Source organism: Martes martes, assembly GCF_963455335.1.
Source record: "Martes martes genome assembly, chromosome: 17".
Classification (NCBI taxonomy): Eukaryota; Metazoa; Chordata; class Mammalia; order Carnivora; family Mustelidae; genus Martes; species Martes martes.
Window position 1 is genome coordinate 47,869,764 of NC_137905.1, and position 144,179 is coordinate 48,013,942.

At 42.8% G+C, this 144,179-nt stretch overlaps 4 protein-coding genes across 4 annotated transcripts; all 4 read left to right on the plus strand.

Moving 5' to 3' along the window:
- The first annotated feature begins 9,995 nt into the window (after positions 1 to 9,995).
- LOC308358908 (uncharacterized protein) lies at positions 9,996 to 26,305 on the plus strand. The gene is made up of 5 exons (XM_080829421.1): positions 9,996 to 10,076; positions 13,879 to 13,971; positions 16,258 to 16,384; positions 16,919 to 17,011; positions 24,629 to 26,305. The coding sequence occupies exons 2-5, from the start codon at positions 13,957 to 13,959 to the stop codon at positions 26,020 to 26,022; spliced, it is 1,629 nt and encodes a 542-aa protein (XP_080685547.1). The 5' UTR covers positions 9,996 to 10,076; positions 13,879 to 13,956; the 3' UTR covers positions 26,023 to 26,305.
- Positions 26,306 to 34,560: 8,255 nt separating this feature from the next.
- Positions 34,561 to 53,164, plus strand: LOC308358261 (uncharacterized protein). Its single transcript, XM_080828412.1, has 4 exons — positions 34,561 to 34,714; positions 40,210 to 40,304; positions 44,032 to 44,158; positions 49,924 to 53,164. Exons 2-4 carry the CDS (start codon positions 40,290 to 40,292, stop codon positions 51,780 to 51,782), a joined length of 2,001 nt encoding a protein of 666 aa, XP_080684538.1. The 5' UTR covers positions 34,561 to 34,714; positions 40,210 to 40,289; the 3' UTR covers positions 51,783 to 53,164.
- A 7,483-nt stretch (positions 53,165 to 60,647) lies between these two features.
- LOC308358544 (uncharacterized protein) lies at positions 60,648 to 74,199 on the plus strand. The gene is made up of 6 exons (XM_080828773.1): positions 60,648 to 60,776; positions 61,313 to 61,363; positions 65,812 to 65,855; positions 67,852 to 67,978; positions 69,341 to 69,433; positions 71,968 to 74,199. Exons 3-6 carry the CDS (start codon positions 65,841 to 65,843, stop codon positions 74,151 to 74,153), a joined length of 2,421 nt encoding a protein of 806 aa, XP_080684899.1. The 5' UTR covers positions 60,648 to 60,776; positions 61,313 to 61,363; positions 65,812 to 65,840; the 3' UTR covers positions 74,154 to 74,199.
- Positions 74,200 to 89,325: 15,126 nt separating this feature from the next.
- Positions 89,326 to 102,527, plus strand: LOC308358760 (uncharacterized protein). Its single transcript, XM_080829153.1, has 7 exons — positions 89,326 to 89,363; positions 89,868 to 90,008; positions 92,899 to 92,971; positions 93,388 to 93,449; positions 95,531 to 95,657; positions 96,461 to 96,580; positions 100,325 to 102,527. Exons 4-7 carry the CDS (start codon positions 93,390 to 93,392, stop codon positions 102,439 to 102,441), a joined length of 2,424 nt encoding a protein of 807 aa, XP_080685279.1. The 5' UTR covers positions 89,326 to 89,363; positions 89,868 to 90,008; positions 92,899 to 92,971; positions 93,388 to 93,389; the 3' UTR covers positions 102,442 to 102,527.
- Positions 102,528 to 144,179: the final 41,652 nt, after the last annotated feature.

Here is a 144,179-nt window from a genome sequence, read left to right on the forward strand (position 1 = left end):
GCTGTCTTGGAGGAGAGGTGACACAGATAAAGTGAACTGTTCTTATCTTCTTCAATACATCTGTTCTCAGATTTGTTGCTCCAACAATGCTGGAACTTTTCTGTTGAGTACAGAATACCTACAAATGTACCCTTGTCCCTGAGAGACTGCTCTCAAACCCCTGAATTTTGCAAAGTCATCCTTGCCACTAGAAGCAGCCATTCCACTACTGCGTGAGGAAATTGACCCTTTTATGCTGGCAGAACATGCAGTGGTTTCCTCTGAGATAGATACATTGAATGACACTGCTGATTCTCCTCAGGACCAAATCCTGCTACACTTCTTTGCTTCCACACTTACACTTAGATTTAAGTCATACTTCATACCAAAGACTTAGTTACAAATATAACACTGAGGTGGTAGTCCACACCTCAAAAGAATTTCATGATTTTTCAATTTATATGGACAAATCTGGGAACATGTTTGGGAATGGATCTTGGGGATATGGGATGATGGTACAAGGAGTATAAAATTTGATGACATGAATATATTGAAATAGGCTCACTAAGCATAGATTCTGGATCTAAAACTTCAGCTCCTTAAGTTGGAAAGTTTTTTTGTTTTGTTTTGTTTTGTTTTTTGGTTGGTAGGTTGAAAAATGGAAGGAAATGTAGCTACAGTAAATAAGATTGAAATTCCAGAATTTCTTTGGTACAATGTAGAGGAAAGTGATCAAAGTCTTAGGGAGATTGAATGTTAGAGCAGGTTTATCATATTAGACATGATATCCACCCTGGAGGGACAGAGAAATCATAGTTCACCGTGAGAAATAATTTGTGAGAGCAATCTCAGTATCTTTGAAGAGCTCAAGGTTTGTTCTCTGTAGATGAGGTATTACAGTGGGAACTCCATTGAACTGGGATCCCTAAATGAATTTAATGATGGGATTCTAGTGTGGTGGCAGCCAAGCAGTGGCGTTTGGTCTCAAGACAAGTTGGTTAGGCATACTCTAATGGACAACAGAGCCAACACAGTGTTCAGAATAGCCTGATATATAACATTGGCTATTGACTTTAATGTCCCTAAAACAAATAGATGTGAAGAGTACTAAATTCTTATTTGATATGTATAAATAGAATAGTTCCATGTCATGTGAACAGAAGTCCAACTGCATCCACCAAAAATAGGTACGGACTACCTTTTAAGCAGCACCCAGACACAAGCCAGTTTTAACACCCAGAATTTATTGAATTCAGGAAAGGCTGCATCTTCCTGAGTAAGTATCCCATTACCCTGCCAAGCATTGCAGTTAATATTTTTCCCAGGCTTCCCCAAAAGGGGCCATTTACCTGGGATTGCCGGATCCTGGCTCTGACATTGATTGATGCTGATTGGCCCTGGTGAGCAGGAAGTCACTTATCCTAGGCATATTGGTAAGACTACATGCCAGAGGGTGGGAAATAAATTCCCCAAAAATCTAGGTGCCTTCCACTTCAGTAAAATTTCTAGGGAATCATTAATGTTGGCATGTTGAAATACCACTAAAGTAAAGGACATGTTGCATCTGGCCCCTCCTACAACCAAAAGAGAGTCACCATGCCTACTGTGCTCTCTCAGATTTCTGAACAAGCGTATTCCTCATTGGGGGGTGCTACTCTGTTCTTTTTTGTGTGACCTGAAAACTAACTGGAGCCCAGAGGAAAAAAAGGCTCTCAACTAGTCTAGGCTGCCATTTATAAGCTGCTCTGCCACTTGGGTCATATGATCCAGCAGATTCAAGGGTTCTTAAAATGTCAGTGACAGAAGAAATGGTGTTTTTAATGTTCGGCCAGCCCGTATAGATGATCCATAGCACAGACCCTTAGAATTCTGGCGCGAACCCCTGCATCCTCTATAGACACACCTACCTTCTTTTCAAGAAATGGCCTTTGTTTTACTATTGCACTTTAGCAGTGGCTGAAGAGTTAACCATGGGCTACCAAGTTACCATATATCCCGACCTTGCCTTCACGGACTAGGTGTCATCTTACCAATGTAGTGTTAGATGTGGGCATGTACAGAAGCACTCCATTATCAAATGAAAGAGATATATAAGAAGTAAATGGAAGTATATGTGAAGCATTGAAAGCATCAGTAAATGGCCCAAATGCCCATAGTCCATACTTGTGCTACATTACTTTGTCCCAGTGCACCTCTGTGGATTTATGGAAAGTTCCTTGTGACTAGTTGGGTGAGGAGGGGAAAACTTACTCCTGACCAATCTGCAGATGGTTCTGTGTGATAGTGCCTGACCTAAAATTGTTCAGCTGACACACAACACTTTCTGGGACATCCCTGAAGGACCGTTGTGAAAGGAAATCCTCTCAGTGGGCAGAACTTTGAGCAGTGCACCTTGGTTGCTCATTTGGCATGAAGGAGCAAATGGCTAGAATTAAGAGTCTATATAGTTTCATGGGTTATGGCCCAGGGTTTGGCTGGATTTTCAGGTTCTTCAAACATGATTGGAAAATAGGTTGCACAGGATCCTGAGAGAGGTATTTTGGATAGGCCACTGAGTGGGGAAAGAATGTGAAGATAACTATGCTCCATGTAAATGACCACCATAGGGTACTTTCAGTAGAGGAGGGTTTTAGTAAGTACATAGTTTGACCCAGTGTGTTGTGACATTTTAGCTTTTGTCAACAGCCACTTCTGTCGATCCCCAGTGAACTCATGAGTCGAGTGGCCATAATGGCAGGAATGGAGGTTATCCACCGTTTCAGCAACTTAAACTTCCATGTACCAAGGCCATCCTGGCTGTAGCCATTGCTGAGTGCGCAGTTGCCAGCATTAGAGACCAACACTATTTCCTTTAAATAGCCCCTTTCCCCAGGATGATTTTGCAGCTACCTGCAGGAGTTTGGTTCCATTTAACCATTTCCATCATGGAAAGGGCAGTGCCTTGTTTTGAATTGAATAGACACTCTGGATATGGATACACCTTCCATGCCTGTAGTGCTTTTGCCAAAACCACCAACTGTGTGCTTTAACAGTTCTTTTCTACCATTGTAGTATTCCACATGACATTGACTCTCTTTCTTAAAATTTACTTTTATTTCAATTCCAGTGTCGTTAATGTACAGAGTTCTATTAGTTTCAGACGTACAATATGGCGGTTCAGCAATTCCATACATTACTCAGTGCTTATCAAGGTAAATGTAGTCTTAAGCCTACCTATTTCAACCATCAGTTGTTCTCTGTAGTTAAGAGTGTTTTTTGTTTTGTCTTTTTTTTCTTCTTTGCTCATTTGTTTTGATTCTTAAATTCCACATATGAGTGAAATCATATGTCATTTGTCTTTCTTTGACTGGCTTATTTTGCTTAACATTATACTCTCTAGATACATCCACATTGTGGCAAATGGCAAGATTTCATTTAAAAAAATTTTTTTGTTTTTTTTTTTAAAGATTTTATTTATTTGTTTGTCAGAGAGAGAGAGAGAGCGCGCCCACACAAGCAGGAAGAGCTGCAAGCAGAGCAGGCAGAGGGAGAAGACAACTTCCTGCTGAGCAAGGAGCCCCAGGCAGGATCGATCCCAGGACTCTGGGATCATGACCTGAGCAGATGCTTAACGGACTGAGCCACCCAGGCATCCCAAGAGTTCATTTTTTAAATGGCTGAATAATATTCCACTGTGTGTGTGTGTGTGTGTACACACATGCATACACACACTACATCTTCTTTATCCATTCATCTATTTTTTTAAGATTTTATTTATTTATTTGACAGAGAGAGAGATCACAAGTAGGCAGAGAGGCAGGCAGAGAGAGAGAGAGGAGGAAGCAGGCTCCCCACCAAGCAGAGAGCCCTATGTGGGGCTCGATCCCAGGACCCTGAGATCATGACCTGAGCTGAAGGCAGAGGCTTAACCCACTGAGCCACCCAGGCGCCCCTATCCATTCATCTATTGATGGACACTTGGGCTGCTTCCATAATTTGGCTATTGTAAATAATGCCGCAATAAACGTAGGGATGCATATATATCTTTGTATTAGTGTTTTCATATTCTTTGGATAAATACCCAGTAGTGCAATTACTAGATCATATGGTAGTTCTATTTTTAATTTTTTTGAGAAACCTGCATACAGCATTGCTTCTGATAAGGAATTCACTTCATAGCAAATGAAGTGTGGCAATGAGCCCATCCTCATGAAATACATTGTTTCTATAATGTTTCCCATTACCTTTGAAGTAGTTGAATTGATAGAAAATGGACTAGCCTTTTGAAAATTTAGTTACATCACCAGGTAGGTGGTGGTATCTTGTTGGGCTGGAACAATGTCCTCATAGATGCTATATATGATTTAAATCAGTGCCCAGAATATGCTGCTCTTATACCCGTAAACAAGTTTCACAAAATCAGGAATCCAGGGGTAGAAATTTTTGTGGCTCCACTCAGTATTACTTCAAGTGATCCAATAGCAAATATTTTGCTTCCTGTTTTCATGAACGGGCTCTGTAGAGATCTTATTTCCAAGGGAATGAATGAGTCCTTCAGAAGATGCAATAATGATTCAATTGAACTTGAACTTGATACTTCCAACTGGGCACTTGATGTCTCTTACTTCTGAATGAATAGTCAAAGAAGGGAGTTATTTTCCTGGCTGGGTAATTGATCCTGATAACGATGAGAGAATTGAGTTGCTACCACACAGTGGAAGTAAGCAAGAGTATGTCCAGAATGCAAGAGATCACTTAGGGTGTCTCTTAAAAGTACCAGGTCATATGATTAAAAACCCATTGAAAAATACAACACCACAATTCAGGCAGGACTGTTAATGTCTCAAAACCTTGAATAATGAGAATTTGGTTCATCCACTAGGAAAAGAATCACAATGAACTGACGTGTTTGCTGAGAGTAAGAGGAACATGGAATGAGTAGGGAAAGGTGGTAGTTTTACATAACACTTACATCAGTTCTAACAATAATGACTCTAATAGTTACAAGTATTCATTATTTTGTTATATTTTCAGATACATATTAGCCAATTATTTGTTTACTTTTTAGCCCTAATTTTATTGAGAAATGATTGACATACGTCATGGTATAAGTTTAAGGTGTACAGTGTGATGGTTTGATTTACATATATTGTGAAACAATTACCAAAATAGCTTTAGCTAACATCCACCTTCTTGTGTAAATAAAAAGAAGAAAGGAAAATATTTTCTCCTTGTAATGAGTACTCTTAACGATTTACTCTCATAAAGAAGTTTCCTGTATGTTAAATGACAGTGCTAGCTGTAGTCATCGTGTTATACATTACATCCCTAGTACTTATTTATCTTATAACTGGAAGTTTATACCTTTTGACTACTTTCCTCCAACTCCCCCACCCTCTGCCTTTGGTAACCAGAAATCTATTCCCTTTTTCTATGAGTTTGTTTTTTGTTTTAGATTTTTGTTTTTGTTTTAGTTTCCACATATAAGTGAGATCACGCAATAATTGTCTGTCTCTGTCTGACTTATTTCACTTAGCATGTCTTCAAGGTCTATCTCTTTTATTGCAAATGGTGGGGTTCCGTCATTTCTTTTTTTTTTTAGTATTTGCACTGCTGAAGTGAACATTCATCATTTCTTTTTATGGCTGAGTAATATTCCATTGTAAATATACAGCAAGACGTCTTTATCCATTCATTCACTCACTGATGAAAACTTACGTTGTTTCTTTGTAGTTGACTATCGTGAGTAATGCTGCTACAAACATGGGGATGCAGATATCTTTGCAAATTAGTGTTTTCATTTCCTTTGGATATATTCTCGGAAGTGGAATTGCTGAATCATATAGTAATTCTATTTTTAATTTTAAAGGATTCTCCATACTGTTTTCTGCAATGGCTGTATCAATTTACAATCTAACCAACAGTGCACAGGTGTTCCCTTTTCTCCACATTCATGCCAGCATTTGTTACCTCTTGTCTTTTTGATGATGGCCATTCTAACACACATGAAATGATATCTCATTATGATTTTAATTAGGGTGTTACTAATGACTAGTGAAATTTAGCATTTTTTTTTCACGTTCCTCTTGGTATTTTGTATGTCTTTTTTGGAGAAATGTCTGTTTAGATTCTATGCCCATTTTTAGTTAGGTTATTTGGGAGGGGGGTTGCTTGTTTGTTTTGATATTGAGTCGTATGAGTTCTTATCTATTTTGGATATTATCCTCTTATCAGATATATGGCTTGCAGATTTTTGTCCCATTGCATAGGTTGTCATTTCTTTGTTGATAGCTCCTTCTGCTGTGCAGAAGCTTCTTTTTTTTTTTTTTTAAAGATTTTATTTATTTGACAGAGAGAAATCAGAGCTAGGCAGACAGAGAGAAGGGGAAGCAGGCTCCTGCTGAGCAGAGAGCCCGATGCGGGGCTCGATCCCAGGACCCTGAGATCATGACCCGAGCTGAAGGCAGAGGCTTAAACCCCTGAGCCACCCAGGCGCCCCTGTGCAGAAGCTTCTTAACTTGATATAGTCTCACTTGTTTTTTATTTTGTTATTTGTGCTTTAAGTGTCATATCCAAAAAATCCTAGCCAAGACCCATGTTAAGGAGATTTATTCCTGTTTTCTTTTAGGAGTTTCTTACAATTAAGTCCTTAATTCATTTTAAGTTAGTTTTTGTGAGTGGTAGAAGATATGCATCCAGTTTCATTGTTTTACATGTGAAAATCCAGTTATCCTGGCAGCATTTTTTGAAAAGATGGTCTTTTCTCCATTGAATGTTCTTGACTCCCTTGCTAAATATTAGTTGAGCTTATATGTCTGGGTTTATTTCAGGGCTATCAATTCTGTCCCATTGATCTATTTGTTTTTATATCAGCACATACTGTTTTGATGACTGTAACTTTATAGTATAGCTTGAAATCAGGAAGTAGGTTGCCTCCTGCTTTGTTCTTCTTTCTCAGGCTATTGGGGATCTTTTGTGGTGCCATATAAATTTTAGGAGTGTTTTTTTTCTACTTCTGAAAAAAAATACCATTGGAATCTTGATAGGGATTTCATTGAATTTATAGATGGCTTTTGGTAGTACTGATATTTTTAACAGTATCAATTATTCCTATCTATGAACATGAATACTTTTCCATTTGTTTGTATCCTATCAGACTAGGGCCCTACTCTAATGACCTATTTAATCTTTTTTTTTAAATTTTATTTATTTATTTGAGAGAGAGGCAATGAGAGAGAGCATGAGTGAGGAGAAGGTCAGAGGGAGAAGCAGACTCCCTGTGGAGCTGGGAGCCCGATGCGGGACTCGATCCCGGGATTCCGGGACCATGACCCGAGCCGAAGGCAGTCGTCCAACCAACTGAGCCACCCAGGCATCCCTGACCTATTTAATCTTGATTGCCTTCTTAAAGACCCTATCTCCAAATACAGGCATATTGGAGTTTAGAGCTTCAGCATATGCATGACAGAGGGGCACAGTTCAGTCCATAATAACTTGTGAGAGGGAAATAGTTTCAAATAGTTTTTTTAATTGGGATATAATTAACATATTTTAATATTCACACTAGTAAGGTGTATGATTGCATGATTTGGGGTATATTGATAAAGATGTAAACTATCACCACTATCTCATTCCAAAACTTTTTCAACAGCTCACCAACCGCGCCCCCATCCATTAGCAATCATTTTCCACTCCCAATGGACAAGTCCCTGATAACATCTAATCTTCCTTTACAGCTTGATGTATTATGCACATTTCATATAAATGGGATCATAAAACACATTCTTTATTGTGTGTAACTTTTTTCACTAAGCACATTTTCAAGGTTAACCCTCCAATGAATCAGTACTTCATTTTTTTAAAGGTTTTATTTATTCATTTGAGAGAAAGAGAGCACAAGTGGGGCGAGGTGCAGAGGGAGAAGTAGACTCCCTGCTGAGGAGAAAGCCCAATGTGGGGCTTGATCCAAGGACCCTGGGATCATGACCCAAGCAGAAGGCAGACGCTCAACTGACCAAGCCACCCGGGCACCCCTCAGTACTTCATATTTTAGTTGCAGGATAATACTCTATTATATGAATATATCACATTTTATTTACTTATTCATCAGTTGCTGAACATTTGGATTAGTTCTACAATTTGGCTATTATGAATAATGCTGCTATGAACATTTTTGTGCAAGTGTGTAAATATGTTTTAATCTCTCTTGGTACTTACTAGGAGTAGGATTTCACTGTCATAAGCCCAATCTTTCAAAGACCAGTTTTGGTGATGTCAGGCTAGGGGTGACATCATAGTTAAAGATACTCATGGCTCTGTAGCTGATAAGACCATATGTGCTTAAAGGGGTACATGCACCCCAAAGTTTGTAGCAGCATTATCAACAATAGCAAAATTATGGAAACAGCCCAAATGTCCATTGACTGATGAATGGGTAAAGAAGAGGTGGCATATATAAACAACGGAATATTGCTCAGCCATCAAAAAGAATGAAATCTTACCATTTGCAATGATGTGGATGGACCTAGAGTATATTACTTTAAGCGAAATGAGTCAGTCAGAGAAATACAAATACCACATGATTTCACTCATATATGGAATTTAAGAAGCAAAACAGATGAACACATAGGAGGGGGGAATATGAAAGAGGGAAATAAACCATAAAAGACTCCTAATGATAGAGAACAAACTGAGGGGTGATGGAGGGAGGTGGGTGAGGGATGGGCTAGATGGGTGATGGGTATTAAGGAGGGCACTTGTTACGATGAGCCCTGGGTGTTGTATATAAGTGATGAATCACTGAATTCTCCTGAAACCACAATTGCACTGTATGTTAACTCACTAGAATGTAAATAAAAATAGAAGACTATGTGTGCTTAAAGAGGTGAGATTGTCAGAATAGAGGGGACTGTACAGTTCTTAGATCCAAGTAGATGGGGGTCAGGCCCTGTGCCTCAGGAGGGCTCATACTATGCAATACCAATTTTTTTTTTTAATGTTACCCTCTGCTGCCTGAGTTTGGTCATTACTGGTAGTGAGTGTTGTCCAGTTGGGGTGCCTAGAGCTGGGCTCTGGGCCCATGTGTGTCCAATCTTGTTTCTCCTTTTGGGGCTGTCTCAGGCCTTTATCCCATCTGAGTGGTCTACCAAATATCCCAGGAAACGCCAAGATTGATGCCCACGAGGTTCTCTTGAGGGGCCGTGGCTATTCCCATTAAAGGCTCTTCTCTGTGGCACAGTGTTTCTTCAGGCCATTACATGATAGTGTACTGACAGAATGGACTTGACTCATGGATTTTGGGTGATTCAGACTCACATGGGAGAGGTAATAAAGCATCAGCCAAATTACCATACCTCTCCTGGGTCCATGAATTTTGTAATAGTTTTAAATTAAAGTTTTTATCCGCAGTTCTGCTGTGTAGGTTTCCAAATGTACAGCTTTTTTTTTTTAAAGATTTTATTTATTTATTTGACAGAGAGAGACACAGCAAGAGAATGGACACAAGCAGGGTGAGTGCGAGAGGGAGAAGCCAGCTTCCTGCTGAGCAGAGAACCAGATGGGGGGCTCTACCCAAGGACCCTGGGATCATGACCTGAGCCGACGCCCAAGGACTAAGCTACCCAGGCACCCAGATGTGCATTCTTCTGAGGATCTTAAGTTCATCACTGCAGTTTGAACAAAACTTCCAATCATATATGAGCTAGGTTGACTATTACTGTAGAGACAAAACTAATAGCAGTTTAAATAACAATATTTTCTGATGCCGGACTCCTGAAAGGTTAACTCTAGCCTCAGTGTGGGAATGCACGTTATCGCCCAAGAACTGGAAAACACGAACTTAGCCCCATTACCATTGTGGAAACGATAGTACCCCATCTCCCCAAAATCGCAAGCACTTCCGGCCAAGGAGGATGGGAATGGGGCCAGTGTTCTCCGGCTTTCTGGGAAATGTAGTCCGTCAGTTAGGTGGAGACTCGGCTACTTCCGCAAGGCGGCCGGGAAAGAGGAATTCTGGGTAGTAGAGCTCCGGCGCAGCCTGGGGGCGGGGCGGTCTCAGGCACTTCCGCTCAGGTGGCCGGGTTGTCGCGGGTTCCGCTGCGGGCTTTCCTGTGGCTGTGGTGAGTGGGTTCTGGATTCGGAACCCTCCTGAACTTCCCTGGGTCCCAGTACCACTGGTCATTGTTTTGGGTTAAGAGCTCCTCGCGAGAGAGGGGGCCTGAGGGCTGAAGTGGCGATCCCTCCAGGAACCCTCTTGGCTTTTGGGGCGGCTGAGCACCATATGGCGTGGTGGAGGGTCTCCCGGGCTCTCCGCCTGCAGTCCTGGCTCCCCAGGCCGCGCACCTTTCCCTCGCTCTGCCCTTTTCGCGCGGTTGAACATTGGGCCATTTACTTAAATTTCCCTGGCTCTAGTGGGGGTATGTGTGTGTGGGGGGGAGGTCTGTGTGCGTTTGTTGTTACTGTTTTTGTAAAATTGGGATGACATTCCTACCTTCCTATAATCCAGTGGTTTGAGAATCAAACGAGATGGTATGAATAAAAGTCTTAAGAACAGTTCCTGCCCCGTGGTGAATAGTGGTCTCTTGGTATTATATTAGACTCTTGAATTTTGTTAAGTGCTTAGTAACCAGACAGCCACCAATATCGTGGCTGCAAGGAGTCCTGGCACTTCTTTTTGATCCCTCTAGGAAGCTTGATCGTCCCGAATCCCTTCTGAGGTTATTCCTGTGAAAATTAATAAAAGGAAACCAGCTTTACAGTGGAGTCAGAGGCTGGCAGGGGAAAGCCCTCCTACCCTACCCTAACTCTTGTCAGTTGCGGACCCACTTGGAAGAAACCACCTGATACTATTTTAGCTATTAGTTACTATCCCAGAGGGAGGAAGAACGGCTTTCCTGCCCCTGCGTCAGCCCAGCCAATGAGAAATTGTCAAAACTCAGCCAATGAAGAGCCACTATACTTCCAAGCCGCAGTTTACTCCATTGGACTTTTTTGTTTAGGACAGCATTCCCAATTTTTCCCTTTCCCCTGTAAAGGAGGGTTCCTCTCCTTTGTTCTGTGGACTTGCCTGTGGTTTTGCCATATCTTGCTTGTTCTGGTTTGCAGTTCTCTGCTGTTCCAGTAAAACAACTGGCAGTTTTATTTTGAAGGTTAACCCTCCCAAACCATTTCCAGCTGGAAAGGAGGAGGGGCGGGGTGGGGACAGAATATCTCCTGATTTCTCAGGGACAAAGACATAATTATGGTATTTCAGAGCCTCCTTTCTTTCCTTGGCCTTTATCTCAAAAAAGACTGCATTTCTTGTTGCACTGTTGTCAATAAGTAGTTATGTCTGAAAATTGCTGATATTCTTGCAATTTTTATGAGTTGAAAACACCAAGGCCTCGCTGCTGCCAGCTATCAACTGTTCTTGCATTTTTTTTTCTTTCACACATCTTTTTTTTTCCAAAGAATTTGAGATTATACTGTAGACAATACCTCTTTTTCCCTAAATGTTTGCATTGTTAACAAAAATTCAGCTGAGTAAATTTCAAGACTTAATTGACTTTATTAAATGATTCATAAACTGGGCAACATCCCATAAAGCAAGTAGAAGGCAGCTCCCAGGAGTTGTACAAAACAGAAGGTTTTTGTAGGAAGGAGGATGGGGCAAGGAAGTTACTGGCAAGAGGAAAGAAAGGATTGTTTTAGGCAAGGTCACTTTCCCTTGGAGGAAAAAGCAAGGGATCTTACGCAGATTACCTCATCTTGAAGGCATGGAGAAGGCCTGGGTGTTAGATTAACTTCATAGGTGCTTATCAGGAAATTCCCGAGTGACTGGTTAAGACCGTGTTTCTGGGGGGAGGTTGAAATTGCAATTAGGTTAGGCATTAAGCCCTGGTGGGTGACTTGGCCTAAGTGATGCCATTTTAGTCCTGTGTTTTTCCTTTAAACAGTGTTTACTTTCTAGGAATCAGGATAATCTCTTCTATAATCACAGTATCTAGATCAAAGTCAGAAAATTACATTGTTAATCTGCTATTATCTGACCCTCAGTCCATACTTAAATGCGTTCTGTTTTTCATTTAAAATTCTTATATCTCTTTCCCCCTGATTAAAGCCAGTTTTGTGGGCTGCCTTTGCTGTCATGTTTTCTGTTGTGTCCTTGAATCCAGAATGATTCCTCCTCCTTCATTATTTTGTTTGTGATGTTTTTGTTCATGATGTGGAGGCAAGAAATATCAGAGAAAGTCCATCTTCTGAATTTTATGTAATGGACTTCACAGTTTGCGGATTATGCGTTGTTGGCATCAATTCCACACAGCTGGTGAAGGTGGCCTTTTTAGTCAGCATAACAGGAGCTGAAGGACGTATTTTGGTTTTTATATTGGTGATGCCAGTTTTGTTCACTTAGTGAAGGAGAGCTCTGTGCCATTTTACTACCGAAGTCACTGTTTCTTTTTGTGATTAAAGTTTCATGTGGGCAGACATGTTTTACTAGCAGGCTTTCTGTTGTATAGACCACCATCTCCTTTCCTCCTGCTTCTTTTTTCATTCCTTCAAATATAAATTCTATACAGACTCTGAGTCCAGGTTTGTTAATGTAAATGAGATGTTGCTTATCAGACGATGCTCTGTTTTACATTTCAAAATTTTCCCTTTGCATGTGTACAATTGAGTGATTTTTGTAACATTGAGTGGTGCAGCTGTCACCATAATTCAATTTTAGAACATTTCCATTCTTACAGTAAGACCCCTTGTTACCATTTATAGTTAATCCATGTTCTCAACGGCCCCAGACAATCACTAACTTCTTTTCTATCTCTATATTATGAACCCTTTATTTAAATGGGATCATACAAGATGTGGTCCTTTGTGACTGGCTTCGTTCACTTCTGTTATTTTCAAGGTTCATCCTTGTTGTATACATAATAATTTTATTCCTTTTTATTGCCCATTAGTATTTCAGTGTGGACATACCACACTTTGTCCATTCACCCATGGATGGACATCTTAGTTTCCAGTCTGGGGTTCTTATAAATAACAGTTTTATAAATACATTAAGTACTTGTTTTTGTTTGGAGATAGGTTTTCATTTCTCTTGGATAGATACCAAGAAGTAGAATTGCTTGGCTGACTGGTAGCTTCTGGTTTAACTTTTTGACAGACTGCCAAAACTGTTTTCCAGATTGGCTTCATCATACTGTCCCCATCCACCCCGCCCCCAGAATCTTGTGTTTCTTAATAGATGCTAGAAACCAGTGTCATTATTGTTGGGGAAAATGGCTGTCCACAACAGTTTAAAAATTACTGCTAAGGTAACACAGTATGAGGAAGGACAATGAGGCAGAGTTGACTGGTTTGTTAGAGGTTCAGTCAGGTACCTCTAACATCGCAGGCGATGTCTTTTGGTAGAAATCACATGTATAAGAGCAATTTCATACGGCAGAGTGTCATTTTTTTTTTTTAACCAGAGTTACAAAAATGAGAAACCCTGAGTGTATTCAAAGTGTTGTCCAGCTCTCAACAGTTCCACGAGTTGGAAATATTATTGTCCCAGTTGTACAGATGGCAAAATTGAGGAAAAGAGATGTTACTAATTTGCCCAAGATGATATAATTAGTGAGAGGCGGAGGTAGGATTTGAACCCAGATATTGTCGCCCCAGAGAGATAATTCTTGCTCGACTTATTATGTTGTCTCAGTTTCTATCATATCAGCATCTGAATTGCTACCTTGGGAGCCACAAGATAGCACAAGGCAACACACAGCAACAGTGTGTGTGTTGTGTAGGAATGAAGTAGCCAGGCCATGATCGGCTCCTCGCACTGTGGACAACAGCAGCCACCAGAAGGAAGGGGCTCCTTGGCTAATTCACAATAAGCATTCATGTAGGCGAGCATCATCCTTGGGCACCCGTTCATGTCCTTTTCTGCCTTTCCAGACACAACCAGGCACAGGTCTGCCTTGCCAGGACTCCGTCTTCTGGGAATCTGTACCTCTCCAGAAGTAGGAAGAAAAAATGACCACATTCAAGGTGCATACGGCTTGCCTTTCTTGCTGTTAAAATTCCATTTCACTACTCAAAATGTTACATGTTGAGGGACCTGAGTGGCTTGGTTGGCTAAGTGTTTGACTCTTTGATTTCAGCTCAGGTCATGATCTCAGGGTTCTGAGATTGAGCCCTGCCTTGGACATGTGCTCAGTCAGGAGCCTCCTTAGGATTCTCTCTTTCCCTCTCTGCTCCTCCCTATAGCTCTCTCTCTCTCAAAACAAAACAAAACAACAAAAAACCAAAAACATATTTTTTCATTTCTTGGGGTGACTCAGGGAGAATGCCAGGCTAAATGACCTGTTTACTCTGCATTTGTTTTTAGCATTTGCCTTATTTTATCATTATTCATTGTATTTTTAAAATAAATGTGCGTGGTGAGCACTGGGTGTTAAATATACCTAATGAATCATTGAGCACTACATCAAAAACTAATGATGTATTATGTGTTGGCTAATTGAACATAATAAAAAAATAAAAATAAATATATATAAAAAAGTAAAACTAAATGTGGACTAATTAATAGGAATGACCAGTTCCCTGCTTGCTTCACCACTGACACATCAACTATTTTTATTTTCTCGTACTCTTTCTCATGTATATTCACATTTATTAATATTCGTGATATACATCTAATATTGACTTGTGCTTCTTCATTTAACATTATAGAACATTCGTTATTTGTGATTATATCACATTCCTATTAAATTGATATGATTTTTAATTTTTAAACTACCTGCTGCTCCTACACATTAAGGTGGCTTAGGAGTTTGTTTGAAGCAATACTGAGGTGGTAATTTTCCTACCTGCAGTCTTTTTCTGCAAAAAAATCACTTCTCCGAATAAGCTACCTATTCTTTCTCCTCAATGTACCAGGAGCTCAATAATGAAAAAATATATTTGACACATGCAACGTTAGAGTTTTGTAGATAGAATACTCAAATATGGCACATAGACTCTTTTTTTTTTTTTTAAGATTTTATTTATTTACTTGACAGAGATCACAAGCAGGCAGAGAGGCAGGCAGAGAGAGAAGAAGAAGCAGGCTCCCCGCCGTGCAGAGAGCCCAATGCGGGGCTCGATCCCAGGACCCCGGGATCATGACCTGAGCTGAAGGCAGAGGCTTTAACCCACTGAGCCACCCAGGCACCCCGGCACATAGACTCTTAATCTCACAAAACAAACTGAGGGTTGCCAGGGGGAGGGGGCTAGGGAGAGGGTGGTGGGTTTATGGACATTGGGGAGGGTGTGTGCTATGGTGAGTGCTGTGAAGTATAAACCTGGCGGTTCACAGACCTGAACCCAGGGGCTAATGATACATTATATGTTAATAAAAAATAAAAAACTTAAAAAAATAAAACAAAATCTCTCTTAAAAAAAGAATATTCAAATAATGGCACAGCGCAGTAGGCTCTAACTGCCGCTTTATGCAAATCTCGGAAATTTTCACACAGGAAGAGTGGGATTCTGTCTGTCTTATGTCCGAGTCCTACCCTGCATGTCACTTAACTGATCTGCTTTTATTCCATCATGTATTAGTTTTTTCAAAGTAATGTATAACCTCAGGTTTGTGTGTATGTGCATACACATAGACTATTTTTTAGGGCAGTTTAACACTCACAGTCAAATCCAGAAAGTACAGAGATTTCCCACCCTTTCCCCACACACCCACAAACTCTCCCATTGTCAACATCCACCATCAGAGGAGTACACTTGTTAACAGTGGGTGACCCTCTCTCCGCACGTCATTATCACAGAGTCCATAGATTACTTTAGGATTCACTCTTGATGTTGTTGTTTTCCGTTGGTTTGGACAAATTTGTAATGATGTGGCCCCACCATTATAGTATCCTACGTAGTACTTCCATGGCCTTAAAAACCCTCAGTGTTCCACCTGCTTATCCTTCCCTTCCCCGAACCCTTGCCAACTACTGATCTTTTCTCAAACTCCACAGTTTGTAGTCTCCATGGTTTTACCTTTTCCAGAACGTCATATGGTTGGATTCATACAGTATGTAGCCTTTCAGATTGACTTCTTTAACTTAGTCATATGAATTTAAGGTAACTCCATGTCTTATCATGGCTTGATAGCTCTTATTTTTTTTTTTTAATTCTTAAATTATACTCTGGTCTGGATATGCAGTTTATCCACTTACCACCTAAGGGACATCTTGGTTGCCTTCTTATATATAAGAAGATCTATCTCTCAGTGCTGTCCCTCTCAGTGAAGGTCGGTTTTAAGATTGAGACCACACGTGTTTGGTGTTGTAGGAGGCGGTGACGTTCAAGGATGTGGCAGTGATCTTCACCGAGGAGGAGCTGGGGCTGCTGGACTCCTCCCAGAGGAAGCTGTACCGAGATGTGATGCTGGAGAACTTCGGGAACCTGGTCTCTGTGGGTGAGGACATGAGCCCTCTGTAACTGAATGTTAGTTCCAAGAATGGCTTCATATCCTTGGGTTTTCAAGGTTTTGGGGCCCTTGAACTGGTTCTCTGAGCTTGGGGATCTGACTTCCCTAATATATGTGGGACTTGCAGAGAGCATTGTTTTTTTTTTACCAACAGGTGGATCTTTGTTTTGTTGAAGAAATGTAAATGGATAGTATACAGCTCTACCTTACCTATTTCTGATCCTATCATGAGTTATAAAACTAGTACAATGAGTCCTTTTAGCAGCTTTTAATGAAATAAACAAATTAGATAATAGCAATCCTCACACTCTTCCAAAAAAATCAAAGAAGAGCAAGTCCTTCCTAACTGATTCTATATACGTATAGGAGACTTGGCAAATGATATTTCTTCCAACGGGTCATGAAAACAAATGAAAAACATTGCTTCTGGTTGTTTGAAGAATATGAAGTAGGAACCCCATTTTCCAGTGAATCTTATCTAGAACGTGTTGACTTTAAGCATATGACTTTGTGCACTCCCAGGGCATCAACCATTCAAACGAGATGGAGTCCACTTGGTAAGAGAAGAAAAGTTTTGGATGATGAAGTTAGCAACCCAAAGAAAAGGCATTTCAGGTAAGAACCAGGTAACCATGAGTCTTGGAGGCAACTCTCCAGAGTGTTTGACATTTCTCCGTGCTTATTTCGATCACCCTGTTCTAAATTGCCAAACCTCTTTCCTGGATTATTACAACAGCCTCTGTATGGGTTGTCCTGCTCCCACCCTTCCCATCCTACATCTGTTTTCCACAGAGTAGCCAAAGGGATCCTTAGGTAATGTAATTGACATTGCCATTCCTCTGGTCAAAATCCATTATGGCTGGGCGCCTGGGTGGCTCCGTCGGTTAAGCGTCTGCATCTCAGGTCATGGTCTCAGTGTCCTGGGATTGAGCCCCATGTTGGGCTCCCTGCTCAGCCGGGAGTCTGCTTCTCCCTCTCCCTCTGCCCACCCCCATCGCCAGCACTTGTGCTCTGTCTCTCTCTCTCTCAAATAAATAAACAAAATCTTAAAAAAAAAAAATCCATTATGGCTTCTTTTTTCTCCCTGGATGCAGAGTCTGCTCTGCATCCCCAGTTCCTCTTGTTTGTATACATCTTCTGTCCTCTCTCTCTTGATCCATTTTTTTTTTCAAGGTTTTTAAAATTTTTAAGTAATCTCTACACCCACCGTGGGGCTTGAACTTACAACCTCAAGATCAAGAGTCGCATGCTCTCCTGATGGAGCCAGCCAGGCGCCCCTCTCGCTCCATTTTTCCACCCATGTTGTTCTCCCTGCTGTTACTCAGACCTGCCAAGGATACTATACATTGCCTGTTGCCGCCTTATCAAATTGCTGTGAATATAGCTGACAAAACAATAATCTTTCATTGTATTTTTGTCCTTCAGGTATGAACTCTGAGACATCTCACTGGGATAATACCAAGGTGTCCACGAGGCTGCATTCCCTCCTGTGTCCTACTTTTCCAGACCCTTATGATGACATTGCTTCCTTCCAGATAATCCAGAATGCTCTTCCTGGTTTTCTGATCAGCTGATGAGCACCTTTCATTGCCTCTGCAACCCAGTTAACATAACATAACATGTTCACAGGTTCTGGGGGTTGGACGTGGACATCTTCCAGGAACCATTATTAAGTCTGTTACAGAAGCTTCTCCCTCGGGCTCCTTTACTTCTTCATTCTGCCAGGAATATTCTTACACCAAAAATCCTACTGGTTCTTCTCTCCCTCGTTCAGGTCTCTGCTGGGTTTTAATACCATGCATGACGCAGGCCTTCTGACCATTCTGTGTAAAATACAATGCTATCGTCACTCCTCTTGCCTTCTGTTGTGTCTCATATGTTTTTGTTTACCTCTCACTTCTCTCTCCCCAGTGGGTATAATCTGCAGGAGGAGAATTTTAATTGTTTTGATTATTGATGTGTCCTCGGTGCCTAGGCCAGCAGACGGATGCGGCAGATACCTATAAATATTTATTGACTTTGCGAATGAATTCATGGGTAGGAGAATTTAACTGTATTTCTTGCCGTTGGTGATGCAGAACAGTTTATTTTTCTGAATGCTTATTATAGGCTTTTATTTTTATTTTTTTTATAACTTTTTATTTTTTTATTAACATATAATGTATTGTTAGCCCCAAGGGTACAGGTCTCTGTTATTACAGGCTTCTAAATTTATTTCACAGCTCACTAAAAATCTTTAGTTTGCACCTTGAAAATGGATGCAAAAGAGACCAGGTTATCTATGTGCCAAGTTTTCCCACCCTGTTTTCAAAGAAACAGCCCAGAAGCCTTGTAAGAAAGCAGAGCATAATCTTCCTTTTCACCACTCCATGACTTATGGCAACAGCTAATAAGTGACCAAAAACCAGAGTAAATTGAAGATCTTGAGGAATATTACTTGTCTTCAAATGGCTGCCTAAATAATTTCTACTTATTTAGATGACTTGGAGTGTGATTATGTGTTTCTGTGTGGGCACTTGACCCAGCTCCCAAGGACCCCTCCAAGCACTGTGGTTGTGACCACACCAGGGAACATCCTTTCCCTGTGGCTTTCCTTTTGTAGTCGTTTCTGGGAAGAAAAACTTTTTTTTTTAACGTTTTAATTCCAATTAGTGTTACATCAGTTTCAGGTGTACAATATAGTGATTCAGCACTTCCGTACATCACTCAGTGCTCATCACAAGGGCCCTCCTTAGTCCCCATCACCCATTTCACCCCCCTCCACCTCCCCTCTGGTCACCATAATTTCTCTGTAGTTTCTTGGTTTGTCTCTCTTTGTTTTTTTTTTCCCCTTTGCTCATTTGTCTTCTTTCTTCAGTTCTATGTATGAGTGAAATCATATGGTACTTGTCTTTCTCTGACTTATTTTACTTAGCATTATACTCTCTAAATCCATTCATGTCATTGCAAATGGCAAGATTTCATTCTTTCGGTGGCAGAATATTCCATTGTATATATCTATGCACCACATCTTCTTTATCTGTTCCTCGATCGATGGACACTTGGGCTGCTTCCAGGGATGCCTGTATCCCTTTGAATCAGTGTTTTACTATTCTGTGGGTAAATACCCAATACTGCAGTTGCTGGGTGGTAGTATAGTTGTATTTTTAACTTTTTCAGGAACCTCCATACTATTTTCCACCGTGACTGCACCAGTTTGCGTTCCTACCAACAGTGCGATAGGGTTCCTTTTTCTCCATATCCTCGCCGGCACTTGTTTCTTGTGTTTTTGATTTTAGCCATTCTGACAGGTATTTTGAAAGGGATTGCATTAAATGTGTAGATTGCTTTGGGCAGTATAGACCTTTAACAATATTTGTTCTTCCAGTCTGTGAGCATGGAATGTCTTTCCATTTCTTTGCGTCATCTTCAGTTTCTTTTATCAGTGTTTTATAGTTTTCAGAGCACAGGTCTTTCACCTCTTCGGTTAGCTTTATTCCTAGGTATCTCATTTTTTTTGGTGCAATTGTAAATGGGATTGATTCCTTCATTTCTAATTCTGCAGCTTCATTATTGGTGTGTAAAAACGCAACACATTTCTGTACATTGATTTTGTATCCTATGACTTTCCTGAATTAATTTAATTCAGTAAATTTAATTAATACCTGTTCTAGCAGTTTTTTGGTGGAGACGTTCAGGTTTTCTATTATAGTATCATGTCATCTGGAAATGGCAAACCTTTTACTTCTTCCTTACGAATTTAGATGCCTTTTATTTCTTTTTGTTACTTCCTGAAGCTAGGACTTCCAGTACTATGTTAAATCACAGTGGTGGGAGTGGATATTCCTGTCTTATTCTTTTTTTTTTTTTTTAAGATTTTATTTATTTATTTGACAGAGAGAGAGATCACAAGTAGGCAGAGAGGCAGGCAGAGAGAGGGGGGGGGAAGCAGGCTCCCTGCTGAGCAGAGAGCCCGACTCGGGGCTCGATCCCAGGACCCTGGGATCATGACCTGAGCCAAAGGCAGAGGCTTTAATTCACTGAGCCACCCAGGTGCCCCTCCTGTCTTATTCTGACCGTAGAGAAAAACCTCTCAGGTTTTTCCCTTTGTGGATGATGTTCCCTGTGGGTTTTTTGTATATGGCCTTTATGTTGCCTTTAAACCTGCTTTGTTGAGGGTTTTTACCATGAGTGGATGTTGTACTTTGTCAAATGCTTTTTCCACACCTATTCAAACGACGATATGGTTCTTATCCTTTCTCTTATTGATGTGATGTACCACGTTGAATGATTTGCAAATATTGAACCACCCTGGCAACCCCGGAATAAATCCCGCTTGATTGTGGTGAATGATTTATTTAATGTGTTGTCAGATTTGCTAGTATTTTGTTTAGGATTTTTGCATTTGTGTTCATCAAAGATACTGACCTGTAGTAGTTCTCTCTCTCTCGCTCGCTCTATCTCTCTCTTTTTTTTTTTGGTGGTGTGTTTATCTGGTTTTGGTGTCAGGGTAATACTGTCCTCATAGAATGAATTTGGAAATTTTCTTCCCTTTTCTATTTTTTGGGATAGTTTGGTTTGGCAGAATTCACCTGTGAAGCCATTTGGTGCTGGACTTTCATTTGTTGGGACTTTTTAGGTCACTGATTTAATTTCTTTGCTGATAATTGGTCTATTCGAATGTTCTATTTCTTCCTTTTTCAGTTTGGGTAGGTTATATGTTCCTAGAGATTTACCCATTTCTTCTAAACTGTCCAATTTGTCGGCTTGTAGTTTTTCATAATATTCTCTTGTAATTATTTGTATTTCTGTGGTTGGTTATTTCTCTTCTGTCATTCGTGATTGTATTCACTTGAGTCCTTTCTCTTTTTCTCCTCGTAAGCCTAGCTAGAGCTTAATTAGTTTTAAGGATTTTTTCCCAAAGAATCAGTTCTTGACTTAATTAATCTGTTGTTTCTGTATCATTTATTTCTGCTCTAATCTTTATCACTTACTTTCTTCTGTTGGTTTTAGGTTTTGTTTGTTGTTCCTTTTCTAGGTCCTTTAGGTATGAAGATAGATTGTTTGAGATTTTTCTTGCTTCTTGAGCTCAGCCTGTAGTGCTATTAAACTTCCCTCTTAGAACTGCTTTTTCTGGGCATATGGGTGGCTCAGTCAGTTAAGCATGTGCCTTTGGCTCAGACGGTCATTCCAGCAACCTGGGATTGTCCCACATGGGGCTCCCTGCTAAGTGGGGAGCCTGCTTCTTCCTTTCCTTCTGCCCCTCCCCCCTGCTTGTGCTTGCGCTCTCTCTCTCTCTCTCTCAAATAAATAAATAAATAAAATCTTCTAAAAAATGAACCACTTTTTCTGCATCCCAAAGGTTTTGGACTGTTGTGTTTTTATTTATTTCCATGTATTTTTTATTTCTTCTTGTATTTCTTGATTGGTCCATTAATTATGTACTAGCATGTTATTTAACATGCATGTATTTGTGGTCTTTCCAGATTTTTTTCTTGTGGTTGACCTCTAGTTTCGTATCATTGTGCTCAGAAAAGATGCATTGTATGACTTTGATCTTTTTAAATTTGTTGATGCTTGTTTTGTGGCCTAAATGTGATCTGTTCTGGACAGTGTTCCATGTACACTTGAAAGAATGTGTATTCTGCTGTTTTAGGATGGACTGTTCTTAGTATATCTGTTTTTGTTTTTTTTTTTACCTTAGTATGTCTGTTAAATCCATCTGTCCCAGTGAGTCATTCAAAGCCATTGTTTCCTTGTTTATTTTCTGTTTAGATGATGTGTCCATTGATGTAAGTGAGGTGTTAAAGTCCCCTGCTATTTTTTTTTAAGATTTTTATTTATTTATTTGAGAGAGAGTGTGTATGTGTGCAAAAGCAGGCAGAGGCACAGAGGAAGAGGGAGAAGCAGGATCCCCACTGAGCAGGGAGCCTGATGCAGGACTTGATCCCAGGATTGACCTGACCCAAAGGCAGAAGCTTAATTGACTGAGCCACCAGGTGCCCCAAAGAAAACTATTTTAAAGGAATAGTTTATTAAATACAACCATAAACTAGTATCTACCAAGAGGTACACACTCACCTATTGGTAATTTTCCAGGTTTTTACCCTTAGAACTTCTTTACATTTGAACAAATAGTTTAATGAATGACTTGCTGAGTTCCTGAACTGTTTTCAGACCTTTTAGAACACAAGCCCTACTAGGAAATACTTCTTTCAGTGTATCCAAAAGAAATATCGGGGAGCCTGGGTGGCTCAGTTGGTTAAGTGGCTGCCATTTGCTCAGGTCATGATCCCAGGATCCTGGGATCGAGTCCCACATCAGACCCCTTGCTCAGTGGGGAGCCTGCTTCTCCCTGGCCTGCCATTCCCCCTACTTGTGTTTGCTCTCTATCTCTCTCGCTCACTCTCTCTGTCAAATAAATAAACAAAATCTAAAAAATAAAAAATATTCATGTGTATGTAGATTTATATGGATGACTTTTTAAGACAATTCATGGAGTCACTCCACTCCTGTGAGTAATGATGGTCAGATAGTTACTGTCCCTTTTTCCTAAATGCTTATTGCATGATTTAATATTTATTTTTCAGCTGACTAAAAGGCTGCAGTTTTGAATTAGAAAGACTGTGGTGAAAGCCTAATTTATCTGCATTCAAAGATTTCTCACACTCTGTTTTGAATGAGAGACTCCAGAAGCCTCAGAAGAAACGAGTTCATAAACTTCATGTAGTCTTTTCACCCCTCCTGGTTCTTGCCACCTTTGATTCTTTTATCAGGAACACCGCCCTCCTTGTGGGTGGTATTCTGACTTCACAGCAAAACTACAGTTTCCTCTCCCTTTTTAATTTCAGCTCGGGTCATGATCCCAGCATCCTGGGATCGAGTCCCACATTGGGTTCCTTGCTCAGCAGAGAGCCTGCTTCTCCCTCTGCTTGCAGTTCCCCCTGCTTGTGCTCTTGCTTTCTCTCTCTGGAAATAAATGAATAAAATGTTAATTTCAGATATCTTAATTAAGTTTCTGTGTGTATTAACACAGGAGGATAAGATGAATTACACACATTGTGTAGAATTTGCAGGAATACTTAGAATATAGAGCTATAATCAGTTCTGAGTGCTTGATACATAGGATTGCAAATGGTTTAAGCAACTACAAAATTTAGAGGGAAAGTTTACATGGACCTCCTGGCATTTAACACCAACTACAGGTTTGAGGGGTTCCCAATATTGCCTTCAGATTGAATCATTTTCTAAAAGGACTGGTAGAACTCATGAATGCTGTTTTACTCACAGCTGGTGTTTATTACAGGGAAGGATACACCTTAAAATCAAGCAAGAGAAAAAGTACTTGAGAGGGAGTTTAGAGAAGTGCCCGATGTAGAGTTTCCTTTGTTTTCTTTCCGTTGGTTCAGGGATGTGTTATTGTGTTACTTTGCAAAATGAAGGTGTACAGTTATACACAGGGTGTTACCAATTAGGGAAACTCACTGGATCCTGTGTCCAGAGTAATTATTAGAGCTGTCATTTGACCAGTATAGACTGAATGGTTTCATATGGTTTTTCTCAGTCCCTTGGTTCACACCACCAGGTGATTGAAAGCCCCACCTAAAATCATATTCTTGGTGTTTCTGGTGTGGTCAGCCTCATCCCTGAATCATATTGTTAAACTGTCTAATGTGATCAAAGACCCTACGGCACTCCTTTGAGGCATGACATGCCAGGGGCTTAGAACTGTCTCTTACATGTCGAGGACAAAGGCCTTCACTGTGTATATAATTTACTTGCCCCATAATTTACTATTTAAGAGTTTACTTGTGTGTTCAGTTAGTTGTGTCTGACTCAATCTCAGCTCAGGTCTTGATCTCAGGGTGGTGAGTTCAAGCCATGCTGGGCATGGAGTTTTGTTTTTTTTTTTTTTTAAGAGTTTACACTGATTTATGAAATTCAGTAGAAACAGCAAAATTAACCTGTATCATGATCATTTTTGTTATTGTCTTTGATTTCTAATTTGTATATCACATATGAGGCTTGAAGTGATTCTAAATTTGTTTCATTGATTATTAGTGCATAGGAGCCTACTGGACTACCTCTTGGTTTGTGTAGACATTTAAACCAGAGACCATAATATACACTAGAAGGATGTAGGGAATATGTCCTGGATTCATTAAAGTCCCATGCTCTTTGCTAACTGCTAAATGGTTGAAGACACTGAACAAAGCTTTCATTTGTCCACATCTGCATTCTCTGTCATTTTAGGAGACAAAGTCCAACATGAGATGGAGACTATTGCTAAAGCAGAACCACATGAAGAACTTTCCTGCTGGCAAATCTGGCAACAGATTGCTAAAGACTTAGCCCGGTGTCAAGACTCCATGATAAAGAGTTCTCAATTCTACAAACAACATGATTTACCTGGCCAGGTTGGGGCAGGACTGTCTATAACTCACTCAGGCCAGAAAACTTACCAGGGAAATGGGTGTAAAAAATTCTTCAGTGATATCTCCAACTGTGATCTTCAACAGTTAAACTCAGGAGAGAAGTCTCATACATGTCATGAGTGTGGGAAATGCTTCTTTTATAGCTCAGCACTTCGTATTCACCAGAGAGTTCACCTGGGAGAGAAGCAGTATCGGTGTGATGAATGCGGTAAGGAATTCAGTCAGAGCTCACATCTGCAAACTCATCAGAAAGTCCACACCATAGGGAAGCCATTCAAATGTGAAGAATGTGGGAAAGGCTTCAGTCGTAGATCAGAACTTAGTAATCATCGCAGGTTACACTCGGGAGAGAAACTTTATAAGTGTAAGGGATGCGGGAAGGCCTTCATTAATGCTTGTCATCTTCAGGACCATCAGAGAGTCCACACTGGGGAGAAGCCATTTAAGTGTGATATCTGTGGTAAGAGCTTTCGTCGTAGATCGGCACTTAATAGTCATTGTGTAGTCCACACAGGAGAAAAACCATACAGATGTGAGGATTGTGGGAAGTCCTACACTTGGCGTTCACGTCTTCGCATCCATAAGAAAGTCCACATGGGACAGAAGCCACACCAATGTGAGGAATGTGGAAAGAGCTTCTTTTCTAGGACACATCTTTATTACCACCGGAGGTTCCACACAGAGGAGAAACCCTATCATTGTAAGGAATGTGGGAAGAGCTTCAGATGGGTCTCCCCTCTTTTGACACATCAGCGAGTCCACAGTGGAGAAAAACCATTCAAATGTGAAGAGTGTGGGAAGGGATTTGGTCAGAAATCATGCCTGCAGGCTCATCAGAAAGTTCACACCAGAGAAAAACCATACAAATGTGAGGAGTGTGGGAAGGGCTACAAGACAAGCTTGGATCTTGATTTGCACCAGAGTGTGCATATGGGAGAGAACCCATACACCTGTAGGGCATGTGGTAAGCACTTCACTAGGACCTCAAATCTTAAAGTTCATCAGAGAGTCCACACTGGAGAGAAACCATACAAATGTGATGTGTGTGGTAAGGTCTTCAGTCAATCTGGACATCTAAAATCTCATCAGAGAGTTCACACAGGGGAGAAACCTTACAAGTGTAAGATATGTGGTAAGCAGTTCAGTTCAAGTTCATATGTTAAAATTCATCACAGAATCCATGCTCGCGATAAATTTCATCCGGTCTCATAGGAGGAAAAACAGTAAAGTGAATGTTTCATCCATAGTTGAATATATCTCCGTGATCTCAAGATCACACAAATGGTGCAATGAGGGCTTTAGTTAAGGCCTTAGCACTTGAAGTTATCACCCAAGAAACAGGCTGTTGAAATAATCTTTCTTTAAGCACTTAATCAAACTCTAATGGATATTAAAATTGATGTCTCCTGGAATATAATCTTCATGAGGGCAAGAAGTTTATTTGCTGCTGAATTTGTATAATAAACATTGAGTAGCACTCTGTATGTGCACTTGGTACTTGTTTGTTAAATGAATCAAAGGGAAGAGAGAGAATTAGGGAAGATGGCAGAGTAGGAGGACCCTAAGCTTGCCTCCTTTCATAGATACAGCTAGACAACACATCAGTGTAAGTGACCCAGAAATCGACCTGAAGCCTGGCATAACAAACTCATCAGCTAAAGGTAGAGAAGAGGCAATATCAAAGAAGGTAGGCAGGGCAAAGACGCAGTTTGAGAGTGGAACAGACTATGGCCATCTGTGGTGGGGACAGAGCCAGAGGTGGGGAGAAGGCAAAAAACACATTATCACAGGGAAGACAAATCCCCGTAACATTTGGCTTTGAAAGTGTGAGGGGCCAAATTCCATGAGTTCTTACAACCAGTGGGACTTAAAGCCTGGATTTTCAGTTTCTATGGGCCGGGCTCTAGGAGACCATGGCAACCAACCAGTGGAGATACAGCCAGGAATCAGCAGTTTGAAAACGTCAGGGGCAGATGGGAGAGAAAGTGACTTAATTCATCTCAGAGCATGGCCTGGAGAGGCAGAGATCATGGGGACACCCCTCCAGGAACAAAGGAGCTAGTAGGCCCCATTTCCCTCCTGGGCCCCCCAGCAGAAACGCATGGCCATCTGCTTACAGGTTAGGTAAGGAGCAGCGCCAACACTCCTTACCTAACTTGCTTACACCGAGCCCTGCCCACTGTGGTCCAGTGGATCTGCCTTTCCCAGGCACACTTGCTTCAGTCCTGGCACTGCAAGCCCCTTCCCCTGGGAGAGTAGAGCAAATTCCACTAACACCTCGTCTCCCGATCTGCATGTTTTATGGGATGTCACATCCAGAGGTGGCAGTGGCAGCAGGTCTCATTTCACATGTAGACCAACCCACATTAGGATGCGCCTCAGCTAGCTGAAGACCAAACACTGCCCACAACAGGCAAAGGGAGCCTCCGCAGATGACCAGACTGAAGGAAAAGGCAGCCAGGACACAACAGCAGGCAAAGGCAACACACTTAGGAGACATGCCCTGAAGCGACAGTTCCCAGGGAACAGGAGACTCCTTCATGAGGCCATTACCTCCAAGGGCCAAGAGACATAACACTTTAATAAGACACCGAAATGGAGACAAAATGAGGAGAGTTGGCATATCACCCAAATGAAAAATGACCAAACCACAGAAAAAGACCAAAGCAGATGTAAGTAATACGCCAGATAGAGAATGTAATGTTCATAAAGATACTCACTGAACTTGAGAAGAGTGGAAGACATCAGTGAGACCCTACCACAGAGATGAAAAAGACCCAATCAGAGATGAGGAACACAATAAATTAAAACACGTGATGGCATGAATAGGCTAGATGACACAGAGGAATGATTAATGATCTGCAAGACAGAGTAATGAAAAGTAATCAAGCTGGGCAAATGAGAGGGGAAAATTATCCAAATAATTAGGGAACTCTGACTCCATCAAGCATAATAACATTTGCTTTGAAGGGATCCCAGAAGGAGAGAGAGAAAAGGGAGCAAAAAGTGTATATGAAGAAATAGCTGAAAACTTCCTTTTTGTGGGGGAAGGAAACATAGCCAGATCCGGAGGCACAGAGAACACTCCAAAAATCAGCCCAGGAAGGGCCACACCAAGACACATAGTTCTGAAAACGGCAGAGAGTAGTGATAAAGGGAGAAGATGCAATATTTAAAAAATTGTATCTGTAAAAGGAAACCAGCTAAAAAAATTTTTTTTCGGAGAAACAAATAGGAATTGAAATGCAGAAATGCACAGTACTGCATTCCACGGCATTATTTTGATAGTATCCTATTGTATTTGGCTCCTGGCATACCCTTAGCCTCTATTCTGTGGTTGGCTATTTTCTGGGTCTTGATCTCCTGTTCCGTCGGTTTGTAGAGTAGAATTTCAACTCTTTTGTGGCTTTTCTCATTGCAGACTGAAACAATTTTAACTTTGCAATAACTGGCCATTGCACGTAGCTTAATTGGACTTTCTCAACAATGTTAAGGCAAGGGTTCAAAGTAACATTAGAAGTGTCTGATTTAGTAATGATAAAAAATTTTTTTAATTTATTTATTTGTTAGAGAGAGCGAGCGAGCACAGGCAGACACAGTGGTAGGCAGAGGTAGAGGGAGAAGCAGGCTCCCCGCAGAGGGAGAAGCAGGCTCCCCGCGGAGCAAGGAGCCCGATGTGGGACTCGATCCCAGGACGCTGGGATCATGACCTGAGCCAAAGGCAGCCGCTTAACCAACTGAGCCACCCAGGCGTCCCAGTAATGATAAAATTTTCTTAATTTTGAGTTCATCATTTTCAAATTTCTGCATTTCTACATTTGATCTTAGCTTTTGCTGCCAAAAGACCGAGAAGCAATAAAATTTCTGCATTTCTGTGTGATCTTTTATATGATTGTCTTCTAATTGTAGCATTTAAAAAAAATCAAACTTCTCTGGTAGAAGCTATGCCAAATTTGAAGGACATTTAGCGTGTCAGCTTCCCATATTCTCCCTCATCCCCATGAAATAATAGAAAAATTGGGGATTTGGTGGTTTCATCAAATATATTAATTACTGGTACAGAAATGACAGTTAACAAGTTATTCTTGCTTGGTGACAATACATATCTTTTGAAAAGGAGTATATAGCAGAATGTGAACATGTAACTGTGACCTGGAAATCAAACTAGGAACATATGATTATGAGATTCAAACAATGAAAAGATGAAAACCGCATCAATAATATCGCAGTTTTTAAAATGGAAATAACATGTTCACAATAAGAATTTGTTTAAATTTCTTATGTTCCCATAATAACATGGGGCCATTAAAGTAATGGACATGTAATATCAGAAGAACATAATACAGGCTTTGTGAAATCAGACCATAGCCTTCATAGTATAATAAAATTCATAACTCTTTTGTGTGTATGTGTGTGTTTTGTGTATATCCATACATAATGTGGAAGTTGATACTCAGTAATATTCTCTGGCAAGGAGTATCTCCAGCAGACTCCACACTAGAGCGCAGAGCCAAATGCAGAGCTTGATCCCATGACCCTGAGATCATGACCTGAGCTGAAACTCAAGAGTTGGACACTTAACTGACTAAGCCACCCAGGCGCCCCTCTATTATGTTTTTATTTCTCAACCTCAGTTTGATCAAACTAGTAAATTATGTGCAATAGTATTTGAAAAATTATTTGTATGAGCCCCTTACAGTTAAAGTCACCTAATTAAGATTGCTTTACATTATCATATGACAGGTAAGATCAAAATTTGGAATAGGACTCAAGCAGTATTCAAAAACAAATTTTTGCTTTGAATACAGCGATAAAGTAATGATTATGATCAACCGTCTTTGTAGTTAATGCACAAGATGCGTCTTGAGGCATAAGCCAGGGAGCAGAAACAAATACTGGAGATAGTAGTAACGTGGTTATATGGTGGGGGTTGAAAGAAATGATTTGAAGAAAAAACGCGTGGGTACAGATCGTAACATAGTAGCCAAACCTCTAAGAAGAAAGAGCAGTTTTGTATGCCTTTCCACACTTCTTGGACACCATGGTGATATTTTAAGTGTATTGACTGAAGGGCTTTACTTACAAAGTATATCTAGTAGATTCATTTTTTAAAAGATTTTTTAAAAAGATTTTATTTATTTATTTGATAGAGATCACAAGTAGGCAGAGCAGCAGGCAGAGAGAGGGGGAAGCAGGCTCCCTGCCGAGCAGAGAACCCAATGCGAGGCTCGATCCCAGGACCCTGGGATCATGACCTGAGCCGAAGGCAGAGGCTTAACCCACTGAGCCACCGAGGCACCCCTAAAGATTTTTATTTACTTATGAGAGAGAGAGAGAGAGAGAGAGAGAGAATGAGAGAGAACGTGAGAAGAGAGAGGCTCTTACCAGTAATGAAATGGAGTTAAGTCTTCCCAAATCCATGTTCCCTGACACCAGCCAAATCCAGGCTTGCAAGCAGGCCTAAGTAAGGATCCCTGTCTCAGAACTGCTGTATTAACTTTCCTCCATACATGGTATACAGAAATCTATGGCCCATAATTTTTTTCTCCTTTTAAAATGTCATCGAATACTAGTAAGTCATCACCAAAATAGTTATTTGTAACAAATCTCACCAGATTAAGCCAAAAGTACTTAACTCCTAAAACCGCAAAGACTACAGGTGGGCTTACACCTAACCTGGGTTGCAGGGGTCCTCAAGGTGGTCCCAGGTAGTGACAACCTGAGACTGGCTGGCTTGTGTTCATGTTCATGTCTCCCAAAGTGGGAGGCCTAGCCTCCCAACCACAATCAGTAGTAAATGCTTAGATTTGTATCTAGTTCCAGAGCTTTGAACTTACCTACATTTGATGGGGATTGTTTGAGGTGATTAACCTTTCTCTGTGTTTGAAAAGGAGAGGCTTCCCAAGTCATTAACATCTAACCATATTGGTAGGATATCCATTTAATGATCTGAGTCCAGTACCACAATATCTCCTGTTTATTTGACACACTGACTGATTCTAAAGTTCTCAGAACCTCTGCCTTATTCATCTGGAGGTTGACATTTTATTACATATGCTATGTCTTACCACAAGTTATTTAATTCTTGAAAGATTTGTTTCAAGTATAAATACTTTTTTTTTTTACTGACAGGAATAATGCCTGGACATTGAAAAGAAGCACATCAATAGAGGAAACTCAAAAGAAGAAAGTGGGAAGTAGTAGGAACTCACCACTATTAATATTTTGATGAGCATTCTTCAGTACCTCTAGGCATACAAGTAAGAGTTGTATAGAGTTTTCCAAACTAAGAACCTAATGCATACTATTTTCTTTCCCTTTTAAAAAATATTTTATTTATTTATTTGACAGAGATCACAAGTAGGCAGAGAGGCAGGCAGAGAGAGGAGGAGGAAGCAGGCTCCCTGCTGAGCAGAGACCCCCCCCCAATGCTGGGCTCGATCCCAGGACCCTGGGATCATGACCTGAACCAAAGGCAGAGACTTTAACCCACTGAGCCACCCAGGTCCCCCAGTGCATACTATTTTCTAATTAGAGTTTTTCACTAAATTGAAACAATTCTTGAAGGTCACTTCAATAAATTGACCTACAACCTCATTTCTAGTACCTACACAAGTATTCTGTAGGCAGAGCAGCAGGCAGAGAGAAAAGCAGGCTTCCTGCTGAGCAGAGAGCCTGGCATGGGGCTTGATCCCAGGACCTTGGGATCATGACCCACGCCTAACGCAGCTGCTTAGCTGACTGAGCCACCCAGGCACCCCTAGAGAAACAGAATGTTTAGAATAAATTTTCTGAATTGTGTTTTCTAGAATTGGTTCTTGAATCTTATTAGATTCAAAGGCACTAATGACTCTATTTCCAATGCAAAATAGGGCACTTGCCATGGTGTGACATAACAAACATATAAAATACACATTCGATAGTCTTAAGGAAATAACTATTGAAGACCTCAGAACATACCAGTCACACTAGGAGTATAAGGGGTTTGCTCCTAACCATGTTGGAGAAAGCGGGGGGAAAAAAGAGCACATGGCTTCAAATTCCAGCTCAACTATTAATGACTTGAATGTTTCAAGTCATTATGCACTGGCTTCTTGAACTTTCCTTGCACTTTGAAATCAAGTTCTCAGACACCAATCTGAGTGGCCATGCAGGCTGCTTTGCAAAGGAGAGCGGGAGCAGCTGAATTCTGCACATAGCTTTTGTTTTGTGTTAACCAGAAAAGCAAGGACAGATGCCTGGAAGTATGGGAAAGGAGTACAAAGCGATGACAACTGTCTTGAAGCCGTTAAGCATGTAGGCACGCAGGGAGTCAGTCATGGGATAAAGGAGGAACAGGATGTTTGGGCTAGCAATCGCCAGGTGCAGGAAGCGGGGACTGAGGGTTACATTCTTTCATCGCTCCTAACCTATACCCTGCCCCTGAGGATCATGGGATCCTGCTCCCACACGGCCATTGTGTTCAATAGCCCAAGAACAGGAATGCTGAGGATGTTCCAGGTGCTTCCACAGTCGCCCCTCAGGGCTTACAATGTGTTTTTTAAACATATATGCACATTTCCTTGTTGATCTTGGTGTCCTTAGTGAACAAAAAGATGGAAAGTCTATTGAATTATTATTTATCTACACAGGTGGCAGAGTTTTAGGTCAAGTAAACAGAAGTCTAACTTGAATCATCAAAACAGAGAGTCACAGTTCCTAAATCAATTCTGAGACATGGCCAGTTTACAAAGCCAGAATCCTTTGGGTGAAGGAGAGGCCAGGTCCTCTTGAGGATGGAAACTTCTGTACTGCAAAAGCGTGGGCTGTTAATCTTTTCTCCAGAGTACCCCAAAGGGACCTATGGCTATTGTACCAGAGTGACTATGCCTTGAGAGGAAAAATCAGACTTTTTTTTTTTTTTTGCAGTGACTGAATCCTTGCTGCTCTCAATTGGCACATTGATGATATTGTGCTGATTGGATCTGGTGAGCAAGAGGTAGGAACTACCTTAGTTGTATTGACTTGCAGGTAAGAAGGTGGGAATAAATCCCGGAAATATTCAGGGAGCCTTCACCTGAGGTAAAATTTCCAGGCATTCAGTGGTGTATGTTGAACTGTCCTTCTAAGTGAAGAATGTGTTGCATTTTCCCACAAAAATGAGGTACAATATCTAGTGGACCTCTTTAGATTTTAGAGGTAATATAGTCCTAATTGGGGTGTACCACTTTGCCTTTTATGAATGACCTGAAAACTTTTTGGGCCCAGAACAAGAGAAGGTTCTGCAATAGGTCTTGGCTGCCATGTAAGCTGCTCTGCCACTATCCATTTTCCCTATCATCCTGCAGTAATTGGCTTCGTCGTATGGTGAGATGACATTTGAAGCCTCAATTATACTGCAATTAGGTGGCAGGAAACTGTGGGGCTGCACACTGTCCTCCCAGATGCTGTGTATGCTCTAAATCAGTGTCCAGTACGTAATACTGTTTCACCAGATGTCAGGGACTGTTTTGTTTTTCATTCTCAATCCACTCAATGCAACCTCATATGGCCATCATTTGGAAGGAGTTAGATTTTCAGTGACTGATACTAGAAAATGTTTATGTTATACTGAGTTTAGAAAAATGGAAAGAGAACACGAGACTTCATTTTTAAAAGTCGAATATGTATGTTGATAGGTATATGTAAGTTTATGTAGAGATTAATTTTTTTCTTCAGGGAGAAGGATTCTAGGTGCATTTTTCCCCTTATTTCCCTCATACTACTTTTAGTTTTCAGTAGCATGCATCTTTTAAAATTGTTAACTATAATAAAGATATTTTAACCAGAAAAAAGGAAAAGACTCTTAATACTAGAATATACTCCCTCACCTACAGAATCCTCCTCAGTGCTTTGGCATTAAATAAATCATAGGCTTTGGGAATCAAAGTAACCCCGATGTCAAGCTCTGCAGCTGTTCCGCTTGCTTCGAGATAGTGGACAATTTTGTAACTTCACTGAAACTTGACGTTTTCACCTCCGAAGTGGGGATAATTTTAATGAAAAGTTTAAGTGAGGGAAGAGCGATTTTCCATGAGGACAAGCTTCCACTTTGGCCCTCTTATGTTGTTTTTCCCACTAAACTTGTGGCACATCAGTGTCTGGAGTAGGGACGCGTAACTTCCTCGCTCTTCACTGCCTCTCCCAAATTCTACCCCACCCATTCTTTTAAACTATGTTTTAGCCTCATATCATCAGATTATACTAAACATCATCCTCCCTTCAATCAGCTAGTGTCGCCTAAGCAATCATTTCCCTTTAATTTCTTGAAGATTGGTATCTCCTTACCCTTTCCCTTTCCAACAACGCTCCTGTCACAATTGGGAGGCATTTCGAATTCAGAAAGTTGTATCCATGGAATAATTTCGCACAGGACTCAGGCAGAGGTAACGCAGACTCTTAATGTAGAAACCCGTATGACCACTCAAGAAATCGAGACTATGTGATTCCTCCCTTTCTGGCATTTGGGGGAAGTATAGACAGGGAGCTCCCAATAGCTCGAAGACTTGTTTTGGAGCGTCAGACTAAGAATGTTTTGCCTTCAGCATTCTGGGAAGTGTAGTCCAGTCGCCCTGTGTGGTGGCATGAACTTCCGCTCCGGGAGGTAGATCTGATGCAATCTGGGACGTGCAATCCAGACGCTCTGTGTCGTACCGTGCACTTCCGCTCAGGAAGGCGGATCTCGTGCTGCATTCTGGGAAGTGTAGTTCAGGGCTCCGTGGTCTCGCCGGCACTTCCGTTGGGTGAGTGTGAGGTTGCTACTGAATTTTCTTTGGGAGAGGTGCGTCAGTTCCGCCTCTCCGGCGCTTCCAAACTTCCTGGGTCTGCTGGGGACCTGCAGCGACCCGGCGGTTTACGGGGAAAGAAGCCTGGGCAGAGTATACAGGTATGGAGAGGGGATGGCAGGGGTGTGCATCTTTGGGGGAGACTCTGCCTTCACCGTGGTTTGCCAGTCCTGGGGTGGGGTGGGGTCACCTATCTCCTGGTTTGAGAGTTTCTGCGCGTCTCAGCTCGCCCGGTGTCGGCCTCCCTACAACCCGCGGGTGCTTCTGCTTCCTGGTGTTGGGGAATTGAAAGAGGTGGTGAAAGCTGCCTCCATTTTGACCTCAAACTTTCTAGTTGGCTTCTTTCCAGCTTGTCTCGGCTCGGGTGGAAGACCCTGAGGGCAAAGCATCCCTTCGTGGGAACCAGAACTACCCGCTCACGCAATAAGGACGGCTCTGAGCTAGCAAGGCCCTACCCGTGATTGAGACAGTGATCATTTGACCTTCACTGCCCACTTGCCATCGCCCCGCATTTTCCTTGTATAAACCTGGAAGTGTTTTCTGTACTTTGAAGACAGTCTTTGAGCTGTTTGTCTGCAGTCTTTTTGGTGTTGGCCTCGCTGAAATAAATTCCTTTCTTAATTCACCACCACTCTTTTCTCTGCCTGTGGATTTTTCAGGGGCCAGAGGTGGAGTCTGGTCTGTTTGGGAATCCCAGAGCCAGGTGCTCCTGCACTCCTGTGTGCCAGCTAGTGATAGAAATAAAAATCTCAAAACTATTTCTGGCACCCGTGGATGGTGACCTTTCTTAGCATTAATTTCCCAAGGAGCAGTCAGTTCCCTGGGTCAGGGTCACTTATTCCACTTGCAGAACCTTTACTGTTCTCTGATTCCTGGGTGATGCTCCATAACCCCAGACTCCTTATGATCTCTCTTTTAGGAAGGTGAGGGTGTAACAGAACCAACGTGAGTTTGCTCCTTGGTGAGTCGGAAACTGTACCAGGTTGAATCATTGCACAAAGAAAGCTTACTTGCAGCAAATAAGGAGATCACGGGGGAATGGCTTCCAAAGCTGTGACTCCCACAGAAGAGGGTGAATGGGTTCCTTTCGTTTAGGGTTAGGAGGGATATTTAGATAGGGAAGTTTTGTCATCCTGTGTAGAGGTGGGCACAAGGTCAAGGATACACCTTAAGGAAACATGCCTACACATACACTGTATGTTATGTAAGTTAGGCTGAGTCGTTTCCCCCCCCTCCCCCGCCACCGGCTCCCAAAGTCACTCCATGGTCCTTCCACGCAAGTATGAGTCGGGCTCAAAAGGTCTGGGTGGTCTGGGCCTGTGGCAGGTCTTGGCAGTTGTCATCACTTGAGGCGTGATTTTGAGTTTAGCATGCCTGAGGTAAGAGATAGGCTAGAAAGAAGAGCTTAAGGAAAAATGCAAGACAAAGGTTAAAGGTTAATGAGTGCAAGCAGGTGGGCATTAAACGTCAGGTCTTGGGGTCTAGTTGGTGACAAGGGTCGCTTCCAGATTGCATGGAGGGGAGTGGAGGTTTTAACTTTTACTGAGAATGGCGGCATGATCATGGCATTTCATGACATTCTTTTCTTTCCCTAGCCTGATTTCTCACAAAGGGCTGCACAGAGGTGGGAGGAGGGACTCCTCGGCTACTGACAGCAAGGTTCCGCGTGAGTGGGATTTGGCATTTTTCTTTTATAACAATGTTCTCATCAGTCGGATAACGTTTGGGATGTGTAATCGGGCAGGGGCATTGATAATTTTTATTTTTTTTTAATTGCTGACCTCACCAATGATGGTTTTATACAAATAAATACATTGTGCCACACCATAGCTATGTGAAGGAATTCTGCTTTCTTTTTCTGTTCTGTTCTAAAAATGAGATTGAGACCCACAGAGCATAAATGATTTGCCCATAATCTCCACCTAGTAAAGAAGCTGAGCTGGGGTTGGGATGAAGGCAGTCTGAGTCCAGAACTTGAGTTCTAATCTCTTGGATATGTTCTCCTTAAGCCACAGGAAGTAGCAGGAGTCAGACCCCAGGTAGTTAGCACTTGATTCTGGATGATCTGAAAAGGCTAATGGGCTATGACTTTTCTGAGTTTTTTCAAACATTGTCAACTCTTTTGTTTTACTTATTACTAATAATATGTTTTATGCTTATAGAACCATGATGGGAAATTCAGAAAGTACAGCAATATGAGGGAAAAAATTTTTTAAATGACCCATTAAACCACAATGTAAAGATAGCAACTGTGAAGCTTTTAATGTATTTCTGTTTGGTGGTTCTTTGTATGTATTTGTATGTTTGTTTATAAGCCTTTTACGAAATTATCACATATTTCTTTGTGTTTTTCCCCTGGCGTATTTTAATGATGGAAAACTTTTTTAAGATCTTATTTTATTCTTTATTACCTTTTTATTATAATTTCTTTTCTAAACTTATTTTTTTTATTATGTTCAGTTAGCCAGCAAATAGTACATCACAAGTTTCTGTTGTAGTGTTCAGCAATTCATTAGCTGCGTATAACAGCCAGTGCTCATCCCAACATGTGCCCTCCTTGATACCCATCATCCGGCTACCCCATTCCCCCACCCTCTTTATTTAAAAAAAAAAGATTTATTATTTATTTATTTGAGAGAGAGTGTGTGCATGAGCGCGATCCTCATGCAGGGGATGGAGCAGAGGGAGAAGGAGAGAATTTTAAGCAGATGCACTGCTGAGCATGAAGCCTTATGCAGGGCTTGATCCCAGGACCCTGAGATCTTGACCAGAGCTGAAATCAAGCGTCTGCCACTTAACTGACCGAGCCACCCAGGCATCCCTTAAGATTTTATTTCTAAGTAATCTCTACCCAGTGTGGGGCTCAAACTTGCAACCCCAAGATGAAGAGTTACATGCTCTATCAACTGAGCCAGCCAGGAGCCCCTAACCATGGAAGTTTTTAAACACTACCAAGAAAGAATAAACTAATGAGTTTCCATATGATTTTCTAATCCTCTTTATTATTCCTATTATTCTTGTTATTCCTATGGCTGTTTCCTGATATTTTAAGACTTTGTTTTTATATAATTCAAATTTTTCCATTGAAAAGTTGCAAAAATAGTGTAAGGATTTCTCATATACTCTTTACACAGATTCCCCAATTGTTTACATTTTGCCTGTTTTGTGGCTCCGTCAGCCACATGACAGCAGGAATATACCTGGAATTCAATGACAGCTTATTCTAGATTTCTTTTTCTTTTTCTTTTTTTTTTTTTTAAGATTTTATTTATTTGACAGACAGAGATCACAAGTAGGCAGAGAGAGGGGGAAGCAGGCTCCCCGCTGATCAGAGAGCCCAGTGCAGGGCTCTATCCCAGGACCCTGAGATGGTGACCTGAGCCGAAAGCAGAGGCTTATTAACCCACTGAACCACCCAGGCGCCCCTTATTCTAGCTTTCTGAGGGAAGGAAGCCCCACATACGGATATCAGGAGGTATCTTGGGAAGAGGGATTTAGGAGAAGCTGATTATAGAATTCTAGCACCACTTAATCAGTAATATTAGATATTATGCTACATAATAGTGTTATCTATTAAATATTAGATACCTAGTAAGTTATTACTAATAGTATTTAATAATGTTACCTATTAGATAATCGTGGAAAACATTATATAGCATCTTGTTTATGTAATCCATAGTCTTGTAGTTAATTTTGTTCTGTTTTTTCATTTAAAGGCCTTATAACCAGTTTCCCCTAACCCGTCTCAGTTCAAAGTCCAATTTTATGCATTGCCTTAAGCTGTGTATTTGTTTATAAACATTTTACAAAACTTTTATCATCTTTATGTCCCTTAATGTGGAATGCATTCCATAGCCTTCTTCATTGATGCTTTTTTTTTTGTTTTGTTTTACTTTTTTTTCTGGGTAAGCTCTATGCCCAGTGTGGGGCCTGAACTCATGACCCCAGGATCAAGAGTCACCTGCTGTACTTACTGACATAGGTGCCCCTGTTCTTGATGCTTTTATTTGTATTTATTTATTTATTTTGTAGATTTTATTTCTTAGAGAGGGGGAGAGTGCAAGTGGGGGAAGGGGCAGAGGGAGAGAGAGAGAGAGAGAGAATCTCGAACAGACTCCGCACTCAATGTAGAGCCCAGCAAGGGACTCAGTCCCATGACCCTTGAGATCATGACCGGAGCCAAAATCAGCAGTTGGACACCCGACTGACTGAGCCACCCAGGTGCCGGTTCTTGATGCTTTTAAAGAGTATAGAGGGAAGTCATTTTGGAGAAAGTCCTTCATTTGGGGTTTGTCTGACGTGTACATGTTCAGGTCCTGTCATGCGTCGTTGGCAGGGATTCCGCAGAAGCGTTGAGGCATCCTTGTCATTGCAACATAACAGGAGCCAAAGGCTGTTGGGTTTGTCTAGGTTTGGCTGAACTCAGCTTTGTTGACTAGCTAAGGTGATTTCTATTAGGTTTCTCCATTGTAAAGTTACTGTTCAATTAATGAAGCCTTCTTATGCGAAGATACACTTGTTAGTGGACATTCTGCTGTGAGGACAAGCTTTCCCTTCCCCCCTACTTACTCACTCATTTATTCAAAGTTTTGCTAATTTAAATGACATGTAGATGAACAAACATTTATTTTTACCAATATACTTGGGGTATATTGTACATATCCTAGAATTCACTCATTTTAGTTGCATGAATCAGTGATTTTTTAAAAAAATATTTTTATTTATTTATTTATTGGACAGAGAGAGAGATCACAAGTAGGCAGAGAGGCAGGCAGAGAGAGAGGAGGAAGCAGGCTCCCTGCTGAGCAGGGATCATGACCTGAGCCGAAGGCAGAGGCTTTAACCCACTGAGCCACCCAGGCGCCCCTGAGTAAATGATTTTTAAAAATATATTTATTTATTTGAGAGAGGGGGGTTTTATTTATTTGAGTGAGAGAGCGAGCGAGCAGCTGGTGGGGAAGAGAGGGAGGGAGAAGTAGACTCCCCATGGGGCAGGGAGCTGGATGTGGGACTCGATCCCGGGACCCTGGGATCATGACCTGAGCCGAAGGCAAGCACTTAACCGACTGAGCCACCTAGGCAAACCCCTTGAATCAGTGATGTTTAGTAACTCTCCTGAGGGGTGCAGCCATTGCTATAATTCAGTTTCGACCATTTTTGTTTCCCCAGTTGGATTCCTTGTGCCCATTTTTCGTTAACCCCCCATTTTGACCCCGGTTACCCTGGCAACCACTAACCTGCTTTTGTATCCATAGATTTCCCTCTTCTGGACATTTTATATATAAAGAGAATCCTACGGTATCTGACCTTTTGTGACTGGCGTCTTTCACTTTCAGCAGTGTTCACAAGGTTCATCCATGCTGTAGTGTGATCAGTACCCCTTCCTTTTAATTGGCCACTACTATTCCATTGTATGGATTTGCCACAATTTGTTCATTCCTGCATAGGTCATAGGTCTGCGTTTCGGTGGTTTCCAGCTCGAGGGTTATTAATGAATAATGGTGCTGTGAACATTCGAGTATGGACTCACAACCATCATCCCTGTAGATGAGCACCATCCTGGGCTACGTTTAATGCCTTTTTCCTGCCTTCCTAGGCACCCCGCAAGGTGCAGCTCTGTCTTCCTGGGATCTGTGCAACGCAGGACTCTGCACGCGCCCAGAAGTAGGAGGACACATGACCATGGTCAGGGTGAGTAGGGCTTCCTTTCTCACTTTCCAAATTCCATCTCATTACTGAGCTCATCACACATTTTTCTAGAGATGATTCGAGCAGAGCAAAAGGCCTTTGAGGACCTATTTTCCATCAGGGTCTTACTTTGTGCCTTTTGAATTTACTTCATATGTATTTTTGGGTTTTGCTGTATTCTTACTTATTTTACGGAGTGAAAAAATGACTAGAAATGGACAGTTCTTCCACTTCATTACTTCCTGACTAACAGATGAGCTGTTTTAATTTTCTCCTACTTTTATCCTTGTGGGCGTTCATAACTGAATTTGTATTCATAACATACCCCTAATTTTAAGTTCTGATTTTTTTTTCCCCTTTCATGTTATGTCATGCTCATGTTTTATGGTTGTATCCCATTCCCAACGAATCGATGTACCTTTCTATCTTTAGCTCCTTCCCATTCAGAGACATGTCCATGGTTTAGGGATTTTACTGTCTTAAGCAACACTGCGGTCTCTTTCTGCATAAAACCTTGTCCCCTCACGTCAACTCTGAAAACATTCCGCCACCTCTTTGTCCTCACATTTGATACATGCCACGTGGGCTATATTTTAGGTGGAATATCCCGCTGCAGCCAGAGCAGAGCAGGCTGGAAGTGCTGCTTCACATAGATACCGCGGGAGGTTTGCACACAGGGAGAGCTGGACTCCGTCTTCCCCGTGCCTTGGTCCTAGTATCGGCCAGTGACTTGCACTCTGTGCTTGGCCCCTCCGAGCAGCCAAGGAACGCGGTGTCGGTCTTCTCCTTCTTTTTTTTTTTTTTTAAAGATTTTTTATTTATTTATTTGACAGATCACAAGTAGGCAGAGAGGCAGGCAGAGAGAGAAGGGAGGAAGCAGGCTCCCTGCTGAGCAGAGAGCCCGATGCGGGGCTCGATCCCAGGACCCTGGGATCATGACCTGAGCCGAAGGCAGAGGCTTAAACCACTGAGCCACCCAGGCGCCCCGGTCTTACCTTCCTCTTAAGCATGTGAATATGAGATACACACTCAGATTCACACAACAAGCCCAGGGCAGGACCGTGAGGCATCCCACTCAAGTGAAAGAGAGAGACAGGAAGACAGAGAGAGTTCATTTCGGGCCCTCAGCCCTGTAGCGTGTCTGGAACGCTCCTCTCCTTTTTCTTCTTCTTCTTCCTTTTTTTTTTTTTTTAATAAAGATTTTATTTATTTGTCAGCGAGAGAGCGAGGGCACAAGCAGGGGATGCAGCAGGCAGAGGGAGAAACTGGCTCCCCGCTGAGTGAGGAGCCCAGTGGGGACTCGATCCCAGGACCCTGGGATCATGACCTGAGCCGAAGGCAGCTTAACTGAGCCACCCGGGCATCCCTGGAGCGCTCTTCTGAGAGATGATTTCCACAGGTGGTGCTGCTCCCTGACCCCTGTCTCAGGGTGTCTCTCTTCCTGTGGTCGCTTTCCTTCACTGACCTGCTCAAAGCTACAGACACAAAGACAGCAGTTAGCATAGGCGCTGTATAAAAATCTTTAAATTCCAGGGCACCTGGGTGGCTCAGTGGGTTAAAAAGCCTCTCCCTTTGGCTCAGGTCATGATCCCAGGGTCCTGGGATCGAGCCCCACGTCAGGCTCTCTGCTCAGAGGGGAGTCTGCTTCCCCCTCTCTCTCTGCCTGCCTCTCTGCCTACTTGTGATCTCTGTCAAATAAATAAATAAAATCTTAAAAAAAAAAAAAAATCTTTGAATTCCTCTCTGGCAAAAGACACCTTATGTGGAATTACCAGGAACAAAAACCTGGGGCAAAAATATTTACCACAGCGATGCCAAAAAAGAGACAAAGCCCTTAATGGGCAACTTATGCATATGGTTAAGGGAAAAAACACAATGACATACAAAGAAGGACATGCACAGCCACGTTAAAAATGAGAAATACGAATAAACATCTGAAAAGGGTAGTTTTTTTTTTTCTTTAAGATTTTTTATTTGAGAGAGAGCAAGGGTGGGGGTGGGAAGGGAGGGAAGGGGAGAAGCAGACTCCCTGCTGAGCAGGGAGCCCAATGCGAGACTTGATCCCATAATTCTGAGATCATGACCTGAGCCCAAGGCAGACGCTTAACCGATTGAGCCACCCAGGCTCCCCTGAAAAGGTAGTTCTATTGATTTACAGTCAAATAAGAAGGAATACTAATACAGATTGTTCTTCCAAATCAGATTGCCAAAACCATAGAAGATTATATAACCTGCTCTTGACCATCGTATGGAGAACCCGGGTTGTCGTATTCTCTTGAAAGATTAGGGAAGTAGGAAAAAGATTGGGAAGAAAATCTACCATCATATGATCATAATTTTGAATGTGCATATTTTTGACCTTTTAATTTTCTCTTGCAATTATTTTCAAGTCAGCAGGTGGGGGAACAAAGCTACATAATATATGTTCTTTGTGGGATGGATTATAATGAGAAAAATACGTAAAACTAAATACCATTTATGCAGAACAGGTAAGGATAGAGGATCTGTTCTCTGGGATAACGCGGCCACACACTGCGATGAAAATATTACTCATGCTGGCAACACGAAGAAATAGTACTAATGATATCAGATGTTTTTTAGGCACTTAACTCTGTGCCCCACACTGTTCCAAAGACTATAGGTATTCCCTTGTTTAATCCTTGGAAAGAGCTCCGTCATAGAAGGACCACATATGGAGAAGAAGCTCAGGCACACAGACAGAATTGTCCAGAGTAAAGCACACACCCTTGGGAATCACACTGAAGCCTTCGTTTCTAGAACATGGTGCCGAATGTTACATAGGGCCAACCACACCGCTGTCCTACAGGGTTACCTAAAGCTTGTGAGTTTGACACATGTTAGAGCAAAGGGACAGGGTTCATATGTGAGAGAGGAAGAAGGTAGGTACAATCAAGTATGTTTGGGCTAAATTGCAAAATACTTCTGGGACGGTTGGCAGTGGGCACCACAAAACAAAACATGGGTTGTCCAGGATGTGTATTCGGAGCTCTTGGTGGTTACTTATAAGTAGACTGCATGAAGACACAAAAATATATGGACATTCATCAACAGATGAATAGATAAAGAAGATGTGGTATATATATACAATGGAATACTATGCAGCCATCAAAACTTGAAATCTTGCCATTTGCAACGATGTGGATGGAACTAGAGGGTATTACGCTGAGTGAAATAAGTCAATCAGAGAAAGACAGTTATATGATCTCTCTGATATGAGGAATTTGAGAGGCAGGGTGGGGGGTTTGGGAGTAGGGAAGAAAAAAATGAAACAAGATGGGATCAGGAGGGAGACAAACCATGAGAGACTCAGTCTCACAAAACAAACTGAGGGTTGCTGGGGTTGGGGTGGTTAGGGAAAGGGTGGTTGGGTGATGGGCATTGGGAAGGGTATGTGCTATGGTGAGTGCTGTGAAATGTGTAAGCCTGATGATTCATAGACCTGTATCCCTGGGGCAAATAATATATTATATGTTAATAAAAATAATTAAAAAAAAACATATGGGCATTTTCATTGCCACACTTTTTGGTGAGGCTGAGGGAAGTCAGTGTGTGGCATTGGCAGGGCAAGGGGAAGGGCCTAGAAGCCTGTGATGGACTTGAGTCCCTCAAATCCTGAAACCGCTTTCCACCATCCTCTCCTCCTCAGCGCGGCTCCGCTCCCAGTGGCCACCAGATACAAGATTGAGTGTGCATGTGTTTGGTGTTGTAGGAAACGGTGACGTTCAAGGACGTGGCAGTGGTCTTCACGGAGGAGGAGCTGGCCCTGCTGGACCCTGCCCAGAGGAAGCTGTATGGAGACGTGATGCTGGAGAACTTCAGGAACCTGATTTCTGTGGGTGAGCACAGGCACTCTATGGATATGTGGCAGGTGTCTGGAAGTACATGTTGACTTGGTGAGTGTGTCAATGGATGGGAGACCCGTATGTCTCCGTGGGTCAGGAAGATAGCTGTACGTCACGTGCAAACCAGAGTGAATGAAGGATGTTGCAGAACACTTTTTGTCTTCTACTGAATGCCTGTCTAGTTACTTTCTATTTCACTCACTTTCTTGGGGTGCCCTTGGCATGAATGTATGTTTGGGTCTGTGCACTTGACCCATGTCCCAGAGAAACTTACAAGCATTGTGGTTGTGACCATACTGAGTAGACACCCTTTGCCTACAACTTCCCTGAAATCTTCCACTGGGGGGCATTTTCCTTTCTGGGAAGAATACTTGTGGGATGAGGATTCTGATTCTGATTCTCAGATCCCCCCATAGAAGGAGGAAGATCTGTTTGCTATAGTGTCAGACACTGTCAGCTGTAAGCTGCCTTCCTCTTGAAGATTTGCCATCTCAGCCCATTTGCCTCTTTCCGGGCCCACACCCATGTTAACTACCTGCCGGTTTCCCCTTCCCTGTCCTTGAGGGGGAACATTTAAGGTGACAGTAATGGGAGACACATATATAAATACTGCCTGCACATCTGGCTCAACATATATCGTGCCTTTTATTTTCTACAAATGTAGCCATTAAACAAATGTTAAAGAATATAGATGTCATACGGTTTTTCCTTGAGTTTTTATGAAGATGGGGTGTTTTGCAACTGGTGAACATTCTAACCTAGAGAGAACCAGGAAACTTGCTATCACATCCTCAGAGATACTCCCTGTTCCCCTCACACAGCTACTGTTGTTTTGTTTTTTTCAGGATTTATTTATTTGAGAGAGCATGTGTGTGAGTGGTAGGAGGGGCAGAGAGGGGGCAAGAGAGAGAATCCCCAAGCAGACACCCTGCCAAACTCGGAACCTGATGTGGGGCTCGATCTCACAACCCTATGATCATGACCTGAACTGAAACTGCTTGACTGCCTGAGCCACCCAGAAGCCCCACACATCTACTCTTTTAAGGGGCGATTTATTAAATAAAACCATGAACTGCATTGCCTACCAGAAAAGTACATACTCACCTAAGTAATATTTTTCCAGGATTCTGTTCTTGAAACTTACCTTTCCATTTGAACAATTCATGTAATTAAAAACTGGGTTGGGACGCCTGGGTGGCTCAGTTGTTAAGCGTCTGCCTTTGGCTCAGGTCATGATCCCAGGGTCCTGGGATCGAGCCCCACATCCGGCTCCCTGCTTGGCGAAGGCCTGCTTCTCCCTCTCCCACTCCCTGGCTTGTGTTCCCTCTCTCACTGTCTCTCTCTGTCAAATAAGTAAATACAATCTTTAAGAAAAAAAAAAAACCTGGGTAAACTTCTAGAACCAAAGTTTTCAAGTTTTTTGGAACATGAGCCATAGTGAGAAATGGATCTTTCATTGTATTCAGAACAAACATTTCACATGTCAGTTCATACCTGTGACTTTCATAGGCATTTTATGTAATGACCCCCTGTCCTATTGGCTGTGATGCTTTGATAGTTTCTGTCCTGGCTCTTTTTTCTGAAAGCTTATTATAAGCTTCTAAATCTTTCCAGCTTACTGGCGTATTGGAGTTTTTTAAATTTGTTTGTTTGTTTTTTTAAATGATTTTATTTGTTTGCCAGAGAGAGAGAGAGAGAGAGAACGTGTACAAGCAGGGGGAGCCGCAGGCAGAGGGAGAATCAGGCTCCCCACTGAGCAAGGAGCCCAACCGTGACCTGAGCCCAAGGCAGCTGCTCAATGGACTGAGCCACCCAGGCATCCTGGAGTTTTTTAGTTTGAAAAATTATTGTGATGGGCTGTTTTATCCACACATTCATATATGCACTGTTTTTCTACATTCTTCCATCAGACAGACCCTCCTAAAGCTTCAGAAGGAACCAGCAATGGACCCTCCTTCCTTTTCGCCCCAGGAATTCTTGCCACCTTTCTTTTTCCATCTCTCTCTCTCTTTTTTTTTTTACATGAGAGAGTGAGCACAGAGAGGAAGAAGCAGACTCCTGCTGAGCAGAGAGCCTGATATGGGGCCAGTCCTAGGACACTGAGATCATGACCTGAGCTGAAGGCAGATACGCAACTGACTGAGCCACCCTGGCACCCCCGTCTTTGATTTTCTTATTAGCATCCTGCTTCATGTACCTCTGGCTCTTGATGTCCCCTGTACAGCTTTTCAGCTTCTCAGCAAGACCACAGTGTTCTGTCCCTTTTCTGTTTCAAATAACTTACTTGGAAAAGATGTTTTCCCTCTAGGACTTGGCTTCAACTCTCACCAGAATGGTCAAACTGGGATTCATTGAGTCATTCAACATGGACTTGTTGACTATGCACCATGTTCCGGGCATGATTCTGGACATTGGTTATAAAGTAGGAAAGTGTAAAATATGTTCAGCCTACAAGGTGTAACATGATTTCCCCCTTGACGCTGCATCATGGTGGGAAAGACGTGGTGAACAGCAGATGACTTAGCGGGTCACATGGTGCAAGGTGCTGCGTGGAGCATAAACAGGGAGGGCTGGGAGTCCCTGGAGGTGAACTGCGTTAGGGATCAATTATTTTACAGTGGGCGGTAAAGGGCCTCGTTGCTGGGCTCACTTTGAGCAGAGACCTAAAAATCATGAGGAATGATCCACGTGTCTATCTGGGAAGAGATCCTGGCAGGATTGAACTCCCCACTCCAGGACTGGCTTTCAGAGTTCATGCTGTGATCGTATCTTTTCCTTCTCCCAGGCTCAATTTCTTTTGTTTTCACATTTTTCCCTAGAAATCTGTATTTCTGTCAGGTTTTAGAGCCATGTATGTTTTCTGTTCAGCTTTCTTTCCCTTTTGTCCTCATGAAGGAAACTTGCCTATAGAAACTAAGTTCTGCTCTCTGCTTTATGCTGTGTTTTAGTCCGTGTGCTTGAGGTATTTGCTCCCAAACCCGCAAGTCATTCTAGACATTGGATACCTCGACACTGAAGTAACTTTCCAATAAAGTGATCCGAGGCTTGTATAGTTATATAGAAGCTGTTTACCACATGTCTACTGCATTGAAAGAGGAGGCAGCTTTTAATTGACTATTCATACAGGTAGGGGAGTGAATTCCTCCCTTTTTTTTTTTTTAAAGATTATTTATTTATTTGACGCGGGGAGCACAAGTAGGCAGAGAGGCAGGCAGAGAGAGACGGGGAAGCAGCCTCCCCGCTGAGCAGAGAGCCCGACGCGGGACTTGATCCCAGGACCCTGAGATCATGACCTGAGCCGAAGGCAGAGGCTTAGCTCACTGAGCCACCCAGGTGCCCCTCCTCTCTTTTTTCAAAGATTTTTAAAAATTTGTTTGACAGAGAGAGGGAGAGAGAGCGCAAGAGTGCACAAGCAAGGGGAGTAGCAGGTGGAGGGAGAGCAGGCTTCCTGTTGAGCAGTGAACCTGACGTGGGGCTTGATCCCAGGACCTTGGGATCGTGACCTGAGCCGAAGACAGATGCTTAGCTGACTGAGCCACTCAGGTGGTCTGAATTTCTCTTTTGTAAACATTTTATTCAGTAGTGCTTTCAAAGACTATTTTTTTAGAGCAGTTTTAGGTTCATAGCAAAATTGAGAGGAAGGGACAGAAATCTCCCATATAACTCCTGTCCCTATGCACCCACAGCATCTTACATCCATATCCCCTGCCAGATAACATTGATGACTCTGTATTGACACGTTGGTATCGCTGAGTCTGTACTTTACATTAGGGTAGTCTTGGTGTTGTACATTTTATGGATGTGGACAAGTGGATAAAGCCAGGTATCCACTCTTATCACACAGAGTAGTCACAGTGCCCTGAAGATCCTGTTCTCCACCTCCTCACCCCTCCCCTCTGACCCTGAGCAACTGCTGATCTTTTTACTCTGTCTCTACTTTTGCCTTTTCAAGAATGTTGTAATGTAGGAATTATACTTTTCAGTTTGGCTTCTTTCACTGAGTAATATGCATTTACATTTTCTCCATATCTTTTTAATAGATCATTTCTTTTTAGCACCAAATAATATCCCATTGTATGGGTGTACCGCAGCTAATATTTATCTATTCACCTACTGGAGGACATCTTGCTTCCTTCCAAGTTTTGTCCTTATGAATAAACCTGCTATAAAAATCTGTGTGTAGTTTTCTGTATGGGCTTAAAACTTCAGTTCCTTTTGGTTATTCCAAATTGTGCAATAGTAGGAGAGTATGGTAAGAGCATGTTTAGTTTTGTAAGAAACCACCAAACTCAGGGCACTTGGTGTGGTTCAGTTGGTTAAGTGTCTGCCTTTGGCTCAGGTCGTGATCCTGGAGTCCTGGGATTGAGCCCAGCATTGGGCGCCCTGCTCAGCAGGGAGTCTGCTTCTCCCTCTGCCCCTCCCCCTGCTCGTGTTCACTCTCTCTTTCTCTGTCTTTCAGATAAATAAAAATCTAAAAAAAAAAAAAAAGAAAAGAAAGAAACAACCAAACTCTTCCAAAGTGGCTGTATACCCTTTTGCATTCCTACCAGTAAAGAACGAGAATTGCTGTTGCTCCACATCTTGGTGGCATTTGATAGTGTTGGTGTTCTGGATTTTGGCCATTCTAGTATGTGTGTAGGGTATCTCGGTGTTTGGATTTGCATTTCTCTGATTACATAAGATATGGAATATCTGTATTTTTATTGGCCCAATAAGTCAACATTTGTTGACTTATTGGCCTAACAATCAATATTTTTATTGGCCCATCTGTATATGTTCTTCGGCAAGGTGTATATTAAGGTCTTCGGTTCCTTTTTTAACCACATTCTTTTTTTCCTTATTGTTGAGTTCTTAAGCTAATTGAAAAGGTTATTGAAAAAACAATCTCTGGTGTTCAGATAACTTTTGTATAAATATAGAGACTTGGGAATACCAATGAGATAAACCTTTTAGAAAACACATCTCTGAACTTAAATTATTAGAAGTGGTCAAAAATGTATAATAGTGGCCGACTCATTTAATATCTGTCAAAACAGAAAGATCAGGTAAACATGTGCAGAATTTCCAGGAATACTTTGCATATATAAATGTAAGTATTTCAAGGTATTTGATATTAGGATATATAACATGAACCCCACATTTGATGGTTACTGCTTTTCCTGAAGTTCTAGTTGATTTATATTTTATTATATAATGTTTTTGTTTCCATTATTTATTAACTACATAATTTACTATTCAAGATTCTACACTGATTTTCAGATTCAGTGGAAATGGCCATAGGTTAACAGTTTGAATCATATTATCAATTTTTGAATTAAGTCTTTGACAGCTCACTTGTACCTCTCTTAGAAGACTTGGTGTGGGGGCTGCTGGATGGCTCAGTCATTAAGCATCTCCCTTTGGTTCAGGTCATGATCCCAGGGCCCTGGGATTGAGCCCCACATTGGGTCCCCTGCCTGGTGCTCCCTCTCCCTCTGCCCCTCCTCCCTGCTTGTTTTCTCTCTCTCTCTAATAAATAAATAATATCTGTTTAAAAAAAAAAGGAGACTTGGTGTGTACTTGCATAGTGGATAGAAGCCCACAGGACCCCCTCTTGGATTTCATATACACATAAACCAGAGAATAAGATACACAGTGGAAAAGACCAACTGAATATTCTCTGGATTCATTAGAGTCTTATGCTCTCACCTAAATATGAAATCTTGAAAACACTGAACAGAGTCTTCAGTTGTCCACATCTTTGCATTCTGTCTCTACAGGAGGAAAGATCCAAAGTAAGATGAAGACTGTTTTAGAAGCAGAACCGTCTGAAGAGCTTTCCTGCTGGCAGATCTGGCAACAGATTGCAAGTGACTTAACCAGGTGTCAGGGCTCCATGATAAAGAGTTCTCAGCTCCCTAAACAAGGTGATTCACCCAGACAGGTTGGGGCAGGACAGTCTGTAACTCACACAGGCCAGAAACCTGATCAGTCTAGTGAACTGAAGAAATATTTCAATGATGTCTCCAGCCTTGATCTTCAACAAACACACTCAGGAGTGAAGTCTCATATATGTCGTGAGTGTGGAAAAAGCTTCTGTTATAGTTCAGCACTTCATATTCACCAGAGAGTTCATCTGGGGGAGAAACGCTACAAGTGCGATGAGTGTGGTAAGGAATTTAGCCAGAGCTCATGTCTGCAAACTCATCAGAAAGTTCACACCGTGGAGAAGCCGTTCAAATGTGAGAAGTGTGGGAATGGCTTCTGTCGTAGATCCGCACTTAATGTTCATTATAAATTGCACATGGAAGAGAAACCTTATAACTGTGACCAATGTGGAAGGGCCTTCATTCATGCTTCACATCTTCAGGAACATCAGAGAATCCACACTGGGGAGAAACCCTTCAAATGTGATAAATGTGGTAAGAATTTCCGACGTAGATCATCACTTAATAGTCATTGTATGGTCCACACAGGAGAAAAACTGTTCAAATGTGAGGAGTGTGGGAAGTGTTTCTTTTGTAGCTCAAATCTTCATATCCACCAGAAGGGCCACACACGAGAGAAACCTTATAAGTGTGAGGAGTGTGGGAAGGGCTTCATTCAGCCTTCGCATTTTCGGGCCCATCAGAGAATCCATACTGGAGAGAAACCATATGTATGCAAAGTGTGTGGTAAAGGCTTTACTATGAGTTCAAATCTTCAGGCACATCAGAGAGTCCACACAGGAGAGAAACCATACAAATGTGATGAGTGTGGGAAGAACTTTGGTACAAAAACCCGTTATCAAGTTCATCTGGTAGTCCACACGGGAGAGAGACCCTATAAATGTGAGGTGTGTGGGAAGGACTTCAGTCAGAGAGCATATCTTCAATCCCATCTAAAGACCCACAGTGTAGAGAAACCTTACAAGTGTGAGGAGTGCGGACAGGGCTTCAATCAGAGTTCCCGACTTCAGATTCACCAGCTGATCCATACTGGTGAGAAACCACACAAATGTGAAGAGTGTGGGAAGGGATTCAATCGTAGAGCAGATCTCAAAATTCATTGCAGAATCCACACAGGAGAGAAACCATTTAATTGTGAAGAGTGTGGGAAAGTATTCAGGCAGGCCGCAAATCTTCTGGCCCATCAGAGAATTCACAGTGGAGAGAAACCATTCAAATGTGAAGAGTGTGGGAAGAGTTTCGGTCGCAGTTCACACCTCCAAGCCCATCAGAAAGTCCACACTGGGGAAAAGCCATACAAATGTGAGGAGTGTGGGAAGGGCTTCAAGTGGAGCTTGAATCTTGACATGCATCAGAGGGTCCACACAGGAGAGAAACCGTACAAGTGTGGGGAGTGTGGTAAGCACTTCAGTCAGGCCTCAAGTCTGAAGGTTCATCAGAGTGTTCACAGTGAAGAGAAACCATACAAATGTGATGTGTGTGGCAAGGTCTTCCGCCACTCTTCACAGCTGCAGTCTCATCAGCGGGTTCACACGGGGGAGACACCTTACAAGTGTGAGACGTGTGGTCAGAGCTTCCGTTGGCGATCAAAACTTTCACATCATCGCAAAACTCACGGTGGCAATACATTTTATGAAAGTAAGAAGAGTGGTAAGAACATCAAAGAATCATCAGAAAGATGTTCAAAATGATGCTTTGTAAAACCCTGAATTCCTGTCATCATTGAGTCTCATAAGAGAGAAAACACTTGTGTTAGTTTAGTTGGTATTTAAGCAATAATTGAACATATCTCAGTTTTCACAAGATAACACAGTGGAGAAACCCTGTAAGTGGTGTGGTGAGTCTTTGTTCAGAATCACTTAGGAGGTAGTAGTACTTAGGAAAAGAGTTTGGTCTGACCTTTAACACAGGTATAATGATGGGTATACCACAATTGATACCCACTAGAATGGAAGCTCCATGAGGGCAGGGACCTTGCTGCTAAGTCTACACAGCCCTCAAAGCTAGAGGCATCATAATTCTGGACTTCAAGTTGTATTACAAAACTGTAGGAAATAGAACTGTATGGTACTGGCACAAAAATAGACACATTGGTCAATAAAACAATAGAAAACCCAGAAATGATCCCATAATTATATGGTCAGTTAATCTTTGACAAAGCAGGAAAGAATATCCTATGGGAAAAAGATATTTTTTTCAACAAATGGTGTTGGGAAAACTGGACAGCCACATGCAAAAGAATGAAATTGGACTACTTTCTTACACCATACACAAAAATAAATTCAAAATGGATGAAAGACCTAAGTGTGAGACCTGAAACCATAAAAGTCCTTGAAGAAAGCACAGGCAGTAATTTCTCTGACATCGGCTATAGCTATTTTTTTCTAGGTAGGTCTGAGGCAAGAGAAACAAAGGCAAAAATAAATTATGGACTACATCAAAATAAAATCTGTATAGCAAAGGAGACAATCAAAACTAAAAGGCAACTTACTGAATGGGAGAAGATACTTGCCAGTGACATATTTGATAAGGAGTTAATGTCCAAAATATATAAAGAACTTACAAAACTCAACAAATAATGAATAATCCAGTTAAAAAATAGGCACGAGACATGAGTAGACGTTTCTCCCAGAGGAAATCCAGATGGCCAACAAACACATTGAAAAGATGCTCAACATCATTTATTGTCAGGGAAATACAAATCAAAATTACAATGAGATAGCACCTCATGACTCTCAAAATGGCTAAACTCAACACAAGAAACAACCGGTTTTGGCGAGGATGTGGAGAAAGGGGAACCCTCCTGCACTGTTGATGGGAATGCAAACTGGTGCAGCCACTGTGGAAAACAGTATGGAGGTTCCTCAGAAAGTTAAAAATAGAACTACCCTATGATCTAGCAATTGTACTACTAGGTATTTAGCCAAATGATACAAAAATACTAATACAAAGGGATACACGCACCCTAGTGTTTATAACAGCATTACTTACAATAGCCAAACTATGGAAAGAGCCCGTCACTGCCAACTGATGAATGGATAAAGAAGATGTGTATATATACAATGAATAGTATTCAAGCATAAAAAAGAATGAAATCTTACCATTTGCAACAACATAGGTAGAGCTAGAGATTTTTATGCTAAGTGAAATAAGTCGACAAATACTGTATGATTTCACTGTATGATTTAAGAAACAAAGCAAATGGGACACCTGGGTGACTCATTTGGTTAAGCTTCTGCCTTTGGTTTAGGTCGTGAACCCAGGGTCCTAGGATCGAGCCCCGCATCAGGCTCCCTGCTCAGCAGGAGAGTCTGCTTTTCCCTCTGCCCCTGCTTGTACGCTCTCTCTCAAATAAATAAATAAATAGATAAAATCTTAAAAAATAACAAAACAAATGAGCAAAGGGAGAAAAAGAGAGGCAAACCAAGAAACAGACTCTTTATATAGAGAACAAACTGTTACGGGGGGGAGGTGGTTTGGGGGGTGGGGGGAGAGAATGTGTTCCACAGGTGATGGGGATTAAGGAGAGCACTTATGATGAGCACTGGGTGATATATGGGATTGCTGAATCACTATATTGTACACCTGAAACTAATACACTGTATGTGAACTAACTGGAATTTAAATAAGAGGGTTTTTTTAAATCTACATAGCCTTAACATTGACTAGCACTTGTAGGTGTGCTCACTGCCTGTATGTTAAACAAACAGGAAGATTGATCCAGAGGAGGAAACCTGCAAAATAAAATTAATTCAGGGAAATGAACATTTGTGGAAATGTAGAAAACCACCTGATCTTAAATCCAGAACATTAACGTAATTACTACAGTTGGTTCTTCTCTTCCCACAGCCTCTGTTCTCAAGCTGGGTTCTTATCTGGGCCCTTGTCGGGTTTTCCAAGGATTGTATACAGTGTATATTGAACTATCTTTTGTAATTTTTCTGACAGTACAAACTGGAAAAATGATTTTACATTAGCTAGGACTTAACTGTATTTCACACACCTACTCTTTTTTATCTATCAATGTTAAGGCAGGAATTTATTGTAACACTTTGAAAGTGTCACCAGTAGTTACCAATAACAATTTTTTTAAAAGATTTTATTTATTTGACAGATAGTGAGAGAGAGAACGCAAGCAGGGGGAGTGGGAGAGGGAGAAGCAGGCTTCCTGGCCAAGCGGGGAGCCTGATGTGGGGCTCAATCCCAGGATCCTGGGACCATGACCTGAGCAAAAGGAGACACTTAATGACGGAACCACCCAGGTGCCCCAACAATTTTCTTAATCAACCTTGAATTGGTGATTTCTAACTGCATTTCCATCCCAACTTGAAATGTTTGCCTTCTAATTACTGTAGTATTTATCAAAACTTCTTACATAGGGTCTATATTTTATTCCCTACACCCATGAAAGGAATGCCCCCCAAATTTGTGGGAATTTGATAATTTTATCAAATGTATTTTTGAGGCGAGATTGATAGTTATATGCTTTTCCCTATTGGAAGCTCTGAAGCATTTTTCTGGGAAAGGAGTATATGTCAATATAGATAATACGTCTCTTTGATTTGGAAATCTTATATTTGGAAATTAAGATTATGAGATTAAAATACCAAAATCATGAGCACCATATTGATGATTTCACTGAGTTTTTATAAATGGGAGTAAGTACACATATGTAGGAATTTGAGTTTTGGTATATTCCTATATTAATGTGAAACTATTAAGATTATGGCAGATAACTGTAATGGCAGAAATACATGTTATAGGCTTTGAAAAATCATAGATTGTAGCCTTCATAGCATAATCAAACATAAATACTTGTGAGTCTGTCTCTGTGTGCATGCGTGTGTATATGTGTACATGTATAAGACAACCTGTAAAGGGATGCAGTTCCATGGTGGTTTTCCTTGGCAAGGAGCATTTATTTTGTGGTCTTTTCCCATTTTTAAAAAATACCTCTCTCCTCCATACCTGTTATCTTTCAATTTATGTTTCAGTTTTTCATTGAATATGGAATATTATCAAAGCAGTAAATTACTGTAATAGAATTTGGGAAAGTACCAGGTAATTATCCCTTTAAAGTAAGCCATTATGAGTGTTCTATATTGTCATATGGCATACATAAGATCAAAATTAAAGAAGCCAATTTCAAAGCCAAGAGCTTCTTTGGTTGTTTTACATACACAAATAACTTGATGCATTTTAACAGTTGTATCTTTGTAATTAATGCATGCTGTGCTCGGAGTATAAATCCATAACAGGGAGTGGGCAGATCCTGGAGCTAGAAATAAAGTGAACATATGTTGTGGAGGCATTAACAACAACAACAACAACAACAACAACAAAAGAGTCCTTTTTGAAAAGGTGTGCATGAAGAAAGAACATAAAATAATAGCAGTTGACCCTCTGGATGTGGAACCAATAAAGACGAAGAGCAGGTTTGGATGCTATTCCATAGTCGGACACAATGGTGATTTTTCATTGTAGTCGATTAAAGGGCTTTACTCAGCAGATTATATCAAGTCAAGAGAGGTTCCCACAATTGATTTTCTGGACCACACATTCATAGGATGCTAGGTATTTACTAAGGCCTGTGTTGTCTCAATTTGTGTGGTATGTTGGGGTTTCCTAAGGCTACTTCCATGTGCTTTCATTCCCTATGAGTACTCAGGAGACATTAGGAGTGCTCACAACTGATTTGATAAACTGAAAGGATACAAAGCAAAACGAGCCAAGAGGAAAGGTAGCTAGGATGAAATCTGGAGGATATCAAGTGTGAGTTTCCAAGAGTTCTCTCCTTATGGAATCACAGTGGACTAGGTTTCTTGAGCACTCAATTGTGATAACATGGAACTGTCACCAGAGATGCACCAGAGATTTGGGGCCCTCGATTTTTTATTGGAGGGCTGGTCCCTTAGGCATTCTCTGCCCGGCATGTACCAAAATTAGAGACTCTCAGAAGGAAAATAGATATTCAGCATAAACCACACTGCACAGAGTTTAGGCGCTGTGAGCTACTCTTGGTGAATATTAGAAATCCTCCAGGGTAATCTGAATATCCAGATACTGATCAAGAATGAGACTTGCAAACAGGCCTCTCCAAAGAAAGCAGTCTTAGCTCTGTGTTAAACTTCTCAGCAGATATGATGTCAAAAACCCAGTGCCTTCATTTTGGTTTGTTTTGTTTTTGCTGTTGTAAGATACCATAATAGGCTGTCAGGGAATTTGTTACAGAAAACTCAGGAGATGAAAAAAAATTATTTTTGTCCTCCCAACCCATAAGACTGCAGGTATGGCTTATTGGTTTAAAGTTCCTGAGAAATAGGGTGGATTCTACACAGTTGAAAATGTCTCCTCATTCCAAAAAAAAAAAAAAAGAAAAAAGAAAATGTCTCCCCATAAAGTATTATTAATTATAAAAGAAAACAGAGGAGGTCTATAATGGAGAAATCCAGTCACTACTCTCAGCCAAGATGTTCATTTCACTGATAATAGAACAAACCAACATTTTAGGCCTCCTGATAGGATGTCACTTCACCATTATTACTGCCAAAAAATAGACAATCAAATCTAATCATGAGGGAATATCAGATAAACCCAAATTGACAAGACAGTTTCCTGCTTCACAATTAATTGACCTGAGGGAGCATAATTGACCAAAGACTCCTGCTGCTGTGTTCTAAAATCTACCACCAGATTTGTATAAAGGCCAGTCTTACCGTGATTGCTCCCAGTCAACACAATAAAAATCCCAAGATCCTTGGGGGCTGGACTCCTCTATACAATGAATTTTTTTCAGGGACTCTCTGACAGCTTTGAAGAACTTTACTTAGATTACAAGGCAGTCTAGGATGGTCAGCAAATCTTTCATCCAAAATTTCTTCACTCAGGCTCACACTTGTACCATGATCTCATAGCTCAGATAGCCTCTGTCCCAAGCTCCCTATCATTTGCTCTCACAGATGTTAACCCTAATAAAATATTTGTGTTTTTAAAAAGATTTTATTCGTTTATTTTTGTGAGAGAGAAAGAGCACATGAGCAAGCGAGCACAAGCTGGTGGAGGACAGGGAGCAGAGGGAGAATTGGACTCCCTGCCAAGCAGGGAGCCTGATGCAGAACTGACCTGAGCTGAAAGCAGACGCTTACCTACTGAACCACCCAGGCCCCTGACTAATAAAGTATTTGTTCATTAAAAGTCTTGCCTAGCATCTTGGTGTCCAGTTCTTGGAGGACCAGGACAAACCCAGTATCTTAGAAACACCCCTCTTGGCTCATTCCAGTTATTTCCTTTTCCCTGTGGTAGCCACTAACTCATAGTGGCAGAAATTCATTTAGCCTGTTTTGTACTTAGAAGATTTTATTTTTTTTTTTTTATTTATTTGACAGAGATCACAGGTAGGCAGAGAGGCAGCCAGAGAGAGGGGGGGAAGCAGGCTCCCCGCTGAGCAGAGAGCCCGATAGGGGGCTCGATCCCAGGACCCTGAGATCATGACCTGAGCCGAAGGCAGAGGCTTAACCCATTGAGCCACTCAGGTGTCCCAAGCCTGTTTTGTACTTTATGTAAATGGAGTTATACCCTATGTACAAAATAGAGTATGTATTTTATATCTGGTTTCATTCACTCAACATCATGTCATGATGTTCATCAACATATTGTTGGGAGCAGAGAACTTTATTTTACTTTCATTGTTAGATATTATTGGAGTGTGTAAATGTACCATGATCTAGTCATTCCATTGTTGATGGATATTGGGTAATTTCCAATTTTTGGATATCACACTGAGCACTGACATGAACAGTCTAAAACGTGTCTTGTATTTAATGTATAATACATTTATTTGAGGAAAATTTATATGGGCAGGACATGTATGTTTATTTTTTTGTAGGTACTTTCAAACAGTATTCCAAAGTGGTTATACCAATTTACACTCTCACTAGTGATACGCAAACATTGGCATCTTTATCCATTTGGTTTTTTCAGTGTTTTAAATTTTAGCCTTGGGGTGCCTGGGTGGCTCAGTGGGTTAAAGCCTCTGCCTTCGGCTCGGGTCATGGCCCCAGGGTCCTGGGATCGAGCCCTGCATCAGGCTCTCTGCTCAGCAGGGAGCCTGCTTTCTCCTCTCTCTCTGCCTGCCTCTCTGCCTGCTTGTGATCTCTGTCTGTCAAATAAAGAAATAAAATCTTAAAAAAAATAAATTTTAGTCTTTCTGATCAGAATGTGCTGGTATCTCATAATAATGTAATTTGAATTTACCTTATGATATGGAGTTTAGTACCTTTTCATGATTAATTATTCCCTACACGTGGAATATTTCGGATTTGGCTAATGGCCCCAGCAACATTGAAAGCTATATCTCAATGGAACAATAATTATAAGATTCTTGTGTCTTTTTTACATTTCTGTGTTCCAAATTCTTCTGGGAAATCATCCGTCAAGAACCATGCCTGGCTTAATGCAACATGGCACAGAGAACAGATACAGGTTACTTTCTTCTTTCCTTGTTTGCATTACATATTCTGATTATTGATACCTTGTCAGTTTTAGAAATTACAAATATCCTTTCCTGACTGAGCACATGTTTTCAAATTTTGTCTATTGTATCCTTCACTGAATAGAAATCATTGATTTTAAAATGACCACTAATTTTTTTTCTTAATCTCTGTACTTTGAAACTCCTCAGGCAAAAATATTTCTTTGTGCTTGTTTAAAATTAAATTTCTAGGGGCACCTGGATGGCTCAGTGGGTTAAGGCCTCTGCCTTCGGCTCAGGTCATGGTATCAGGGTCCTGGGATCAAGCCCCGCATCGGGCTCTCTGCTCAGCAGGGAGCCTGCTTCCCCTTCTATCTCTGCCTGCCTCTCTGCCTACTTGTGATCTCTGTCTGTCAAATAAATAAATAAATAAATCTTAAAAAAAAAATCTCCATTTCCAGGGCACCTGGGTGGTTCAGTTGGTTAAGTGTCTGACTCTTGCTTTGGGCTCAGGTCATGATCTGTCAGGGTGGTGAGATGGAGCCCGGCAAGGGACTTCTGCTCGGCAGGGAAACTGCTTGAGAGACTCTCCCTCTGCTCCTCCCCTGCTCACACACTCTCTAAAATAAATAAAACCTTTTTTTTTAAATTTAATCTTTATTTTAGTTTTTCAGTGTTCCAAGTTTCATTGTCTATGCATCACACCCAGTGCTCCATGCAATAGGTACCCTCCTTAATACCCACCACCAGACTCACCCAAACCCCCACTCCCCTCCCCTCTAAAACCCTCAGTTTGTTTCTCAGAGTCCACATTCTCTCATGGTTCGTCTCCCCCTCCGATTTCCCCCCAACTCCCTTCTTCTCTCCTTCTCCCAATGTCCTCCGTGTTATTCCTTATGCTCCACAAGTAAGTGAGACCATATGATAATAGAATATTTTTTTTTAAAGATTTTATTTATTTATTTGTCAGAGAGAGAGAGAGCGAGCACAGGCAGACAGAGTGGCAGAGGGAGAAGCAGGCTCCCTGCGGAGCAAGGAGCCCGATGTGGGACTCGATCCCAGGACGCTGGGATCATGACCCGAGCCGAAGGCAGCCGCTTAACCAACTGAGCCACCCAGGCGTCCCGATAATAGAATATTTTTAAAGAAAAACCCCTCTAGTTCCAACTGAGTTTGAATCTTTTTCTTTGTAGTTCTGTCAATTTTCCCTTTATAAACTATAAGCTGAGTTATTACTTTCCAGAACTTTGAAACTTATCATTATGAAATGGCCCTCTGTATGCCAAGTAATGCTTTTTGTCCCCCTTAAAGTTCTCTTGGGGTAATATTGACATCACAAACTCTACAGTTACAGAAATAATTTGAGGCCCAGGATGATGACTGACATCTTTCTTTACAAAGGATTTTTCACTTGCTTCTGCAAGGGTTGGAAGATGCCCGCGATTCACTTTCACGCAATTTCAGGGACTAAGGTGACTTTACGTTTGCGTTTAGATCCTGTCCAAGAAGGCCATGTTTCCTTTTGGTCTTATTCCTATGGTGAAGCTCTTTGGGGTTTACCAGGAAGTCTCTGTTGTAGGCAACGGATTTGTGTGTTTTAGTCCCTCCAGCATGTCTAAAGTGGTACTCAGTTTCTCCGCCTTTCGAGGAACAGAATCTACACTCTCCTAACGCCGACGTGCTAGAATAGTTAAGACCTCTGCCCAGACCTTCTTTTGAAAACCAGGAGCTTAGAGCAGTCAGGCATTTCCGCCCCAGGGGAGCATCTTTCTGTTTTTCGGTCCCACAGTCAGTGAAATGTAATAGGGACCACGGCCCTGTAGCCTACCGCCCCCCGCCCCAGGCAGTCTGGAACCTGTAGTCCAGAGATCCTAGTAACCACATCCCGCCGCTACAGTGAGGCGGGTCTGTAAACTTTCCCTCCCGTCCCTCCGCGGGATTCTGGGAAGTGTAGTCCAGGAGTTCCTTGTAGTCGCCGGTACTTCCATTGAGGACGGTGGTTTTCGGGAATTCTGGGAAGTGTAGTCCAGGAGCGCCTGTTGGTCTCAGGCACTTCCGCCCCCAGGAGGACGCCGTAGCAGCCATCTTTTCCTGATTACAGTGTTTCAGGTTCGCTGTCCACGATCCATTCAAACTTCCCCCGAGAACGCACCTGGGTCCCGCAGCCACCAGCATTTCATTTGGGGAGAAAGAGGAAGAGCGGCTGAAAACGGAGGTTTGATAGCCGAGGGTGGCGATTTGCGTTCTCCTGGGCGGAGCTTTGCGCGTTGGAGACCTCTCCGGGATGGGGCGGGCTCTGGTTGTGCTTTCCCGGGTTTGAGGGTCTCCCGGGCTCTCTGCACCCCTGTCCTAGCTTCCCACCCGCGAGCTATTTGTCTTCATATGGGTGGGTTACCGGATAGGTTACTTAATCCCTCTGTGTCTCGGTTTGCTGTTCTGTAAAAGGGAAGTAGAAGTAATACGTTGCCAATACTGTGTTGTGAGGAATACAATGTTCTGAGGCAAGAAGCGAGGTAGTACAAGTAAAAGGTTTAAAACTGCCTCGCAGGAGACCTCTTGTTATTAAAACTACTGTAATTATCCAAGAAGCGCCCATTTCTTAGGTTCTATGAGCGCAGGAAGCACAATTGTCTGGACTCCTGACCTTTTTTTTGGGAAGGAGAGAGTTGCTTCTAGTTGGTACCGGGGAGTGTGATTTATCGGGAATGGAAACACAAACCTGATATTTAACAACCTCCTTTCCTTCCCCAGCAGTGACTTCTCAAAAAGCACTGCGCGGAGGAGGAGGCATCAGAGCTCCACGTGAGTAGAGCTTGGCATTCTTCTACTGAGATAGTCACGGAAATTGGAGAATGTGTGGGACACGCACTTGCATCATGATTATAGCTGAGCCTTAGTTGCTAAGTTTGATTCTAAAAGCTTTACACAGATGAACACATTTCCGTCACACAGTGGCTCTGTTAAGCAGTACTGCTGTTTTTCCTACATTATGTTATTGTTTTAAAGATTTATTTAGGGAGAGCGAGCCCGCGCATGCGAGCTGGGGCGGGGGGAGAATCAGAAGGAGAGGAAGAGAATCTCAAGCAGACTCCCTACTGTGAAGCCCTACATGGGGCTGGATCCCATGACCCAGAGATCAGGACTCAGGTGGAAACCCAAGAGTCTGATGCCATCCAGGCACCCCTGTTTTTCCTACCTTTAAAATTTTATTTTTTAAAAAGATTTTATTTACTTACTTGACGGAGAGAGACACAGCGAGAGAGGGAATGCGAGCAAGGGGAGTGTGAGAGGGAGAACCAGGCCCGGATGAGCAGGGAGCCTGATGCGGGGCTTGATCCGGATGATGACCTGAGCCAAGGCAGAGCTTGAGCTGAGCCACCCAGGTGCCCCTATTTTTCTTACTTTAAAGTAACTTTCTGATCTGTGTCATATATTTCAAATAGTATTTATATTCTAAAAGTAGCCTAATCGTTATCAAAAATACAAAAATACATAAATAAAACCGTCAATTACCCATAACCTTGGAATGTAACAATAACATTTTAGCCTCTTACCTGGTTACTCTGTGTATATTTCTGTTAGTGGCCGCTGTTTCCCTTGGGCCTGATGGTACGCTGCAGTGCCATTTAAATTGTGGTCTGCAGACCGGTGGCATCGGCATCACTTGGGTAGAAATACTTGTCCTTGAGCCCCTTCTGAGACATTCTGATTTAGACTTCCTGCCCGTGGGGCCAGGAATCTGCATTCCAGCAAGATCCTGGGGAGATTCCTGTGCATGTGAAAATTCGAGAAGCTAAAAAAAGCCTCTTGTCTGGAAACAGACCTAGAAATTTTACTTCGCTGGATGTCATAGATAAAACTGAGCTGGATGTACCATACGGTCTACTGAGTCCAGTGATTTTTAAACCCACTAGTCAACTGTCAGGTCTCCTTGCAGTGTATTGACTTGAGCAGAAAGCAGCTGGCAAGTAGAGTCAAAATGGAGGGAATTCGAAAATCTGAAGATATATTTCTCCCAGGCCTCGGGGAATGGGTTCATTGCCATCTTTTGCACCAGAGAAATTCTGCCTGAAGTCGGATCAGCTTGTAGTTACTGTTAGTTAACAGGAGATATTTTTTATTATTTTTTATTTTATTTTTATAGAGAGAGAGTATGAATGGGGGGAGGGGCAGAGGGAGAGAGAGAATCCTAAGCAGGCTCCACACCCAGCGCCTGATGCTCCGTTAGTGAGCATCAGCCAGAACCCCCAGGAACATACCTGTAATCAAAGAGTTAAGTTCATTTTAGCTTGCTGAAGCAAAGAAGCCCACACACCCAGGTGTCTTAGTAAGAGGCTATTAGGTGGGGCTGCTTATAGGGTTTTGGCTTGTGGTAGCTGAGTTGGGAGTTTTAAGCAGTGAGGGTTTGTTCTGGTTTACCTGCTGTCCAGAAGCAGAACCAAGTTGATGACTGAATATTGTAATAATTTTTATCTAGTAGGTGGGAGAAACAAAATGAGTCTATAGTTGTCGCTATTTTTTCCTTCTTTCACTATATTTTCTTTTTTTTAAATTTTTTAAAAATTTCTTGCAAAATTAACATACAATGTATTATTTGTTTCAGGGGTACAGGTCTGTGATTCATCAGTCTTACAGGATTCACAGGACTCAACATAGCACATACCCTCCCCAGTGTTCATCCCCCAGCCACCCTATCCCTCCCACTACCTCCCCTCCAGCAACCCTTAGTTTGTTTCCTGAGATTAAGAGTCTCTTATGGTTTGTCTCCCTCTCTGGTTTTGTCTTATTTCATATTTTCCTCTCTTCCCCTATGAGCCTCTGTCTGATTTCTCAAATTCCTCATATCAGTGAGGTCATAGGAGAATTGTCTTTCTCTGATTGACTTAATTTCGCTCAGCCTAATACCCTCTAGTTCCATCCATGTCATTGCAAATGACAAGATTTCAGGGTTTTTTCTGATGGCTGCACAATATTCCATGGTATATATATACCACATCTTCTTTATCCATTTGTCTGTTGATGGACATCTGGGCTCTTTCCATAATTTGGCTATTGTGGACATTGCTGCTATGAACATGGGGGTGCACGTGCCCCTTCAGTTCATTACATTTGTATCTTTGGGGTAAATACCCAGTTGTGCAACTGCTGGGTCTTAGGATAGCTCTATTTTCAACTTCTTGAGGAACCTCCATACTGTTTTCCACTCAGTTGTCATTATTAATAGTCAGCCACTCATGTTGGGAGGGCAGTTCTTGAGGTCTTTTTGTCAGTGTAGAAGGTCTTTATCTCTGTGTTAAGGACTGTCTTGTCCTTTTCACGTTCATCACTTAGACTGAGTGGCCCTGTCGGATTCTCTCTGATCCGTGGGAAACACCAAATTCTAGCTGCTGTTGCTGCTAGCTTCCAGAGCCATTTTTTGGGGTCTCTTTCACAGCTTTATCATACTGGTATATTGTTTTTGGTTTTTTTGCTGAACCATTTGAAGGCAAGCTAGAGACTGATCAAGATGGAATTAATAACAGTGATAACACACTGTTACCTAAGCCACAGCCCATACTCCGTTTTTCCAGTTTCCCCAATAAAGTCTCTGAGAGCAGTTTTCCTTTTCTAGTTCAGGGTTCAGTCCTGTGATCTGCACTGAACTTAGTTTTTATTTCATTAACCTCCTTTAGTCTAGAAGATTCCGGGGCACTTGGCTGGCTCAGTTGGTAGAGCGCTCAACTCTTGATCTCCGGGGTGTGAGTTTGAGTTCCCATTGGCTATAAAGATTACTTAAAACAAAACAAAATAGAATGATTCCTCAGACTGCATTTAGCTCATGATATTTGTATGAAGAATATGGGCAAATTACTTTGTAGAATGTCCTTCCTTTTTTGGTTTATCTGATACTTGTTTGTGATTGGGTTCTGGCTCTGCGGTAGCAGCAGGGATGCTCCAGAAGTAAGCGGTGAGGCCACCTTCTTGGTGCGTCATGGGAAGCCCGTGTCTGTGGGTTTGTTCCAGTTGCTGGTATCAGGTTATTTTCTTGGGTAAGGAATCTGCCAGTTAATATTTTGAGACTGTGTGACTATCTTATTCCCAAACTTTCACCATTTTTGTAGCATCCGCTGATGATTTTCTAACTCTCTTTCATTCTCCATTTTTTGGTTTGCCTTCTGCCATATCAGGAACTTTCTCTTCTCACCTATTTCTTTCTTTCTTTTTTTTTTTTTTAAGATTTTATTTATTTGACAGAGAGAAATCACAAGTAGGCAGAGAGGCAGGCAGAGAGATAGGGGGTAGCAGGCTCCCTGCTGAGGAGAGAGCTGGATGCGGGGCTCCATCCCAGGACCCTGAGATCATGACCTGAGCCGAAGGCAGAGGCTTAACCCACTGAGCCATCCAGGTGCCCCTCACCTATTTATTTCTTATATATTCCTTTATTCATAACAATATGCTTACGCCTCAGATGCCTGTCTTTTTTATTTACCCTACGTGTGGACTGTCAACCTGTTTTTTGTTGTTTGGAGAATCTCGGGTTTGATAAGTTTTCTTTACCTCCATACCTACCTGTCAAAAGTGCGCTTCCTGCTTAAAAAGAAACTTCACTTATTTTTATACCTTTTTAGAAAAAGTGGGCTGTGTCGATTTAGATACTGTTGTTGAGGTAACAAATTATCAGAAAGACAACCAGAGATCTTGAGCTGTCACCGAGATTCACATGACAGAGCAACAACTGTGAACTCCCGTGTATTTTAACAATATTCTCTTGGTAGAAATCACACTCACAGGAATAATTTCAAACCATAGAATATCATTCTGCAGAACATACTACGCAATTGGAAAGGAATAAGAAACTGACAGCGCTCTGATAGCTTTCAACTTTACAGCAATCCCATGAGATTGATAATTCTTCTCCCCCACTTGCAGATGACAGAACCGAGGCAGAGAGACGTTAATCATCAGGCCAAGATCACACTGCTAGCCAGGATTTCAGCCCTCGCATATTGACTCCAGAGCCTTCTCTTATGGCTGTTGTCTCAATTTATACCCTACCCAGAATAAGAATTACTGCTGTCGAAACTACAGGCTCACTGGGATGGGGCCATTTACGTGATTGGGCAGGTGGTTCCTTGAACTCCTGCTGAAAGGGGTCAGGGGGCTGTCTGGTATACGTGCCGAGTTCCACTCATCACGCCGTGTTCACCTGCACGGTCCCATAGGTTAATGGTGTACTTGACCGTTTCCACTGACTTCTTTCTCCTTTCTAGGATTCTGTTTCCCCAGAAGGAAAGAGAATATGAGCATATTCAAGGTGAGTAGGGCTTGCCTTTCTTGCTGTTAAAAATGTCATTTTAGGGGTACCTGGGGGGCTCAGTCGGTGAAGCATCTGCCTTCGGCTCCGATTGTGATCTCCGGGTCCTGCAATCGAGCCCCACATTGGGCTCCCTGCTCATTCTCTCTCTCTCAAATAAATAAATGAAATCTTTAAAAAAAAAGTCATTTTGGCCCTCAGAGACTGCATATAAATTCTCTTTTAAGGAGAGTGCAGCTGTGGACTTGTTGAGTGTGTCAGGTGCTTTTTTCTTTACGCCTTTTAAGTTTAATTGGTTTTGGTTTTAGCTTTCATTTCATCCGTTTTTAATCTCACAAGGAAAAGTAGGACAACTAATAGAAATGAGAATATCTTGCCCCTCGCTACTTCCCCTGCTTCCAAATAGATGCTTTATTTCTGTAATCTCGTCACATGTTCAACTGACTGAGCCAGCCAGGCACACAGTTACTATATAACAATTGCTGTATCATATTCTCTTCACATTTGTATACCTATTTTTTAAAACTATTCTCTATTCATAGACATTTAGTTTAGGTTTTTTACTATTTTAGGAACACTACAGTGAGAGTTTTCCTGATTCAATCTGTTTCTCAAAAGACCGTTCTGAAAATTACTGCCCTTTTTTGTCCTTAATGTATTGGGTATTAGGTATTCAGAATTGAAGAGGTCCGTTTTATATCTGGTGCACTGGATGTTTTTTGGTAGGATACTCAAATATGGCACAGTTTGTTGGGATCAGACTTCAGCTTCACAGGAAAAGATATTGTTAGAAGCTTTCTAATGACAAGAGCTAGCTTCTGTCTCACCCAAACCTAAGTCACAAACCCTATGTGTAGTTTATTTACTGTTTTTATTTTCCCCTGAGTGTACTTTTAAAATTATTTATTTATTTCTTAAAGATTTTATGTATTTATTTGAGAGAGAGAGCGCACGAGCAGGGAGAGCAGCAGAAAGAGAGAGAGAAGCCGGCTCCTCACTGAGCAGAGAGCCCGACACAGGCTCAATCCCAGGACCCTGGGATCATGAGCTGAGCCGAAGGCAGATGCTTAACCCACTGAGCCACCCAGATGCCCCCAGCATTTTTTTTTTTTTTAATTTTTAGTCAAAATAATACATAACCTTAGTTTAAAAAAATCCAGGGGTGCTAAAGGTTTTGTTGCTCACTGCATTGACACCTCAGAACAATTTTATGAAGAGGGGCTTGGTTTTATCTTCATTTTATTTTTTTTAAAAGATGTCATTTATTTATTTGAGAAAGAAAGAGAAAGAGAGAGCCTGAGCCTGTGAGTGCTTGAGCAGGGGAGGGGCTGAGGGGGAGGGATCCCAGCACCCTGAGATCATGACCTGAGCAGAAGGCAGACACTTAACCAACTGAGCCACCCAGGTGCCTCTATGTTCAGTTTAAATATGAAGACAAGGGGTTGTGAAAAAGACGTCTGCTTAAATTCACACAGAACAGCAGCGATCTGGAGTCAGAGTGTGGTATTCAAGTGAAGACAGATTACAGGAAGAGAGAGAGTTTTTCATTCAGTGACCTGGCATGCCCTTTTGGTTTATTTCCACAAAGAGCGCTACTCCTGACTTGGTTCCCACCCTAGTGGAAGACAGTGCTGGGGCTAAACTGTTCGATATTTCTGAAGTAATTGGCAGTGTTAATGAAAAAGTAAAACCTTTTTAGTTGAGGATACACCTGTTAGTATTTTAGGGAGTTTGCTTATTAACAGTGCTCACTGAGAGGGCCGGGTAAATAGACAAAACTTTCTTTTCCATAGCAGCACTTGTGATGAGGCTGAGGACAATTGGTGTGTAGCATCAGCAGGAGAGAAGGAGAAGGGCTGGGAAATCTACGAATTGCTCAGGGGCCAGAGCACCTCCCCACTGGTCCTCCCCACCAGTCCTCCCCACCCATCCTTCTACCTCTTGCAGTCGACCTTAGGTGTAAGATTGAGGTTGTAAGTGTTTGCTGTATGTGTAGGAAGCAGTGACTTTCAAGGACGTGGCCGTGGCCTTCACGGAGGAGGAGCTGGGGCTGCTGGACTCTGCCCAGAGGAAGCTGTACCGTGACGTCATGTTAGAAAACTTCAGGAACCTGGTCTCAGTGGGTGAGAATAGCCTCCCTCTGGAGGATCTTTGTCACCTTGGGGTTTTAAGGCTTTGGGGCTCTTAAAATGGTTCCCTGAGTTTAGGGATTGGATTTTGCTAATTCTTATGGGACATAGGATGTTTCTGGTCTCTCTGAACAGGATCTTTTAGGTCTTTTTCATTTGGGTTTTTGTAAAGGACTATAAATGGACAGTATACTGCTATACCTTGTCTATTTGATTTCAGGTCTCACTCCTATCATATTAGTGAATTATAAAACTGATTTACTGAGTTCTGTGAGCAGTTTTGAATGCAATCAATAGGAGAGAGAATATCAGAGCTTCTTTGGATACATTGCAGCAAAAAACTAGTTGATTGCATGAGTGTGTGAGGGTCACTGGGAGGAGATCGGGGGAAAACAGGTTAGAAATAGGTCATTCAAACTTTGGGTAATACCCATCTCTATGTTTGTAATTGGGTCATGAAATAAATGCTATTTCTTCAATGGGTCATAATTTAAAAAAAGGTTTGAAAAATACACTTTCGATATCTTGGATATGCAGTTGGAACTCAAATTTTAGCTCTAGCATGTTCGTTTTATTTATTTTTAACATACCTACTTGCAATTTTAATTAATAGTTATAATTCAAAAACAGATTTATATACTTGGTAAGGCCCTCGTGAAAATAGAAGTACAAATCTTGAGGATCTGTTTTTTGAAGTTGGCGTCACTTTATAGACCGATAAATCTACTGTCCAAAAGTGGGTTGCTTTTATTACTAATGCATCTATATGATTAAATCAGCATGGAGGAAACATGTACTTTTTGGATGAAACCAAATGTTTTGTTAACAGGGCAACAAGAGTATCATCTTTCTTTTCTTTTCTTTTCTTTTTTAAGATTTTATTTATTTATATGAAAGGGGCGAGGGGCAGAGGGAGACGTAGACTCCCCACTAAGCAGGGAGCCGATGCAGGACTCGATCCTGGGATTCCAGGCTCATGACCTGAGCCGAAGGCAGTTGCTTAACTAACTGAGCCACCCAGGTGCCCAATAGTATCATTTTTCATTACAATGGTATAAAAGCTGGTAAGCTCGTGTATGCAGAAACCAAAGCTTGGTTTCTATCACGTGGGTCTTTAGACACTGAACACAGGGTGAAGAAATAATCTAATACATTCTATCCATCTGTTCCCCAAAGCTTTACTTTCAGTAAAGATACAGGTATTATTTGTAAGAAGAACATACAAAAAGAATTGGGAAATCTTTGTCTAGAGGGACAGCAGCTCTTCAAAGACTACTGTCCTCGGTTTGCAGAATAGGATAATCTTCTCTAGGAAGTAGCATGCTCATTTTAACTCATGACTTTGCGTGTTCTCAGGACATCAACCCTTTAAACGAGATAAATGGCGCACAGAAAGAGAAGAGAGGCTGTGGCTGACGAAGACAGCGCCCCAGATAGAGAGAAATGTGGGTAAGAATGAAGCAGCTGTGCGTTGTCGCAGTTTCCTGCCCATCTGCTTTGTTTCTGTTTCAGCGCACCCGTGTGCTGTCCCCCGTGTCCAAGTGCCAGACCTCTTCCCTGAATCATCGCCGCAGGCTTCGCAGTGGTGCCTGCTCCCACCCGTCTCCTGTGGCCTGTTCTTTAAGTAGCAGCCCGGGGGATCCTTTTTAACTTCAAGTCCAATCATGGTAGTCTGCTGTTCAAAATTCTCTTATGGCTTCTTGTACTCGGAATAAAACCCACCGAGAGCAGCTTCTGTAGCGAGTCCTCTGGGATCTGCTCCTCATCCCCACGGCCTGGCTGGCGGCGGCTGTCCTTCCTCTCGCTCCGCCTTCCCCACCTACCTTGTCCTCCCTGCCCTTGCTTAGACCTGCGAAGGAAGCTTCTGCCCCAGAGTCCCTCACTTGCTCCTCTCTGCCTCGAATAGTCTCTCACCTGGAACCCTTCAGACCCCTCTGGACTTCCTGCAGGTCACTGCGTTCTGATCTCCCGCAAGGGTTCTGACCACCCTGTTGAAAATGTCGTTCTCTCTTGACACTCTGTGCGCTCCCTTATTTTGGGTGATTGTCACCTCACGTATTTTTATTCATTTGTTTATTTTATCTTCATCTCCTCACTGGAGTGTAATCTTCAAGAGTGGAGGAATTTTGTCTGTTTTGTTGATTGTTCACTATCCTCGGTGCTTAGAATAGTCCTGGTACATGGCAGGGCCCCTGTAAATATATGTTGAATAAACGAATGAGCTAATCTATAGGAAAACCTGCCCTCCACAGAAATAGCTAAGAGGTGGTGGACAGATCCATGTGAAGAAGGGATATTGCAAAATATTTTTTGTCTTCAAATGAATTCTTTTTTTTTTTTTTTTTAAGATTTTTATTTATTTGACAGAGAGAGACACGAGAGAGAGAACACAAGCAGGGGGAGGGGGAGACGGAGAAGCAGGCTTCCCACTGAGCAGGGAGCCGCATGCAGGGCTTGATCCCAGGACCCTGGGATCATGACCTGAGTCGAAGGCAGCGGCTTAACCCACTGAGCCACCCAGGCGCCCTTTGTTGTTGTTGGGGTTTTTGGTTTTTTTTTTTGATAGAGGATTATTCTGTCCACTTCTTTTTTTTTTTTTTTTAAAGAATTTATTTATTTATTTGACAGACAGAGATCACAAGTAGGCAGAGAGGCAGGCAGAGAGAGAGAGGAGGAAGCAGGCGCCCCGCAGAGCAGAGAGCCCGATGCGGGGCTCGATCCCAGGACCCCGGGATCACGACCCGAGCCGAAGGCAGAGGCTTTAACCCACTGAGCCACCCAGGTGCCCCTATTCTGTCCACTTCTTAGGCAGCTCCCCCAGAGGAGGGAAAAAATTCAACTTCCATATCTTTTATATCAGGGCATGGAAGGTCTCAGAAAATAGCCGGCTTGTGAGTTACCCTTTCCCTAAAAAGGTTTGCCCAGCTGCATCCCATTTGCTTCTTTCAAATGCAGGTATATAATCATAAATGGATCTTACATCATTACTGCAGACTTAATGTTTGTGTATGGATTTAAATATATGACTTTCTTAGAACACTGAAAAAATTAAATTTAAAAATAAATAAATAAAATGGAAAATAAATAAATAAATATATGACTTTTGAAGGCATTTCGTGTAATGACAGCTTTCCTACTTGTGATGATTCCTTATAGTTTCTAGTCTGTTTCTTCTAAATAACATAAGCAATGGAATTTATTTCCCATCTCACCAGTAAACTGCACTCTGCACTTCGAAACAGTCATTCTTGTTGAAGGCCAATGTATCTATATACAAAAATTTTCCACACTATTTTCAGAGAGACAGCATTCTTCCCTGGCCTCTAAATTTGACTCCTTTTGAGGTGGGGGTTTGGGGCAGGGGTGGGGGAAGGCCTTTAGAGAGCCAGTACCGAAGTCTCAGAAGGATCTAGTGTATAGATCTTCATGCTTTTCTTTCTTTAGCACCCTTGGTTTTCTCCTCAATACCCCCTTAGTATACTGCTGCTTCTGGTGCAGACTTCCAACTTCTTAGCAAACTATATTTTCCCCTCCTTGTCCTATTTCAGACACCTTACTTGTGCTACTCTGATTTGTTTACACTTCAACTGGGATTTAGAATTCTAGACAATCTCAGACATCAGATTGGGATTCGTCTATGCATACATTTCCTGAACACCTACTGACTGCTGGGCACTATTAAAAGCTGTCAACACTGCCAGCTGCTTGTCCTTATTGACACTGTACTGTGGTGGGAAAGACCATGTAATTTTTGAAAAATGACTTAATTGTCAGGTGGTAGTAATTTTGTTTTAGATGGATTTCATTAATGCTAATTGTTGGTTTCGATCAGTGGGTAAGCCTGAGTATTTCATATATGGTGGAAAAGGTAAGCAGAACAATCCTGGGGTTCATTAAAGTCTCCTACGGTGTCCTAAGTGTGAGATCTTGACTCTTTGAACAAAGTTTTCACTTGTCCACATCTCTGAATTCTGTCCCTATAGGAGGGAACAGCCAAAGTGCGCTGAGGACCATTCAAGACAGAGAGCCACATGAAGAGCTTTCCTGCTGGCAGATCTGGCAACACATTACAAATGACCTATCCAGACCCCCAGACTCCATGATAAATAGTTCTCGATTTCACAAACAAGGTGATTCTCCGTGCCAGCTTGGGGCAGGACTCTCCATTCAAATTTCTGAAGATGAGAACTGTATACCACATTGTAAAGTGGATGGTCCTAATGGTACTGAAAACTCACACCTTCCAATTTTGAGAGCCCAGGACTCGTGGAGGAAATCTTCTTTGGCTGAGTCACAGAGATATCGAAACAGATCCCAGCAAATTTCCATGAAAAATAAGCTGTGTCAGTGTAAACAGGATGTTGATGTCATTGGTTGGATTTCATATCACCTAGATCATGGAGTTCACAGAAGTGACCAGCCTTATAGCAACGATGATAGTGAGAAAGACAGTGTGAAGATTTCAGCATTGGACCAGAATCGTATGACTCGCACAGGACCAAAACCTCACCAGTGTAATGAATGTGGGAAAACCTTCAGTGATCTCCCTACCTTTGATCTTCATCGGCAGTTGCACTCAAAAGCAAAGTCTCATACCTGTGGCGAGTGTGGAAAAGGCTTCCGTTATAGCTCAGTTCTTCATATTCATCAGAGAGTTCACGTGGGGGAGAAGGGCTCTAAGCGTGGTGAGTGTGGTAAGGAATTCAGTGAGAGCTCACTTCTGCAACCCCCTCAGAAAGTCCATGCTGTAGAGAAGCCATTTAAATGTGAGGAGTGTGGGAAAGGCTTTGGTCGTAGATCAGCACTTACTGTTCATTGTAAAGTCCACACAGGAGAGAAACCTTATCATTGTGAGGAGTGTGGAAGGGCCTTCAGTCAGGCCTCTCATCTCCAGGACCATCAGAGGGTCCACACTGGGGAGAAGCCATTCAGATGTGGTGCATGTGGTAAAAGCTTCAGTCGGAACTCACATCTTCAGTCCCATCAGAGAGTCCATACGGGAGAGAAACCATACAAATGTGAGGAGTGTGGGAAGGGCTTCATTTGTAGTTCAAATCTATACATTCATCAGAGGGTCCACACAGGAGAAAAACCCTACAAATGTGAGGAATGTGGTAAAGGCTTTAGTCGCCCTTCAAGTCTTCAGGCCCATCAGGGTGTTCACACTGGAGAGAAATCCTACATATGTAATGTGTGTGGTAAAGGCTTTACTCTGAGTTCAAATCTTCAAGCCCATCAGAGAGTCCACACAGGAGAGAAACCATACAAATGCGATGAGTGTGGGAAGAGCTTCAGGAGGAACTCCCATTATCAAGTTCATCTGGTAGTCCACACGGGGGAGAAACCCTATAAATGCGAGGTATGTGGAAAGGGATTCAGTCAGAGTTCATATCTTCAAATCCATCTGAAGGCGCACAGCGTAGAGAAACCTTACAAGTGTGAGGAGTGCGGACAGGGCTTCAATCAGAGTTCCCGACTTCAGGTTCACCAGCTGATCCATACTGGTGAGAAACCATACAAATGTGACGAGTGTGGGAAAGGATTCAGTCGTAGAGCAGATCTCAAAATTCATTGCAGAATCCACACAGGAGAGAAACCATATAATTGTGAGGAGTGTGGGAAAGTATTCAGGCAGGCCTCAAATCTTCTGGCCCATCAGAGAGTCCACAGTGGAGAGAAACCATTCAAATGTGAAGAGTGTGGGAAGAGTTTCGGTCGCAGTTCACACCTCCAAGCCCATCAGAAAGTCCACACTGGGGAAAAGCCGTACAAATGTGAGGAGTGTGGGAAGGGCTTCAAGTGGAGCTTGAATCTTGACATGCATCAGAGGGTCCACACAGGAGAGAAACCGTACAAGTGTGGGGAGTGTGGTAAGCACTTCAGTCAGGCCTCAAGCCTTCAGCTTCATCAGAGCGTCCACACTGGAGAGAAACCGTACAAATGTGATGTGTGTGGTAAGGTCTTCAGTCGCTCTTCACAACTGCAGTCTCACCAGAGAGTTCACACGGGGGAGAAACCTTACAAGTGTGAGACATGTGGTAAGAGCTTCAGCTGGCGATCAAATCTTACCATTCATCACAGAATCCATGCTGGTGATAAATCCTATAAAAGTAATAGGAGCGGGAAGGACATCAGAGAGTCCACACAAGAAAATAGCTGTATAAAATGATTTTTTAAAAGAAAACCCAGGTGTCATGTGAATTCTTCCAATCATGAAGTTCAAAAGAAAAAATCCTTTGTTTCACGAAAAGTCAATGTTTGAGCCACAGTTTAACATATCCCAGTAGTCAGGAGGCCACACAGAAGAGAACACTTACGAGTGGCATAGCAAGGTACAGTTTGAACTTTGACCTTTATTAAATACTACTCAGGGGAGGCTTTGGGAAGGATGAGTTTTATCAGGCCTTGTATAAAAGCATGATGGACATACAAAGTAATGCCCGTTAGAATGTAAGCTCTATAAATGCAGAGACTTGTTCTGAATCTGCAATAGTCTTAACATTGCCAGGGACTTGGGAGGTGTGCAGTACTTGTTCAGTTAATAAACAGGGGACATGGATTTTTGACAGTTGTGTTACGATCCCCTCCAGAATTTGATAAAAATTTGTATTCAGAACAAGTAACCTCAATGTGGCCTTAATGAAATTAAGTCAGGGAGACAGAGTTGAAATGCAAGAAAACTAGTAATTTGTCCTAGTAATTTGGCATCGCCTTGTGATGAGCTCCTGTCTTTCCCAGCTTCTTATCAAGGTGGGGCCTATCATTTTGGACTTTGAACTTACACTGCATAAAATCAGTGGAATACCAAATTGTTATCTTTTGTGATAGCACAGACTGGAAACTTGATTGCTAATCCTACAATAAGCCATTTTACTATTCATTTTTATTCTCGATATCAAGGCAGGGGTGTAAGTGTCAAAGTTATACTAATGACATACGTTCTGTAGTAAGTGTTGAATTGATCATTGGTTTCTTAGTCTCCACATTTCCATCCACATTTGATATGACTGCCTTCCAAATAAGGGTTTTAGCATTACTTTCATTAAAACTTCTTGGGTAGGGACGCCTGGGTGGCTCAGTCGGTTAAGCATCTGCCTTTGGCTCGGGTGATGAGCCTGGGGTCCTGGGATTGAGCCCCACATCAGGCTCCTTGCTCAGTGCGGAGCCTGCTTCTTCCTCTACTTGTCAGTCCCCCTGTTTGTGTTCTCCTTGTCTCTGACAAGTAAATGAATAAAGTCTTAACAAAACAAACCAAACTTCTTAGGTAGAGAGGCTATTTGAAGTAGATCACGTTTGTCAGGTTCTCTACCCTATTACTCCTTGCTCTCCACAGACAGAGAAAGAAAAAATTATTTGTCGAAATTCGGTAACTTTACCAAACACGTTGATTACTGGGGCATGACTGACTTTCATATTTTTTCCTAGCAGGGGACTGATTAATGGCTATTTAGTTTTGTTTGTTTGTTTAGAGAGAGAATCCCAAGAAGGCTCCACACTCAGCGTGGAGCCTGACACTGGGCTCGATCTCACAACCCTGAGATACGACCTGAGCAAAACTCAAGAGTTGGACTCTTAACTGAGCCACGCAGGTGCCCCAAATAATTACTTTTTGAAATCGGTCAGTATATGTCAAAATACAGAACATGGAATCCCTTTGGTCTGGAGATGATAGAATAAGAATATATGATTAGGAGATTTAAATAGAAAGGGAGAAAAGGTCAGTAGACATCAATGCTGTTAACTCAGTCTTGTAAAAGTGGAAATAAATGTTCATCAGGAATTTCTATAAATGTATTTTGATAAACTTATGCAGTAACAGACTCATTAAAATGATGGCCAAGACTTAAGATGGAAGAATGTAACAGTTTAAGATAGTTTAGGGGCATCACATACCTTAATCAAGCATGTGTGTCTGTGAATGTGTTAATCATCCAGTCATGTGAAGGGATATTTACCCCGCATAAACAGTGGCAAGATTTTCAGGGATTTTTCAGTTATTTTACTCAGATTTTTTTTTATTAAGCATCAGTTTTATAGTATTTTTATTAAATCAAATTATTAAATTAATCAAATTATTAAATCACAGTAAACTATGATTTTAAAATTTATAAGAACATACCTCTTAACAGTAAGAAATCCTATCACCATGTATATAAGACCAAAACTAAGGAATAGAACTCTGGAAATCAGTTGTTAAAAAAATTTCTGTGGTCATTCAGAGACAGATACATTAGTGAGTGTAACTGTTTATTTGTAATTAGTATATTTGGAGTTTAGGCATAACTCCATGGGACTAGAAGATTCTAGTGTAGTTCCAACAGTGGACATTTATACATCCTTATTCTTGTCAGACTTCCCTACGGGGGGAATAGATATCTCAGGGTACTGGCTGGTCCTTTCCAGCGCTTGGTCTGATTAGGGAAGTAGCTGGGTCTTTCTAGACACCATGGCACAGAAAACCTTGAGTTGTGGAGAAAAGGAATGATGAGAAAATTGTTTACAGAGTAACTGAGTGGGCAAATCATGAAGATGGAGAAAGAAAGTATGTATGTTTTGAAGTAAAATTTAACAAAGATTCCCTAAGGAAAAGATATGTATAGGGGAGCATCTAGCATGATGGGAGCAAGCTGTTGAGCAGGTTTGAATACCATTTCCGACGTAGTCATTTCACTGATCCTTGAGGCTTTTTTGGTTAAATGGCTTTACTTAGCAAAGGATATAATGTGGGAGGCAGGTTTCCAAAGTTGACTTCTTGGGCCACACCTTCACATGCTATGTAAAGCCCGTGCCACCTCACGTTGCATTAGATAGGAGAAATCCTAGGCCTTCCGTGTTTAGTTTTGTTTAGTGATACCAGGATAGCCTATCAACTCTCATGGTAATTTTCGTTTAGTGTGTTGAATCAAAGGTTGGCAAGCTGTTTCCTGTGGTCCAGATGTGGTCCACTCCCTTTAAAGCTTCATTGGAACAGAGCAGTGCCCATTCATTTATGTATCAATGGCTGTTTTCTCATTGCAGTGACAGAGTTTAGTAGTTGTGACAAACACTGGCCCACAAAATCCGAAACACTTTCTAGAGCTTTACAGAATATGCCTGTTGATCCCTGTGTTAAACCAAGATATGTCTCCCATAACTGGAAAGACCACAAGCAGAGCCGAACTTGAGCCTGATACAGTCAGGATTTCAGAACGGTTTCCTTTTGATTCTTATATCTGCCCTTCTGATTGATCGATCTTGTTCTTTAGGTTGGTCCAGAGATGGTGGTAACAATAGGGACTACCTGTTTCTCCTCAGCCAGTGAAAGAGAACTAGTTTTTCATTCATAATATTGGGTAGTTTACTACTCTGCCTGTGTGCATGGCTCCTCTGACCTTGACTTCCATCTACACTAAATGAAACCTCTAATTGTGTATCCAGTTCCATTGGCCTTTGTGGGCCATTCAGTTTCAACTCCTACTTGACATCATCAGCTCTTTTTGGGGGGGGGGGGTTCTGGGGGATTTTCCTATCTTAGTTTTGAGCGTGGCTACATATTAACACTTTGGGGACTTGTTACATAGAGTAAACATTCCTTCCTTCCTTCCTCCCTCTTCCTTTCTCTCTCCTTTCTTTTCTTTGTCTCTTTTATTCTTTTTGTCCCTCCCTCCCTCTCTGTCCTTCCCTCCCTCTTCCTTTCCACCCTCCCCCCTCCTTCCTTTTTCCTTTCCTCTCCTTTTCTTTCTTTCTTTCTTTCTTTCTTTCTTTCTTTCTTTCTTTCTTTCTTTCTTTCTTTCACAAAAAGGGGACTCAAAGTCAAATTCAGTCACCAACTGATTGATAATACATTGGTTCACAACCTTGTAGATTCTCTTACGTTATAGGGCAACAGAGGGAAGGAATAGGATCCTGAAAAACTGAGGTGGGAATATATGAGCAGATTCCAACAAAGCTGAGGTCTTTGACCTCTAAACTTAGGCGTCTCCTTTGCCATTAGGAGGAAGCCTTTTGTTCTGCTCTAATGTAGTCTCCTCTTTCCTGAAGAACCTGTAATAATCTCCCCTGTGATGGTTTCCTTGCAGGAAATTTGATCCTCTGGTGAACTTTTCTTATTCTGACCTGAGTCAACATGAGATTTGTGGCCCCTCAGCCAATTTCGTAATGTGAATTGGTTCCCATTTCCAGAGCACCTTAGAGGTCAGGCGGGGTCCCCTTGAAAGAATCTTGTATACTGCCCAAACTGTGTACCATCAATTGTTCTAGACTTCCTCAAAGTGACTTGCAGCTATATTTTATGGAGGTTATATATTAGGTAAGTGGAAATAACCAGAACGTGGAAGGATTGCTGGACATTAGAGATGATATTAACTCCTGGAACCTCAAATGCCTGTGCCCAGCACTTAATAGTGGGGCTTATAAAGAACAAATAATGGATGCTTTTGCTCGGGTCCATATGTGGTGGTCTGAATGGATCCCTGAGCCCATCATCTGGTTATTTTCCAAGTTCCAGAATGCAGAGTTGCAATAGAAATACCCAACAAGTGGCAGAATCCTCATATTGGTTCCCTTACCAATGAAACAAGGACTATTTTGATAAGAAAGGACAAGTAAACACTGTAACTGCCTTGTATGTATCAAAGTAGAAAACCAAAAGCAATACCATATTCTTCGAGGGATTCTAGAGATTAGCACCACTAGCGGTATCTTGAAAGCCATAGCCCACTTCAGTTTACTCATTTGACCTGTGCAGAAGACAGGTGAATCTTGGAGAATGACATGGGATTATTGTAAATTTAATTAGGACCTGACATCACTTGCAGCATCAGATGAGGTTTTATTGCTGGAACAAATCAACACATCTGCTCCCACCTGATAGGCCGCCATTGTGCTAACATGCTTTTCCCCCCTCTATACCTGTTAGTAAACATCATCCAAAGAAGTTTGGTTTCATCTGGTAGGGCTATCAACATGCTCTTAGGACCCCAGCTCACAGCTACACTAACTTTTTAATCTTTGTTCACAGTTTAGTCCAGGAATTGGCAAACCACAGTCCAAGGGGCAAATCTGTCTGCTGCTTGTTTTTGTAAATAAAATGTTATTGAAACATAGCCATGACCACTCTACATACTGTCTATGGTGCTTTCAGGCTAATAGGGCAGAGTTGAGTAGTGGTGATAAATCTGTGTGGTCTGCAAAGCCTTAAATATTTACTATCTGGCTCTTTACAGAAATGATTTTATGACCCCTGATAAATACATATCTAATGACATGTGAAGTGTCTGTGACAGGTACGGACACTGCATAGAGCTGGCAGCATGCATCTTTGGGATTTGGGGGCAAAGTTATGCCATTCTGTACCGATGGCATTACTCCTGAGAAAGCAGCATCAGGCTTCTTTGATCCCTAGTTAAAACTAAATATTTGGCCAGAAGCCAGAAAATTACCACGCAGTGAAGTCATAAATTTGATTATAGCAGTAGCACTTCAACATCAAGTGGAAGTGACACAGATGAGCCTGGGTTTAGACGGAAGTCACAAGGAAGCGGCATGACGGTCGCAAGTGACTCAGATTGCCAAAGCTCCAGCTTCTGCTTCTGTGACTCCCATCTCTCAACCCATGCCCGTGACCTCATGAGTAGTTCTCTGTGGTCAGTTGAGTGAGAGTTCTCCAAAGAGAACTACCCAACCCCCTGCTAGGAATTTGGTTACACAAGACCACTTCCAGCATGGAAGGGACAGCACACTGTTTTCATTGGAGAGAAGTTGCTCTAGATACGGAATTGCCTCTCCTGCCCAGTGCATCTGCAAAAGCACCATGTGTGGACCTTACACATTGCTTTATTTTCTCTCATGGTGTTCCATCTACCACTGTTTGTGCTGTAATTAAAAAAAAAAAAAAAGAATTGTAGCAATGGGGCTCATGTTTGTGGATTCACTGATCTTCTACCGTGTTCCCCATTAACTGTCCCACTTCAGTAGCTGAATGTGCCTGGATTCTCAGAATTCCTACAAACTCTTAGGCTCCCACATTTGTGTCAGGTCTAATTCCTATTTTAAAGTTTAGTGGTTCAGCTTTCCTGACTGAACACTGGCTGATATTGAACCCTGTAGTGTAAGGGCCTGACATTAAGGTACTGATTACTGAGGCGTCCATTTTAAAAGATTCATTTTGAGGGGCGCCTGGGGGGCGCAGTGGGTTAAAGCCTCTGCCTTCAGCTCGGATCATGATCTCAGGGTCTTGGGATTGAGCCCCGCATCGGACTCTCTGCTCAGTGGGGATCCTGCTTCCCCCTCTCTCTCTCTCTGCCTGCCTCTCTGCCTACTTGTGATCTCTCTCTCTGTCAAATAAATAAAATCTTTAAAAAAATAAAAAGATTCATTTTGAGTAAACATATTGCCAGCTATATGACACAGTTTCTAGCAAAACAACGAGATAATGATCTAGGCCGTCCATACCCATGAACTTACTTTTTCAGAAGCCATGGGTGGCCTAGATAACCTAGATAACTGATCGCTTGGGTGACATGGCCTCTGCTCTCCCAGCTCCTAATTCCACTTGTATGTTGCAACTTTGCCAATAATGAGTGAATCCTTGTGAAACCCCAGATATCCCACCCTTGAACCCAAGTAAAGGCAGAGCTCCTGGTCTGAGCTCGTTTTTCTTTGACCTCCCTGTGTGGCCTTTGGGGATGCCATGTACCCTCCAGGATGTGTAAGTTATAAATCTTATTCCTGGTTTTTTTTTGCTGAAATGTGTCCAGTGATCATAGTAAGAACCAGCAAGAGCTGGTCCAGCCACGACACTGGCCCCAGTAGGGCTCTATACAAATAACACAGAACCTGGACCAGTGCCTCAGGCATCCATAGACAAGAGCATTACCACTGGTAGGCTTGGACAGATGCAACCAATCATTTCTGCTGCTCCTTTCTGGTGACTACCCCTCTCAAATGCACTTTCCTAACTTCTGTCACCATTGACTACTTTTCCTTTTGTTTATCCTCACATAAATGGAACTATATTATACGCTTTTGTGTCCCACTTATTTTGCTCAGTATTGTGTTTGTGAGATTGAATCATATTGTTTATAAGCAATCATTTACCTATTCTGTTATTGCAGAGCAGAGCAGGCAACCTACATCCTATGGGCCAGATATTTTGGGATGTGTGTGTCGTGTGTTTATTTTTCTGCTTGCTGGAATGGAATTCCCATGTCACGGAGGATGCATATATTTAATTCTCACAGACACTGCCAAACATTCTCCAAGTGATTGAACTAATTTATAGTCCCACAAGCAAAGCAATAGAGTTCTTGTTGCTCCATATCCCTGTCAACACTTTTGTAGTGCCAGATTTTTAATTTTTTTTAATTAAAAAATTGTTTTGGTCACACGGGTTTGTGGAGAGTGGTGTCTCATTGAGGTTTCCATTATTCCTCTGATGACTAATGCTATTGAGCAAATTGAGGAACTATTCAAAGGCTTATTATACATTTATATATCCTCCTTTATCCAGTGCTTGTTCAAATAATTTGTGGATTTTTTTTCTCTTGGAATTTCTTATTCTTGGATTTACAGGATTTCTTTATATTCTGCTAGAATTCTTTAATACTGTGTATTGTGATTTTTTTTCAGTTCTGTGGCTCCCAACTTCATTTTCCTTATGGTACCTTTCAGTGAACAATCATGCTTTTAAGTTTTCCCATGGTTTTTTTAGTTAGTGATTTTTAGAAATCTTCGCCTATCACAAATTTATGAAGGTACTTTTTTGAAGGTTTTTTTTAAATGAAGATATTTGAGTATCTCTTTTTAAATTTTTTAAGGTCCATATTCCAAGGACGCTTGGGTGGCTCAGTTGGTTAAGTGTCTGCCTTCAGCTCAGGTAATGATTCCAGCATCTTGGGATCAAGTCCCGCATAGGGCCCCTTCTTCAGCAAGGAGTCTGCTTCTCCCTCTGTCTGCCACTCCCCCAGCTTGTGCTCTCTCTCTCTCTCTGACAAATAAACAAAAAATATTTTTAAAAATCCATATTCCATTTCATATGGAATGAGTTAATTTTTATTTACGCATTCCGTTGTCCCCCAAGATCACAACCTGAGCCACAATCCAGTTGGTCATTTAACTGACTGAGCCACCCAGGTACCCCAAGAGAGAGAATCTTTTTTTTTTTAGGTTTTTTTTTTTTTTAAGATTTATTTATTTGACAGAGAGAGATCACAAGTAGGAAGAGAGGCAGGCAGAGAGAGAGGAGGAAGCAGGCTCCCTGCCAAGCAGAGAGCCCGATGTGGGACTCGATCCCAGGACCCTGAGACCATGACCTGAGCCGAAGGCAGAGGCTTTAACCCACTGAGCCACCCAGGCGCCCAAGAGAGAGAATCTTAAGCAGGCTCCACACTCAGCAGGGAGCCGAAGGAAGGGCTCAATCTCATGACCCTGAGATTGTGACCTGAGCCAAAATCAAGAATCAGATGCTTCATGGACTGAACCACCCAGGAGCTCCAAGAAAGTTAATTTTTAAGATGAAAGATAATATTGTTGAAACTCGGGAATTTCAAAAGCTCAGAAATTAAGACAAAATTTGTTAAATTAGTTTCTTCATAACTAAGGATGTTTATTCAATGTAGGACACAATAAATGAATTTAAAAATCCAGTTCAGGTACCAAGACAATTCAGTGGCAAAAGAACGGTCTCTTCAACAAATGGTGCTGAGACAACTGGACGTGCACAGGCAAAAGATGTCGCACCCGCTCCTTCACGCAATATACAAAAACTAGGATCAAGGACCTAAACGTAAGAACTAAAAATCAGGGGCACCTGGGTGGCTCAGTTGGTTGGGTGATTGCCTTTGGCTCCGGTCATGATCCCAGGGTCCTGGGATCAAGACCCATGTTGGGCTCCTTGCTCAACGGGGAGCCTGCTTCTCTCTCTCCCTCTGCCTGCTACTCCACCTGCTTGTGCTCTCTCTCTCTCTGTCAAATAAACAAAATTTTAAAAAACCTAAAAATCAGACTTTTAGATGAAGACATAACCATAAATCTTCATGACCTTGTATTAGGCAATGGTTTCTCTCTTTTTAAAAAAATAAACATTTATTTATTTATTTTAGAGAGAGTGAGTGAGAGAGCACAAGGGGAGAGGCAGAGGTCACTCTTTCTGAACTTCATCAGTTTTATTGTTTTATTCATGGAATGATCTTCTGGACTTAAAAAAAATTCAGTCTGTTTTCCATTTCATGAATTTCTTATCTTTATCATTTCCTTCCATCTACTTACTATAGTTTTTGTTTTCTTTTTATTAAATTCCTGAGATGGATGTTTCCATTTTTATTTTTAGCTTCTCTTCTGTTATAGTAAATGCTCTTAAGACTCTACAGTTCCTCCTAGGTATTAAAATTTCCAATTTAAAAAAATATATATATTTATTTGAGAGAGAGAGAGTAAGAGAGCAAGAGATCACAAGCAGGGAGGGGAGGGGTAGAGGGAGAAGCAGACTCCCCGCTGAGCAGGGAGCCCCATGCAGGACTTGATTCTAGGACCCCGGGATCATGGCCTGAGCCGAAGGCAGACCTTAACCAACTGAGCCACCAAGGCACCCTAAACCTTCCCGTTCTGATTGTGAATATTTTTCTCCTTGTAATTCTGTCAATTTTGGTTTTTTCTCTTGGCGGGCGGAGGGGTAGAGGGAGAGGGTGAGACAGAATCTCACGCAGGCCCCACACCCAGCGGGGAGTCCTGCATGGGGTGGATCCCACAACCCCAGGATCATGACCTGAGCCTAAATCAAGAGACAGTAGCTTAACTGACCGAGGCACGGATGCGCCTCTTAATTTTGCTTCTTAAAGTTTGCTTTATATTACATTGAAGCTGTTATTCTTGATAATCTGAAGCTTATGAAGTGTTTATTTGCATACCTCATAATGCTTTTATCTTCAAGGACTCTTTTGTCCAGTATTCATACATTTTTAGAGTTTAGAAAAAATGTGAAGCCTGGGGTGATGTTCTCTTTCTCTAGAAAAGATTTTCATTTGTTTGTGCTAGGTGCTTGAAGAGTGTAACAAAAAAGATTCACTGTAAACCAATTTCAAGCAGTGACGTGATTGGGAGTTTGTCTTCAGTCTCTACCAAAGACAATCCATTTCCCTTCTATTTTTACTCCTACCGGGAAGCTCTTGGGGATTACTCACCACCCTACCCTGACCTCCTCAACCCCTCCTCACGAGTGGCTAAAGTGCTGCCCGGTTTTCAGTGACAGAATCGGCTGGAGCGACCAAGGAAGACACTCGCAGCCTAAAATGGCACAATTTCACCAAGATTCTCTCTGGCATTCTAGGAGTTAATACACAGACGCTCCGAATACCCGGAAGTATTTTCTCCTCAGAGGGCGGAGCTCGGGCGTCATTTTTCTTGTGCATTCTGGGAGGTGTAGTCTGGGGACCTTGTAGCAGGCAGCACTTCCGCTTCTGGAAGGCTGGAGCGGGAATTGTGGGAAATGGTCCAGGAGCTCCCTCTAGGCGGAAGGAGACTCGCTACAGGAGTGCTACGCTGCTGCTCACCTTCCTGTCAAGTATCTTCCATCCCAGGGACCTTTCTAAAACTGAGCGGGGAGCCAGCGGGACCTCTGCTCTCGGGGAAAGGAAGAAAAGCCGCGGCCGGCAGAGGAGGGTGGAGTTGGGAGAGATTTGCGTTCCCCTCCCGCGTGGAGCGCCTGGTGCTTCTCTGGGTTGGGGCGGCCCAGGTCTTGTGGGTCCTGGTCTGAAGGTCTCCTGGCACTGCAGCCGGCTTTCCTCACCTGCCAGTCAGTTCTTCCCAGCAGAACAGTGTCATGCGATTTACTTCATCTTTCTTGGTCTCGTTATTCTCATCTTACAAGTAGTGTATCTGGTAGTGGTCCCTTATCATTTTACAGGAATTCGTGAAATGACAACAACAGCCTTGTGAGGTAAATAATGCTATTATTATTATTATTATTATTAGGGGAAGTGATGACAAAGAATGAAATTTCATCCCATTTATACAGTCAAGCGATTACAAGCTTTCTATACCATTGTATTTTTAAACACTGGGTACATGCAGTCCAACCACTAGATCTATGCCTTCTCAAGATTAACAATAGCTTTTCTTCCTATAAGAGGACTTGACTGCACCATATGCTGCAAATTGTTTGATAAATTTGTGCTAAAATTTACTTGGGAATCATGTCTTAGGTAATTGACTTTATCTGAGGGAGTAATGAAATGTATCTTATCTCCCCTGCTAGCAGATCTGCAGTTCAGAGAAAAGCACCTTGGTTCAACCCCCACAGTGATAGGGACAGTGGATTATTTTCTCATACATTTACATTTAAAGGGGACAAAGCCCTGACCTCTTATTTTATTTTTTAATTGTTTAATTTAAAGCCCAGACCTTGAAAAGCACTTCTGGATTTTAAACTTGGTAAGAGGCTTATTTAGCCTCTAACAAGATTTACATGTGCATCTAAAGGTCAGAGAAAAGATCCCAAAAGCCCTGGGTTTCCTATTGAAATGCTTTAAGAAAATGCCCTCATCTTTTGGACCAGGAAAATTCCTTTTTTTTTTTTCTTTTTCATTTACTCTTAGTAGGCTTGTTTGCTCAAAACTTACAGCTGGTAAGAGGCAAAACTGCCATTTGAACCTAACGTGTTAGAGCCTCAAGTCTATGTTTTTAATCTCAATGTTGTACACACACACACACACACACACAAACAGGAAATAGTTCTGTATATGGTTTGAGGAAGTTTTTGTTTTTTTTTTCTAACAGGTTTGGAAGATCTTTTGGGGCTTTATACTTTATATTCTTATTATAGTAAAATATATGCCCATTATAGAGAGATTAGGACATACAAAAATATAAAAAGGAAAGAGTAGGAATAACCCGTAATCTCAGGATTTAGACATAACCACTGTTAACATTTGTAATGTATTTACGCATAGGCGCTGTACTACAAATGGTATTTCTTTCTTAAATTTTATTATTTTGGAACTTTATTCCAAATAAATAGGAATTTATTCTTTTTTTAAAATATGTTATTTATTTATTTGACAGACAGAGATCACAAGCAGGCAGAGAGGCGGGCAGAGAGAGAGGAGGAAGCAGGCTCCCCGCTGAGCAGAGAGCCTGATGCGGGGCTCGATCCCAGGATGCTGGGATCATGACCTGAGCCGAAGGCAGAGGCTTGAACCCACTGAGCCACCCAGGCGCCCCTAGGAATTTATTCTTATGGATAAACACAAATGTACACAGAGAAAATAGTGTAATGCACCCTCCCCATCAGTCATCTGCAGCCCTCGTCAACATTTTGACGAGGCATGGAGCCCAATGCAGGCATGAGCTCATGATGCTGAGATCAAGATCTGAACTGAGATCAAGAGCCAGATGCTTCATGGATGTACAATTATTGATAATATTTTAATCATCATATAGCAAAGTTACTAAACCATCCACCCCTCATTCATGTTTCCCATCGTCTGAGGATAGTATTTATTTTTTGCAGGTTGGACATGAGTCAGGTCGAGTTTCCAGTGCCCTTATGTGTATTTATCTAGATGTTCCTCATCTTAATCCTATTGTTATCCCCATTTTACAAGTGGAAAAAAGGACAGAGTTCACAGAATAATAGCAGGAGTAGTATTTTAATCTAGGCAGACTGATTCCAAACCTGTAGTCTTTTACACATTGCTTTTATTAGCGTACAAGACAAAACCCCACAAGATGTCTTATTGGAGCAAAGAATATTTAAGCTGTGGATGAAGACCGTACCCTGGAAGTGAATGGAGCAGCTGGATATGATGTAATGAACAGCAGATACGATGAGGCTTTAAAAAATTTTTTTTTAATCTTTGGAAAGATTTATTTATTTGACAGAGAGAGACATACAGCAAGAGAGGGAACACAAGCAGGGGGAGTGGGAGAGGGAGAAGCGGGCCTCCCGCTGAGCAGGGAGCCCATTGCGGGACTCATCCCAGGACTCTGGGATCACAACCTGAGCAGAAAGCAGACTCTTAACTGAGCCACCCAGGTGCCCCTCAAAGAGGCTTTTCATGGGAGTACAAGTTATTCAGTACAGCTGGGCATGAATACAAAGTGGATTTGAGGAGGAAAAAAATATGGAAGTTTCCTGTTCGTGTGACTTGCTAAAGCATTTGGAACTTCTCTTGAGGGCACTGGATAGAAATGTAGGTGAAAATAGCTGAATTTCCATGTTATGCTATATCTCTCTGGCATCAGGGAGGGAAAAAATGATTGGAATTAAATTATCTGTTCATGTTGATTATACAAGATGTGACTAATGAGCGATTAGCACTCAGGCTCTGTTTGTCAAATGCCAAAATTTTAAAAAAGATTTTATTTATGTATTTGAGAGATAGAGATCACAAGTAGGCAGAGAAAGAGGGGGGAAGCAGGCTCCCCGCTGAGCGGAGAGCCCGATGTGGGGCTCGATCCCAGGACGCTGGGATCATGACCTGAGCCAAAGGCAGAGGCTTTAACCCACTGAACCACCCAGGCAGCCCTCAATTGCCAAATTTTGAAACCTGGCTTTAGCGCTTGCTATTTCAGTAACACGGGCAAATTACTTAAATTCCTCTGCCTCTGGCTCCATAAAGTGAAAGAAATAATAGTATTTACATAAAAAACAAGTTGTGACAAGAGAATCCCGGAGTCTAAAGTGTTTGGGGGGCGCCTGGGTGGCTCAGTCGTTAAAGCGTCTGCCTTCGGCTCGGGTCATGATCCCAGGGTCCTGGGATCGAGCCCCACATCAGGCTCCCTGCCTGGTGGGGAACCTGTTTCTCTCTCTCCACTCCTCCTGCTTGTGTTCCCTCTCTCACTGTGTCTCTCTCTGTCAAATGAATAAATTAAAAAAAATCTAAAGTGTTTGGGATAGTCCCTAGCATACACTGAGAACTTCATGAGAGATATGTGTGTAACAGAAGGAATACATGTTTATTATTGACAGTTAGATGGAAATGGAAAGAAGCCTCCATTCTTTTCGCTGCCACAGTTAAGAATTACAGGACAGCGAAAGGAAAGGAAAGCAGAGCAAAGTTGTATTAAAGTACAATCCAAGGGAGGAACAGGCCAATTGATAGAGACAATGTACTCCACCCCACCCCCTAAAAACTCCCAGGTGTGGGCTTATATCGTTTTTTCCCTTTGGGGCTGGTGCTGGGGTTGCAACATTTGAGAGAAAGTTCTGGATTATATAATAATTAGCCAACTACACATGTCCTTTCCCAAAATATATTGGAAATGCCTGCACAGGGTAGGACACTGCGTTATTTCTCTTCTGGAGACAGGTCCAACACGGACAAGAGGCGGCTTTCTGCACAAGTGCAACGAGCACAACAAACTTAACTCTTCGTCTGTCAGGATGTTGTAACCGCAAATCAATTGCTACAGGATGGACTAGGGTGGTCTCTGGGCGGTCCTTGTTCAGGGCTCTCTGTCAGGACGTCTAAGGTCCATCCTCTTGTCACTCATGCCTAGCTTCCTGCCCAACACGTTCAGTAAAGAAGAAATGCAAACATATATTGTAGTGGATGTATGGATATTTTGGGGGTATTCCTTTCTGCTCCCCATCTTTATATCTTTTAAACATCGGTGCTGTCATATGTTTGAGCAAATAATAATAGTTTTTACAGTGACCATTTCATAAAAATCTAATTAACAGTAATGTATTCATCCCTCAAACTCAGAAGTCTCTCCGAGGAATGATGACAAAAACCCCGGTTGGGAAACTGATCATACAAGTATGCTGAAGTTTGTTTTTTAACTGAGTATGTCTAGCTGTCCCCAAAAGCCAAGTTTTGAATTATTTGTGCCACTCACAAAAGTTTATGTCTACAATATATTCTGCCTCCATTGCATTGTGGGGGGCTCTCATTCTTTTTTATATCTAAAAAGGGTCTGAAACTGCAAAATAAAGGCTATCATTTTATCCCTTCTTTGTCTAGTAGTAGTGGGTACAATTTCATTAGTAAAGGATCACGTGATCTGCTTCTGTTACAAACTTTTTCTTTTAAGCCTCTGTTCAAACATTTGCTAAGTACGTTTTCTTTGTCAATGGAAAAAATTCGACTTCACTGGCATCAGAGAATTGCTTTACGTCTGCAAAATGGGAAGCCCTAAAGCGGGCTCTGGAAGTTGCAGTCCTCAAACTACCAAGGAGGAGATTCGCTGGCGGGGAGAAGGCGTGGTTTAAAGGAGCGGAAATAGTTCTTCCTCCTCTTGGGGGATATGGTTAATGTAGTCCTCAACTAACAAGGCCCCCCCACCCCCAGGAGCTTGCTCCCCCTCGGGACTTCTGGGAAATGTAGTTCCGGGGCGCCGTGTAGTCAGAGACACTTCCGCCCCGTAAAAGCAAGACCGCCACCATCTTTTTGGTCCGGAGGTGAGTCAGCCTTGCACCCTCACGCCCCCTCCGAGTCTTTTCCGTCTGAGCTTGGGACTAGTCGCTACCTAGCCGGCCGTCTTAGGATGGAAAAGTCGCGGCCGCCGGCGGAGGCTGAGCGACGGAGGGCAGAAGTTTGGATTCCCTCGGCTCTCCTCCCCCACGTACCAAGCAGCGCTGCTACTTCTATCCGTACAATACCTGGCGACTTGTTCTCTGCGCTCTCCTTTCCTCCGTCAAGTAGCGAGAGAGAGAGAGAGAGAGTAACTCTCGGGTCGAGTTGTGATTCGCAGTGAACGAGACAATACGTGTCCAGAGCTTCGAAAGGGGGCGGCACGGGATAACGGGTTGGCCATTGATTACAGGAGTTCTGTGCCCATCTCCCTTCTGCCTGGAAGCCCCCGTGCAGGGAGCGAGGCCGGGGCTCTGGGAGCAATGGCGCGGCCCCGCTGCCAGCCTCCCGGACACCGAGCTCTTCCTGAGCTTTCCCCCTGTCTCCTTCAGGAGCCCCGAGCCGCCCGCGCCCGCGCCCGCGCCCGGGGATGTCCGCTGCAGTTTATCCGCGGGGCAGTCGCCGTCGTGCCGTCCCACCGTGTCCTGCTCTTCGCCGCCCCTGACTTCGGAAAGGGGAGGAAGGACTTCTGGGTGCGTACTAGCGAAAGCACTTTCTTGATGCGTCCTCTCTGGTGTCCGTTCATCGGGTTTCCGTCACTCGGTCAGTGACTTACTAGGGAAATGTTCCAGTATTTGCTGCATCCACCTGCGGATGTTCCATCTCCTTGTTAATATGTGTGTGTGTGGGGGGGGGCGTTTTGTTTTTTTGTGTTTTGTTTTGTTGTTTTTTTAACCACACGCACGTGTATTTATTTTTGGAATTTACTACGTTCTACACTTTCTTTTTGCTCTTTCTTCTTTGCAGTTTGTTTTCCTTTTTTTTTTTTTTTTTTTTTGTCTCAGCGGGTTTGGAATAAAAAACGGTTGCCTGTCTCAGATACTAAATGTAGCCGGCGTGTATTCTCATTCTGAGAAATATAGAAACTAAATCTATACTTGATATTTGATAATGGCACCTCACCACCACCACCTTTTTAAAACTGGAGGTCAGGTTATTGGTCTGTATTTTGTCGCAACAACCCTCGAAATTGGTCCTATCGTTCTTGGGCTTTTTTTTTTTTTTTTTAAGATTTTTTCCCCCTAATTTATTTGACAGAGATCACAAGTAGGCAGAGAGGCAGGCAGAGAGTGAGAGGGGGAAGCAGGCTGGCTCCCTGCTGAGCAGAGAGCCCAAGCTCGATCCCAGGACACTAGGATCATGATCTGAGCTGAAGGCAGAGGCTTTAACCCACTGAGCCACCAGGCGCCCAAAAAACGTTACCAGCGTATTTACAAGTGTTTTCTTACCATTGCTTCTTTCCAAGTTCGTATAGTTACGATTGTTCTTCATCTTTGTTCAGCTGAAATGTCTTTTTCTTCTCCCTCATGTCAGTAGTCATTTGGTTGAACATAGAATTCAAGTTTGACGATTATATCCATTCTTCCTTTTGGAGATAGCATTCAGTCCTTTGAGGTCTCCATTCTGTTTCCTTGATTCTGTCAATCAAATTGTCATTTTGTTAGGTAAACTGTATTTTCTTTCTGGGAGTTTTAAGGATTTTTGTTGTTTTCAGTTCTTTTTATTTACTTACAGTTTTTAGTTCTTTTTTAAAAATTATTATTATTATTTTTTATTTTAATAAACATATAATGTATTTTTATCCCCAGGGGTACAGGTCTGTGAATCGCCAGGTTTACACATTTCACAGCACTCATCATAGCCCATACCCTCCCCAATGTCCATTTCCCCACCACCCTCTCCTGTCCCCCCTCCCCCAGCAACCCTCAGTCTGTTTTTTGAGATTGAGTCTTTTATGGTTTGTCTCCCTCCCAATCCCATCTTTTCATTTTTTCTTTTCCTACCTCCCCGCAACCCCCCCGCCTTGCATCTCCGCTTCCTCATATCAAAGAGATCATATGATAGTTGTCTTTCTCCGATTGACTTATTTCGCTAAGCATGATACCCTCTAGTTCCATCCACGTCGTCGCAAATGGCAAGATTTCATGTCTTTTGATGGCTGCATAGTATTCCATTGTGTATATATACCACAGCTTCTTTATCCATTCATCTGTTGAGGGACATCTAGGCTCTTTCCACAGTTTGGCTATTGTGGACATTGCTGCTATAAACTTTCGGGTGCACGTGCCCCTTCGGAGCACCACGTTTGTATCTTTAGGATATATACCCAGTAGTGCAATTGCTGGGTCAGAGGGTAGCTCTATTTTCAGTTTTTTGAGGAACCTCCACACTGTTTTCCAGAGTGGTTGCACCAGCTTGCATTCCCACCAGCAGTGTAGGAGGGTTCCCCTCTCTCCGCATCCTCACCAGCATCTGTCATTTCTTGACTTGTTAATTTTAGCCATTCTGACTGGTGTGAGGTGGTATCTCATTGTGGTTTTGATTTGTATTTCCCTGATGCCGAGTGATGTGGAGCATTTTTTCATGTGTCTGTTGGCCATCTGGATGTCCAGTTTTTAGTTCTTTACATTCCTGAGTTTCAGCATGATTTGTTTAGGATGTATTTATTTTTTAAAAAATTTTATAGGTGGGGGAGGGGCAGAGGGAGAAGGAAAGAGAGAATCCCAAGTAGGCTCCATGTTCAGTGAGGACCTCAGAGTGGGGCTGGGTCTCACAACCCTGAGATCATGACCTAAGCCAAAATCAAGAGTCTGACACTTAACTGACTGAGCCGCTCAGGCACCCCAGGAGTGTATTTATTTTTATTTATACTGTTCAGAATTGCTGTTTATGAACTCAGCAATTATCTTTTGAAATAGGACCTCTCTGCCATTTCTTCTATTCTGTTTTCGTCGTACTCCTCCCATTGAACAAATGTTGGAGCCTCTCACTCTATCTTCTGTGTCTTGATTTTTATTTTGCATCTTTCTTTATCTCTGTGCACATGGGATAAAAGGCATTTATCAATAAGCCTTTTTGACTTCACCAGGTAAATTGGCTTGAAATTGCTTTTTAGAAAGCTGATACCAGTGTGGATAAAATGTTACTAGGTGGGCAACAAATTGTAAGTAAGAAGAAATTTATTTATTTGCTTATTTATTTTTAGTTAGATACGTAAGAAGAAAATTTTAAGATTTTATTATCCATTTGACAGAGACAGAGATCACAAGTAGGCAGAGAGACAGGTAGAGAGAGGAAGGAAAGCAGGCTCTCCGCTGAGCAGGGAGCCGGATGCGGGGCTTGATCCCAGGACCCTGAGATCATGACCAGAGCCAAAGGCAGAGGCTTGAACCCACTGAGCCACCCAGGCGCTTCATAATAAGAAATTTTAAGTGTGAATTAGGATTTTCAGAGAATAAAGGTGACTTTCATAGGAGAGCATTAGTATATGAAGTCCAGATACCTTCCAGGTCTTTTTTGCTGTTGTTGGAAAAGACGTGCAGATAGAATTTATGATGCAAAGTATCATCTGCTTTTTTGCAGCTGCAAGAAAAAGGACCTCCTGGTTCTTTGAATTTTCCATCTGCCCCTTTAGTCTGTGGAACAACCTTCTGAGGTGAGTTAAGATATACAGCTCTTACCTTCATGTGAAGATGATCACAGTGAGGCACGGAGGTTTTCCTTTAACACCCCTAACGTTATATGGATGGTAAGAATCATTTCGAGGATTTAAACCTAGGCCATTGACTTTAGAACCCATTTTTTTTCAACCTACATGTTAACAGTACCCTTCATTTCCTACATTCTCAGGATGAGCCATTCTTATAGTAGGAATACTGCATTTGGTTGTCCCGGTTCACTGTCCAGGGGCCCCTGGCTGACAGACTTAGGGGTTGAAGTCTGCTCCGTGCTCTGCTCACCGCGCTGTCTGCGGCTTCCGGGGCCTGGAAGTAGGAGAGCTGTCATTTAATTTCTGCAGAGATCACCTGGGCTCCCTGGCCTGCATCGCATGGCTTCTTTGTCCTTCCCCAGTTATGCCTTCTCAGGACTCTGACCTTCCCCAGAAAGAGCAGGAGAAAATGACCAAGTTTCAGGTAAGGAATTCTTTTCTGTCTCCTTAGATGTGATTTCATTTCTCACAGATTAGGCTCATCTTTCTCTTTGGAAAAGTTAATGGAAAACCATAGATTTTGAGTGCGTGTTGTATGCCAGGCTATGTGTGCGCGTGTGTGTTTAGTTTTATCTTTATTGTTTCACAAGACAATTTTTGAAAAAGTAATAAATATTTGAAATAGACCAAAAGAATTTACAGTACTACCTTGCTCATTGGCCAACTCTTTGTACTTTACCTTATGCCTTTTTCACTTGCATTTGTAACTTTATATTTGTAGTATTGGAAGTGGTGGGATACATAGTTGATCCTCAAATAATGCAAGGGTTAGGACCCTGACCTCCTTGAAAATCCACATGGAACTTTTGACTTCTCAGAAGCTTAGCTCTTAGCTTACTGCTGATCAGAAGCCTTACCAATAACATCAACAGTTGATTAACACATATTTTATATGTTCTCTGTATTGTATATTGTATCTTAGAATAAAGTAAACTAGAAAAAGAAAATATTATCAAGAAAATTGTAAGAGAGGATCCATTTATAGTGCTATAAAAAGATCTGCATGTAGGGTGGACCCATGTGGTTCAAACCCTTCTTTTTAAAGAGTCACCTGTACTTAGATACATTAGAGAAAGGCTTAATAATAACTCTTTTATTAAGGTTAGTAAGATAAGGGGCGCCTGGGTGGCTCAGTGGGTTAAGTCTCTGCCTTCGGCTCAGGTCATGATCTCGGGGTCCTGGGATCGAGCCCCGCATCGGGCTCTCTGCTCAGCAGGGAGCCTGCTTCCTTCTCTCTCTTTGCCCGCCTCTCTGCCTACTTGTGATCTCTTTCTCTCTCTGTGTGTCAAATACATAAATAAAAATCTTAAAAAAAAAATTAGTAAGATAAGGAAAAACCAAGTTGGAATAGGAGTGAAAAAAAACAGAGCGCCAAGGCAAATCTATGACAAAAGTAATGATCGTTAATAAGTAAATATGTGCAAACGTTAACAAAAGCTTTCTAATTATTTATTTCACTTAGATTGTCCTATTTGGTCAGAGTCTAGAGATTCAGGAACACTTGTACTCTCTTGCATGGAAGGTGAATTGGGAAAACCTTCTGGGAGGGAAATCTGCCACTGTGCTTTGAAAATTTTGAAAGTGTTTATTCTGTGGCTTTGCAGTTGCTACTTTTAGCTAAGGTCTCAGTAAAAGGATCTCTGCAGCACTGTTTAAAATTAAAAATCTGGGGCCATCTGGGTGGCTCAGTTGGTTAAGCAGCTGCCTTCGGTTCAAGACATGATCCCAGGGTCCTGGGATGGAGCCCCACATCGGGCTCCCTGCTCTGCGGGGAGCCTGCTTCTCCCTCTCCCTCTCTTTCTCCTTTTCCCCCTGCTTGTGCATTCTCCTCTCTCTCTCTCTCTCTCTCTCTCTTTCTCTTGCTGTCTCTCAAATCAATAAAATCTGAAAAAGAAATTGAAGATCTGTAACTGTATGTGATTTGGATGATGGAAGATATATCATCAATTCTAAGGGAAGTTAAACTCTGTGGTCATAAAATGGAATGAGACACTATGACGATGATAATTGTTAGGTTTATTGAGCAGTTAGCTACATGCTAGGCACCATTCTACGTGCTTTACAAATACTCATCTAATGTTTTCAGACAACTTGTGGTACAGACATCATTAAAGAGAAGTGGAAATGGAGGTAGTGGGAAGTTAAGGTATTTCCCCAAGGCCCTAGAATTAAAACTGTGAAATTTGAGCTTAATGCCTTCGCCAGCTGTGAATGCTGCAGGTAGATGCAGCACTTATGTTGAAAACACAGAAGAGCCGTGTGCTTGTCCTGGGAGGGCTGCCCAAGGCCTGTGAACACTGCTGACATTACGAACAGCGACAGAACCCAAGCCTTGTGGGGTGCTCGGGAGGGGACAGTGAGGGGGGACAGCTCTGGGGCTAAAATCTGCCTGGGCTCCCTCCAAAGTGGCAACCGTTTTTTTGGGTAATCCTCTTTATCCTCCTCCGTGATGACCCTTTTCCAGTGGAGCTTATGGGATTGAGGTTGTATGCGTTTGATGTGTAGGAGGCGGTGACGTTCAAGGACGTGGCAGTGGTCTTCACCGTGGAGGAGCTGGGGCTGCTGGATTCCACCCAGAGGAAGCTGTACCGAGACGTGATGGTGGAGAATTTCAAGAACCTGGTCTCAGTGGGTGAGGACAGGTGCCCCATGACACCCCCTTGAGAGTCGGTGTCCTTAGTTGTTCAAAGCTTTGGACCTTTTGAATTAATTCCCTGACCCTGAAGACTCAGGTTTTTCCAATCCCTAGAACTACAGGCATAGGTTTTCCTCGTTTTTCTGCTCAGGTAAAATTCTGTCCAGGGGTTATTTTGCCCCGAGGTGACATTTGGCAATGTCTGGAGACAGGTTTGATTGTTACAGTTGGTCAGGGGAGAGGCTTCACTGGCCACCGATGTTGCTAAACCTCCTGCAGTGCACAGTTCAACCTCCAGGACAAAGAATTAGCCAGTCCAGAATATCAGTGGTGCCCCAGTTGAGAGACCCTGTTTCAATTAATTACAAATGGGAAACATAAATATAAATTGGCTTTTATACTGTGTCTTGCAAATACTTTTTCAGATTGTGGTTGTGACCCATTGGTGGGTCATGGCATTAATTTAGTACTCTGTGCTGGCATTTTTTTTTCCAGTAAAATAGAATAAGGATAGAAACTAGAAGAGTTCCTTATCAAGACCTCACATTGCAGCAAAAACTGACCATTTGCAGTGAGTGGTGTGAGAGTGTCAGAAGTAGGGTGAGAACAGACATTGGCTAAGTCTAATTTTATCTCTATCTAGACATGAACTAGGTCGTGGCCTAAATTTACGTATTACAGTTCATGATCAGAAGAGTTCTAAAAATATCACTTTAAAGGTTCTGGGGGTTGTAGAACTTGGACAGAAATACATTTTAGCCGTGTGTGTATCTTAGAGGTGTGTATCTGCCCTTTCGTAGGACATCTTCCCTTCAAGCCAGAGATGGTTTCTCAGTTGGAAGCAGAAGAAGAGCTTTGGATGATGGAAGGAGAACCCCAAAGAAGTGTGACCAGTGAGGACCCCATGGCTGTTCCTTCAGGTACCAGCTAATCTGCGTCTCACCACATCTGTGCTTACCACACTTGTCTGAGCTCTGTCCTCTCTTCTGCACTGGGACACCAGCCTCCACGTTGGTCTCCCTGCCTTCTCTCTTGCCCTCCTGTCATCTGTTCTCCACATGGTACCAGAGTGATTCCTTAGAAAGCAAGTGAGGTCATGCCATTCCCCTGCTGAAAAACCCTCCAAAGACTTCCCGTTTCGCTCAGAGCCGTCGCAGTGGCCTACAAGACCCTCCCCGATCTGGATTCCTCACCAGGTTCCTTTTTGATCAGCCTTGCTTTTACCCTGGCTTAGGTCATTCCTGGCTCCCCTGGGGCGTTCTCTCTGCTGCTTCCGGGCCTTGGACCAGCTTTCCCTCTGCCTGGGCCGAGAGTCTGCGGCCACCTCCTTACTAAGGTCTTTGCTCGGATTTCATCGGCATCCGCTGGGCCTCTTGTGTCTGCCCTTTCAAACCTCATCCTCTCCGTTCTCCATCCCCTCACCCTGCTTTATTTTGTGTCTGAGTACGGATCACCTCCTGACCTACCAACACATTTTTGTTTACTTGCTCACCGTCTGTCTCCCCCTGAGGTAGGAGTTTTGGCAGTTTCATTTGTTGTGTCTACTCAAGGCCTTGGGAGGCCCTTCTGCGTAGGAGGTGATCCTCTGCAGTTGTTAAATGATTAAGTTATTTAAATAGTCACAGTCCTTGTAGAAGTGAGCTATGATACCAGCCTTTCCCAGATGGGAAAGAATGCCTGGTTCATGTCCCCAGGCACCAATTTCTTTCCCACCAAGCCTTTCACTGCCTCCCACCCCCCCCCCACCCCTTTCTCCTGCCCGGTCCCTCTTCATTTTTGACCTCACTTTCCCATCTCCTTTCCTTTCTTTTTAATTTACAGATTCCTCAGTTCTACTCATTTAGAAATTAAAAACTCAATATTCCCAGGGGCACCTGGGTGGCTCAGTGGGTTAAGTCTCTGCCTTCGGCTCAGGTCATGATCTCGGGGTTCTGGGATTGCGTCCTGCATCGAGCTCTCTAGTCAGCGGGGAGCCTGCTTCCCCCTCTCTCCCTCTGCCTGCCTCTGCCTACTTGTGATCTCTGTCTGTCAAAGAAATAAATAAAATCTTTAAACAAAACAAAACAAAACAAAAAAACTCAATATTCCCAGAGCAAGTAAATTCATATGCTCTCCCTCTGCTTGAAAAATGAAACAGAGAAGCCTGTCTGCAAATGTGATAAATTAGGTGACAAATCCTGTGAGTAATTTATGGATGTACCCTCTGATTGGGACCCTTGTAACTATTTTGGGCCCATCCACATAATACAAGATAACTTCCCCACTACAGGATTCTTTTTTTTTTTTTTTTTTGAGAGAGAGAGCGCGCGCGCACATGCAAGCAGAGGAGGTGGGGAGGGACAAAGGGAGAGGGCGGGAGAATCTTAAGCAGGCTCCATGTTGAGCCTGCTGTGGGGCTTGATCCCACAACCCCGAGATCATGACCTGCGGCAAAATCAAGAGTTGGTTGCATAACTGACTCAGCCACCCAGGCGCCCCCCACCCATCTCAGAATCCTTAATTTTAATGAAATCTAAAGTCCCTTTTGTCACATACATGAACATATTCACAGGTTCCAGGGATCAGGGCATGGACATCTTCAGGGGCCATTTGATTGGCCTACCATACCTAGAAACGTGTACGTATGTGTTGAGACTTTTTTAGCTTATATTATTAGAATGTAACTTTACATTTAAGCAAATTAATTATTGAGGACTTGGTACCGCCACTTCCCCCACCCCAAACATTTTCATTCATTTTTAGCCACGATCCTCAGTCATATATTTTACATTTTGACCTAGCATGGGTGTAACGTATGTACATATTTATGTGTGTGTTTGTAGCTGAAACAAGCATTTCGTATAGTGTTATCCTTACCGTTTGTGATAAGCTTTTCATGTTCTTATTGTTTCTTTTTCTTTTTAACTATTTGTTCAATTTATGGAATTGGTTTCATAGTTCATTCATGCATCCCAACAATTCGAAAAATTCTACTACAATGGAGATGACGTAACGAAGAAAACAAAATGCATGTTTTCTTTTTTTTTTTCTTTTTAAAAAATATTTGTATACTGGGTTTTATTGAATCTAAGACTGCCTTGATTATAATATATATTATTATTTCACATACCACTAAGAGAAAAACTGTTCTAACTAGACTGATAACATATGTGTGGATATTAGAGATATTAAAGGGGAAAAGTATGAAACATTTAATTAATGAAATTTGATACATGTGTGGAAGCATTATGAACACTTGGTCTAGAAAGATAAGCTAATACATATGTGTGTGTTTCCTGGTCAGCTACCACAGTCATAGTGTTAACAGCATGATTTTCCCAAATTGGCAAACAACTCAGGGTTAAATTTCAAACAAAAAAATATATAGTATTCTGTGGAATTAACAGTATTTGTGGTTCTTGGAAAATATTTTGGATTTTAAAACTGTACAGAAAAATACTTTGTCTCTGTAACCCTGATTCTTGGATCTCACTGCCTGCCCTTAGACATAAAACAAGCAGATTGATGTCTTCAACCCTGTTCTCTGCTTTACATTTTTATTCTGTTTCTAGGCTACAGAGACATTTATTTTCTTGGTCCTCAAATGGGGGTTGTTGTTTTCTCTGAATATTATTTACCTTGAGTTTGAAGCAGGGAGGATATATCAAAACCTGGATTTACTGATCAAAATTGCTTGAAAGATTTTGGATAAAACGCATGTTTTCTTCATAACTGTTACGCTCTAGTGGATCTAAGAAAACAAGAAAATGTTAGGAAGTATACAGTAAGTCAAATGATATGTGCTGTAGGGAAAAATAAAGCAGGATAAGCCAAATGCAGAGAATCAAAGGTGCTATGGGAGTGGGAAGGAATTATTTTATATTGGGTAGTGAGGAAGGCCTTACCCAACTGAGCACCATTTGAGTGAGGACCTAAAGGGAATGAATAAAAAAACCAAGCCGTTCGACCTTCTGGGAGAGTTTAACTCCCCTCTTCCTCTTCAGGGTGGCCTTTGCGAGTGCACTGTGCTTTGCTGCTTTCTTTCTCCCAGGGTCTTTCTCGGTCGTACAAGATTAGTTTTCCCTTTGCCGTTTCTTTCTGGAGCCCTGAATTACTACTATGAATGTTAGTATTCCAACCACTTCCCAAATTTAATCTTGGACGAGAATTCCAGCCAGGACCTAAAATACTATTTTCTCCCATCCAAGTACTAAATAGGCCCGACCCTGCTTAGCTTCTGAGATTAGTCGAGACTAGGCGCGTTCAGGGTGGTATGGCCGTTTCTGCCACGATTTGAGCTTTTGTAACCTAACCAGGTAGAATCCCTCTTGTGATAAGCCTACTGAGGAAAAGGTGAGGAGACTTTTAATTGATGTTATTATAGGATGGAGTATGGATTGTCTCTGTGGCCTGCAGCCATTTGATTTCAAACTTACAGCTCTCATACTAAGTTATGAAATTTATGGTCTGAATGGGTCGCATTTATGCTTCGTGGATAAGTCTGTGGACCCCATTCTTTGCTTCCACTTGCACAGAAAAACATAAAAGGATAAATGATGTTGTGCAGACATGACCCTCCCCCTGGTTTATTGAGGCCTTATCCCATGGCCTAGATGTGGAATCCTGCCATTTCTCTACCGAAGCATTTGCTTGTCCTCATCTCTGAATGTTGCTTTTTCCTACAGGCGGCAAGAATCAAAACGAGATGGAGGCCCTTCGAAAAGTCGCACTGAAATACCTTTCCCGTGAAGAACTATCCTGCTGGCAAATCTGGAGACAGGTTGCAAGTGACTTAACCGGGTGTCTTCAGAGAAAGCGTTCCCAGTTACCACACGGTGATTCCATTCAGGTTTCTGAACATGAAAGTAGTGTTGTGAATCACAAAGGAAATGGCTCCACTTGCACTGGCAGCCAAGAGTGGTCAATTTCGAGAACCCAGGACGCCTGTGGGAACAGAATCAGAGCGGAGAATCAGAGCGGAGGTCCGCAAGTTGATGGGAAAAATAGCCAGCATATGCGTGAAGCCTTCATGAAGAGATTGCCCGTCAGTGATCATAGTAACCCTGACACAGAACAGAAACCTTACAGGTTCAACACATGTGGCAAAAGCACGAGTGACGGCTTCATTCCTCACGTAGCCCCAAGAGAGGAATTCCGTCCATGTCGTGAGTGCGGAAAGGGCGTCGGTTATAGCTCGGCACTTCCGCGTCGTCAGAACGTTCGCACAAGAGAGAAATGCTCTAGTCAGAGCTCACAGCTGCAGACCCATCAGAGAATTCGCCCAAGAGAGAAACTCAATAAACGTCGTGGATCTGATGCTTGCTTTAGTAAGAGCTCTTTTCATCAGCTTAACCACACGGGGGAGAAGGCCTATAGATGTGACAGTTGTGGCAAGGGATTCAGTAGCAGCACAGGCCTTATCATTCACTACAGGACTCACACTGGAGAGAAACCTTATAAATGTGAGGAGTGCGGGAAATGCTTTAGTCAAAGTTCAAACTTTCAGTGCCACCAGAGGGTCCACACTGAAGAAAAACCATATAAATGTGAAGAGTGTGGTAAGGGCTTCGGTTGGAGTGTTAATCTTCGCGTTCATCAGAGGGTCCACAGGGGTGAGAAACCCTATAAGTGTGAGGAGTGTGGGAAGGGCTTCACTCAGGCCGCACACTACCACATACATCAGAGGGTCCACACTGGGGAGAAGCCTTACAAATGCGACGTCTGCGGTAAGGGCTTCAGCCACAATTCGCCGTTAATATGCCATCGGAGAGTCCACACTGGAGAGAAACCGTACAAATGTGAGGCGTGTGGGAAAGGCTTTACCCGCAATACAGATCTTCACATCCACTTCCGAGTTCACACGGGAGAGAAACCCTACAAGTGTAAGGAGTGTGGGAAGGGCTTCAGTCAGGCTTCTAATCTTCAAGTCCATCAGAATGTCCACACGGGGGAGAAACGATTCAAATGTGAAACATGTGGGAAGGGCTTCAGTCAGTCATCAAAGCTTCAGACCCATCAGAGAGTCCACACTGGAGAGAAGCCATACAGATGTGATGTGTGTGGTAAGGACTTCAGTTACAGTTCCAATCTGAAACTGCACCAGGTGATTCACACTGGAGAAAAACCATATAAATGTGAGGAGTGCGGGAAGGGCTTCAGTTGGCGATCAAATCTTCACGCTCATCAGAGAGTCCACTCTGGAGAGAAACCCTATAAATGTGAGGAGTGTGATAAGAGCTTTAGTCAGGCTATAGATTTTCGGGTACATCAGAGAGTCCACACGGGAGAGAAACCCTACAAATGTGGTGTATGTGGTAAGGGCTTCAGTCAGTCCTCTGGTCTTCAGTCCCATCAGAGAGTCCACACTGGGGAGAAGCCATACAAATGTGATGTCTGTGGAAAGGGTTTTAGATACAGTTCGCAGTTTATATACCATCAAAGAGGCCACACTGGAGAAAAACCTTATAAGTGTGAGGAGTGTGGGAAAGGCTTCGGAAGGAGCTTGAACCTTCGCCATCATCAGAGGGTCCACACAGGAGAGAAACCCCATAGGTGTGAGGAGTGTGGTAAGGCCTTCAGTCTCCCCTCAAATCTTAGGGTCCATTTGAGTGTCCACATTAGAGAAAAACTGTTTAAATGTGAAGAGTGTGGTAAGGGCTTCAGTCAGAGTTCACGTCTTCAGGCCCATCAGAGAGTCCACACTGGAGAAAAACCATACAAATGTGACGTCTGTGGTAAGGACTTCAGTCACCGTTCACGTCTCATGTACCACCAGAAAGTCCACACTGGCAGAAATCGTTAAAAGTGAAGACCGTGTTAATGGCTTCGGTCAGGATGCATATCATGTGTTTGGAGAGTCTGTGCTGGTAATAAACTGTCAAGCATTGAGAGTGGAAAGAGATTTCTTCAGATAGAATCTTTCTAACAAATCCACTAAAATGATGACATGGAACCATAATAATAGGAATAGAATTAATAATCAGGGCAGGAATGGCTTGCAGTCCTCTTGGCAAGTTCCAAGTGATATAAATGGTCTTTAAGAGTGAATGTATGCCAAAAAAAAAAAAATATATATATATATATATATATATATATATATATATATATATATATGCCTAAGGATACGGTGTGAAAAGGATATTTGCCATATACTAGCTAGTTTGGAGGGGGGGGTCAGGGAAGCTTTTAAGATAATTTTCCCTTTAACTTACATTTTATACTTATTTACAGTGACTTTTATTTTTACTGAAGCTGTAAAGCTATGAAAAATGAATAAAATTACTGACTAAAATTTCCTGTAACCAAGAACTCATAATATGATTGCTCTATTTCCTATGGCATATTGGATTATAATTAAGGACTAGGTCCCCAGTGATGAATCTTCTATCTTCAGCAGTAAATTCGTATCTGCTGCAGGTGTATGTCAAAGAATGGTCATTGTGTCATTGTTTATAATAGCAAACATAGAAACCATCAAATGGATTGCTGAGGTATTTTATGATTTATTAATCCAGTGGAACACTATAGAGACATCAAACGGGAAAAGGTAGATTTGTAATTAAGTATGTTGGAAGATGTCCAGCATATATTAACCTGAAAAAATAAAGCATGGGATTTTTGTGTGATCTCATTAAAAAAAAAAAAAAGCGTAGATAAAAAGATACTTCGTTCTAACTAGTTATTGTAAATGATGAGATTTTGCTTCATACTTATTTTTACATTTCTTTAAACTTACTGTTTTGAAATCATCTCAAACTTTACAAAAAATGTGAGGCTTGATCTCACAACCCTGAGATCACGACCTGAACCAAAATCAAGAGTCGGACACCGAGATGCCCCTCTACCACCAATTCTGAAATGAACATCATAGTGTTCTTTCTAGCCCTCCCCCATTATGAACTGCATCTTTGTTCTCCAAGAATAAAAAAAAATTGGTGCCCCAGTATCATCCACATATTCACTGGAGAGTGTAAACATGCACCTGACTACAACTTGGGGGTTCTATTCATGGAAAAAGAATGGGGTATTGGATAACTAGTGCCAGAGGTGATTTGAATGGCATAGTGTTTGCATCATAACTTTTCCCTTTCTCAGGGCATTGACTCTTTAAACCAAGTAAAATGTCATAGGACTGTGAAAAAAAGTAAAAGAAAAATCCAAAGATGGGCAAATCCCAGTGAGAACACACCGGATAGTGATTCCTTGTTGATGCTAGTGGGCTAATGGGAAGGAATGGTTCCTTGTGAAGGGCCAGTTGGGGAGCACGTCCGGCCATTGGCCAGCCCTGCATTACGTCATCGGCTGTTCACCTCCCTTTTCCCCTATACTACTACTCAGAGTGAGTTTGACAATTCTCAGACCATCAAGGACCACAGCGCTCCACTGCTTCTTGAGAGAATTAAAAGTATTTTAGGAGAAACTAAAGTTAAAAAGACCAAACCGGAATATTGTTTACAAAGCAGTTTATTGTAATTAAAAAGCAGACTCTGGAACTAGACTTTGGTTCAGCCATTTGCCAGTTGAGTAACTGCAAATAAGGTGCTCAACTTCTCTGTTCCTCGATTTGCTTATGTGTTCAGTGTGGATGATCTTCTGTTGTGAGGGTGGAAACTATGCCTGGCATATAGCAAGAGCTGTACAGTATTAACTATTATCTTAAATAGATAAAAGTATTACTGTATGTATTGTTATGAAATTCTAAGCCAGGGAACAGTAAACTCTAGGTTGTTGGCCAAGTACAGCCTCTGTCTTATTTCTGTATGACTGAGAGCTGGAATTGCACACTTGTGAAGAATTTTAGGGAGAAAAAAAGTTAAAAAAAAAAAGTTGTAAGGAGAAAGCAAAGAATATGCTACGGATAATGTATATGGACTGCAAACCTTAAAATATTTATTTTCTGGCCCTTTAAAAAAAAGATTTATTTATTTTAGAGAGAGAGAGAGTGCACACAGGGTGGGGAGAGGCGTTGCAAAGGGAGAGGGAGAGATAGTCCCAAGCCGACTCTGCACTGAGTGTAAAACCTGATGCTGGGCTTGCCAGGTCACGACCTGGGCCAAAACCAAGAGTCAGATGCTTAACCCACTGTACCACCCAGGCGCCCTATAAAAAAATTTTTTTTAAAGAAAGAAAAGAAACAGAAAACAAATGCTAATATCACCAGAGAACGCACTGAACTGCGACAGTTTGTACATTGAAGGGGGCAAAAAGTGGCAGCCTCGAGTAAGTGCCAACTTGCTGAGGATTCTGGGAAATGTAGTCGGCCAGAGCCCGAAAGCCAGAGCCACTTCCGTTCCCGCGGGGAGGCGCTGTAAGCCCTTGTTCCGCTAAGGCTTCTGGGAAGGGTGGGCCCGGCCCTGCGACAGGTCCAGGCATTTGCGCTGTGTGAGTGCGAAGCCGGGGTCCTTGGAAACCCTCTGGGACGTGAGTTAGCGCTGAGCCCCTGCGTCTCTGGCCAGCTCGCCTGGGCGTGGGACCCGCAGGTGCCGCCCCTCGCTCTCAGGGATAAGAAGCCGCGGAGGGCAGGTGCGGGGCGCGGGCGTCCCAGAGTGGGGGCGGGCGGGGGTCGCGACCGCCGTTTCCCTGGCCTTCCCCACCTCTGCATGCTCTGCCGCCTTCTAGCGACACATTCGTAGATTTACTTAATTTCTCCGTTTCTCCTTCGCCGAGTGGGATTAAGGGTCGTTCCTCATCGGAGGTGTGTAGTGAGGTTTACGAGAATTAAATAGATGGGAAGATGCTTGGAAGCGGTCCCGGCGCGAGAACGGTGGCCGGTTGTCACCAATGTGCGATTTCTGGGCGAGAAGCGCTCAGTCCCTGAAAACAGTGAGCGCTGCGGGAAGCAGGGCTGTTTAGCATTCCTCAAGACTCCCCGCGACCGCACCCCTCCTTTTTTAAAGGAAAGATTGGTCTCACCCCAGTTGGCGCCTGCGATTGTCCACCGTGATTTATTCTGGACCAGAGAGGGGGAAAATTGTTGTATCTCCTTTCCCTTCTCTGCCCCAGAGTTCCCAGAGTGTGCAGAGAGGAGGGAGTTGTTCCCCTGCCTCCTGGTAACAGTGCCCACCCTGAGAAAATTTAACATGCTGTGCCTTTTTTTTTTTTTAAGATTTTATTTATTTATGTGTTAGAGAGAGAAAGCTCGAGGGGTGGGGAGGGCAGAGGGAGAGGGCGAAGACTCAGAGCTGAGCAGGGAGCCCCACGAGGGGCTCGATTCCAGGAACCTGAGATGACCTGAGGGGAAGGCAGATGCTTAACCGACTGAGCCACTCAGGCGCCCTGCTGCGCCATTTTTGCTCTCAAGTGGGGAACAGACTTTCTTCACTCCTAAGCAGATATTTTTCTACGGGGCACATGTTCAGATGTTTATAGAATAAATAGGAGGTTGGATGAGACATGTGTTGATGAGTAAGTAATAACAATTTGGAAACATGCTGAGTGCTGGATCATCCTCTACAGGCTTTATATGGGTTGGTTACCTTAATCTTCCCAACACACAAAGTTACTGTGATTATCTGTATTTTACAGATGACAGCGTTGAAGAACTTTTTTATTTATTTCTCCAAAGGCCAACAACAGGGAAGAGACAGAACTGGGAATTTGAGCGCAGGCAGTCTGGATTCTTGACCTTTATGCTGTATATTTTTTCAGCCCTAAAATGGTAATCCTGGGGCATCCAGATTGGGTGGGGGCCGGCAGCCCAGGGGTGAAAGCATTCCTCCAGGGCAGAACGGAGAGGATAGAAGTTTATCGACTATACTGCAAGGGAGGAGCAGGCAGGACAGCAAAGGAGAGACTGTTTGCCCCAGGCAGTGGTGAGGGGGTCCCTGGTACAGGGACGAATGGGGAAGTATGGGGATGTGTGGAATTTTCCCTTTTCTGGTAATCTTAGGAACTGTGCCTGGTTGTAAGTAGCCCACTGGTTAGTTAGGGACTATGGCCGTTTTGAGGCAGGTCAGTTAATGAGTCTGTTTGCATTATTAGCTCAGTGGTCACTGTGGGTCTGCCTTGCTCAAGGTTGCGTTGGTCAAGTCTCACCAAAACGTGGCCTCTGCAGTAATCCATACATGGACCGAAGGAGAGAGACCATTTGGTAATAATTTGGGACCTTAGAGGACCTGCAAGCTATGCCTATTTAATTACTTTCTTATTTTCTACGACACTGTTTTCTGATTATGATAGTGGTTTGTGCTTACCACAGAGAAGTTGAGAAATAGAGAAGGCCAAAAATGATCCCTTATCCCAGGATGTAGAGACAGCTGTAAGCCTGTTAGTATGTTTCTTTTTAGTTGTTTTTCTGTATTTGCACTTTTCTATGCTTCTCACAAGTTGTATCAGACTTGTAGTGCTTCTGTATTTGGTAACTTGTGATTGTGAACTTTTTCTTTCTTTCTTTCTTCCTTTTTTTTTTTTTTTTGTTGTGTTATGTTAGTCACCATACAGTACATCATGAGTCATTGTTTGTGTATAACACCCAGTGCTCCATGCAGTACGTGCCCTCCTTAATAGCCATAATTGGGCTCACCCATTCTCCCACTCCCCTTCCCTCTACAACTCTCAGTTTGATTCCCAGAGTCCATAGTCTGTCATGGTTTGTCTCCCATTCTGATTTCTCCCCCTTCATTTTTCCCTTCCTTCTCCTAATGTCCTCCATGTTATTCCTTATGTTCCACAAATAAGTGAAACCATATGATAATTGACTTTCTCTGTTTAACTTATTTCACTCAGCATAATCTCCTCCAGTCCCATCCATGTCGATGCAAATGGTGGGTGTTCATCCTTTCTGATGGCTGCATAATACTCCATTGTGGATATGGACCACATCTTTTTATCCATTCGTCTATTGAAGCGCACCTCGGCTCCTTCCACAGTTTGGCTGTTGTGGCCATTGCTGCTATGAACATTGGGGTGCATATGGCTTTTCTTTTCACTACATCTGTATCTTTGGGGTAAATAACCCAGTAGTGCAATTGCTGGGTCATAGGGTAGCTCTATTTTTAATTTTGTGAGGAACCTGTTTTCCAAAGTGGCCGCACCAACTTGCATTCTCACCAACAGTGTAAGAGGATTCCCCTTTCTCCACAAGTCTCTCCAACATTTGTTTCTTGCCTTGTCGATTTTTGCCATTCTAACTGGTATAGGGTAGTATCTCAATGTGGTTTTTTAAAAATTTCTTTTTAGTGTTCCAGAATTCATTGTTTATGCACCACACCCAGTACTCCCTGCAATACGTGCCCTCCATAATACCCACCACAGGCTCACCCGACCTCCCACCCTTCTCCCCTCCAAAATCAGTTTGTTTCTCAGAGTCCAGAGTCTCTCATGGTTCATCCCCTGCTCCAATCTCCCCCAACTCAGTCTCTTCAATAAATGCTGCTGGGAAAATTGGACAGCTATGTGTAGAAGAATGAAACTCGACTATTCTCTTACACCATACACAAAGATAAACTCAAAATGGATAAAAGACCTCAGCATGAGGCAAGAATCCATCAGAATCCTAGAGGAGAACATAAGCAATAACTTCTTCAACATTGGCCACAGCAACTTCTTTCAAGACATGTCTCCAAAGGCAAAGGGAACAAAAGTGAAAATGAACTTTTGGGACTTCATCAAGCTCAAAAGCTTCTGCACAGCAAAGGAAACAGTCAACAGAACAAAGAGCCAGCCCACAGAATGGAAGAAGATATTTGCAAATGACACTACAGATAAAGGGCTGATACCCAAGATCTATAAAGAACTCCTCAAACTCAATGTGGTTTTGATTTGAATCTCCCTGATGGCTAATGATGATGGAACTTTTTTTCATGTGTCTGTTAGTCATTTGTATGTCTTCTTTGGAGAAGTGTTTGTTCATGTCTTCTGCGCATTTTTTGACTTGATTATTTGTTTTTTGGGTGTTGAGTTTGAGAAGTTCTTTACAGATCTTGGATACCACCCCTTTGTCTGACACAGACAATGTACTATAGTGAAGTCTCATATTCATCAACCTTGGTCAACCATCAACTATTCTAAGTTTTGAGCATCTTACTATATAATCCTCCCTCCCATTTTTTTTGCTTGAATATTTTAATGCAAAAAAAAAAAAAAAATCCAGGGGCGTCTGGGTGGCTCAGTGGGTTAAGTCGCTGCCTTTGGCTCGGGTCATGATCTCAGGGTCCTGGGATCAAGTCCCGCATCGGGCTCTCTGCTCAGCGGGGAGCCTGCTTCCCTCTCTCTCTCTGCCTACTTGTGATCTCTCTCTGTTGAATAAATAAATAAAATCTTAAAAAAAAAATCCAGACATTGAGGCAAGAGGATTTATACTAGATTATCATAAATATATGGAGGTCAAGGGAGAGAGGACATAAACAATTCCGAAGTTTTTACGTGGTGATTAGGAAAATGGTGGTTATTGAGAAAGCCAGGGGCCCCATAAGAGTTGCAGTTAAAGAGGGGTGCCTCAGTGCCTCCATCGGTTAAGCATGCAGTTCTTGATTTCAGCCCAGATCATGATCTCAGGGTCATGAGATTGAGCCCTGCGTCAGGCTCCGAGCTTGGTGTGGGGTCTGCTTGGCATTCTCCCTCTTTCTCTCTCTCCCATCCCTCTCATGTGTGTTCTCTTTCTCTCTGTCTCTAAAATAAATAAAATCTTTTTAAAAAGAGTTGCCGTGAAAGAAAACAATGTGACAAATTTAGTTTGTGCCTTTGGAATTTAATTTGCTCTTGGTTTCCTGAAGACAGATTAAGTCCCCAAACAGTAACAAGGATCCATATAGAGATTTTTTTTTGTCCTTTATCTCACTCTGTGGCATATACAGAAGTCCCAGCTTTTTCAGTATTCAGAAGTTGACAGCCATTTACTGATAATACTTTCATGTCCTAAAACAAACTTACTTAGGAACAGACCAGGACTAACGCATCATTTCTGTGTTTATCACTGTGTCATAATAATGGAGGTGGTAAAAATGGTAACTAGTATTTATTGGGAGCTTTTTATGAGTCAGGCAGAGTTTCCAGTGTTTTTTGTGTATTAACTCATTTATTCCTCAAAAGAACGCTGTTATTATCCCCATGTTACAGATGAGATAGAAGAAGATAAGTGGTCTCCAGACGATCACTCAGCCAGTAACTACGGCACTGAACTAAAACCCTCAGGTCTTAACATGGCACCTCCCCGCCATGTTTTTAACAGTATCCATTACCAGCTGACGCCTCATGTGCTTACCTGTTGGCTGGTGAATTATCTACCTTTTCAACTATAGTATCAGCTTCACGAGCACAGGGACTTTGTTTACTGCTGTATCTTTACTATATGGAATTGTGCCTGGCACATAGCAGATGCTCAATGTGTACTCGTTGAATGTATGAATGAACGTGCTTGGTGAGTAGTAATGAGGCTCTCAGCTAGCAGCTTACCTTCTAAAAAGGTGGATAGATACAAGCTGGATAAATAACTAAAAGATACATTAATATGTTAGAGAGTGCTGATGCCGAGTATCAAAGGGGCGTGATTGGGAGGAGAAGGGAAGTAGTCTGGAGGAGGAGTTCAGTTACATAAAGATGTCCGTGGGATAACATTTGAGTAAGGAACTGATGGTGCTATATAAACAAATAGATAAATAAGTTAACTTTAAACATTAAATAAATACCTAAATAGGGTTTGCTTTATCCAGAGCCCATGATTGACCCTTTTATGATTATTTTACTTTTATTTTATTTTTTTAAGATTTTATTTATTTATTTGACAGACAGATCAAAGGCAGTGAGGCAGGCAGACAGAGAGGGTGAAGGAGGCTCCCTGCTGAGCAGAGAGCCTGATATGGGACTCGATCCCAGGACCCTGAGATCATGACCTGAGCCAAAGGCAGAGGCTTAACCCACTGAGCCACCCAGGCGTCCCGATTATTTTACTTTTAAGGATGACTGTGATGTTGCTTGAACCAAGCAAATAAAAAAGGAAACCCAGAGGAAGAAATGGAGCATTTGGAAGATAGAGTTCATCCTCTCCTTCACCCCATTAAGAACAGCCTCAGAATCTTACAGTTCTGAGCGAAGGAGATTGAAGAGTCCAGTCGTTGCCCCATGGAGTGTCTTCTCAGTCAGCTTTTGATTCTTTGTGTTTTGAGTCCTCAGTATATCCTAGGTGCTGGGGAGAAAAAGGTGTGTTAACATCTCATAGGCAAAACAGATTCTTAACCACTAATTATCCCCTCAGTGGCCCCCAGGTGATGGAAGGCTTCTTGGAGTCCAGAAGTGGAGAGCTGACCCAGGGACCCCAGACCTCACGCCCTTTTGCCCACTAAACGCTGTGAAATGTCAGGTCTCCTTGCAAAACTGTAACTGAGCAGAGCAGGAGGAGAAGCAGAAAGAGGGGCCCAGGACGAGGGAATTGGTGTCACAACCTGAGATTTCTTCCTGGCTTTGAGAGAAGTGGATACGTTGCTCTCATCTCTATTAGAATACTTCTGTCTGAAGTAGGAGGAACCATGAACATGAGTGGCTGTCGCCTGTTGGATGCTTACGTGTATTGTGTTCACAGAAACCTCCTACAACACTAGGTGCTAGATACTGTTATGATCCCATCTTACAGATGTGGAAATAGGGCACGAAGAGCTAGGAAGTCAGAAGAGTCCATGGTAGAATCCTGATGGACTGGCTCCAGTATCTCCCAGCAGGTCATTTCCACAGCAGATCTGTGCCCTCGGGCTCCCCTCTCTCTCATCCTTTCCTACGTCCTCTTCATGTTTGTGGTTAGGAACACAGAGACCAGATAAAAACACGAGCTCTGGAGTCAGAGTTGGACTCAGGCTCATTGTCAACTCTCACCAAACTCTCTGACCTTTGTAGTAACTTAATCTTGTGAATCCTCGGCTTCCTCATCCATTAAATGGGAGCAGTAAACCTCATCTCATCACTTAGAGTTTATATAACATGCCAGGTGCTAAGCCAAGGTTGTTTTTTTCTTTTTTTGCAAATTAGAATTATTAATATGAATTCACTATGGCTACATAATCCAGTTTACAAATTTATTAACTTCTTTTAAAATCTTATCCCATAGCTAGTAAATAGTACTTATTTTTTTTTTAACTTTAGGTGTAATTCACATATCATACCATTCACCCTTTATACAATTCCCTGGTTTTTAGTGTATTCACAAGGTTGTATAACCACTACCACTAATTAGTTCCAGGACATTTTCATCACCCCAAAAAGAAACCCCACACCCCTTAGTTTCACCCTTCACCCCCCGCTCTTCGAGCCCCTGGCAACCACTAAATTCACTTTCTGTCTCTTGATTTGCTTGGGCAGTTTTGCTAGACTTGCTCATGTACTCCCCAGAGCAACGCTGTAAGTTAGGATCTGGGAGTATTATTCATTTAAGTGAGAGACTGTCAGGTTTTTGTTTCGAATGAAAACATCTAGAAGTCATCATTTTAATTAGTTTCCCTTTACCACAGTGAGCATAGGAGAGGGGCAGTTACCACTGGGCCTCTTCCAGCGTCGTGAGGAAAACTCACGTGTTCACAGCTTTTACAAAACCAGATACTGATGTCAATTAAACATCATTTCAAGACAACAGATTATTGAGTAATATACCCAATTAGAATTATGGGCTTTTCAGAGGTAAGGTGAATTTCTTAGGACTAAGAATTGTAAGGGGTGCCTGGCTGGCTCAGTCGGGGCAGCGTGGGACTCTTGATCTCAGGGTCCTGAGTTTGAGCCCCACGACGGGGGTAGAGTTTACTTAAATAATAGATAGATGGATAAATAGATATAAAGGAAGAAAGAACTGTACAGGCTCTGAAGTCTGGATGTCTTATAAAGACTCGTTTACTGGCTGGGGCACCTGGGTGGCTCAGTGGGTTAAAGCCTCTGCCTTCAGCTCAGGTCATGATCTCAAGGTCTTGGGATCCAGCCTTGCATTGGGCTCTCTGCTCAGCAGGGAGCCTGCTTCCTCCTCTCTCTCTCTGCCTACTTATGATCTCTGTCTGTCAAATAAATAAGTAAAATCTTTGAAAAAAAATGACTCATGTACTGGAAATGACAGCAGAAGATATTAGCAAGGACAAATTTATGGTGCATTACATCACCTGCTTTTTTTTTTTTTTTTTTTTTTTTTTTTTTGCAGCCGCAGGGGAGTCAGCGATGAGTTTCCCCTTCTACCCACAAGCTGACCCTCCCAGCAATCCCGTGACAGAAACACTCTTGCTTTTGCAGCTGACAGATTTGAGGCACAGATTTGTTTAAAGTTCACACAGAGGGGCCATCTGGGCACAGCCTACGTCTCATGGCCTCTCTCTTTGCCAGTTCGGCCTCCCCAGGACTCTGCCCTCTCCCTGAAGCAGCAGGAGAAAATGACCAAGTTTCAGGTGAGTTGAGTTTTGATTTTGATTGAAATTACATGCCTTTTTAAAAAAAATTTATTTATTTGACAGATAGAGATCACAAGTAAGGAGAGAGGCAGGCAGAGAGAGAGGAAGGGAAGCAGGCTCCCTGCCGAGCACAGAGCCCCATGCGGGGCTCGATCCCGGGACCCTGGGACCATGACCTGAGCCGAAGGCAGAGGCTTTAACTCACTGAGCCACCCAGGCGCCCCACATGCCTTTTCCTCCAAGATTAGACGCATGTTTTCTCTCCTGTGGGAAGGATCAAGGAGGAAAACCGGTGTTTGCTACGTGCCAGTTACTTAATTTTTGATTAGTTGTTTTTTTGTTTCTGTCCTTAGCTTTTGTTTTGGTTTTAGCTTTGGTTTTATTTTAGCATCTCCATTTCACAAATAACAGCTCAGAAATTTATAGATATCAGAAAATGGAAAAAAAAAAAAAAGCCCACATTACTACACTGCATATGTCGGCTGTTTTCCCCGGGCTCTATTTTTATAATTGTACTTGCAGTATATGTACGGTTTCCAGTGCTGTCTCTTCACTTGGATATCACTTCAGTTTTTTGTGATTCAGCATTCTTTTGTGTGCTCATCTTAAAAGGGCTTCTGGGGCACCCACGTGGCTCAGTCGGTTAAGCATCTGCCTTCAGCTCAGGTCACGCTGGGCTCAGGATGCTGGGATCGAGTCCCGAGTCGGCCTCCTGGCTCAGTGGGAAGCCTGCTTCTCCCTCTCCCTCTGCCTGCCGCTCCCCCTGGTTGTGTGCAAGTGTGTGCGTGCTCTCTCTCTCTCTGTTTCGAATAAATAAAAACAGAATCTTTTTTAAAAATCATTTTTTGAGTTACAGTTTGCATATGATTTACATATCATAAAACATTTGATCAGTTTTGACAAATACGCACACCTGCATGACCACCGCCACAGTCTAGATGTAAACCATTTCTGTCACCACTAAAAGCTCTGGTTCCCTCACATCCCTTCCCAGTTAATCCCAGTGCCACACACCTGGCTGTAGGCAATGACTGATCTATTTTATGTCACTACGTATTAGAGTCATCTTAAGTTTCTTGAGTTTCATATGTTGGTCCTCTTGGGAGCTTCCCAGGTATAATCTGAAATGGGCCCCCATACGTGGGAGGCGGGGAGAGAAGGAAGAAAGGGCCGGCCACTCCAGGTTGGTAGGTAGCAATTTCACTAAGCAAAGGGAACTGACCTGTGAGGCCTGTCTTGGGCGGCAACAAGATGAACGGATCCCCTCCGCTGCCCTCCAAGTCTCGCAAGTTTGTGAAGAGGCCCTGACTGTCACTCAGTCATGTATACCGTGCAGGTGTTTTCAACACCACGTCATCGTCTCAAGGCTATATCCTTGGAGCAGCCTCTGAGAGCGGGAAAGACAAGCAGAACCCACATCCCAAGGACAGGGAGGAGGTGAGGAGTCCCCGAGTGCCAGCGTCCAGCTCATGGGTCGTTTGGCAGTCCTGTCTTCTTGATGACGTCCCCCCCCCATGCCACGTAAATGAAGGTGTACCGTTTGTCCTCATTTTGTGTCAGGTTCCATTTTTTCATCATCATGTTTTTGGACACAAATCAACAGTCCTTTTATTGCTTCATTGTGTGAGTTTACCGGATTTGGTTATCCATTCACCCGCTGATGGACGTTTCGGTGGCGTCTTGTTTTTGGACATCAGATTGCTCCTTCCGTATTTGTGTACTAGATGTTTGGATGAACACAGCCTTTCTCTCTCTCTCTCTCTGACACTAGGAGGAGAATCTAATCTCTGGGTCATATGCTTAACTTCTTAAGAAATTGTCAAATCATTTTCTGTTGTGGTTGCCTGTTTTATATTCCTTCCAGCAACGTGTTCATGTTCCAGTTGGCCCCACATTTTTTCCTAACATTTGATATTTTCAGTCTTAAATTTTAGTTATCTTATGACAGTTGTGTTGTGATATATCATTGCAGCTTTCATTTGCATATATTTTCCTGATGCCTGAGATGTTAAATGTCTTTTTTCTGCTTTTTGGTCATCTGTGTATCTTCTTTTTGAAAGGTTTCTTCAATTCTTTTGCTTATTTTTTTTTTAAAGACTTTATTTATTTATTTGTCAGAGAGAGTGAGCACAGGCAGACAGAGTGGCAGGCAGAGGCAGAGGGAGAAGCAGGCTCCCTGCTGAGCAAGGAGCCCGATGTGGGACTCGATCCCAGGACGCTAGGACCATGACCTGAGCCGAAGGCAGCTACTTAACCAACTGAGCCACCCAGGCGTCCCAATTCTTTTGCTTATTTTTAAACTAAGTTGTTTATCTTTGTAGTGAATTTTAATACTTCTTTTAATATTCTAAATACATGTTGTCCTTCAGACCCATGGGCATTTAGGTCTTTCATTTATAGCTTCTTTTATTTTGGGGGGTCTTAGTTCTTTCCCTCAGTCATGTTTTATAGCTTTCAACATGTGGGTTTCTTACATGTATCCTGTTAAATTTATCCCTAAATGATTTATGTTTTGGGGGTGCTATTCTGAATGCTGTTGTTTTTGAAATTCAATTTCTACTTGTTTGTTGCTAGAATATAGAAATATAATTGACCTTTGTATCTTGACTTTGCTAAATTTGCGTATTAAATCGAGAAACATTTTTCTAAGCTGTCAGGATTTTCCGTATAGTCATCAGTAAATAAAGAGTTGTATTTTTTCCATTCCTGTCCCCATTGTATAGACTTCTTTTTCTTCTCTTATTGCACTGGCTAAAACTTTTAGAACAGTTTTGCCATATATATCCTTTCCTTGTTCTTTTCTATTTTTTTTTTTAGAGATTGTATTTATTGGGCGCCTGGGTTGTTCAGTTGGTTAAGCAACTGCCTTCGGCTCAGGTCATGATCCTAGAGTCCTGGGATCGAGTTCCGCATCAGGCTTCCAGCTCCATGGGGAGTCTGCTTCTCCCGCTGACCTTCTCCCCTCTCATGCTCTCTCTCACTCTCTCTCTCTCAAATAAATAAATAAAATCTTTTAAAAAATTGTATTTATTAGAGAGAGAGCAAGCAAGAGAGTGAGCATGGGGGGGGCAGAGAGAGAGGGAGAAGCAGGCACCCCACTGAGCAGGGAGCCTGACCCAGGTCTCTATCAAGGACCCTGGGATCATGACCTGAGCTAAAGGCAGATGCCTAACTGACAAATCACCCAGGCACCCCCTTTCCTTGTCCTTTATTTTATTTTATTTTATTTTATTTTATTTTATTTTATTTATTTGACACAGAGAGAGAAAGCACAAGCAGGTGGAGTAGCAGGCAGAGGAAGAGGGAGGAGCAGGCTCCTGACACTGGGCTCGATCCCAGCACCCTGGGATCATGACCTGAACCGAAGGCAGTTGCTTAACCAACTGAGCCACCCAGGCACCCCTACTTGTTCTCAATCTTAGGGAGAAAGCATTCAGTATTCCGCTGCCTGGTGGGCTTTTTTAGATGTCCATCATTGGGGGTGAGGAAGTTCCCTTCTAGTCCTGCTTTACTCAGAGTTTTTGTTATGAATGCGCATCAGCTTTGTAAGTGCATTTTCTTTTAATAATCTGAAGTCATATGCTTCTTTGGTTCAGTTAAATTCTTTGAAACCCTCTTTTTTAAGCTTGGTTGGGGTGGGTCTAGAGTAACCTTTATTCCAGAGCAATGGCTCTCAGGAGCAATTTTGCCACACCATGGAACATCTGGCAGTGTCTGGACATTTTGGTCTGTCAGGACTAGAGGGTCAGTACCACGGACAGCTACTGGGCAGAGGCCAGGGATGCTCTTAAATGTCCCACAGTGCACAGGATAGCCCCCAGAAACACAGAACTGCCTGGTACAAAATGTCAACTGTTGAGAAACTCTGTTCTAGAGAGAGTTTACCCTTCTACTGTAGAGCGGCCCTTCAGTTGCTGCCAAATGTCCCTAATGATGAGTGAGGGCTTTCCATTTGGCTGTTCGGAATTCAAACATCTCTAAGTCCTACTAAGCTCTGGGAACCATTCAGCCCTCGACGTCGCTCCCCAGGTACTTTTTGCCTGGCCTGTGGAGTTTCGTCCTGTATGTGCACAGTCTGGTTTTTAGCAATAGACTCAAAGGGATTCCTGTGCAGATTTCCAGTGCTTTTCTTGTGCATAATTCCCTCCTTTCTGGAACTTTGCTCTGCATTTTCCACCTATCCGGTCTCCCCTTCTGATTTTTCTGTCTCTTCAATTCAGCAGGGCTCTGACCGGGTGCCCCCTTCCTGCACTTGCAGTTCAGAAGTCATCGATGGGCAAACATCTAGGGGGATGGGAGGGCTCGCCTCATTTTTCCCCTTCATTTCAGAGATCGAAGTATTGTGCTTTCAGTGTCTGAAAGCAGTTTGTTTTCATACTCTTTTTCTATTTTACCATTTATAATAGGAGGACTTTTTATTTTTTATTTTTTGGAGGACTTTTTTTAAAAAAAGATTTTATTTATTCACTTGACAGAGAGAGAGAGAGAGAGAGAGAGAGCGCGCGCACAAGCAGCGGGGAGTGGCAGTCAGAGGCAGAGGGAGAAGCAGGCTTCCTGCCAAGCAGGGAACCTGAGGTGGGGCTTGATCCCAGGACCCTGAGATCATGACCTGAGCCGAAGGCAGAGGCTGTAACCCACTGAGCCACCCAGGTGCCCTGACACACTATTTTTAAAGTGCTGAATGAGAAGAACTGTCAACTATTTCCAGTTATACTGGAAATAAATAAAAATTAAAAACAAATATGACCCAGGGTGCCTGGGTGGCTGAGTCAGTTAAGCCTCTGCCTTCAGCTCAGGTCATGATCCTAGGTTCCTGGGATCGAGTCCCACATCGGGCTCCTTGCTTGGCGGGGAGTCTGCTTCTCCCTCTGCCTGCCTTTCCCCTGCTTGTGTTCTTTCTCTCTCTCTGACAAATAAAAATAAAATCTTTTTAAAAAGTAAAATAAAAAAATAAAAAATATGACCCAACTCTATGCAGTCTTTAAGAAACTCACCCTAGGGGGCTCCCTTCTACTTGCTAAATGGGATGCTACCTTATTCATGAAACACTTTATAAAACTAATTAGATGTTCAAGTTAAAAAAAAAACTCACTTCAAATATAATGGTATCAGCAGGTTGAAAAGTAAAAGGCTGGAAAAAGACCATGCAAACATTAATCAGAAGAAAGCAGGGGTGACTAAATCAATGTGGAACTGTACTCATACACTTACCATATCAATTATAATTACATTAATAAAAACGAGCATCCGTTGAGGATCTACTCTGTGGCAGATGTATGTGTTCTATACATCTGTCCGGTGGACATCTGTGACGATGGAGATCGTCTAGATTGTGCTGTCCGATATGGTGGTCATCAGCCACATGTGGCCCTTGACCACTTGAAACATGGCTAGTGCAACTGAGGGAGTGAAGTTCTAATTTTATGTAATTTAAAATTTAAATTTACCTAGTCACATGTGAGTCACATGGCTACTCAATCAGGCAGCATAGCTATGAAAACATTATATGTATATCCATTTACATAACCAGCCATCTTCCAGTATGGACACCGTCACACAGATGAGGAAATAGATTAAGGATTTGTCTGAAGATCTTACAGCTTTTGAGGGCCAGGGCTTGGGGACTTACACGGTATAGCAAGAAACACTGAACACTGGGACACTTTGAATGCTGCCGTGGGTAGGTGGCATGGCCTCCAGACTGCAGAGGGTCCTTTGTCTCGCTCCCCAGGAAGGGTGACCTGTTGGTTTGTCAGATCGTAATGAAGTGATAGTCCCCTGACGTAGTGATTTTGGGAATCAGAAAGGAAAGACAAAAATTATTTGTTGGGACTGCTGGGACTCAATTGACTTAACATCTCTGGGATGATTTGGTAGTACCGATGAAATTATAAACTGTATATACCCCATGATTCCAGAGTTACTGTTCTAGGGCACTGACTGTAGGAATACTCACAAATGTTACCACGTTAAATATACAGGGATTATTTGTAATTGGTTGTGTTCTTTTTTTTAAAATCACGTTCAGCCCAATATATAGTACATCATTAGTTTTTGACGTAGTGTTCAGTGATTCATTAGTCGCGCAGAACAGCCAGTGCTCATCATAGCACGTGCCCTCCTTAATGCCCATCCCCTGGTTATCCCATCCCCCCCCATCCCTCCTTTCTGCAAGCCTCAGCTTTCAAATTGCAGTTAAACTTTAAAATTTTAACTTTAATTTGAAATTTTTAATTATTTTAAATTTTAAATTAGTTTTTAATTTTTTAGTCGTATGTTTGATGTGACTGTGGCAAAGTCATGGAAATGACATGTGGGGTGCAGAAGAGGAAACCAATTAGGTAGAGCCAAGGCCCTCAGAATCCAGAACAGCGTCTCACCCAGCCTCCCACCTTCTTAGTACGCCTTGTCCCCACTGGCCATTGGTTATGGGATGAAGTTGCGTGTGCTTGGTGTTGTAGGAGGCAGTGACATTCAAGGACGTGGTGGTGGTCTTCACCAGAGAGGAGCTGGGCCTGCTGGATCCCATCCAGAGGAAGCTGTACCAGAATGTGATGCTGGAGAACTTCAGGAACCTGCTCTCTGTGGGTGAGCACAGCGGCTCTCTCTGACTCAACGTCAGCCCCCTGGAATGTCTTGGTTTCAAATGTTTAAGACTTGGGGACTCTTATAGTGCTTCCCTACACTTGGGGTCTCAGGTTCCTCATTCTGGTGGGACACCTTCTCTGTACCTTGTCTGTTTTTTGTCAGATTACGGTTGTGACATCTTGTGAGGTTTGTAATCAGTTGGTGACTTACATCATTATTGTGCTGAATGAGACAGGTCAGAAATGGCGTACCTCCTTGTCAGGAACTACGTACTGTGCAACAGAAATTGTGAGCAAAAGCAGGAAAGGAAATGTGGCAGGAGTAGGTTGTGGTTAGAGTGAGGTCAGCACATCTGTGTGCTTGTATCCTGGATCACAGCGTAAAAGGTATTTGTTACAGCAAGTCACGGTCAGAATTTGGGAAAATACTACATAAAGAGCGTAAAGACTGTAATTCTGGAATTAGCATTTTTGCCTTCAATTTATCCACGCTGTACACGCGCCATTTCTTTTTCATAGGCTGTGAACCCTTCAGATTAGGTACGACATTACCGTTGGGCAGAGAAGAGAAGCTTTGGGCGAGGGAGGCAGAAACCCAGGGGGATGGGCGTTCAGGTGAGAGGCGGGCAGCTCGGTGTCCTCACCGCCTCCCTGAGGGCCAGCCCGCCCCAGCCCTGCATCCGTTTCCCTGCCTCATTGCAGCAGCTCGCCCACTGCCTCCCTGCTCCGGGTGGGGGGGGGCGGTCTGTTCTGCACATGCGCGAGGTCCCGGAAGTCAGCCCGTGTCCCTCCACGTGTTTAGTCTTCTGTGACTCCTGTCTTGGTACAACCCACAGTCCTCCCGGTGGCCGTTTGGACAGTAGCGAGGCGGCCTTCTGCGGGCTTGTCCTGACCGGTGCTCCCTGCTTCACGCTGGGTGAGCGCTGCCCCCTCCCTGCACCGTTCGGTCCTCTCTGCTCTGGCCTCGCCTCTCTCCTCCCTTTCTTCCCCCGTCTCTTCGCTCCCTCCTTTCTCCATTTGTCTTTAATGTGTATATCCCTCAGGTAAACCCGGCCTAAGATAACAGCAATAGTTGTTCGTACTGAATATGAGCAGCAGAAAGCCCAAACAAAAAAAAAAAACACACAAAAAAACCCCAGAAAAATCCCTCTGTGAACCTGGTGTCGTGAGTAGTGAGGGGAAGGTCTCCCCGGTCCTTCAGTTGTTTCTTCCTGTGTATCTTTCTGCTGCGTGAGGCCAAATGCGGTCAGGCATGTCGGCTGCTCGCTGCGTCCAACTTGCCGCCTTGTTCTTACATGTAAACCTAACCTTGGGGGGTAGGATCCCAGTGATTACCATGGTCTGTTTGCTGCTTCCTTTTTTTTTTTTTTTTAAATTTTATTTATTTGTTCATGAGAGACAGAAAGAGAGAGGCTGAGGCAGAGAGAGAAGCAGGCTCCCCATGGAGCAGGGAGCCCGATGCGGGACTCGATCCGAGGACCCCGGGATCATGATCTGAGCTGAAGGCAGACGCTTCACCGACTGAGCCCCCCAGGCGCCCTATTTGCTTCTAATTAGGTAGTTTCACGGTTGCTTTGCCTCTCTGTACAAATCTATACTTTTCTTCAGGTACAGAAAACTGCACCAATTATAAACGCGCAGCCCCATGAATTTTCAGGGCATGAAGTGACTTATTTGCCTTCCAGTTCTTTTTACCGAGGTACCATTTAAATTTGCACATTTTCAGCGTGCAGTTCTGACAACCGGACAGTCCTCTGTAAGCCGTATTCCTCAGAATGCGGAACAATCTCACAGCATATTCTGCCCCCACGTCCCTTTTTCTTTTTTTTTAATTTTTAATTTTTTTTAATTTTCAGCATAACAGTATTCATTGTTTTTGCACCACACCCAGTGCTCCATGCAATACGTGCCCTCCTTAATACCCACCACCTGGTTCCTCCGACTCCCCCCCCCCCCAAAACCCTCAGGTTGTTTTTCAGAGTCCATAGTCTCTCATGGTTCACCTCCCCTTCCAATTTCCCTCAACTCCCTTCTCCTCTCCATCTCCCCTTGTTCTCCCTGTTATTTGTTATGCTCCACAAATAAGTGAAACCATATGATAATTGACTCTGCTTGACTTATTTCACTCAGCGTAATCTCTTCCAGTCCCGTCCATGTTGCTACAAAAGGTGGGTATTCAAACTTTCTGATGGAGGCATAATACTCCATAGTGTATATGGACCACATCTTCCTTATCCGTTCGTCCGTTGAAGGGCATCTTGGTTCTTTCCACAGTTTGGCGACCGTGGCCATTGCTGCTATAAACATTGGGGTACAGATGGCCCTTCTTTTCACTGCATCTGTATCTTTGGGGTAAATACCCAGTAGTGCAATTGCAGGGTCAAAGGGAAGCTCTATTTTTAATTTCTTGAGGAATCTCCACACTGTTTTCCAAAGTGGCTGCACCAACTTGCATTCCCACCAACAGTGTAAGAGGGTTCCCCTTTCTCCACATCCTCTCCAACACATGTTGTTTCCTGTCTTGCTAATTTTGGCTATTCTAACTGGTGTAAGGTGGTATCTCAATGTGGTTTTGATTTGAATCTCCCTGATGGCTAGTGATGATGAACATTTTTTCATGTGTCTGGTAGCCATTTGTATGTCTTCATTGGAGAAGTGTCTGTTCATATCTTCTGCCCATTTTGAACCAGGAAGAAATTGACAACCTGAATAGACCGATATCTAGTAATGAGATTGAAGCAGTGATCAAAAACCTCCCAAAAAACAAGAGCCCAGAACCTGACGGATTCCCTGGGGAATTTTACCAAACTTTCAAAGAAGAAATAACACCTATTCTCTTGAAGCTGTTTCAAAAAATTGAAGCAGAAGGAAAACTTCCAGACTCTTTTTATGAAGCCAGCATCACCCTGATCCCCTAACCAGGCAAAGACCCTACCAAAAAGGAGAATTTCCGCCCAATATCACTGATGAATATGGATGCTAAGATTCTCAACAAGATCCTAGCAAACAGGACCCAACAGCACATTAAAAAGATTATCCACCAGGACCAGGTGGGATTCATCCCTGGGTTACAAGGATGGTTCAACATTCGCAAATCAATCAGTGTGATAGAACAAATCAATAAGAGAAGAGAGAAGAACCACATGATCCTCTCAATTGATGCAGAAAAAGCATTTGACAAAATCCAGCATCCGTTCCTGATTAAAACGCTTCAAAGTATAGGGATAGAGGGAACATTCCTGAACCTCATAAAATCTATCTATGAAAGACCCACAGCAAATATCATCCTCAATGGGAAAAAGCTTGCAGCCTTCCCGTTGAGATTAGAAACACGACAAGGATGCCCACTCTCACCACTCTTGTTCAACGTAGTATTAGAAGTCCTAGCAACAGCAATCAGACAACAAAGAGAAATAAAAGGTATCCAGGTTGGCAGTGAAGAAGTCAAACTCTCTCTCTTCGCAGATGACATGATTATATGGAAAACCCAAAAGACTCCACCCCCAAACTGCTAGAACTCATACAGCAATTCGGTAACATGGCAGGATGCAAAGTCAATGTACAGAAATCAGTGGCTTTCTTATACACTAACAATGAAAATACAGAAAGGGAAATTAGAGAATCGATTCCATTTACTATAGCACCAAGAACCATAAGATACCTGGGAATAAGCCTAACCAAAGAGGTAAAGGATCTGTACTCGAGGAACTACAGAACACTCATGAAAGAAATTATAGAAGACACAAAAAGATGGAAGACCATTCCATGCTCTTGGATCGGAAGAATAAACATTGTTAAAATGTCTATACTGCCTAGAGCAGTCTATACTTTTAATGCCATTCTGATCAAAATTCCACCGGTATTTTTCAAAGAGCTGGGGCAAATAATCCTAAAATTTGTATGGAATCAGAAGAGACCCCAAATTGCTAAGGAAATATTGAAAAATAAAAATAAAACTGGCAGCATCACGTTACCTGATTTCAAGCTTTACTACAAAGCTGTGATCACCAAAACAGCGTGGTACTGGCATAAAAACAGACAGATAGACCAGTGGAACAGAGTAGAGAGCCCAGATATGGACCTTCAACTCTATGGTCAAATAATCTTCGACAAAACAGGAAAAAATATCCAGTGGAAAAAAGACAGTCTCTTCAATAAATGGTGCTGGGAAAACTGGACAGCTATATGTAGAAGAATGAAACCCGACCATTCTCTTACACTGTACACAAAGATAAACTCGAAATGGATAAAAGACCTCAACGTGAGACAGGAATCCATCAGAATCCTAGAGGAGAACATAGGCAGTAACCTCTTCGATATCACCCACAGCAACTTCTTTCAAGATATGTCTCCAAAGGCAAAGGAAACAAAAGCGAAAATGAACTTTTGGGATTTCATCAAGATCAAAATCTTCTGCACAGCAAAGGAAACAGTCAACAAAACAAAGAGGCAACCCACGGAATGGGAGAAGATATTTGCAAATGACAGTACAGACAAAAGGTTGATATCCAGGATCTATAAAGAACTCAAACTCAACACACACAAAACAGATAATCATATCAAAAAATGGGCAGAAGATATGAACAGACACTTCTCCCTCCCTTATTTTTTTAAAATATTTTATTTATTTATTTGACAGACGGAGATCACAAGTAGGCAGAGAAGCAGGCAGAGAGAGAGAGGAGGAAGCAGGCTCCCTGCTGAGCAGAGAGCCCAATGTGGTAGTCGATCCCGGGACCCTGAGATCATGACCTGAGCCGAAGGCAGAGGCTTTAACCCACTGAGCCACCCAGGCACCCCTCCCCTGTCCCTTATTAAAAGCTCTTAAGCAAACATCAGAACACCCCAGGATTTTGCGTTTTGTCTCTCCATCTAGGTGCCCTGCCCCATCTGTGAAGAATCTTCTTGAGGTCTGTTTTTACTGCACAGAAGCACAGACTTAAGAGTTTCTTCCCCCCTAATGATCTTCACAAACAGAAGCTCACAGAGAAGGGTGCTAAGTGGCTCCCAGTGTTCGCGCTCCTCCCGAAGACAGTTCGCACGAGCAGAATAAGCTAGCGTGACTGAAGGACTATTTCAGAACATTGTTAATGTCTACCTGATTAGAAGTTCTGTGGCACTTGTATTCACTACCTACTGCTACATAACAAATTACTCTTGAACTTATTGGCTTACAATCACAAATATTTATTTACAGTTAATGTGAGCCCAGGAATCTTGGGGCAAGTTTCTGGGTGGTTCAGGCTCCGGATCTCATGAAGTCACTGACAAGGAGCCCCAGGGCTGCAGCTGAGGGCCTGATGGGGCCGAAGGGGCTGCTTCCAAGATGGGCTCATTCACGTTGTTGTTGGCAAAATACCTCGGTTCCTTGCTGGCTGTTTGGCGTCTCAGTTCCTTGCCAAGTGCGCCTCTCTCTAGGGCTGCATGAGTGTCCTTGAAACATGGCATCTGGTTTCCCCAACAGCTGTGGAGAGTGGAAGGCAGAAGCCACCATGTCTTCCCTGACCTAACCTTGGAAATGACATAGCATCACTTCTGCCATGTTCTGTTGGCTTCATAGTCTGATCCTGGTACATTGTGGGAGGGGACCTCTGTAGGGGTATGGCTACCCGGAGGCAGGGACCACTGGGTCACCATCTTGCATGCCTACCACCACAGCACCTTTTGTGCACGTATGAGCCCACAAAACCTGAAAAATGACATTAACCATCCAGGCTTATCAGAAAATCCAGCCAAAGTAAGTGGCCACGATGGTCATAGGATTTTACTCCCGTGGGATGTGTCCACTGTGGGATTACATTTTCTAGGGTTTTTTTTTTTTTTCCTAGTTACAGTGTTCATCAGTTGAATATCATATATTAGGACTTCATGGAAATAAAGGGGAATTCTCTCCAATCCAGCTTGTTTAGTGTTGTTTACTGGCTAAATTAAGGATATAAATATACCATCACATGGATTCATTATTAGGACAGAGGAAGTATTTCCTTTTGCAAATACATTCTTTTCACTTTTCAAAGATGTCCTCTCTTTTTTTTTTTTTTTTTTTTCCTGTGGGAACTCTTGGCATCACCTGATAATCCCATCTGTAAACAGATGTAAAAAAAAGACAGATTCAGCCTTTTGTAGCCATTTTTGGCTTGTTTTTTACAAATATGCAGGTAGTGTGATGTAACCATGATTTTAAGGCCTATAAATATGTACGATTTTGTAGCTCTTATACACCTGCTGCAGAAAAGGCAAGAATTATTTAAGTGATTATTTTTATGGACAAGGAAGTAAAGTTTCTCCTCTATATAATCTTTCTGGGGCATCTTTTTGTTGCTCTGAAGCCTTGTATTTCTAATTTTGATCCCAGACATTAGTTTTGGTATCATTGGAAATAACTCTCTTTGGCCCTTAGCGGGCAGGAGCCTAATCATTACCTCTTCGTTTCCGTAGGCATAAAAAAAGCCAGTGAAAAAGTCAAGCTGATGTCTTCACTGGTTGAGTAAGTTCTCTTGGTGTGATTGACTGATGAAATATTTCACTTGTCCACATTTTCACCTCTGAATCCTCTTTATCCTTCCAGGGCTCAGGAATCGAAATGAGATAGAGACTTTTCAAAAAGTAGGATTAAGCTACCTTTTACATGAAGATGTTCTATGCTGGCAGCTGTGGGAGCAATTTACAAGTAAATTAAGCAGAAATCAAGACTCAATAATAAATCTGCAAAGCCAGAAGTCCAAGTCGCCAAAACGAAGTGATTCCTCCTGTCAGATGTGGACAGGAGAATCGCCTCCGGTTTCTGAAGATGAAAACTATGTAATAAAGCTTCGAGGGGAGAGTTCCAATAATATCAGAAGTCGAGAGTTTCCAATTAAGACCATTGGTGATTTCTGGAAGAAAATCTGTCTGAGAGAGTCACACAATTACCAGAGTAGGTGCCGGCAGGTCGACATAAAAAATAAACCATGTAAGTGTGACTGTTGTGTTATGTCAAGGACCTCCCATCATCATCATGATCAGGAAGAACACAAAAGCAGGAAGGCCTCTAGCCACAGTGATTGTGGAAAAGACTTCACGAGGGAATCACGTCAATATAGCATAACCCACTCAGGAGAGAAGCATGGTGTACGTAGTGAGTGTGGGCAGGACATCAGTGACAGCTCAGCGTTTTGCATTTGCCAGACCATTCACTCAGGGGAGAAATGTGGTAGGAATGATGAGTGTGACGGGGGCTTCAGTCAGAGCTCAGACCTGCAAAATCCTCGGGGAGTCAACACAGGAGAAAAGCCCTGCAAACATCCGGTATGTGCTAAGAGCTTCAATCAGAACTCCTGTCTTCCCACCCGTGAGCCCCTTCACCCAGGAGGAGATCCGTATAGGTGTGACATGTGTGGGAAGGGCTCCAGTCATAGCCCACATTGCAGCATTTGCTGTGTAGATGACACTGGAGAGAAATCCTCTAACTGTGATAAAGGCTTTAATCAGACATCACAGCTTCAGGCCTGTCAGAGAGCCCAGCCTAGAGACAGAACCTACAAATGGGAGGCATGTGACAGGCTAGTTAATCAGAATCCTGGTCCTCTCCAGAGAGTTCACTTGGGAGAGAAACCATATAAATGCGAGGTATGTGGGAAGGACTTCAGTAAGGCCTCAAATCTTCAAGCCCATCAGAGAATCCATACCGGAGAGAAGCCATATAAGTGTGATGTGTGTGATAAGAACTTCAGCCGGAATTGCCACCTTCAGGCCCATCAGCGAGTCCACACAGGAGAAAAACCATACAGGTGTGACACATGTGGTAAGTACTTCACTCAGATTTCCCATCTTCAGGTCCATCAGAGAGTCCACACAGGAGAGAAGCCATACAAATGTGAGACATGTGGTAAGGGCTTTTGTCAGAGTTCCCATCTTCAAGACCATCAGAGAGTCCACACTGGAGAGAAACCCTACAAATGTGATGTGTGTGGGAAGGATTTCAGTTGGAGCTCCCATCTTCAAGCCCATCAGAGAGTCCATACGGGGGAGAAACCCTACAAATGTGAAGAATGTGGGAAGGGCTTCATCTGGAACTCGTATCTTCATGTTCATCAGAGGATCCACACGGGAGAGAAACCCTATAAATGTGGCCTGTGTGGGAAGAGCTTCAATCAGACCTCACATCTTCAAGCCCATTGGAGAGTCCATACGGGAGATAAACCCTACAAATGTTTTGACTGTGGTAAGGGTTTTAGTAAAAGTTCACATCTTCAAGTTCATCAGAGAGTCCATAGTGGTAATAAATCCAGTACACGTGATGTGTCGCGGCCGGCGCGGCAAGGATGTCAGGGCCGAGGGGCAAGGGAATGCTAAAGAAGACGAGAGGGACACCAGGATGATTATCCACAGAGTGCCACATAGCATTTATTAGTTCATTCTTTTGTAAGCCTGCTTAATCATAGCAATGTGACTTGACCTTGACTACCATTCCTGGGCTGCCGAGCTTGTGCTAACAAAAGCCACAGTGTCCTGGTTCAAGGTTGTATAAGATAAACATGGCTGCGTTACCGTAAGATAAACACAGTCGTGTTGCTGGCAGTGCCAAACCGCAGACCTTGTTCCTCTGCCAATCGGGAAAAGGTGCAGGCAGCCGTTTATAGACTGTGCACCTGATGCGGTGTCCTGGCTGAAGGGGCTCTGAGAGCCTTTGCTCAATCAGGTTGGTGACCTGAGAGCCTTTTGCTCGATCAGATTAACCCCCTTCAGGCACAGGGCTCACCACAGTGATGAGTGTGATAAAAATGTTCTTCAGAATGTAGACTTCTCATTTTCATCAGAAAATCCACACAGCAGAGAATATTTATAAAATACTGTGTTTTAAAAAAAAATACTGCGTTTTAAAATTCAGGAGAGAGCGGAATCTTTTTTTTTTTTTAAGATTTTATTTATTTATTTGACAGAGATCACAAGCAGGCAGAGAGGCAGACAGAGAGAGAGGAAGGGAAGCAGGCTTCCTGCTGAGCAGAGAGCCCGACGAGGGGCTTGATCCCCGGACCCTGGGATCATGACCCGAGCCGAAGGCAGAGGCTTCAACCCACTGAGCCACCCAGGTGCCCCGAGAGCTGAATTTTTTTTTTTTATCATCCTGTTTGTTGTGTCAGTGTAGACAGTGTTTCCAGCAGAGCCCAAATTTCACAGTCCTCCAGACATGGAAACCCTGTGAGAATGGCACAGTGAGTTTCAGTCAGAACCTTCACATCCAACCTAATCTACACAGGAGAGAGGCCTTAAAAAGATTAAGCAAGGTCAGGACATTAGCAGAAGTATAGGGATGGACATGACAAAGTCCGTGTCCATTAGAAGAGAAGCTCCATGGGGGCAGGAACTTTGTTTACTGCTCAGTGACCGTGACCTCAGACCAGTGCTTAATAAACAGTAGGTGCCCTGGAAATGTCTAACTTGGTGGAGAGAAAAACTATTAGAAATAAGACAAATACTTAAAAGTTGTAAGGAGCTCAGCCCCAGTTCGTCATTATCAGTTGTACCTGGAAAATGATTCTTTATTATTAATAATAGTAATAATAATAATTTTTTGAGAGGACAAGGGCAGCGGAGGAGGGGCAGAGGGAGAAGCAGACTCCCTGCTTAACACGGAGCCCAACACAGGGCTCGATCCCAGGACCCCGGGATCATGACCTGACCTGAAGGCAGATGCTGAACAGACTGAGCCACTCAGGCACCCCAGGAAAAGGATTCTTCTCAGAAGCTCTTAAAACAATTGAAGGAAGTGACCACTTCATAAAGATACATAAAATCATGCAACCTGCACTTTGTGTGTAAGAGGTTTTTTTTTGCAGTTGGCTCCTGTCCTCCGCAGATCTTCACTTTTCCAGCCACAATAAGCTTGCGTATGCCTCCGACCATTTAAGACTTCTCTGTGCATCATCGGTCGTGCAGAGCCCACACCTCACTGTCTCCTCTGGGTCTTTTGTAACAGGAAGAGACAGAATGAAAAAGAAGAGAGGAACTTGTTTTTAATTCCATAAAAGATGATGAGAGAGGAGTGTGGAAAAGGGGGAGCACGTCTTAGCCTGCCTTTTGGACACTGAACTAAGCTACTAAGGCACAGAGCATTTTGGATACTACCCCGTGCTTCCCAGCTGCCTCAGTAGCTTTCAAGTTCGCCGGGTTGAACAGTTTACTTCAGTGTATATTTACTGGAGAGAGAGAAGTTTCCCACACTTTTTCCCCCCAGACCTTACCTTCCGGGACGCTGGTTACTTGAGTTCCATGTTACCATCAGAAATCCAGCGCCCCTAACACTGCTCTGTTGGGCTGCCTGGCTCAGGTCATGCATGATCCCAGGGTCCTGGGATCCAGTCCCTCATCGGGCTCCCTGCTCAGCGGGGAGTCCGCTTGTCCCTCTGCCTGCCGCTCCCCCTGCCTGTGCTCTCTCTGTCTCTAACAAATCAATAACCAAAATCTTTATAAAAAAACCCAAAAACCCAAACAAAAGAAACACAGTGCTTGGTCATTACCAGATCCCGCTGGACCTCCTGGCTCTTCTAGCAGGATGTTTTCGGTTGCAAGAAATAGCCCGGCTCAAATGAGCTGAGACAAGGGAGAATTTGCTGGTGTGCGGAATTAAAAAGAATACGGGTAGGCCAGGACACAGGCCCAGTTGAAAACGGCTCTGGATCCATTCTTCTGTGATTCCCTCACCTCTGCCCTTCAGGCTGAATTGGTTCTCACATTTGTCTTTTCCAGCCTATTCTTAGGAGATTTATTTAAAGAACTGGTGCTCCCTTAACTTCCAGCACACACCCGCCCCGCTTTCTATGTACTTCTAAAGCAGTTGTTCTCTGAACCTCTTAGACCACCTAGAGGCTTGGCGGTTTCTTAAATATACCATATCTAAATGCAAATATATATAGGGTTACCATGAGGTACAATTTGCCATTTTTATCATGCCTCTGTCTTCTGGAGAATCTTTTCTTTTCCCCTCGTGTAAAATTAGATTTTTTTTTTTTCTAAAAAATAATGCCTGAAAGTGTTAGGTAAGCAAAATAATTCAGAAAAGGCACTCACGTAACATCGCTGACATACGTAAACAATACTGGATATTTTAAGGTATCTGTGCATATGGATACGGATCTGTTCAGTTTTACAAAACTAGGATAATATGCATACGATGTTGTAACTTGATTTTCTTCCCTCAGTAATATGTTGGAAGGATTTTCAACCAATTTCCTGTCGAATGTTCAGTTTGTATCTTCTAAGCAGTTCAATGAAAAATTAGAACAATGACATCCATTCTCATGCTTTCGTACTGTTATTTCCTTGGAAGAAATTTCTAGAACTGGTGCTGTATCCAAGAATAATCGCTTTTAGATTTGGTATATACTGGGCAGTTATCTTCCAAAAGTACACAAGACTGCTCATTTCCCTACCCTCCTGAGTAAAGGATTTACAATCTTGATGGGATTAAAAAGGCCTCCTGGTATTTGTCTTGCTTACCAGAAGGAAAAAAATCCTCTGTGGATAAAGATACCAGGCAGAGCCTCCACATATTTTTATAAGCAATGTCTGGCTAAAACCTAAATTAATTCTTTTCAGGAAAAATAAAGACTAAATGACCCAAAACAAAGAAAAAGGTGATTGAAATTGACCCGCAGTGATCTAGAAATTGGAGTTGCCAAGCATGGATTTTTAAAATAATTTCTATTATGTTCATGAAAATACGGAGAATTTCACCAGAGAACTGCAATAATTAAAAAAAAATCTAATAGTCCTGGATTTGACAAATACAGCAACTCCTTAAGAATTTAGTAGATGGCCTCCAAAGCAAATTAGGTGTGGCTAATGCCTGCCGTTTATTCTCTAGCCGGAAAGCTCAGTGGGCAGAGGAACCCTAGGGCAGACATCATGTTTTATTGTGTAATGTCTCTGCAGTGAATGTTTGTAGAAACAAGGAGGCTTCAGAGGGTCGGATCCTTGCTGGAGAGAATGAGTTTTGGGAGCCCTGTGGGCAACAGGTTCCAGGCAGACACGAACAAGTCTTGCTTTTGAAAGGCAAACCAGACAACTCGGCCAATAAAAAAATCCTTGCTGAGATTTCTTTCCAAATCAGTGATTCCGGAACTTCTGTCCTTGGTAATTAGGGCAAGATAGTGTGGCTGCACTTGGGAGACGCGGAAAAGAAAAAATGTGCAGGATTTGATTCAGAAGCCCAGGAAGAGAGGTGAGAATGACAAGGGTCTCCGGTGGGGGCGGTCTTTGCAGGTAAGGAGAAAGGTGGAGATCATCTTCAAGGAAAAGCGTGTATGAGCAAGTGTTGGAGGTAAGGGAGGAGGCGGTCGTCGTAGCTGGTTAAATGTTACACTTCCTACCAGGTCATGCCCAGACTGAGTAGTCAGGAGGGCCAGGCAGACGTGGTTTTATAGATGACTCTTGCTTCTGTTCCAAAGGAAAACAGTGAATTCAAGGAAGTGAGATGTCTGTTCTTCATCGCATACCTGGTCCAGCCTTAGGGATGGGTGGGTCTGTCCAATGAGGGAATCTTAGCATCCACAGGGTTTGGGAGGACAGGTACTGCAGGGACACCATTCTTTCTTTTCGTTTTTTCTTTCTTTCTTTTTTTTTTTTTTTTAAAGATTTTTATTTATTGGACAGAGCACACAAGCAGGGGGAGCAGCAGGCAGAGGGAGAAGCAGGCTCCCCGCTGAGCAGGAGCCCGATGCAGGACTTGATGCCTGGACCCTCGAAGAGATTGTGAAGAATTAATTATGATTATTCTTTAAATATTTGGTAGAATTCTCCAATGACAATTGATAGAATTCTCCAATTCTGGGCTTGTGCGTAAGCACACAAATGTGAACTCAGACTGCTTAGGTGTAGGTACTGGTGTGACCACTTAACGGTTGTGTGACCATATCCAGGTAAGTGAGCCTCTCTGCCTCTCTTTCTCCATTGTTGAATGAGGCTAATACTTGGAAAGCTACGAATGAAAGACTTAATACATGTCAAGCAGTACCCAGCTCACAATTACAACTCATGGATCTTTGTCTCACTAGTCTGGTATGCACACCCACACTCACCCACACTCACAAAACCTTGGCAAACAGTTCTTAATAGTTGCACACCAGAAGCAATATTCTGAGATCAAGAATAACACAAGAATGTCTACTCACATATTATCTGTAATTATGGATTTTAGCCAGTGCTAGGAAACCATAACTGAACAAGGAGTAGAAAGAAAATGAATTATTTGCAGATATTATCATGTATGTAGGAAATCCCCAAGAATCTATAAATAAAATAGAGGGGTGCCGGGTGGCTCAGTTGGTTACCTGATGGCCTCTTGATTTCAGCTCAGGTCGTGATGTCAGGGTTGTGGGATCAGGCCCCATCTGGGGCTTCACCCTGGGCGTGGAACCTGCTTAAATTTCTCCTCCTCCCTCTCCCTTTGCTCCTCCCCACACATGCTCTGTCTAAAAAATAAAAATAAATTTAAAAAAATTTAAAAATATATTAGAATTAGCAAATTTAAGGCACGACATACAATAAAAATAAAGTGCTGAATGGTATTCCTATATACTAGCGACAATTATAATGTTAGAAGTAAAAGAATTTATAAAGAAATTAAAAGAGGGGCATCTGGGTGGCTCAGATGGAAATATGTGGAAAATAACAAACTGATCCTAAAATGTACATAGATATTTAAAGGGCCACGAACACTGAAGACCGTCTAGAACAATTGCAAGGGTTATGCTCTCAAATACCAAAGCTTTATAAAACTACGGTTATATATGGGCCGCCTGGGTGGCTCTGTTGGTGAAGCAGCAGACTGGATGTCAGCTCAGCTCATGATCTCGGGGTCGTGAGTTCAAGCCCCGTGTCAGGCTCTGTGCCCCACTCTGAGTCTGCGTGAGATTCTCTCTTCCTCTCTCTCTGCCCCTGAAGTATATAAAAAACCAGGAAATTGACACTGTATAATCCTCCAGTGTTACCAGTTTTACAAACAGTCTGTGTGTCGGTGTATATATATCTATGTGATTTTATGTAGTTTTATGTCACCACCATTGCACTCTAGAAACAGAGCTGTCCCATTCCCACGGGCCCCCCGCTGATACCCTTATAGCCAACCCCCACCCCATCCCTCACCTGTGGCAACCGCTACTCTGGTCTCCTTCCCTGCAATTTCATTTCAAAAATGTTACATTCTATACGCCGGCTAACTGAACATAACAAAGCAAATGTCTTGCGAACCTTCAAAACAGTGTTACGTAAATGGAACCCTACGGTGTGTAAGCTTTTGAAATTGGCTTTTTTTCACTCAGCGTAATGACCTGGAAATCCAACCAGATTGTTACTTGCATCAATAGTTTGTTCTGTTGACCTTAAAAAGAAAAGTTATGTTACCAGCAAAAATGGGTTTATTCGGGAAGAGCCGAGAATTGCAGTTTGGGGGCAAGCAGCCGCAGCGGAAACCACAGGCAGTCCGACAAAGGAGAGGGATGTTCTTTTCTGCAGGAGGACGTTGGAAGAGGTCACTTCCAAGGAAAGTCCATTGGACAAAGGCAGGCGTTCAGGGTGATGAGTCTGTCCCTGGCCGAGCTGCTGTCCTGTAGGAGAGGCGGTGTATGCTGCCAGAGGCGTTGCAGTCTTTGCCTGAGCCTCTGACTGATGATTCTTTCCTGTTGAGAATTCTTCTGTTGGGGTCTGTAATTGACACTTTTTTTTAAAAAAAGATTTTTACTTATTTAATAGACCAAGGGAGTACACATGGGGGGAGCAGCAGAGGGAGAGGGGGAAGCAGGCTCCCCACTGAGCAGGGAGGCCCATGCAGAGCTGGATCCCAGGACCCCAAGATCATGACCTGAGCCGAAGGCAGATGCTCGACAAACAGCCGCCCAGATGCTCCTGTGATCGACACTGTTTTTTAATTAAAAATTTTTTATTGTGTTATGTTAGTCACCATACAGTACATCATTAGTTTTTGATGTCGAGTTCCACGATTCGTTGTTTGCATACAACACCCAGTGCTCCATGAAATCTGTGCCCTCGTTCATACCGGTCACTGGATGCTGTATAAAACAGGTAATCGACTCTTCCTGACGATGGGTGGGACGGTGTGAGAGCTCCCCCTTCTGGCCTCTTGGCTCCATTGTAGCGAGGTTTCCTTTTCTTTTTTTTTTTTTTTTTTTTTTTTTTGAGGTTTCCTTTTCTTAATTTCCATACTTCCTGGTGGTTTAGTAGTCCACGGTTTAGACGCACTACACTTTCGTTTAACCAAGCGCCTGCTAGAGGACATTTGGGTTGTTTCCGGGCTTTGATGTCATGAATAGAGCTGCTGTAAACACTCACATGCAGGTTTTTGCATAAACATAAGTTTTTGTTTCTCTGGGATACATGCTCAAGCATGCAATGTAAATGCATGGTTTGTTTTAAACGAAATTACCGAACTGTTTTCCAGAGTATCCATGGTATTTTATATTCCTACCAGCAACGTCTGAGTCACTCAGTTCTTCATGGCCTTACTAGCATAATCTCACATTTTATATTTGGAGCCACATTGTCTGAGAGTCTTCTAGAAGGACTTTACCAATATATTTGGACAAGAGGTTCATGAGAAACGTATTTCCCCATCCCATTACCATGTAGTACACGCTGTCAATTTCTCTGTGTCAAATACAAGGAGACAACGAGAGGACAGATGTTGTCAAAGATACTCGTGACCTCTGACGTCTGGGAACTTGGATTTCTGTAGGGTTTTCACCATTCCTCAGGGGTGAAGGTTAGGCGCTGTGCCAAGACAGTACAAATAATGTGGTTTTTCCTTCTGGGTGTCAGGAATTTGGATGCGGGCTAGGCAGAGTGTGTCTGTGTGGCGACCCTGTAGTAGAAATTTTGGTTACTGAGTGTCTAATGGGCTTTCTTTCTTTCTTTTTTTTTTTTTTAAAGATTTTATTTATTTATTTGTCAGAGAGAGAGGAGCGAGAGTGAGCACAAGCAGACAGAGAGGCAGGCAGAGGCAGAGGGAGAAGCAGGCTCCCTGCTGAGCAAGGAGCCCGATGCAGGACTCAATCCTAGGGCGCCGGGATCATGACCCAAGCCGAAGGCAGGCGCTTAACCAACTGAGCCACCCAGGCGTCCCTAATGGGCTTTCTTCGTAGACATAATTCACCTGTCTTGTCACAACTTGTTGCTGGGGAATTATGTGTGTTCTGTGTGACTCCATATGGAGAGGACTCTTGGAAGCTTGGATCGTTTGTTTCCAGACTTCACCCCATGAGACAGTTATAGCTAAACCAGACCAAAAAAAGAGAGGGGAGAGGAGGGAAGCACTGAGCTTCCCTAACAGAGAAAACTCGGCAGCATTGTCACACCCTCCCTCCCCAGCTGTTGTTAACCTTGTAAACGTTAGACCTACTGCTCAGGGTTTGAGTGAGCTTACAACGAGAGGGTAGAACGGGGGACTTTTAAAAAAAATTTATTGCTTAGATGGGGGAGGAGTGGAGCAGAGGGAGAGGAAGAGAGAAACTCAAGCAGACTGTGCTGAGCTTGGAACCCGATGCGGGGCTCGATCTCATGACCCTAAGATCATGGCCCGAGCTGGAGCCAAAACAAAGAGTCTGACGCTCAACTGACTGCACAACCCAGGCGCCCGAGAGGAGGACCTTTATTTTTTTTATTTTTTTCAAAGATTTTATTTATTTTTTTGACAGAGGGAGAGAGATAACAAGTAGGCAGAGAGGCAGGCAGAGAGAGGGGGAAGCAGGCTCCCCGCTGAGCAGAGAGCCCGATGCGGGGCTTGATCCCAGGACCCTGAGATCACGACCTGAGCCGAAGGCAGAGGCTTAACCCACTGAACCACCCAGGCACCCCAGAGGAGGACTTTTAAAGACATGGCTTCGTATTCTGCCCCTGTTGCCCCTGGATGTATGATCAAAATTGATGCAAGTTCATGTGCTTTTAACCTAAACACCAGCGGCATCATCCCAATGGGAGGAAGCTTGAGAGAATGTTTCAGGGGCCACACTCCCTTGCTTCCTGCCGCCTGTGAACAGGCTGAAATTTTTTTTTTTTTAAGATTTTATTTATTTATTTGACAGAGAGAGATCACAAGTAGGCAGAGAGGCAGGCAGAGAGAGAGGGGAAAGCAGGCTCCCTGCTGAGCAGAGAGCCCGATGCGGGGCTCGATCCCAGGACCCTAGGAACATGACCTGAGCCGAAGGCAGAGGCCTTAACCCACTGAGCCACCCAGGTGCCCCCAGGCTGAAACTTAAACTTTGAATTCTGGGACTAGAATGAGTCTCTAGAACTGATGATTTTTGCTGTGCCGCTTGCCTTTTGGAGCCTCTGGGGAAAGGAGGCAACACGAAGAGAGCCCATCTCTGTGGGGAGATACACTTTTGGAGTTTTCCAAAGCAGATTTTAGTTGCTAATGAGCTCTTGGAAAATCAGGTATCTGACCCTGAGCGGCAGCCGCTTCTCCTACCTGGTGTGCTTATTTTCGAAGGGTCAGTTTGGGCTCAAAGAATGACGAGGTAGAAATGGCTTCGGACATCTTTACTTGGACTTGGGCACAGCTGTCTGACCGTAGAGCCTCAGCGCTGCTGCTGCCAGAGAAAAGCAGTTGCTTTTTGGGTTGCTGAAATCGCAGATCCCCCTGGCCTGGACCTGTCTCTGGGCTGAAACCCGACACTCGTCTGCCTGAGCGGTTTCAGCCCCAGCGTGCACTGGGCCCAGTGGGGTTGGGATGGAACTGCTCCACTCAGGAAACCGGCTCAGACTCTGTGACCCTTACAGCCAAAGTACATAGCCAAAGGGAACGAACGCGGATTATGCAGGAGATGCTGTGCCCCATATTTATTCCAGCATTAGTCACCATAACCAGGATATGGAAACAGCCCAAGTGTCATGTCCACCAACCAATGAATGGATAGGAGGAAAAAAGATGTGGTGTATATATACAATAAAGTGCTATACAGCAATGAGAAAAAAGGAAATTCTGCCACTTGGGACAACATGGATAAACATAGGGGGCATTAGTGAGATAAGTCAAACAGAGAAACACAAATACTATATACATATTTATATAGTATTTAATATATATTTGTATGCACAAATTTATATAGTACTTAATATATATTTAATATTAAATTTATATTATTTATATATTATGTCTTTATATTTATATATTTATATTAGTATATATTTAATATTAAATATATACTTAATATTTAACATATATAACATATACATAGTACTTAATATATATTATATATATATGATTTATATATTTATTTGAGAGAGAGTGAGCTTGATGTGGGTCTTGATCCCAGGACCCTGAGATCATGACCTGAGTTGAAACGAAGAGTTGGCTGCTTAACTGACTGAAATGCCCAGATGTCCCACCATATATTTTTTATATGTGGAATCTAACAAAACAAAACAAAACAAAAACTTAAATCACTGGGTGGCTCAGTCCGTTAAGTGTCTGCCTTCAGCTCAGGTCAGGATCCGGGGGTCCTGGGATGGAGTCCCGCATGGGGCTCCCTGCTCAGCGGGGAGCCTGCTTCCCTCTCTCTCTCTCTCTCTCCGCCAAATAAGTAAATAAAATCTTTAAAAATTTTTGCTTAAAAGAGAGAGAGAGAGAAAGAAAGAAAAACGCGGAAGTAGCAGCCAGAAAATGACATTGTTGCCCTCCAAAATCCCCTGACCTGGGAACCTCAACCCTCACGTAGACCCGCACCACCCCCGCCCAATCTGGGGCTCACACATCCCTTCGCTCATTTTGCAGGCCTCCCTTCTTGTGTTCGGGGGGACTGTTGACATGAAGTCCAGGAAGAGCTAAGAGCCTCTCGGGCAGTGCAGGAGGTTAATTAATAAAATATCCCTGGAGGGTGATGGGAGGCTTCACGAAGTCAACAGCTGGGTGGGGTTTTGAGGGGCACATGCAGATTCTCGTGCCCGCTCTTCCGAAATGAAGGGGACAAGGGCCTCCCAGGTGGAGACACTGGCCTGGGCAAAGTGGGGAGAGAACTTGACTCAGGAAAGACTGTGTCTGGACAGTTGGGTCTAGAAGGGACCCTGCTGGTGTCCTGGGCAAAACAGCCAGGCACACCTGACCCTTCTTTGGTCCGGTTGGTTTTTCTGTGCCACTCCCAGTTGAAGGCATCTCCAGGGTTCCTGGAGCCCGAGAGAGGAAGACCCCGTGCCCTGCACGGCTCTGTGTGATTTCTGCATCTTTACGGCGTTATGCCTCCCGACCGAGGAAGTTACGATTATCTTCCTCATCCCTAGATGAGACGACAAAGCAGAGAGAGGTAGCAGGTCGGTGTTAGAACCTCAAAGATGTGGCTCCAGAAACCACCCTCTTCCCTGGGTCTTATTATCTGGCAAACAGGTCCTTTGTCAGCAGGAGGCTTCTCTTTTCTGTGTTTGTCCTCCTCTCCTTGTGGTGGGCTGCAGAGCGGCCCCCAAAGACGGCCATAGTCCTGATCCCCGGAGCCCGGGAACGGGCTCCCTTACAGGGCAAAAAGGACGTTGCGGGGGTGATTAAGTTAAGGGTCTGGAGATGGGGAGAGTAGCCTGGGCTATCCAGGTGGACCCAATGGAATCACAAGACTCTTTAAAGAGGAAGACAGGTGGCTGGAGGAGAGGAGCCGTGTTCTGAAGCGGGCTTTCAAGATGGAGGAAGGGGCCACGAGCAGCTTCTAGAAGCTGGAGGAAGCAAGAAACGGATTCTCCCCGTGGAGCTTCCAAAAGGAATCAGACCTGCTGTCGCCTTGATTTTAACTCTGTAACACTCCTTTGGACTTTTGACTGCTAGAACCGGAAGAAAAGAAACCAAAAGGAATTGGGTTAAGTTCGTACAGAGTTGGGTTTTTACAGCCACCACGGGAAGCAAATCCGCTCCTGCACTGACCTTTGGCTGATTCGGTGAGCGTCCCGTCTCCTCTCGGTCTTTGTCTTTAGAGCAGCCCCCGGGCAAAGAGCAGAGGCTCTAGACTCAGCCAGATTCGGGTCCGGCCACCGCCTCTTCCGAGCTTTGTGACCTGGGTAACTTCGTCTCCCTGAACCTCAGTCTTCCTATTTCTTAAATGGGAGCAACAGTCCTCAAAATCCTCATTATTTGTGGAGAATCTATCTACTGCCAGATCTTACATAGATAAGCTCACAGAAGCCCCCAGACAACTCTATGGGTTGGGTTTTGTTCCCGCTACTCAGGTATTGCTTTTTTTTTAAAGACTTACTTATTTATTTGACAGACGGAGATCACAAGTAGGCAGAGAGGCGGGCGGGGTGGGAGTGGGTGAGAAGCAGGCTCCCCGCTGAGCGGAGAGCCCGATGTGGGACTCGATCCCAGGATCCTGGGATCATGCCCTGAGCCGAAGGCAGAGGCTTTAACCCCCTGAGCCACCCAGGTGCTGCTACTCAGGTATTGTTAAACAAGGACTCGGTCTTTGTGGAACAGGACACATAAAAGTCAGTTTTCATTGGCTCATGAACGAAGAAGGGGGTTGTACCTTTAAGGCTCTTTTGGCTTCCAGAAGAAAATCCACCAGTAATTACTCCTTTTAACAAAACCAGTAAATAAAGCCACCTGGGTGGCTCCGTCATTAAATGTCTGTCTTCGGCTCCGGTCATGATCCCGGAATCCTGGGATCACGTCCCACATCCGGCTCCTGGCTCATCGGAAACCTGCTTCTCCTTCTGCCGGCTGCTCCCCTGCTTGTGCGCTCGCTCGCTCTCTCTGCTCTCTCTCTGTCAAATAATTTTTTTTTTTAATTGTTTTACACTTCTCTGAAACTTTAATTCCACTGTAGTTAACTTGCAATGTTACATTAGTTTCAGGTGTATAATATGGTGATTGAACGTTTTAGATGCAACCTGGCAATAAAAAAGATGCATTTAAAAAAAAATGCACTTGTGGTAATGAGTACTGGGCAATGTATGGAAATAATCCAAAAATAAAACATATAAATGTAAAAAAGGGAAAAAAAAAAAAAAAGGCCCTACCAGGCAAAAGATCATTAAAGCTGCCTGTCAGGGTTTCAGTTTTCAAAGTAGAAATTCCCCGGTGTTCGGGCGTCCCACAAGCCCATCTGCAAAGATCGCCCTATGAGGGGGATAACCTCTGATTTTGTGCAGCTGCCAGCAGACTGGGGCGGTCCCCTCATTCTGCCACAAGCTGAATTATAACCGCTTTCCTTCTACCCACGTGTTTAATCCTTACAACTACCCAACGAGGTAGGCACATGGTTCTCATCACATTTGCAGATGCCCGAATTAAATCAGATATTTGACCAGGTAGTAACATGGCCATGATGTAAACTCGGACGTTTTGGCACCAGGGCCAAAATACAAGGTTGTACCTCCCCTGCCCACACTGCCCAGGACTGGAATGGCCAGGCTGGGAGCTCCGAGGAACAGTCATTGGAGCTACCAGACCCTGGTAGCTGTTCTCATCCCGGGAAAACAAGCGGTAGCCAGAAACCAGCTCCTGCTCCACTCCCCGGTCCACATGGGGCTGTGTCTGTAAGGAACCCCCCCCTTTTTTTTTTTTTTTTCAACTTTCACAAAGATGCCGGCTGGGCTAGAAAATTCCTGGCCTTTCTCTCATGACTTCTTTCCCCTTCTCTAGTTCTGTCTTCCCGAGACTCTGACCTTCCCCAGAAAAAAAGGAGGAGACAATGACCAACTGTCAGGTAAATTGTGCTTTTTATCTCCTTTTGCAATGAGCGGACGCATCTTTTTCTCAATTTCATGAAGACTGAAAGAGGACCCCGAATATTCAGGATCTGTAAAATATCAGACATTTACTTTTCATTATTTGATTTCATTTGTGGTTCTCGTTCTCACTTTTGTTTCATAAACCATGTAAAGTTAAGAATTCCTATGTTACTTTACGCTGCTTACAACTCGGCCGTTCTCAATGCTCTTTTATTTTTTATTTTTTTAAAGATTTTATTTATTTGACAGAGAGAGATCACAAGTAGATGGAGAGGCAGGCAGAGAGAGAGATAGGGAAGCAGGCTCCATGCTGAGCAGAGAGCCCGATGCGGGACTCGATCCCAGGACCCCGAGTTCGTGACCCGAGCCGAAGGCAGCGGCCCAACCCACTGAGCCACCCAGGCGCCCCTCAGTGCTCTTTTAAAACAGACCTTCATAACTCCAGTTGTAATTATAGAAATGATGGAAAAAGTCTGAAATTTGGTGCTTTCTTTGCCCATTTTTTTAATGACCACTTTGAAATTAATTTGCATAGCATAGAACTCATCCATTTGAAGTGTGAAATCAGTGGTTTTGGCATATTCAGGTAAGTGTAACTATGCCCATAATTTTAGAACATTGTCATCATGTCAGAAAGCGACCATGTACGGTTCAGCTACAACACTCCCCCCCCCCCAAAACGGAATCATTTAGTATGTGCTCTTTTATGACTGGCCTCTTTGATTTGGTGTAATTTTTTTCAAGGTTCGTGCTGTCACATGTATTACTGCTTCCTTTTTAGGACTAATATTCCGTTGTGTGGATGTAGCATCTTGTCTGTTCATTAGTTTGGATGATTTCAAGCTTTTGGCTGTTAGGTATAATGCTATTGTAAACATCGGTATGCAGGTTTTTTGTGTGGATCTATGTTCTCGTTTCTCTGGGGTGTTTCTCTTGGGCAGAGGTCGAACATTGCTGATCATACGGTAACTCTGTGTCTGACCACGTGAGGAACTGCTCGACGGTTTTCCAAAGCGTCTGTGCTATTTTATATTCCCACTGGGTACGGAGGGCTGGTTCTTGTTTCTCTGCATCCTTTCCATATATTTCCAGTCCTCATCACTTAGGAATAAAGCTGCTATAAACGCTTTGCATGTGGTGTTGGGATGTGTGTTTTCTTTTGGGTGACTACCTAGGAGTAACTACCTAGGAGTGTGATTGCTGGATCTCAAGATAGGTTTTCGTCTGTTTGATTGCAAACAATCAAACCATTTTCCAAAGAGCTGTCACAGTTTGTGCAACAGTTCGAGTTGCTCAGCAGTCTCAAAAGAACTTGGTATTTTCAAATTTTTTGTTTTCAATTTGATCCATTCTAATAGGCATGTAGTAGTATCTTGTTGTAGTTTTAATTTGCATTTCCCTAGGGCTAAAGATACTGAGCATGTCCCCGTGATTATTCATTATATATATATTTTTTGAAAGTGTTTGGAAATTTTCCATTAAAAAAAATTGGTTGTCGTAAGGGTTTTAGAGGGGAGGGCAGTGGGGGATGGGTGGCTTGGTGGTGAGTATTAAGGAGGGCACGTATTTCATGGAGCACCGGGTGTTGTACATAAACAATGAATCTTGGAACCCTGCATCAGAAACTAATGGCGTATTTTATGGTGACTCACATAACACAATAAAAAAAATTAAAAAATTAAAAAAAAATCAGTTGTCTTGTCTAAGATTATTTGACCATAATGCTGAGGGTCCATTTCTGGGCTCTCTCTTCTGTTCCAGTGGTCTGTGTGTCTGTTTTTGTGCCGGTACCATGCTCTCTGTGTCATCAGTTTTGTAGTAAAGCTTGAAATCAGGCAACGTGATGCCCCCAGTTTTGTTTCTCTTTTTCAATATTTCCTTGGCGATTCGGGCTCCTTTGTGGTTCCATACAGATTTTAGGATTGTTTGTTCCAGCACTTTGAAAAGTAATTTGCTGTTGGTGTTTTGATTGCGATGATGTTGAAAGTATAGATTGCTCGAGGCGGCCTAGACATTTTAGCAATGTTTATTCTTCCAACCCATGAGCCTGGAATCTTTTGGTGTCTTCAGTTTCTTTCATGAGTGTTTTGTAGTTCCTGGAGTATAGATCCTTTACCTCTTTGGTTAGGTTTATTCCAAGGTATCTTATGGTTTTTGGTGCTATAGTAAATGGAATTGATTCCCTAATTTCTCTTTCTACAGTTACACTGCTAATGTATAAGGTTTCACTTACTTGGGGAGCATAAGGAATAACATGGAGGACATTAGGAGAAGGAAAGGAAAAGTGAATTGGGGGAAATCGGTGTGGTGCATAAACAATGAATCTTGGAACACTGAAAAAATAAAATTAAAAAAACAATTGATTTCTGTGCATTGATTTTTTTTTTTTATCCTGTCACATTACTGAATTGCTATATGAATTCTAGTAATTTGGGGGTGGAGTCTTTTGGGTTTTCCACTTATGGTATCATGTCATCTGCAAAGAGTGTGATTTCTTCTTTGCCAATTGAATAATTTTATTTCTTTTTTTGTCTGGTCGCTGTTGCTAGGACTTCTAGTACTATGTTGAACAAGAGTGGCGAGAGTGGGCATCCTTGTTGTGTTCCTGATCTTCATGGAAAAGCTCTCAGCTTTTCCCCCTTGAGAGTGATATTCGCTGTGGGTTTTTCAGATTAGATTTTTATGAAGTTGAGGAATGTTCCCTCTATCCCTATACTCTGAAGAGTTTTAATTAGGAAAGGATGCTTCTTCATTAATTCAGAAGACCATGTGATTCTTGTCTCTTCTCTTGTTAATGTGTTCTGCCACATTGATTGATTTGTGAAGGCTGAACCACCCTTGCATCCCAGGGATAAATCCCACCTGGTCATGATGGATAATTCTTGTAATGTACTGTTGGATCC

Excerpts from the sequence above, each read along its gene's own strand:
- LOC308358544 (XM_080828773.1), top strand. Across the intron at positions 67,979-69,340 it reads CAGGAACCTGGTCTCAGTGG|GACATCAACCCTTTAAACGA; the intron begins GTGAGAATAGCC and ends GCGTGTTCTCAG. Across the intron at positions 69,434-71,967 it reads CCAGATAGAGAGAAATGTGG|GAGGGAACAGCCAAAGTGCG; the intron begins GTAAGAATGAAG and ends CTGTCCCTATAG.
- LOC308358261 (XM_080828412.1), top strand. Across the intron at positions 44,159-49,923 it reads CAGGAACCTGATTTCTGTGG|GAGGAAAGATCCAAAGTAAG; the intron begins GTGAGCACAGGC and ends CTGTCTCTACAG.
- LOC308358908 (XM_080829421.1), top strand. Across the intron at positions 16,385-16,918 it reads CGGGAACCTGGTCTCTGTGG|GGCATCAACCATTCAAACGA; the intron begins GTGAGGACATGA and ends GTGCACTCCCAG. Across the intron at positions 17,012-24,628 it reads CCAAAGAAAAGGCATTTCAG|GAGACAAAGTCCAACATGAG; the intron begins GTAAGAACCAGG and ends CTGTCATTTTAG.
- LOC308358760 (XM_080829153.1), top strand. The coding sequence starts at position 93,390 with ATGCCTTCTCAGGACTCTGACCTTCCCCAGAAAGAGCAGGAGAAAATG. Across the intron at positions 93,450-95,530 it reads AGAAAATGACCAAGTTTCAG|GAGGCGGTGACGTTCAAGGA; the intron begins GTAAGGAATTCT and ends TTTGATGTGTAG. Across the intron at positions 96,581-100,324 it reads CCCCATGGCTGTTCCTTCAG|GCGGCAAGAATCAAAACGAG; the intron begins GTACCAGCTAAT and ends TTTTTCCTACAG.